This window comes from Sturnira hondurensis, unplaced genomic scaffold, assembly GCF_014824575.4.
Source record: "Sturnira hondurensis isolate 20B ecotype Veracruz unplaced genomic scaffold, ASM1482457v3 Scaffold0006849, whole genome shotgun sequence".
NCBI classification, from domain to species: domain Eukaryota; kingdom Metazoa; phylum Chordata; class Mammalia; order Chiroptera; family Phyllostomidae; genus Sturnira; species Sturnira hondurensis.
Window position 1 is genome coordinate 2,862,726 of NW_028079480.1, and position 144,179 is coordinate 3,006,904.

General features: G+C 40.7%; 2 protein-coding genes across 5 annotated transcripts; one reads left to right on the plus strand and one right to left on the minus strand.

Moving 5' to 3' along the window:
* The first annotated feature begins 14,774 nt into the window (after nt 1-14,774).
* Nucleotides 14,775-94,129, plus strand: BLNK (B cell linker). The gene is made up of 17 exons (XM_037050846.1): nt 14,775-15,059; nt 43,556-43,621; nt 47,602-47,651; nt 56,797-56,837; nt 61,235-61,391; nt 63,867-64,027; nt 66,065-66,146; nt 67,335-67,406; nt 76,911-76,980; nt 78,686-78,713; nt 79,500-79,542; nt 81,816-81,900; nt 82,339-82,370; nt 85,843-85,919; nt 86,957-87,040; nt 89,057-89,212; nt 93,735-94,129. The coding sequence occupies exons 1-17, from the start codon at nt 15,013-15,015 to the stop codon at nt 93,852-93,854; spliced, it is 1,371 nt and encodes a 456-aa protein (XP_036906741.1). The 5' UTR covers nt 14,775-15,012; the 3' UTR covers nt 93,855-94,129.
* An 18,204-nt stretch (nt 94,130-112,333) lies between these two features.
* Nucleotides 112,334-138,390, minus strand: ZNF518A (zinc finger protein 518A). 4 transcript variants are annotated; one of them, XM_037050848.1, is made up of 5 exons: nt 138,060-138,390; nt 135,541-135,623; nt 121,086-121,237; nt 117,283-117,409; nt 112,334-117,131 (listed from the first exon to the last, which is right to left on the minus strand). In XM_037050848.1, exon 5 carries the CDS (start codon nt 117,002-117,004, stop codon nt 112,553-112,555), a length of 4,452 nt encoding a protein of 1,483 aa, XP_036906743.1. In that variant the 5' UTR covers nt 117,005-117,131; nt 117,283-117,409; nt 121,086-121,237; nt 135,541-135,623; nt 138,060-138,390; the 3' UTR covers nt 112,334-112,552. The 4 variants fall into 4 exon arrangements, with proteins under 4 accessions (XP_036906743.1, XP_036906744.1, XP_036906742.1 ...); XM_037050849.1 differs by having other exon boundaries at nt 121,086-121,234; nt 137,855-138,390; XM_037050847.1 differs by having other exon boundaries at nt 137,855-138,390.
* Between the last annotated feature and the right edge of the window lie 5,789 nt (nt 138,391-144,179).

Sequence of the window (144,179 nt, forward strand, 5' to 3'; positions counted from 1 at the left end):
CTCAACAAATAAAGATATGAGTGGTCCTCCTACACAACCACAGTACAGCCATCAAAACCAGGAAAATAACTGTGATACATTACTGCCATCTAATCTCAGACCCCATTCAGTGATGTCCTTTTAGCAAAAGGATCCCTTCTGGGTGCTCCTACTTTTCCTTTAGTTGCACGTCTCTTTTGTTTCCTTCACTCCGGAACAGTTTCCCAGTCACTTCTTGACTTTTATGAACTTGACACTTCAGAAGATTCGAGGCCAGTTATTTTGTTGAATGCCCCTCAGTTTGATTTGTTTGATGATTGATTCCTCATGATTAGATTCACTGTATTTTTTGGCAGAAATATCATGTGAATGATGGCATGTTCTCACTGCATCCTATCAGGAAGAACATGCTTTGATTTGTCTGTGTACTGGTGATGTTAACTTTAATCATTAAGGTAGTGTCTGCCAGGCTTTCCACCATAGTCTCTCTTTTTTTGTAATTAATTAGTATTGTATAGGGAGAAATTATTCTGAGACTGTGCAAATATCCTCTTTCTCATGTAACTCTCAATTCATTCACTTACTTTTTTACAGATTCTTATTCAGTGGATTATAATTCATTATTATTATATATTTCAATGCTCAAACTATCCTATGTTTAGCCAGAGAGAGTCCTTTCAAGCTGGCTTCTGTGTCTCATTGACATGCCCCCCTAATTCTTGGAATAAAATATTTTGTAGTATTGTCTTATACTTTCTCTGCCATGGACACTTCTCCAAGAAGCCCTGATTTTTTTGTGAAGAATGTATTTAGAAATGGAGACCTAGGTGCTAGGTTATACTCATTTCTGTTGGGGTGTCACTGACACCAAGTCCTCTCACTGGACAGAACTATATTATGTGTGTGTATGTACATATACACACATTTGCCTCTATGATTATTTCTTTATCATGAAAACTATGAGTTCACACCACTGGCTCCAATTCCAACTACAAACTACAAAATTCATTCTAGTTTTCTTTCTTCATATTCAGAACCCCTTTTAGGACAGGGAGAAACTCGGTTCCCATTATCTTGAATAGACGGACTTATTTGATGAGTGTTCCTGAATGTAAGCAATACTCCATTGCTACTGGCACCACCCTCTATACACAAGCCCTCTTTACCCTATTCAGGTTTGGACACCTCATGCTGAGTCTGCCACTTGCACAAATGCCCTTCCTACCCTGCTGAGACTGACAACCCTTGTTGGGCAGTTACTACCACCTCCCACGGCCTTCCCTGCACCACTTGGGCTCTGACATCCTGCATGGGCTGCCTCTCTGCATGGATCTCCCTTCACCCCCATTTGGGCTCATGCAAAGTATAGGCTGCTGCTACACAATGCTCTTCTTCACTGTGTTTTAAGGACACCCAGCTCTGGGCCATGATAGCTTTATCTTGCTCAGCCCCATTTGATGGCTATGGACTGAATTGTTAGGCATGGCAAAAAGGCAAGAGGACCAGGTTACACTGATAGTTATAATTATAGCTAAAAGAGCTATCATTTTCTCAAGGGGAAGAATGCAGAAGGGGGTTAGCAGTATAGCAGGATGGGCAGAGTTTGGACAAAACATTTTCCAGGGCAGAAGCTTCAGTTTTGATGTATATTTCTCAACTCTTGTTCCAAAACCCAAAATCTTTCCTCATAACTATTTCTTTAATTCTTCTTAAAGGCTTTATCTTCTTAGCACAATTAACAAAAATCTAGCACATCTGGTATAATAGTCCCCAATTTGCTGAATGCATGAAAATAGTTTCATGTCACTTGTCTGTCCTGGCTTCCTTCCACCATAAATATGGCTCATCATATGTTTTGCCAAAAAACACAACTCTCTTCTATATCTGAGGAAAGAGCAACCAGACGGGATTGAGAACAAGGGCTCAAGTTTTTTTTCAGCCATTACCAAGCTAAGTAACCTTAGCCAAGTCACTCAACTCTACCAGCCCCACTCCTCAGGGGTAGTAATGTTAACTATGGTGATAAATCCTAATATTTACTGTGTGCTGTCAGGCATAGCAGTGCATGCATCATTTCAAGCAAGCCTCAAAGCAATCCTAAGAGGCACTTATTATCCCTGTTTTATAAATGAGAAAAAAAAGCTTATAGCACTTAAATAACTTGCCCAAAATTGTACAACATGGTAGACTCAACACTTTCAAGTCTCAGCTCTTAGACATGATGTCATAGAGCCTTAAAAACATTTTAATTGAAGGGGCTATGTTATGTGTCTAAGGTCATTTCAGTCTAAAAACTCTAAGAAATATTTAACAGATACTGAGACAAGTGAAGTTAAAACAATGAAATAAAAACTTTTAACTCTTCACTCATGCCAGTAAAATAGTAGGCACTGGGCACACAAGATTGAGATTGACTCTTCGCCCTTAGACAACTCACATACTATCATTACAGCTATGACGCTGTGTCAGAGCACAGGATGCAAACAGAAGTGTCGCTGAAATGAGGAGAGGGATTAAAAGAACCTTTCTGGTGGCAATAACACTTCAATTTTTAAGAAACTAAGGAGTTAGGCAAAACATAGTATTCCAGGCAAAGTGACTAGTATGTGAAAAGGCACAGTTATCATGCAACAGCATTATGTACACCCTTGATGTGATCGGAGTAAGAGTAAACAAAGGAGGGAGAAGAAAATTAGGATGTTTGAGTCATTCACATGTTATTGAAAACGACAATTAATGAAATTTCTTTAACTACATTATTTTAGACCTCATATATTTGAAAGAAACACATATCTAGCAACAAATTTAATGAATCCTTTCTTCACACTGGTCCAAATAATACATTATCAAAGGACTGGAGCCCTGTGCAGAAGCCATTCAACTAATCAACATCTATATGGATTCTTCCTGCAGAAATGACTAAGATTAACCAGGATGGCTAACAGTTCCTCTGACTCATCTATTAAAATTTTAAGATTACAAAAGTGTTTACTGTGAGATGTATTGTGCATAAAATATTTACAACGGAAAGAATAGAGTGAACGGCCAAGTAACCCACCATTCAGGTCAAGAAACAATACTGTAGCATCTAGGAGCCCTGGATGTACCTCTCCCATATCACAAATGCTATCTCGACTTTTGTATATTCATTTCCTTGCTTTTCTTTAGTTTTATCATGTACTCGTGTATGTCTATAGAGTATAATTTTGCCTGTTTGTTTAAAATATAAACTATATGAATTACTTTTCTTAGAACATTGTAAAGTTCATCCAAGATATTGTGTGTAGCTGTGGTGTGTTCATGTCATTGTATTGTGTATATATACACACCAGAGTCATTTACTACTGATAGATATTTAGGTTGTTTCCAGTGTGATGAAAAACACTATTATAAATATTCCTGGCTCATGTGGAAGAACACTGGAATTACAGAAAGTGTGCAGCATCAATGTTACTAGATAAAGCTGAATTGTTTTTTAAAAAGGTTGCACAGTAAGTCCTCACTGAATGTTGTCAGTAGGTTCTTAGAAACTACGACTCTAAGCAAAACAATGTTTGATGAAACCAATTTTACCACAGGCTAGTTGACATAAACAAGAGATAAATTCCTACACTTGTTTCTGGTCACAAAAACATCACCAAATTTCTGGGTCTTTAATGACCAGATAAAGACCCAGAACACTTCTAATATTAAAGAAATAAATGTGAGCTACATATATTTAAGAAAGATGAATAAAAACAAGATTATTTTCTCGCCTGCTTATTTCAGCTTAGGGGGGTTGTGTGGCTGAAGCCTAACCCAGCAGCTCAGGGCACAAGGCAGGAACCACACCCGAAGAAGATGCTGTTTCACTGCGAGGGCCAGTCACACACATCCATACTCACGCAGATTGGGGCAATGGAAACACACCAGTTCACCTGACATGCACACCTCTGGGATGTGGAAGGACACCGGAGTACCTTAAATAACCCAAATTGAGTAGAAGAAAGGAAATGATAAAGATCAGAGATGAAATAAATGAAATAGAATCTTAAAAAAAAAACAATGCAAAAGATTATTGAAACCAAAAGCTTGTTCTTTGAAAAGATAAACAAGATTGACAAATCTTTAACCAGACTCCTCAAGAAAAAAAGAGAGAGGACTCAAATAGATAAAATCAGAAATGAAAAAGAAGAAGTAACAACTTACATCAAAGAAATAAAAAAGATTGTAAGAAAATATTACAAACAACTATAGGCCAACATTGTTATTGGACAATCTGGACAAAATGGATCAATTCCTAGAAATGTACAATCTTCCAAAATTGAACTAGGAAGGACCAGAAAATCTGAATAGACATGTTCCAACTAATAAAATTAAAGTAGAAATCAAAAACTCCCAACAAACAAAAGTATAGAACTGGATGGCTTCACAAGTGAATTTTACCAAACACTCAAAGAAGAACTAACATCTACCCTTCTGAAACTATTCCAAAAAATTCAAGAGGAAGGAAGACTCCCAAGCTCATTTTACAAGGCTAGCATTATCCTAAATCCAAAACCAACTAAAGACATTCCAAATAAAGAAAATTATAGGTCAATATCCCCAATGAATATAGGCAATAAAATCCTCAACAAAATATTAGCAAATAAGATCTAGTATTATATTAATAAGATCGCACACCATGATCAAGTGGGATTTATTCTGGGGATGCAACTTTGGTACAATATCTGCAAATCAGTAAACATGATACACCACATAAACAAAATGGAAAATAAAAACCACATGATCATATCAATAAATGCTGAAAAAGAATTTGATAAGGTACAGTACCAATTTATTATTAAAAACTCTCAGCAAAGTACAAATAGAGGGAACATATCTCAATATAATAAAGGCCATATATGACAAATACACAGTCAATATTATACAAGGAGCAAAATTGAAAAGCATTTCCCTTAAGATCAGAACAAGACAGGTATGTCCACTTTCACCACTATTATTTAACATAGTACTGGAAGTCCTAGCCACAGCAACCAAACAAGAAGAAGAAATAAAAGGCATCCAAATTTGAAAGGAAAAAGTAAAACTTATTATTTGCAGATGATATAATATTGTGTATAGAGAACCCTAAAGATTACACCAAAAAACTGCTAGAACTGATAAATGAATCCAGTAAAGTAGCAGGTTACAAAATAAATATCCAGAAATCAGCTGCATTTTTATACACCAATAATGAATCACCAGAAAGGGAAACTAAGAAAATAATCCCACTTACAACTGCATCAAAAAATAAAATGAAGTAGCCCTGACTGGTGTAGCTCAGTGGATTGAGCATGGGCCTGTGAACCACACGATCACGGTTCGATTCCCAGTCAGGGCACATGCCTGGGTTGCAGGCCAGTTCCCAGCAGGGGACTCACGAGAGGCAACCATACATTGATATTTCTCTCCTTCTCTCTTTCCCTTCCCCTCTAAAGATAAATAAATAAATTCTAAAAAATAAAAATAAAAAAATAAAATAAAATACCTAGGGATAAATTTAACCAAGGATGAAAAAGACCTATACTTGGAAAATGATAAGACACTGAAGAAATAATATGAAGAAGAAACAAATAAGTGGAAGCACATACCATGTTCATGGATAGGAAAAATTAACACCATTAAAATGTCTCTACTACCTAAAGCAGTCTATAGATTTAATGCAATTGATACAGAGATACCAAAGGTGTATTTCACAGAAATATAACAAATATTCCAAGAATTTATATGGAACAACACAAGGGCCTGAATAGCCACAGTAGTACTGAGAAAGGAGAACAAAGTTGGAGGAATCACACTGCCTAATATCAAACTATACTACAAGGCCATAGTAATCAAACCAGCATTGTACTGGCATAAAAACAGACATGTAGATCAATGGAACATAATAGAGAGCCCAGAGATAAACCCATGTCTTTATGGTCAATTAATATTTGACAGAGGAGGCAAGAACATACAATGGGGTAAAGATGATCTATTTAATAAATGGTTTTGGGAAAATTGCAAAAAAATAATGCATGCAAAAAAATAATACATGCAAAAAAAAATCAAACTAGACCACTTCCTTACACCATTTACAAGAATAAACTCAAAATGGATAAAAGGCTCAAATATTAGACTCAAAATCATAAAAATCCTAGAAGAAAACAGGCAGTGAACTCTCAGACATTTCTCATAACAGTATTTTTTCTGATATATCTCCTTGGGCAAGGGAAACAGAAAAAAATAGAATCCATCAAAGTAAAAAATTTGTTCTCAGCAAAGAAAACCATCTGCAAAATATGAGAACATATTCATCAATGATACATCTGATAAGGGATTAATATCCAAAATTTATAAAGAACTTATAAAATTCAACACCAATTATACCAATCCAATTTAAAAATGGGCAAAGGACCTAAACAGCCGCTTCTCCAAAGTAGACATATAGATGGCCAATAATCATAAGAAAAAGATGCTCAACATCACTAACCATAAGAGAAATATAAATTTAAACCACCATGAGATATCACCTCACACCTGTCAGAATGGCTATCATCAATAAATCAAGAAATGACAAGTGCTTGCAATGATATGTAGAAAAGGGAACCCTTGTGCACTGTTGGTAGGAATGCAGATTGGCACAACCACTGTGGAAATTAGTACAAAGTTATCTCAAAAAATGAAAGATGGAACCGCCTTATGACCCAGCAATTCTACTTCCAGGAATATATCCATGGAAACCCAAAACACTAATTCAAAAGAATATATGCACTTCCTACATTCATTGCAGCATTATTTACAATTGTACACCTGAAACCTATGAAATTTTATTAATCAATGTCACTCCAATAAATTCAGTAAAAATAGTTTTGAAAGAATCACACACACAGAAATTAGAAAGTGGTGAAGACTGGAGCAACATATGGGAGACTGGAAAGACTTGCCAGGGGACTCCTTTGCAGGGTACTCCCTTGATGGGGACAGCGTGGATAAGGAGGGTTGGCAGATACTACACCCCTGATGGCTAACTACAGGGACTTAAGGGTTAGTGACATCTAGAGCCCTGCCATTATTTACATGAAAATTTCAAATGTATAGAAAATTTGAAAGAACAGTACAATAAATGCCCATATACCCATCACCCAGCTTCGATCACTGCTAACATTTTTTTCCTGAACCATTTGTAGACATCACTATTCTTAAACCTAAGTCCATCAACATATACCTCCCCAAAATGTCCTAATTAGAACCTTCTATATTACCAGTATATCAAAATCATATTTAAGAATATTAAAAATTTGTTTATGTCATCTAATATCCAGACCATACATAGTATGGCAAAAGTAGATGTACAGTGGTGATATGTGAAACATAGTTCATTACTGTATTATTTTTTTTAAATATTGTATTATTTCCCATACAAATAATGTACACCTACTTTTGCCCTACCCTATATTAAAATGTTTCCAACTGTCCCCAAATATCTTCTATAGTTGTTTTTTTTCAACTACTATGCCCAATACATTGCCTTTGGTTGTTATTAACCTTAAGTCTGATTTAATTTTGAAAGTGTCCTCCACTTTTTTTTCTTTTTCTTTTTTTTAAAGGACCAGGTGGTTGTCTTGTAGAATTTCCCACATCTGGGTTTTAAATTTTTTTTTATTGTTTTCTCTTAGTGCTGCCCAAATTGTTTCTCTACCCCTTTTATTTCCTGTAAGCATGATAGGACCTCACAATTCAGTTTATCTAAGCATGTCCTACCTGTTCACAACTGAAGTCCTGGCATAATTGTTAGTTGCATTCCCTTTCACTCTCAAAAGTTTGGATGATTATGTACATGTTCACTTTGTGTAAACTGCAGGTTAGGTCTAAAAGTTGTTTTGATGGAGACTGAGCATTTGTGGCAAGAATACTGCATAGGTGAGATGTACTGGGTTTTACATCATGTCGGGAGGAAACATGGGTAATGCTGAGTTTGATCACTTATGGTAATGACAGCCAGATTTATCTTTGTATAGGTTGGCTTTCCCTTTCGCAATTAGCTGGCAGCTGAGTCTTTGATACTTGACAATATCCTGTTTCCCAACATTTCACCTACTAGTTTTAACATGAATTAATGATCCTCTCTTTATTTCCTTATTTGGGATTGCAAAATGATGATTTTCATATTCTTCTACATTTTCTATCATTCTATCATTAATTCTTCATTTACTAGTTAGCATTCATAGAAAACAGGGGAGGATTTTTAAAATTCACTTTTAGAGAGATGGGAAGGGAGGGAGAAAGTGAGGGAGAGAAACATCGAAGTGTATGTAAGAAATACATTGAATGGTCAAACTGGCATCTGTCGGTGTATAGGCCGGCCCTCAATTCACTGCGCCACATCAGCCAGGGCGAGGAGGATTTTTAATTCCTCTTTTAAAATGTTAGGGTTAATGCTTCATTTAAAAAAAAAATTAATTATGAGAAGTAAGGAATTAGTGGGTTACCTGCAATTGTGGCAAATAACTTTATTTCAAGGTTTTATTATTACAGACCAGTAGGTTTTTATTTCTTCAATGTTTTAAAATAAATTACAGTCATTATTCTTTTCAATGCTCAAATTGCTCCCTCTAAGACCTGTTCCTATTTTTTTTAACACCCTCCCCCACCACCCGCCCACTAACCTTTGGGCACCTCCTTGCTCTCTGGCACAAGACGTTCCAGGTTCACCTTCTATCTTCCGTGCCACAAAATCTGAACTCAACCCTTCCTTCATGGGGTCTTCCTGCCAGTGGGTAATCTGTCTTTTTCTTGCTATAATTGTGATTGAGCATATTTTGTGTGTTTAAAATCTAGATTTCAGTACTTGTATGTCCTTTCAATATTTAGCACTAGGAAATCATGAATTTAGATTGGTACCAATCAAATTTAACATTACCAACTTTTTATTCTTTGATTTTGTATTTTTCTCTCATACTAATAGTCTTGGTTGCCACTAATATTAACATATTTGTTAGCTTTAACATATACAAAATCACTTCAAAACCATAATACACATTCTATTACTAAAAATAAAAATGCTGAGTGGAGTTTGAGATTTCTTTACAATTATTTTCATTCTTAGGCTGTATTTCACTGAGGTTTCACCAAGGACTGTGTTCAAAAGTTGAAACAGTTTTCTTCTCTGGGATATGTTACCATTTACCTTCACTTGTTTCTGTTTATTTCTATTCTAAAGTTTTCTCAAAAAATTTTTTTTGCCTTAGCCCTTGCCAGGTAGCTCAGTTGGTTAGAATGTCTTTTTGATATGCCAAGCTTGCAGGTTGTGTTCACAAGCAGGGCACGTACAAGAAGCAACCAGTGAATAATAAGTACAATGACAAATCAGTGTTCCTCTCTCTCTCTCTCCCTCTCTCTCTACAGCTCCATGAGAAGATAGATTCCTTCTGCTCTATCTTCAGTTCACTCAGTTCTGCTTCCTGTAGATGACGATTTTTATTAATCTCTGATGTATCCTTTAGTGTTTGTTTTTGCAATAAGTGTGTGTTTAAACTTCCTCTAACTTCTTGTTTTTTGAAATAAGGGGGTTATACTATCCTGACCTTGTCTGGTCCATTTAACACCTCCTGGAAATCATCCCTTTTTGTGACTGCCCAGAACTCTGCTACAAGGATGGATCAGAACCTATTCAACCAGACCCCCATTGAGAGGCAATGAGGTTTTTTCCCCACTCTTTGCTACTGAAAATAAACTGCAATAAATAACTGTGTGTAGGTGTTGCATTTGTGTATATATGAAAGTATATCTTTAAGAGAGGATCCTAGAAGTAAGACTGCTGGGTTACAAGGCAAACCCACGCATGTTGTTAGGTAATGCCAGTTCCTCTCTATGAAGACTGTAACATGTAAGCAAGGGGGGCCTGTTTCCTAAAAGTACCCCATCATCAGACTTAGATTTTTGCTAATCTCTTATGTGAGATATGTACAGGGGAGGGGAAGAGTAGGTTTATAGTTGTAGTACAAATAAATAATACAGTAATTAACAAAAAATAGTACAAGAATAAACTTTGCTTCCCATACTCACAACTGTAAATAAGAATTGATTTATCTCACAGAAAGTGAAGCCTTGACTTCTAAAGAGCCTTTGTCTATTTGCTCAAATCACAGATGTGTTCTCTTGTTCCTTCTTTCTCTCTTCCTGCCCACCCCCGCCACAACCTTTCCACAAAGGAGAACAGACAGACCGCTGCCAGCATCTGCCATACTTCCTTTTCTCTCTCTTCCTTTCCCTGGCCTCTTCTGCTTTTTTCTCCACTGCCTTACCCAGGCTCTCCCCACCTGAGCACTTAACTGACACTGGCCAATTAACCAGGCTGGGTCTGACAAACAGCAAGCTCCTGCTACTTTGGCCTGCTTGTGTCAGAAAGCTACCACAGCCACTGAATCTGCAGGACACACCAACCCCCACCCTCACTGGCACCGCCACCCCAGGAAAGGAGGCCAACACGAGAGGAATGATGGCTTGGGGGTTAAGGGCCCTGGCTCAGGGGTCAGGAAGGTGAATTGTCTCTGGTAAGTTATGTCAGCTTTCCGAGGTTCAGGCTTCACATCATAATAAGGGAATGATAAAAACCCCTCATAGAGTTGTTGTGAGGCTGGACTATTACAGAAGTAGGTTATGGTTAGATCCATACTGCATAGTACAAATACCATACCTTGTCTACTTTCTTTGGCAGTTTGCTAATCTAGACCTGGCCAGGGAAAAGCCAACAGCAGGTGGGTGGCAGAGCAGAGAGAGTGAACCATGGCTGATCTCCCCATTCCAGTAAGGACCCAGACTGCTTCCAAGGCTCTGGAAACTGCCACAACCACCTAGCCACCCTTTGGGAAGTGATCTAGTATGGACAATTAGAGGCTGTTCTTCTAGAAAATGAGAGTTTTTCCACTCAGGAATCCAATTTCTGTGCGCATGGGCCAGTGTCCAGATGCCAAGTTAGAAGGAGCGTAAGCCCTCCTTTAATCACTTTTTCTGTCCATCCTTAAAGGAGAGAAATGGAGATCAGGGAGACTAAGTGATTCCTTCAAGGTTGTAGTTAAGCTGATGCCTTGATGCTAGCATAGGGCCCTGTACTGAATCACAAATGTCTCTTGCAATGGCAAATCCCTGTGATTAGCAGCTTAGATTATGGGAATGGGCTTGGGTTTGTATCTCAGCACACCCATTGATGACTAGCATAACTCTGAGCTCTATGAATCTGTTTCTTCACATGTAAAATGAATGTCATCATAATGCATGGACATGAAAGCATTCAATAAGCATGTTGTTTTGTTATCGTTAATAGATTCAAGGAAAACAGCCCAAGGGAAATCAGTGCTGATTTGATCTTAGTCCAAAGCTTCAGTATAATTTGTCTTCTTTTTTTTTTAAGATTTTATTTATTTGTCTTTAGAGAGGAAGCAAAGGAGAGAAGGAGAGAAATATCAATGTATGGTTGCTTCTTGTGAGTCCCCTGCTGGGAACTGGCCTGCAACCCAGGCATGTGCCCTGACTGGGAATCGAACCGTGATCGTGTGGTTCTCAGGCCCATGCTCAATCCACTGAGCTACGCCAGCCAGGCCTATAATTTGTCTTCTTGATCTGTCTAAAGTCTCACCATCTCACAGAGCTAACTGAGATTTAGGCAGGCTGTCCTGGCTTTGCTCCATAGTTCTACTTCAGATCTTCTTTTATTTGTTTTTGATAACTATTTAATACCTACAGTAAGTACCTATCTACTGGCCACTTAAGAAGTAGAATGGTGCCCTGGCAGGGTGGCTCAGCTGGTTAAGCCTTGTCTCTACACCAACAGATGGCGGATTTAATTCCTAATCAGGGCACATACCTAGGTTGCAGCTTCCACCCCTCATCAGGACACATACAGGAGGCAACCGATGGATCAATGTTTCTCTCTCACATCGATGTTTCATTTTTTCCCTTTCTCTCTCTCAAAAATCAACCTTCCCCTCTCTCTAAAATCAACAACAACAACAAAAAAAGTCCTCAGATGAGGATAGAAGGAAGGAAGGAAGGAAGGAAAAGGAAAAAGAGAAAGAGAGAGAGGAAGGAAGGAAGGAAGGGAGGAAGGAAGGAAGGAAGGAAGGAAGGCAGGCAGGAAGGAAGGAACTGGCCTTGCCTTTGAAGCCCTGTGTGCCCCTTCACCCCAATCCCACTCCCTGGTCATCCTTCTCCCAAATTTTACATTTATTGTTCCCTCCTTTGGTTCGACCACATATGTTTGGCCCTGAATTATATATTAGTTACTTTAACATGTCCTTGACCTTCATATAACTAGAATCATGCTTCATGATCTTCTTTAATTTGTCTTTATTGCTTAAATCATTTTAGTTATTTATTCACACTAATGCAATTGTAGTTTACTCATTTTCACTGTTGAATAACATCCATTGCATGAATATGCCACAACTAATTTATTCATTCTCTCATTGATGGGAAATTGGATCATTTCCAGTGTTGTTTTATTTTCCAGTAGAACTGGGGCTTCAGCGATGGTTCTTGCACATGGCCTTGGTGTGTATATGTTACATTCTTTATGCTCGGTTCTGTCTAGGACCCATGCTGTGTCATAGGTACGTGTGACATTGCACCTACTTGTGTTTTGATTGGCAGTGTATAGGAGTTCTTAATTTTCTCTAAGTTTTGGATTACCCATTTTTTATCTGTTATTCTAGCAATTAATTTCTACGCTCACTGTGCCATGTAGTTAGAGACTGAGTTGTTTACCAATGTATGTTGTTCTCCATGTGCTGTGGAAACCATGTTCTTGAGCTCGTTCCTTTGATAAGTATCCGCTAAGACTTGGTGCCCTCAATTTCCATGCTTGCATTGACCTTTTCAGAAAGCTGGTCACACCTGCAGAGTGGTGGCAGCCTGCAACATCATGGCTGTCACGCTACCTACCACATGGGGCAAAATGTCCAGCCTAGAAAAGCAGACTCTCATTTTTATCACGTCAGACTAAATACAGTAAAAAGAAGAAAGACAAGTGGCCGTAAAAAGAAAAAGCAGAAGTGTAACTCTGGCCTGTGGCCTTTTTCTCTGGGGAAACAAGAAGTTGCCAGCCCAGGTGCTGAGCAGAGTTGTTGGTTGAGAGAAAAATCAAGGGGCTGATGGGATGAACTTTACAATAATTCAGAAAGAGCAAGCTGATTATCAACACCCCATCCAGCGAAGCTGGTTTTCCTGATCCATGATGACATTCTATGTGCTTTTATCCTCCCAGACTACTAGTTTCAGCTAGGAACGATGGGAAGGTCTAGCACTCCTTCAGGATGCATTGCGAGAAAATAAAGCTGCTTATTTGGGCAAGCACTCCCATTTTCTCAGGAAAATTGTCTGCCTTCTTGCTGGCCTGCCCAATTCAGTGGCTTGGCCAAGAAGAAGGGCCCCACCCTTCAACAGCTCTGAGGATTCAGCTCCTGAACATCTGGTTGAACTAGAAATTCAGAGGCAGCACATGAAGGTGGATAATTAAGATTTATCTGTAGAAATACAGAACCTCTGTACAAAGGAGAGGCACAGGAGGGAAGAAATCCATTTACTGCTTCCACTCCTACAGTTGTTGCTGCTGCCTTTCTCCTCCTCCTTCTCTCCTTTGTCACTTCCCTCTCTATCTTGGGGTCTGCAAGAGGAGAGGGACCTGGGGCCCCTCTACTTTGTACTTTCTGTGTATTTTTCAGACCCAGGAGAGGATTGGTCACCTGGATAATGTGGGAAATGTGTACCTACTTCACATAGGTCAGAGGGGCATTCCTGCTGGCTGCGGGGAAGTATATTCAGGTATAGAAATAATGGTCCCTTTCATTTCTTCCCTCCCTGACCCTAAACTGCCTTATGCTCTCTAAATAACAGTTTTCAGAACAGGTAAAAAGAACAGTCAAGCCTTCCAGAAGGGAAGTGGACCTTTCTGGATGGTTCAGCCCCTGCAGGTGTGCTTCCCTCCTCCCTGCTCCTTGCCCCACCTGCCGTGCTCAGGACACACTTACTGGTCCCAGGTCTGCATGCCACTAGGGTGAAAGCAGACAGTGGGTGAGTGCAGAAGGGGACAAAGGCAGTGAGAAGAGTGCCACCCTGCTTTTGGGAGGACTTCCAAGGTGTCAGAATTGCGTTGTCAGGAGAATAGTTAGATTTGCTCTCAGCTGATTCTTGGGCACATACTGGGTTTGCTTGAAAGCATTTGGCTGTGAGCATAACTCTTGACTCCAGTAGCCTGATAAGGAGGACACACATCTTATGTGGAGCTCTTCTCCCCTTTCCCAGACCACCCGTCTATTTCTACCTTGCCTAGAGAATTGCCCGTTCTGTTTTAAATACATCTTCAGGAAAAGTCTAATTCTCTGAGTAGACTGTTACCTGAGTGTACTGTGTCACTGCCAACTCTGATATTTACTTTAAAAATATTTGGGAAGTGGAAGGGGTGAGCAGAACAATATAAAAATTTCATTTTCGTATCATGGTTCTTCAAGTGGAAAAGGTTACCCATGACTTAATGCAAATGAACACAAAGTTCCAAAGAAACCAGGTGAAATTGATTATTCTGCTTTTTCTGGAGCCCAGGAAGCTGCTGGGGACAGCATGACACCTGCTGAAAACAGGACTAGATGTGTTGAAGACAACAAAAAGTAGTGACCAGCCAGAGCTTGCTCTGACCTGGTTACAAATCTGGTTATAAAAGAAAGCAGCTGGAAAGAAATTTGCATGTCCAATAGGTTTCACTATTAAAGTTTACACAATGTGGAGTAGTCAGCCAAACTGGCTGGCTACCCAGATCACATGATTGTGTAGAAACATGAAACTTGACTATGTGTTCGAGCAAGTTTTACTTCTTCCTGGTGCAAGGGTGTTTGCCAGCAGCCTGCACTCTCAGAAGTCAGACTCAAGTGACTGTGGCCCTTGGGAGCCCAGGTTTACCATGCTACTCCCTAGGAGGGCCAGGGACTGCTGACGTTACCACTGGATGGTTATTTGTGGCTGATATCATTACCAAAAAGAATGGACAAGCTTAATAAAATAACCGTCCCTGCCAGTCAGAAGCTGAGGTAAGATTTTCCCCATCCACTACTTCTTCTTTTCTCCTCTTTCTTCTACTTTTTCCCAATATTAGTACATCTCAGAAAAACTGAAATCCTGGAATATTTGCTAGTTCTAAGGCAGTGGGTGGCAATTGCTATAAGAATTTGGACAGAATTTTTGAGGAATTACATAGAAAACAAGTAGGCTTATTCTAGCTGGCTTTTGCCAGTGACAAAGTGTAAAGCTCTGGAGAGACAATAAAAAGAAATGCCAAAGGTTTAGATTCTATAAAAAGTCAGCTTTCAGAGTCTAAATACAATAAGCTTTTTCTAAGGAAAAGTCTAATCCAATCCTCAACAGTTTCACCATAGATTGTAATGTTAAGAATTGTAATCACTTGTATTCATTGCAGTTTTACTGTCTCCTCTTTGGTTTGTAGGTATATATCCCAAGTGTTTTGGGGAGATTAGATCTGTTTTCCTCATGTCCTCAGGTCAATGTAACAATTATCTATAAAAATCCATTTAGAAAGAATCAACCAGAAATGACCCAGGGGCAAGAATCATGACACTTCTTTGATCTATGGAAAAGATAACTGCCCAAATTTTGATTCAGAAAGTCTTCTTTTATTTCATTGTAATGGCACCCTGGTTTTTGGAGACTGGAACTTTTAAATGTTCAATGACTGTTTTATATTCCAACTGCCATTTGAACTTCCATTTTTCATGGGGTGAAGTGACAGGTGTAGCAAGTAAGTTATCACAAATATCAAGGAGAACTAGAGCTTTTGAGACCAAAATTAGGAGAAACTAGTCTGAAATTGGCAGAAGGACTACCCTTCGCAGTTAGAATGTGGGTCTTGTACTTGGTAGGTGCTTGGGGAACAATAGTTCAAAAGGAACGGCTGATCTGGAATCAGCAGGCAGGGTCGGCGCGGTCAGCCATTTTGAGGGCACGTTGTCAAGGTTTCTGTGTGATCTGCAGTGATGGCGGACAGGGAGCCACCTCGGTCTAGCCCTCAGTCTCAAGTTTCTACACCCTCCTGGGAGGGGAGCAGGTAAAACAATGGAGGGAATAAGTGACTAAATGAATATAAGAAAAGAACTAGAGCAGCTGGAGAAGGTTTTGGGGAGAAAATGGTTGCTTCAAGAGCTAGGCTTTGAAAATATCTTTTCCTATTCGGTTGGCTGCCTTTTTGTTTTGTTGGTGGTTTCCTTTGCTGTGCCGAAGCTTTTTAGTTTGGTATACAGATCATGTATCTCAGAAATATACACTTGAAACCTATATGATCTTAGGAACCAATGTCACCCCAATAAATTTAATTTTTTAAAAAAGAGGTGGGCCTTGAGAGGCAGGTAAAATCAAAGCAGGTCAAGGAAAAGCATTATGTGCTGGGAGGGAGGAAATAAATACAGAAGCTGACACTTGGAGCTGGACCTGAGTATGGTCCATTTGTGAGTTTCCTGTCCAACAGAGACTACAGGGTAGGGCATGTGGGACCAGAAGTTCCTGATAAGGTTGGATGCGTGAGATGGGGCCAGATTACAAAAGACAGTGTGAGGGCTCCAACCCCAGAGTTGGAGAGTGGTTACACTGTTAGAGATGTCACACAAGCAAGCTTATAGGAAGTTGGCAGGATGGACTAGCAGGGGAGGGAATCTGGAAGCAAGGATATTAGTAGGTGAGAAGCGGTTAGGTAGCATGAGCATCTAGTGTTGTAGTCCTGGATTCAGGGCACAGCAGTGACAAGAGAAGGGAAGGGAGAGGTAGGAAAGACATGCCCCCCAAAAACCCCTAACAATGAATGGATATTAGGGCTTTTTTCAATGAGTGGGAGGGTTTTTAAAGGTCCTTTTCAGATATATTCCATAACTTAGAGCTATACTAGGTCTTGGCACCTCTTTCAGGAAATTCAGATGGGAATTTATTTATTTATTTTTTTAAAATATATTTTATTGATTATACCATTACAGTTGTTCTATTCCCCCCCTTCATTCCCCTCCACCCGCACACTCCCTTCCCCACTATTCTCCCCCCCTTAGTTTATAACCATGTGTCTGTTTCTTTAGATTCTATATTTCCCCCACTATTCTCACCCTCCCCCTATCTATTTTCTACCTACCATCTATGCTATTTTCTGTGCCTTCTCCCCCCTTCTCCTCCTCCCACTCCCCTGTTGCTAACCCTCCATGTGTTCTTCATTTCTATGGTTCCACTCCTGATCTAGCTGTCCTCTTGGTTTGCTTTTGTTTTAGGTGTGGTTGTTAATAACTGTGTGTTTGCTGTCCTTTCACTGTTCATATTTTTCATCTTCTTTTTCTTATATAAGTCCCTTTAGCATTTCATATAATAAGGGCTTGGTGATGATGAACTCCTTGAACTTGACCTTATCTGAGAAGCACTTTATCTGTCCTTCCATTCTAAATGAAAGTTTTGCTGGATAAAGCAATCTTGGCTGTAGGTCTTTGGATTTCATGACTTGGAATACTTCTTTCCAGCCCCTTCTTGCCTGTAAGGTCTCTTTTGAGAAATCCGCTGACAGTCTGATGGGTACTCCTTTGTAGGTGACTGTCCCCTTATCCCTTGCTGCTTCTAGGATTCTCTCCTTCATTTTGGTCTTGGCTAATGTAATTATGATGTGCCTTGGTGTGTTCCTTCTTGGGTCCAACTTCTTTGGGACTCTCTGAGCTTCCTGGATTTCCTGGAAGTCTATTTCCTTTGCCAGACTGGGGAAGTTCTCCTTTATTATTTGTTCAAATAAGTTTTCCACTCATGGCTGTTTCTTTCCCCCTTCTGGTACCCCTATAATCCAGATGTTGGAACGTTTAAAGATGTCCTGGAGGTTCCTAAGCCTCTCCTCATTGTTTTGAATTCTCATTTCTTCATTCCTTTCTGGTCGGATGTTTCATTCTTCCTTCTGGTCCATTCCATTGATTTGAGTCCCAGTTTCCTTTCTATCACTGTTGGTTTCCTGGACATCTCCCTTCATTTCAATTAGTTTAGCCTTCATATGTTCCTCTAATTTGTGACTGTAATCTACCAATTCTGTGAGCATCCTGATAAATAGTGTCTTAAATTGGGCTTCTGAGAGGCTGGCAATCTGTTGGTCGCTTAGAGTTATTGGCTCTGGGATCAGATGGGAATTTAAATAAAGAAAGGCGATAGAACATAAATCATTTGATGGTTCCTCCCTCTGGGACAAAGTCCAGCTTGATGACAGAGCAGTCCATAGGTAATATACAACCATAGATTATGGGGTAGAAAACCAAGATTATATTGTGGATAATCATACACTGCACTCATCTGCTTAGGCAGAAATAACTTTTTTCCCCACTTGGTTACTCAGTTGTCTTTACCAAATTGGCCTGTTTTGGTAAACAGTTCACTGTCAACGTGGAATTTTTCAAAGAATTGAAAATGTAAGCTCAATGGACTTGAAGCACCATCTTAAATCTTTTTCTGTAATTTGATGGGATAGTGAGAAATAGGTCAATGGAATACTTCATCTCTGTGGTTTGTATCTTCTATGACTAATGCCAATTCAAAAGGTTGTCTAAATATGCAATTGTTTAACACCAGATGACAATATAAGTGAAGAGCTGTGTTTATACTCCTAGGTTTATCAAAGTTTATATGAGACTTTGCTTAAATTCTTAGGCACAAAAAAAAAATAGAAAGACAATGATTGTCCATCAAGGGTGGTTAAAAGGGAAGGCCTTCATCCAAGGGGTATATTACTGAAAAGAAACTAGAGGCAGAAGGAGTGACCAGGAGGGAAACCAAGTAGAATCAACCAAGGAAAGGAGGGCTGGCCGGATGGGAACAAAGAAGAGATTCTCAAAATGAAGGAGAAAGAGAAGGTTCCCAGTTGAACACCATTGGAGATAAATATTCACCCTGAGACTCTCTGCTGTAGAAGAATTGAGGAAGGCAAGGTGGCCAAGTTGTATGTGACCACAGAAATATGTGAGCACAGATCCTCTCTCTTTTCTCCCACTGCGGCACAATATAAAGTAGGTTTGTCTGTTAGTAGGAATTCATAAACTCTCACGATCTTTTAGTTGATTCTTAGCCATGGCTTTCCCTGGAGTTTATAAGATAATATCATCAGAAACCCAGGTAGGACCTGGGTTCTCAATCCTTCCACACTCCTATGATCATAAAAAGTTTACACTTCTAGGTAAACTTTTCAAAATGTCTAGTCCCGATCACATTGACTGTATTCTTTTCAAGTTAGTGAAACCAGTTTGAAAAGGAAATTTTATGTTTGTATACTTTTAATAACCTCCCAGAGATCTGTGCTTGCATATTTCTTTGTAGTTTCACTTAGTTTTACAAATACAAAGGGTCTTGGATATAAGTCTGATTAAGCCAAGTCTCCCAACCTTCATCTTACTGGTTGAAGAGTGTGGTATTTTTCAGTCAAACTAACGTGTATAACTTTAGAAATGTTATTTAATCTCCTTGGTCCCAGTTTCTCTCCTCCAGCTAATACAGCTGTACCGGAGCTATTGAAAGGATTAATCTCCTGTAGCTATTGAAAGGATTAAATAAATTATTTTGTGAAGCAGTGACACATAGTGATCCTCACACATAATAATGATTGGATTTTAAAATGGTAGTTACCAATATCGATACTGTTATTTTTATTAATTCCATAAGTTCGCAATTGATTTCCTGAACATAAACAGGACATTTACATTGATCCTTGATAAATCTCATGTTTGTTTCAGTTCTTCCTTCCGACTATTTTAGTTATTATATGTGTTGATTCTGGCATCTGTGGCATCAAGCTTTGTACGACTGTAGATGTGGCCAACATTGCTTCTCTGCCTTAATCTAAGTGGCTAACAAAACTGGTGAGCATGGCAGAGTCCTGCCACAGGTGTCTGGGTCTTAATGCTACAACTCTCTCACTTGGAGATCTCATTTAACAGATTCTGGGATGTGACTTCTCTTCTCAGGTCTTGGAATGGTCAGTTGTCGTTTCAGTTACTTGACTTGCCAATTTCAATTCTTCAGAAAGAAATTCACCTCCTTTTCACCTTTCTGCAACTTAGCGCCCTCACTGGTCCTTCTGGTTTCTGTCAACTGTTAGCAACAGCAGCCGGAAGTCTGATTCATCCTTCTCTGGGCACCTCCACTCACCCTGTAGTCTTTCATTTATGATGCCTCCATGTGTGCCCTTGTCTTTCCTTTTCTACCACAACATCCTGGATAGAATCTCATCTCCCCTGTGCCCCCATCTATAAAATGAGGGGTTCAGACCAGGCAATTCCCAAAGACCTTCTCAACTCTGACACTGTGTGTGTGATCCTTTAGGCATGGAAACCATGCTTAACATATGTTACATCCATAATGCTACTATTTTATCCCATGATCCCCAGGAAATATGTCCTGATTGAATTATGGATGTATTTGATATAACACAATATTTTAAAGTCTTTATTTATTTATTTTTAGAGAGTGGGGAAGAGAGGCAGAACGAGAGGGGGAGAAATATCAATGTGTGGTTGCCTCCTGAGTGTCCCACTATTGGGGACCTGGCCTGCAACCTAGGCATGTGCCCTGACTGGGAATCAAATCAGCAACCCATTGCTTTGCAGGCCAGCACTCAGTCCACTGAGCCACACCAGCCCTGACAGTTTTCACAATATTTTAAAACTCTTTTCTTATTGCTTTGAAAGCTGCCCATCTGTGAACACAGGGGTAAGAGAATGATTCTGGACAATATCCACATGAGTTAGCTAGAAGGTAGTTCTGATGTATTTAGAAGGATAATGCAATTGGATCCCCAAAGGGCTGGTCTCCAATTGTCAGTTAATAGTTATGGTTCTGGAGAAAGACCCTCAACTTCCCTAAGCCTCAGTTTCCTCAACTGTCAAAGAAAACTAGAGATGCCTTCCTCACAGGCTTGCTGGGAAGACCAAGTAAGATACCAGGGGCTGCAGTGCACTGAATAATATTTGCTCATAATCACTAACTCCCTACTGTCTCACTGCCTACTCTTGGTAGCAGGTCCAAGCCCCTTCCACTGGAGAGGCATGCAGAGCAGGTAGTTGTCCAGGGGCTCACGGTGCATAGAGGCACTTTTCGATTCACATACCTCTATCTGGGAGCATCTCTCCTCATGTTCTTTATAAGGTTAGAGGCCAGTGCTGACGTAGGAGGGGAAAAAGGAGGCACAGCACCTGAGGGTAGAGCTAAGATAGATTTCCTGGAAAGTGTGGCTTCCCAGTCTCTTCCCACTGCATGGTACCATCTGAGAATCCACTCAGCCGGGCCATCTTGTGTCACACGGATAGATGAAATACTCAGACAAAGCATCTTTGTCCTTGTGGGAAAGCTACCTGGGAGTCACATTATTAGAAATTTGCTTAGCATGTGTGGATTCAGGATCACTAGCTAAGGAAACCCAAGGCACTCTTTCTCACCTATGGCTGTGCCAGGAAAACCCTAAACCAGAGCCCACATATCCAAGGCACACTCTCCTGAATCCAATGATCACCTGGGTGCCATGCCTGAACAGCTCCTTCCTCTGCATGAAACTAGTCTCTAAATGGGCTATGATACAATTAATTAGGTTTCCAAGAACTGAACCACAATACATTCCAGCCCTGCCTCCTGTACTGGGTGGGTGCCAAGCACTTTAGGCACACATTTATAGACAGTCTCTGGTTTTTCCCCACAGATGACTAACCTTTCCTGTTCTGTGTAGAATGTACTAGTTTAGTTCACTTTCAAAGGGGATCTAACTACTGCCCTTATGCAATGACATCAAGAAGTATAGGCTTGTTAAAGAATATGATTGAGGAAAAGAGAAATTAAATGATAGCTTGTTATAGGGAAATCGAAACACTGGATGGCTTCTTTGGCTTTTTAATAGACCCTAGAGAAGTAGCTTTTCCCTGCCATCCCCCAAGACATAGCTGTGTCATTTAGATCATAGGTTCTCTACCAGGGACATTTTTGCATTTGATTTTTTATAATGGGGGAGGTGGTGCTATAGACACTTAATAGTAGATGCCAGGGGTGCTTCTAAACATCCTATATTGTACAGAGCAGTCCTCATGGCAAAGGATTGTCCAGCCCAAAATGTCAATAGTGCCACTGTTGAAAAGCTCTGATTCAGACCAAGAAGCACATATTCATTTGTATGTTTCTATAGTGACAGTTTGGACTTAAAGTTTAGAATATAATATGTGTAAAGCACTTAGGCCTATATTTCATTTTTTTAAAATTCTTTTTAGAAAGAGGGGAAGGGAGGGAGAAAAAGGGGGAGAAAAACATCAGTGTGTGAGGGAAACATGGATTGGTTGCCTCTCACATGCACCCCCACTGTGGACCGATCCTGCAACCCAGGCGTGTGACCTGAGCGTGAATCAAACCAAAGACCTTTCACTTTGCAGGGCCATGCCCAATCCACTGAGCCATACCAGTCATGGCATGAGGTTTGTTGATTTTTTTCAACTTTCATGTCTAACAAAACTAGATTCCACAAACCACATGTACCACTGCCGTATAGGTTGCCCTCTCCCAGGTAGAGAAACAGCAACAGGAAAAGTATCCAGACGTAAGGTCGTCTTGGAACAGTCTCTGTTTCTACCTCTGTAGGTAGACTTGATGGGCCTTGAGTGGAAACCCTTAGAGTTGGGATAAAAAGCAAATTAAATAATAACATAGCCATTTAGAAGCTCAGGAGGTTATGGATCTGCCCCGATGGCCAAACACTGGACAGAGGCAGACATGCTGCTGTTGCCCTGGAGCAGTGCGGGTTGCCCTGAGGTCTACGGGTGGGACAGTTTGATAAAAGGTCAAGGGATGGAGGGAGGTGACAGGTATTTGCTTGTCCATCCTTTAATATCTCCTCAGCGACACATGAAGATTCTGCAGCTGTGTCTCTGAGGCATGGATTTGGAGTAACCCCTCCATCAGCTGGGGTAGTTTCTGCTGCAGTATCTGCCCTCTCCTTCCTGGTCTCCTTGTGGCCAGTGATGTATGTTTTCTGAAACCAATGGACAGGTGGGTTTCAAGGGTGCTACTTAACAACAACAACAAAAAAGGCTTACTCTAGATGTATTATAAAGCAATCCTCTATCTCACCCCAACTTTTAAAATTGGTATTGATCTCATCCAGATGTTAGGAAACAGCTTGCCTGATTCTCTCACACTATTTTTTTAATAATTTTTTTATTTAATTCTTGTTCAAGTACAGCTTTCTGTCTTATATTCCCAACCCTGCCCGCCCCCTGCCCCATGCTCCCCACCTTCCTCCCATTTCCACCCCCCACCCTTAGTTATTGTCCATGTGGCCTTTATACTTGTTCATGTGAGTCCATCCCCTTTTCCCCTATGATTCTCTCCCCTCTCCCCTCTGGACCCTATCAGCCTGTTCCCTATTTCAGTGTCTTTGGTCATATTTTGCTTGCTTGTTTGTTTTGTTTAGATCTCTGTTAACAGTGATATCATATGGTATTTGTCTTTCACCGCCTGGCTTATTTCACTCAGCATAATGCTTTCCAGTTCCATCCATGATGTTGCAAAGGGTAGTAGTTCCTTCTTCCTTTCTGCAGCATGGAATTCCATTGTGTAAATGTACCATAGTTTTTTGATCCAGTCATTGACCCATGGGCATCTAGGTTGCTTCCAACTCTTGGCTATCGTGAATTGTGCTGCTATGAACATTGGGGTGCATAGGTTCTTTTGGATTGGTGTTTCAGGATTCTTAGGATATACTCCTAAGAGTGGAATTGCTGGGTCAAAAGGCACGTCCATTGCCACTATGGAAAACAGTATGGAATTTTCTCTCACACTATTAATAATGGTGAGAAGGTATGTATGTGGGGGATCCAAGCTGGTACAGGGCTGCTGCCTGATGCAGTGTCAGATGCTCAAGCCTCCTGGTTGGTCCTAGATTCTGCCTCCAAGCTGACAGAGCTCTGGTGCTCTTACCAACTATAGAAATGGCCTCACCAAGGAAACCTTTTAAGTCCACTTAACCAGACAGCTAAGGGTTATCTGCCCCTGCTCTCCTGGTCTGACTTACCTCCTCCTGCCTGTCCTCCTCCTCATCTCCCTTCTGGAAGGACATCCTTCAGGAGCTAAACCTGCAGGCTTACTTTTAACTCAGATGTTTTTGCAACCCTTTAATGTCCAGATCCAAAACAGGCCACTTTTCCTCAGTCCAGCTTGGCTGTTTCACTGCTCATTTCAAAAGAAAGGCAAGGAAGCTAGTTTCAGGGGTGTGTTGTCCCTCCTTAGTGAGTCATGCTTCCCCATTAGCTGCTTTCCTAAGAAAGGAACTCATAGCCCTAGGGGTATCCCTGCCTCCCCCAGGCTAGCTGGGGCCCCAGACCTACTCCATCCAGATCTCATCCCTTCCCACAGTGTAGAGAACACAGCGGAGGCCACAGAGCGTCCTGATAATGTGACCATGCACTCACACAGACCTGGTGCTCCAAGAACCCTGTGCTTGGTTTTGTGCTCTGCTACAGCAGTCTTGAAATTCTGAATAATTTCAACAAGGGGCCCTGCATTTTCATGTATACTGGGCCCCAGAAATGATGTAGCCAGTGCTGGCCACAGATTCCATGAGCTATGAGGCTGACCCACCTCCCCCCGCAGTGCGTAGGGGCACAGACATCAGTGGAAAAGGCTCCACCCAGATCATAGAGGTTTGCCTGTCAAGGACTGAGAGACCATCTGTTCAGCCTCTTTACTTCTCAAGTAAGAAAGCCAAGGCCCAGAGATTTGAAGTTGCTGGTTCAAGCTCACACCAGCAAAGCCCTTTCTAGAACTAACTATACCTCAACATTTGTCTGAGAGGAGGATGAGTAGGCCACATACTCCTTTATTTTTTTTTCCTTGTATCATTTCCTGGCCAATAAAACATTCTAGCTTAGTAGGTATTCTAAATTTTCTCAACTTTTTTAAAATTAAAAAGCAACTAATTTACTAGTCAGAATCCCCAGTGAAGCTCTATAGAGTCATGCTGTCAGTATTTCAGGCTTCTACATGTTTCCAGGCCCAAACTTGAATCCCATGCTCACTGAGATGTGTTTCATACCCTATTGATACACATTTTGTAATTTTTTAAATATTTTTATTTAATTATTGTTCAAGTACAGTTTTCTATTTTTTACTCCCTTCCAAGCCCCCCCCAGTGCTCCCCACCTCCCTCCCATTTACACCCCTGTTAGTTTTTGTCCATGTGTCCTTTATACTTGTTCCTGTGAACTCTTCCCCTTTTACCCTCCCCTCTCCCCTCTCCCCTCTGAAATTCCCTCCCCTCTCCCCTCTGGTCACTGTTAGCCTGTTCTGTATTTCAGTGTCTTTGGTTATATTTTGCTTGCTTGTTTGTTTTGTTGTTTAGCTTCCTGTTAANGCCCCCCCCAGTGCTCCCCACCTCCCTCCCATTTACACCCCTGTTAGTTTTTGTCCATGTGTCCTTTATACTTGTTCCTGTGAACTCTTCCCCTTTTACCCTGAAATTCCCTCCCCTCTCCCCTCTGGTCACTGTTAGCCTGTTCTGTATTTCAGTGTCTTTGGTTATATTTTGCTTGCTTGTTTGTTTTGTTGTTTAGCTTCCTGTTAAAGGTGAGATCATATGGTATTTGTCTTTCACCACCTGGCTTATTTCACTCAGCATAATGCTTTCAAGTTCCATCCATGATGTTGCAAAGGGTAGGAGCTCCTTCTTTCTTTCTGCTGTCTAGAATTCCATTGTGTAAATGTACCATAGTTTTTTGATCCATTCATTTACTGATGGGCACCTAGGTTGCTTCCAACTCTTGGCTATTGTAAGCTTTTTTACAGAATGCTTTTTTACAGAAATTATGCTGCTATGAATATTGGGGTGCATAGGTTCTTTTGGATTGGTGTTTCAAGGTTCTTAGGATATAATCCTAACAGTGGAATTGCTGGGTTAAAAGGCAGATTCATTTTTAGTTTTCTTAGAAAATTCTATACTGTTTTCCATAATGGCTGTACCAGTCTGCAGTCCCACCAACAGTGAACTAGGGTCCCCTTTTCCCCACAACCTTTCCAACATTTGTTGTTTGTTGATTTGTTTGTGATGGCCATTCTGACTGGTGTAAAGTAGTATCTCATTGTGGTTTTAATTTGCACCTCTCTGATAGCTAGAGATATTGAGCATCTTTTCACGTGTCTCTGGATCCTCTGTATGTCCTCCGTGGAGAAGTGTCTGTTCAAGTCCTTTGCCCATTTCTTAATTGGGTTGGTTGTCTTCTTAGAGTGAAGTCATGTAAGTTCTTTGTATATTCTGGAGATTAAACCTTTGTCTGAGGTATCATTGGCAAATATGTTTTTCCATACAGTTGGTTGTCTTTTTATTTTAATAAAATAAAACATTATTTTATTCTAATGTTTTCTTTAGCCATGCAGAAGCTTTTTATTTTGATGAGATCCCATTTGTTTATTCTTTCCTTTATATCCCTTGCTCTAGGGGACATATCAGTAAAAATGTTGCTGAGTGAAATATCTGAGATTTTCCTGCCAATGTTCTCCTCTAGGGCTTTAATGGTGTCACAGCTTATATTTAAGTCTTTTATCCACCTTGAATTTATTTTGGTGTATGCATACCCTACTGATACACATCGTTAAACAATGTTTGCTCATCAAGCACCAAATTTAGGTATCTTATTATGTTGAGACTTAGCACATCTGCAGTTGCCTTCTTTTTCTTATCTTTTCCTTTTTTTAATTTAAAATTTTTTGAATTTATTGGAATGACATTGGTTTATAAAACCAAACAGGGTTCAAGTGTACAACTCGACAAAACACCATCTGCACACCACATCCTGCGCCCGCAGCCCCAAGCGAAGTCTCTTTCTCTCCCCGTTTCCCCCTCGCCTACCTCCACCCACCCCACCCCCATTTCCCTCTGGCTAACATCACACTGTTGTGTGTGTGTCTATGTGTCATCCAACCCCCCAGTGCCCCTCCCCTCTGATCAGTGATTCACTGCTCCATTCATTCATCCCTCAGTCTTTCCTCTCTTCAGGCAAGAAACATTTATCCAGCATTTACTATACAGCAGACACTGATCTGGTGCCCTTGAGGAACACAAGGTCTACTGGGGAGAGAGACATTTAATCAAGAAATTCCAATACAAAATTGCTGGGAAAGGCAGTCTCATGTGCATGGTATTTCAAAACCCCACTCAACTGCATTACTGCAAAACCCCATAAGCCTTAGGACTGGAATACTTCTTTACCAAGAGACAAAGAGTTCATACAGGCTATGCCAGGCTTATCACCTTGTCTGGGAATATCTTTCCCTGTGTCAGGCTCAAGGGGTGTTCCTGTTCCCTCATTCTGCAAGCTTGAATGTGAATGACCTCAGGCACGCAGCTACCCTTTCAGGTCAGATCCTTCTGCTGTTGGCGGGGAATGATTCATGTAGGCCAAATGGCTGCAGGGAGTGGAGAGTAAAGCATCGCTTCCAGCCAAAATAATAAAATAAAATAAGATATAAAATAAAATAAAACAAAATGCACCCACAATAGTTCATGTCAATGAGCCATAATTATGAAGAGCAGAGTTGGTCTTCCGTGCAGACTGGGAATGTGGGATTGCTGTGGGGTAATTTAAGAGGTGCCCCGGGGAGGTGTTTTGTTGTGCTGGGAAGCAGGTGGGCGTTGGAGTCAGGCAGATGTAGGTTTGGATACTTAGCCTGCACTTACTAGCTCATGGCCTTTGAAAAGGTCACAATCTTTTCTTAGCCGCAGCTTTATCAACCAGAAAACGGGAATGGTAATATTTGTCATAATAGGGGATGTTGTAACAATAACTATGCTGACTAGAGAGAAAGAGCTCAGTGAATGCCCCCCTACCCCACCGCCCAGCCAAATCCTTCTGGCCTGGGCTTTCCTGATGCCCCAAATTGTGTCAGTAGAGAAGCTTCTACTTGGAATAAGGCAATATCTCTGATTCCTGGTTCAGAATTAAACCCCACTAAGTGTAATGGGCTCAGGCGTCATTTCTGCCATTTTCTGTCACTAACACCCAGGCAGGAATCACGGATATAACATTGACCTAATGTCAACTCCGACCAAGTGGGCAGAGAGTGGTGCTCTTCTACCACCCACACACAGGGGGCACTCAATAACAGCTGTGCGCTGAAAGAATGGGATATTGTTCAGGAAAGTGATGATAAGAAAGAGGGAAAGGTCGGGGCAGGGAGGCCACGCCCCAGTGCGGGAATTCCCAGGGTGGAGCTGTGACTAAGGATGCTTGCACTAGAAGATTAGAGAGTGGAGCTCAAAGTGGAGCTCAAAGTTAGAAGAAATGCCCGCCCACGTTCCACGTTTTGTTGTTGTTGACTTGATAATTTCACTTGGCTCAAAGTATAAAAAGCTGCAGAAGGAAGAATGATCTTTCAAGCACATAAAGCATGTTAATGTCCATATTCAATACTGAACAGGAAGGAAACAGTCATGTTACAATATTTTACTTCAAGTAAATATTGGAGAACCAAATACAAACCTAAGAAATACACTTCCAAACAGGAACATGGAAAATGTAATGCTAAATCATTGAAAAAGTGAACCCTCTCCATGTATGTGAGTATTTTTGTCTTTAAAAAGGTCTCTATAACCTGTCCAGGGTCAAAGTTCTCTTTCTCCTATGGAAATACTTCTGATTTCCTATCATCCCACATTGGAAGATCATCGCAGTTGCCAGATCAACCCCAGACGATCGAGCCTAATATACCTCATGAATTCTGAAGACAACCTCTTAAAATAATTAAAACAAAAGCCATTGATGTCACTACCCCAAAAGTTCATTGAGAAACAAATCTGCTTCAGAACTGCTAAAGACTGCTTCGTGCGCAGGGGGCTTCCTCCTGGGCTGGTGGGAGGGCCGTGCCGCCAGGCAGTGCTGGTGACGGCACAGCCCCGGGGACGTGCCAAACACCCAGAGCTGTGCACTTTGAAAAGGCTGACATGGCGGGTTTCATATGACATGCATTTTACCACAATAAAAAAGGATAATGAAATTATTTTCTATACTTACTATAAAATAGTACATTTAGGGGACCTGTGATCCTACTCTTGTTTGACTAACTAGATATTGTTTCAAAGTGTTTAAAAATGTGTTTTTGAGAAACATTTCTAAATGGTTTCTAAGAATTACAATGCTTCCCTCCACTCTCATTCCTACACATCATACTCACCCATATCCTTTTTTTACTCAGAGCCCAGTGAAATGAGCTTACGATGAGTCAGTTTCTTTTGCAATATGTGGGAAATGCCATTCCATCCTCTATAGTCCCTGAAAACACTGTGGTGTGTAAGTGGATGCTCAACGAGTAGGCGGCAATACTGTAGTGCACCAAGCAGACACAGCTACAACTCACCCCCCTGCAAGGTTAATTTTCAAAAGAACACACTCAAAGTCTTAAGTCACATTCATTTTCTAGAAGCATACAGGATTGCATTTTCAGAATTTTCTGAAATATGATTAGAACTATTTGTCGTTTGGTATTACAAATTTGAGAACCGCCAGTTTCATAGGCTGATGTATTTATTCCCTTCTCCCAAGCCCCTCCTTGCTGTGTGGGTGGGCGAGGGCAAGAACCAGAAAGGTTTCTCAAATGCGAAGAGGAAGGAAAGTGTTCCAGCCCTTCAGGACCCCTTACGACCGGGGACAGGAAGCACTGTGACATTTTCTGTCACACTAAGCAACAAATCTTCTGAGCACTTTTAAAAGCCCATATGGCCTAGTTTCCTCATCCTCTCATCAGCCTCAGGGTGGTGGGTCCCATGCCTAACGGCCTCTCCCAGGGGGAAGCATTCCAGGGTTGTTTTCTAAGGACTCGGGGTTTCAGCAGCATCTTCCCTACCTGTGGTTGTGTCAGGTCAGCCCAGTTTCTGTCTGCCTCCAACCCAGATCAGCAGTTCAGACATGCCAGAGACGACCACAAAGTATGTGCAAATCCCAGTAGGGGAACAAGAAAGAAATGATAGAGTGTCTGGAAAAACTTGCGAATTACTTTCTCTAGTTAATAGAAGGGTGAGCAAGACAACCCAGGCTGTGAGAGGCTCATGGGTAAAGTGCACACATCCCTTCCATGCCAGCACTCTGAGGCTGTCCTTCTGACTAGTGCATTGAAAAAGCACCCATGAGGCTTTGGTGTTCAGGCCTCCTCCCAGCTGAATTCAGCCACGCTACCTCTGAGCATGTTCTAGAACCCAGAGAGCTGTCTGCTGAATTCCTTCCTGCCACCTGGGTGACCCATCCTCTCTCTTTCCCCTTCTGCCTGCCATCTGTCCCTTGCTCTTTTTTCTCTGCCCTTCCCTAAAGACTTCAACAGGCCCCTAAGATTCCATGCTCCCCTCTGGCAACAAGTCTGACCTTGAGTACAGGCAGCAGCCCGGTGGTGGGGACACATGTGTCCCCAGTAGAAACGACTTGACTGGTAGGGACTAGACGCCTTCTTCAGGGACAGAAAGGGAGGTGCCCAAAGAGGCACACGGTCACCTGCCCAGAGGAGGGGCCACATTAAAAAAGTTACCAGGTGACACTCAGCGGTGGTTGAAGGCACAGGTTCTGCAGTCAGACAGCCAGGTTTCAACCCCATCGCTGCTGTTGGGCAGGTGAAAAGCCTGGGGGAAATTGATTACCTTCCGGGAGCAACACTTTCTCATCTGTATCAAAACTGGGATGTGAATATACAGTGTGTGTGTGAACACACCCCGATCTGTGCGTGTAAAGAGCTAAGGTGGTAAATCTGATGTGGTTATTTGTTATCACAATTTTCTAAAATGAGGATAATTACAGGGCCTACTGCCTATCACTGTGAGGGTTAAATGAGATAACGCCTGCAGAGCACCTGGCACATAACTCGTGCTCGTTACGTGCTGGCACTCGCTGTTGTTGCCGTTGATGCTCTGAGCCCGACCCCTGGCCGGCTTACTGGGCTTTCCACTGAGCCCGTGGCTCTGCACTGTGGATGACACAATCCTGCCGTGGAAAAGCTGGTTCTCTGGCAGGAGTATCCAGCCATGTGTGGCGAGGGAAAAACAGGGTATGGTGGAAATTACAGACGGAAACCTCAGCTAGCTCACCCTGGGGCAACGGCAACCCTTCCCTGCAGCATAGATTCCTCCCTGACAAAACGAGGCTGACCCACGATAATCCGGGAGTCTGTCGCACTGCCAAGTTTCTGCGACTACCTTAATGACGGGCAAAATTAGGAGTCAGGATTTCAAAGCTGTGTGGGCTGAGACAAGCATCATGATGTCTCTGGGCCTCAGTAGCTGCATCTGTGAAGGGCATGGCTGGTGCTCACTCAGCCTTGAGAGGCTTCTTCAGGTTATCACACCATGGTGGGGACTGTCAACACTTCTGGGCCAGCTCCACTGTGGACTCACCATTTAAATGAAAGCAGACTTGGCTGCTTAAGTTGCAAATCTAAATAAAACATCAATAAAACCACAAGGCCAGGCTGAAGGAAGCGGGCATGAGGAAGCTGGGGGAGGACTGGAAGCAGCTATGAAAAGGGCAGAGTAGGGAAGCTGGTGGTAGGACAAGTTCTGTCCCATGCAAATAATAGTCTAGGCGCTAAAAAGTGATGTTCTGTTTCCAAATGATGGGTGGTGGTCAGAGGCTTCAGCCTTGAGAAAGAAATTATCCGAAAGAAAGCTAGTTGGTGTGGCTTGCCCAGTCTCTGCCTGTATCTGTCCTCTGGTTTCACGTGGGTCAGAAGGTGGCTGAAGGGACCTCTTTCCTGCATTACTGGAGGGCAAGATTTGTGTTGAGGTTAGCTCTGTGTCCGCACGTGCCTCCCTCAGTGTGCATTCACTGAGCACTGGTGTAAAAAAATAAGACAAATACACGTCTTCTGTAAAACAAACAACATTAAACTTTAAGGGGGAGTCCCCCCAAAATCAGTAAATCTAGATAACAGTACAATATTTTTTAAATCAAAATTAATGTAAAAACATCCCTGGTGAACAAAGTATTGTAAACGAAGACAGGACCAGAGCTGCTGATGTGTTTAGCCTTAGGCCCCACGGCAATGGCTCAGTGCCGTGTCCTGGCACAGCTGTCCTGGTGAGCTGTTGGCCCAGCAGCCATCAGGGCTTTCCTCTGCCCAGATGAGGCCGGAAAACACACTCCTCACATTATCCCAGGGCCTTGGGCTGGTATCCCACTGCCAGGACCTAGGCTGGGGCCTAGGGGAGTCGCCTTCATACTGATCTCCCAGGCAGCAGTGTCCCCATGCTCAGGCCTCCCCATGAGTCCTCTGATCTTCCCCCCAAACAGGAAAACCCCTGAGCAAAGGTCTTCAAGGGCTTCCCACTGTCTATAAACCTCATCTCCTGTACCCCAAGCTTACTCTTGACTATACCTCTCCCTCTAATACCCCAAATTTTTGCCACGCTCAGCTTCTCACTAGACCCCAACATCCCAGACAATTTCACCTCTGAGCCTTTGCACTTGCTGTTCCACTACAAGACTGCTGTTCCTCCCCCTCTTTGCCCTGTGAATGTCTATTTTGCACAAAGATCCAGCTTCCAGGTCTCTTCATCTCAAAACTTTAAATCAGTCACTGCCTTCTTAGGATCCCCACATCTCTCTAATCTTCCCTGTTCCCAGTAAAGAATTATGAGTAGTTTTTACCTGTTACCTATCTAAATCATATAAATTTTTAAAAATGAGCTTGTATTATTTTCATAAACTGAAGAAACAAAACTATTTTCAGTTTAGGACCCCCCAAACCAATTTAAGATATAAAATACAAAAGATGTCATGTGAACCAAATAATAGTTCAAAAATTGCTATTTGACTGGAGATTAAATGACCAATAAGTAGTACTACCTGAAGTGCTACAAATTCGAGTTACATAAAAATAAAGCTTAAAGCCGCAAAGAATGGAGTCTGCATATAATCTGTCATTTGATAGGAAGCAACAAAGCACCGTGCAATGGGGAGGGTTGCTCAGGTCTGCACAGCCAGGAAGCAGCAGAGGTGGGAGGAGACTCTGTACTCTCATCACGGTGCTCTCCTCCTGCGGGGACTCCCTTCCTGTGCCCCAGAAATGGTCTGGAATAGGGAGGGGATGACTTGAGCTGGGCCTCAGGCTGGGGGGCTAGAACAAGAACAACTGTGGGTTTGTAACGGTGGGTTTCTTATGTCTAAAATGTGTGTTTGGGTCCTGATTGTGAAGGCCTTTGCAGGTCAAGCTAGTGAGTTCATAGTTTATCCTGCAAGGGACAGGGAGACATCGGAGACTATTCATGAGCAGAGAGACATGATGGAAGGGGCAACTTAAGGACATAAATTTAGGGAAGGGAAGAGACTGAAAGTAGGGAGATGAAATGGGGGGCCACTGGCACAGTCCATCATCTGTAAGGTCTCAGCGGCTGTTGCTGAAGGAATGGACAGGAAGGAACAGAGACAGATGGAATTCATCTAAAGATGAATTGACTGGTGATGGGAAATAAAGAGTCAAAGAGAGAGAAAAGGTCAAAGAAAGGTCAGAAGTTTCAAGCCTGAAGATCCAAGAATACCAGATTACAAACTCCATTTTTTATCAGACACTTTAAATTTTCTATTAGAGGCTAATATTAAAATTTAATTTAAAAAAATACAATGTACTATAAAAGTGATGAGCAGGATCTTAAAAAGAAATCCAGAGTCAGTAATGTAAGATCATGTGAACATGAGAAAAAGGAGGAAGTGAGCTAAAGAATCGGCAGACCTAGTGACGATCACCACATTTAAAAAATCCACTCACAGCACGAAGAGTTTAAGAGCCTGGATGTTTTCTTGGCCTCCCTATACACCAAAGAAAATATTACAGAGATTTCTACTCCAATTTGATCTTAGGAACGTGTAAGTTGGAGATACGGGGCCAGCTGCGAGATGTTCTAAGGGTACCCAAGCGAGTAGGTGTAGATAATCCACAGGCAATTCTAGGAGCTCAAGGTGAGGCTGAGTAAATGTCAGTCAAGACAAAAAGTCAGGCTTGATTAATCAACCACTGGGGAGCTGCTGCAGGCTCTCAGGGAGGGAGCGGCCTGGTGAAAACTGAGTTCTNTTGCTTCCGAATGCTCACTCCTCTCTCTGCCACTACTGGAAGACCGATCTCTTATGGTGTTTTCCAATCTGCGCCCTGCCGGACAGGGGTGGTGCCGGTGACCAGTTCTCTCCCAGAGCCAGTGTTGCCCACCCTCGGCTCTCGGAGACCGGGGCGGCCGGCCCGGGCCCTGGCTTGGCCTGGCAGGGGGCCCCCGCCACCGCCTCTGTGCTGCTCCCTCGTACCTTGTTGATTTGTGGTCGTCTCCTCTCCTCAACTTCTGGTCATTCAGTGTCCGCTACAGTCTCTGGAGTCCTGCTTTCTTATATGCTGAGTCCCAGATTAGCATCTGCTGTGTTCTTCCGCAGATCAGCCAGGTCCTTCTCCGGCGCGTGGAGAGAAGCGAAATCCTTTGTCCTACTCCGCCGCCATCTTCTCCCCACCTCCCCCAATATTAAAATTTAATTTAAAAAATAAAATGTACTATAAAAGTGATGAGCAGGATCTTAAAAAGAAATCCAGAGTCAATAATGTAAGATCATGTGAACATGAGAAAAAGGAGGAAGTAAGCTAAAGAATCGGCAGACCTAGTGACGATCACCACATTTAAAAAATCCACTCACAGCACGAAGAGTTTAAGAGCCTGGATGTTTTCTAGGCCTCCCTATACACCAAAGAAAATATTACAGAGATTTCTACTCCAATTTGATCTTAGGAATGTGTAAGTTGGAGATACGGGGCCAGCTGCGAGATGTTCTAAGGGTACCCAAGCGAGTAGGTATAGATAATCCACAGGCAATTCTAGGAGCTCAAGGTGAGGCTGAGTAAATCTCGGTCAAGACAAAAAGTCAGGCTTGATTAAGCAGCCACTGGGGAGCTGCTGCAGGCTCTCAGGGAGGGAGTGGCCTGGTGAAAACTGAGTTCTAAAAACATTACCTGCACAGGGCCCTGACCTTCAGACAATGGACTGGATGGGCATGTTGACAGACACAGCATCTTCCCGATGTGAAAGGGCAGGGATCCTGGCCAGCACTACAGACACTGAAACGATGAAACTCCAGACCTGGGCCTGACGTTTAGGTGTGGGAATGAAGAAGGGAGAAGGAGTTCTTTCTGTCTGCAAAGAGTCGCTGTAACACAAGATCCTCCTTAACCCATTCCTAAATCCAGATTAAACAGAGATTTTCTTATTGTAATAACTACACATGGTGCCAGGTGGATACTGGAACCATTGGGGACACTTTCTTTATAAAATATGATTGTCATGATTGTCTAACCACTATGCTGTACCCTGACACTAATATAAAATAATACTGAATGAAAAAAGAAAAAAAGAAATATGCCTAAAATAACTATAATTTTAAGGCTTTTTCTTTAAAAAATAAAAATTAAAAATAAAATAAATAAACAGGGATTTTCTAAGATCAATATTACTTTGCATTCCACCCTTTCTGGAAAAAGGCAAGTGAAAAAACAAGCTAAAACCTGCCTTTTTATGATCCTTTCTGAGTGCACTAAAGGAGCTAAAAGGAAACAACAGGTTTTCTGATTTATTTTTTACTAAGCTTTAAAAACTATACATCTTGCCTATGACACCATCTTTTAAATCATCTCCTAGGTTTAATAAAATTATTGGAAAGGTATTACAAAATACTGCAAATTTTCTTGGATTATTCTTTAGCGATCCGGCCAAAATACCCAAGTGCAGCTGCCTCCCCAGGGCACCATGGCCCTGGTGGAGCTCTGCGTCCCACCAGTTCACCCACCTGTCAGGGACTTGTCCTGTCTCCCCTCCCCCACATGCCTGGGACGGTTCTCAGCCTGCAGACCGCCCTCCGAGGGCAGTCAGCATCTATGGATTCCTGTCCAACTTGTGTGCTCTTAGCCAGTGGGTCTTCCTTGGGCATCTACAAAGAACTACTATTCTGACAACACTGCCAGTGACTCTCAACCTCGGCCACACACTGGAATCACTTGGAACCCAAATGATCTGGGAGGAGACCTGGGTATGAGGATTAGTAAAAGCTCCCTAAGGGATTGTAACGTATAGCCAAAGTCAAGACCACTTCTCTGGCCTAACACTTCTCCCAAAAGGAAGATATATAGAGACTGCCCATTGATGTAAGCTTGCAACTTCAATTCAGAAAACATGCAGAGGTCTAGGCTCCTTTGGTCAGAGTCCCTGCCCTGGTGCCTGGCCCAGGAACAGAAGGTTGGCAGGCGAGAACCATCTCTGTGCCCAACTGGTTCTGGTTGGAGCACAGGTGAAAGTAAAAGCTAGTCAGCTGCCATAAATAATTCTGTCGGCTCCTTTTCCCTGTTGAAAGCAGACATCACACCACGGACAAAAAGTCCTATTTGCCAGTGTGCGCCTTTCCTGGGAAGAGTGTCTGGGAAAGACTTTGGCATCCCATTATGAGGTGAAGAATAAGATTTGCCACTAAAGATATTTGAGGCAACAGAGGGCAGGTGGGAAGATACTCTGGAGGTTGGCAAGCCTTCTCTTCTGCTCTTTTCAATAAGCCTGGCCTAGAAGGACATAAACCTGCCCTGGTCCCTAAAAAAGAAAAAAGAAAGGTTCTCAGTCTTCCATGCATAAAAGTCACCAGTCCCAGGAAGTTTGTTAAAATGCAGATTGCTGGGCCCCACCTAGGATTTTTATTCCGTTGGTATGGTATCGGGTCCAACAACCAATTTTTTTCCAAACATTTTTTAAATCCTCACCTGCGGGTGTGCTTACTGATTTTAGGGAGGGGGAGAGAGAGAGAAACATTGAGCTGTTGCCTCTTGTAAGCCACCCAGCTGGGGACTGAACCCACAGCCTAGGCCGGTGCCCTGACTGGGAATCGAACCAGCAACATTTCAGTTTACAGGCAACACTCCAACAAAGCTAGCCACACTGGCCAGGGCTGAGTGTTTAACTTTTTAATTTAATTTAATTTTTTAGCAAGCACATCATTTTTAATTATACTAAACTTAGTGTTGATTAAAATGCTCTCTTCTTACACTTGAATATAGAAGACCATACAGTAGCATTTGTTAGTACTGATTCTTAGCACCAGGAAAATCCATCTATTTGCAAATGGCATTGCTATAGGTTGGAGGTCAAAATGCCACTCCATGTCAGGGCACATAAACACCTACAGTTTAATGCAGAGCTGAAGTCACTAGACCATTCCCACAGGTCGGCACCAGTCAATCAAGCCAGGTTGGGGAGGGTTCTCAGCCAACTCTCCCTGCCACCACCTGCTCCCCTCCACCCCACAAACCCAGTAACAACAACAAAATCAAACCAAACCCAATTCTCTGAGCACTTTCTGGCCTGGAGGAAACCTACCTGAGTGGAAAGGTCCCCACTTCATGTCCTCAGCAGGCAGCTTGATTTGAGTTTTGTTCCTGGTCAAGCGCAGTCCCCCAGGTCTTAGAAGAGCCATTGACCTGCTCCAAAAGCACCGGCATGGGCAGGCACTTTGCATCCAGTAGCTGTCACTTCCACACCTCCCCTGCCAGGTGCATTTTACTATCTTCATTTTACAGATAGGAAAGTAGGGTGGTCTGCAGATCACACTCTGGAGAATGGTTTCAGAGGGTGGTCTGGGCTGAAGGCGCAGGAGGAAACCTGAGATTGTCTGCTCTCTCCTGCCCCTCAGGCCTAACCCCAAGGCTCCCAGAGGCAAGGCCTTCATTTGGTGTTCTCAGCAGCATTTGCTTCTCCTGGTATCCTCGAGTCTGCTCTGGTCTTCTCTCAGGCACAGGGTCCTGGCATCTCACCATTTTCTGTCATGCTCACCTGGATCAGAGTTTCAGCTGGGTAAAGGCACTTTGGTTTGCTGGGGGAGGAGAGGGACAGAGAAAGATTAGAGGGCTCTCACACTGTAAAGAACGATGCATGGTGCCAGGTGGGTGCTAGGCTTATCAGAGTGACCGCGTCACAAGGCTGTACACCTGAAACTAATATATGTCAACTGTAACTAAAAACAAATTTTAAATTAAAAAAACTCTTCCCACTGTTAACCTAAAAGTGAAAGTCCCTTTGAAATGAAAAAAATAAAAGACCAGTTGGCTAAGCAGACAATGCCTAAGGGTGGTGCTCACTTATAAAAATGTTCAAATGGAAAAGGCAGATGACAAATGTCAGGTGTGAGCTTAACCATGTGAAATATATACATGTTATACGTGTGTAATGGAAAATGGGAAAGCTTCAACCAAATGTTGATAATGGGCCACACTGATATCTAAAAATACAATTTCCAAATTTTGATGCAATGAACATTCCTACATGTAGCCACCATACAGCATCATACAAAGTAGTTTCAGTGCCCCAAAACCCCATCTCACCCACCCATCCTTCCCTTCCTCCTCCCAAGCTCCTGACAACTGATGATCTTTTTACTTTCTCCATTGTTTTGCCTTTTCCAGATTCCAGTTGGAATTACACAGTATGTAGCCTTTTCAGGTTGAGTTCTTTCACTTAGCATAAAATATATTTTAATCAGAAATAAAGTTATAGAATTTAAAACCGTACAACCTATGCCACCAGCCACTACTTACCTGTGACATGAAAAGAGAAAGAAACAAGAAAAGAAAAAAGGTTGTGTCATCTTTTGCCATTCAAACCACAGTAGTCCCTCCCACGTTTACAGATTTTTTTAAAGATTTTATTTATTTATCCTTTTAGAGGGGAAGGGCAGGAGAGAGGGAGAGAAATATCAATGTATGGTTGCCTCTCGTGAGTCCCCTGCTGGGAACTGGCCTGCAACCCAGGCATGTGCCCTGACTGGGAATCGAACCATGATCATGTGGTTCGCAGGCCCGTGCTCAATCCACTGAGCTACGCTAGCCAGGGCTACAGATTTCTTGCCCTGGAGATGCTGGGAGTCCTGGGGGGCTGCTTACATATCCCACAACTCCATGGTGGCTCTTGCACAGCCTGGAAAGTTAGTAGAAATGCAAATTCTTTAACCCCCCTACCGCACACCTACCCAATCAGAAACGGCTGGGATGTATTGAAACTCTGCATTCCAACAGCCCTCCAAGTGATTCGGATGCAGTTTGGGTCCGTTTGATACTAAATGAAGCCACTTCTCTGTGGGGGAAAAAAAACTTGTAGTAACTTTCAAATGATGATTTGTCCTCTCTCACTCAGTACGTCGTGAGATCTGAATTTGTTGAGATTCAGGCACAGCTAGGGTCACACTTCTATAGTATGCTATTAAATAACTGAGGTTTTTTTTTTACATTAATTGAAAAATTTTTTTAAAGCAACAGCCAAGGAGAGAGTACAAAATTTGATTTGGTTTATACAAGTAATAATAACTACTTATATAATCTGTCCACCATTTTTAAACGCTGAAATGCTAGACTGCTTAAAACTTACATGTTAATATTATTTAAAGACATTGAATAAGCTTGGTTCTTCCTTTTGTTTTGCTACATGAGCATGGCTGTCTCTTCACAACCTCAAAAGGTTAAAACACTATCTACGGTTCTGTCATCCTCCTCCCAGCCAGGGAAGGTTGTCTCTGGAAGGGCTAATCAAAGCACAGCTGTCTCACGTCTGACCTGTTTTCAGCTGCACTCGATTTATCACAGCGAAGCAACTGCTATTTCAATCCAGAGCAACCTCCCCTGGGACAGCCCAGCTGCATATTCCTCTGTCACTGCATATGGTATTAGTTGTAGTAGAAAAAAATACTCCAAAATGGAGCAGACGGCACTAGAGAGTGGGGAAGCAGTGCGCCACACAGCGCGGGTCCTCGCGCCATCAAATGAGTCAAGAGCACCAGCACGTCACCTCGGTTTGGGGGGACACTGGACTTCACCAGGTGACAAGTTCAGCAGCTACAACCGAGCAGTCAGTGGACACCAGGATTTGTGTGAACAAGACGCAGAAAGGGAAGAAGAAAACATTTCAACACAACCTGTGTAGTCCATTTTAAAAATTTACTACACTTGTAATAAATTTAGTAAGATAATAAAAAGCAAATGCCAAGGAGCATCAATACCAAGTTGAGCAAATGAAAAAATTAACACTAAACTCTTTGACAACAATTAACATGTTTATCTATACCTACAGCAAAGTCGTTTATATAATCAGCCCCTGGGTGCCTATCACACTGCCTGTGCCCAGCTCTTGACAAACTTCTGACAGGATCCTTTACTCTGGCTCATTCTTCCCTTCGACCTGGTTAAGCACTAACTTTGGCTAACAACACTCCACGCAGTTGGGCAGCTTATACCCACAGCTGACCTCTGATCTTTGTTTGAAATGATGAAATTTCCTCCCAATCAATACATTTCCACCTCTGTCTCTCAATCTCTTTCTCTCCACGACCAGACCTCCTATTTCTAATTGTCCCCCATTCCTGTATCTCGGAGTTTCTCTGTGGTTCCTCAGGAAAAGGAGGAAGGGGTTGGACACAGCGTGTATGTGAACAAATTCCACAATATTGTAGGGTTCTGAGGCAACTCAAGGGTCCAGCTTGGGGGACCCTCTGTGTGTCTCTGATGGGCCCCTTTTCTTTCACTCCATTCTTTTTTCTGCTGCTGAGCCTGGTGCTTTGCTGAGTTCACATGTATGAGGTCAATAAGCCCAGCTTCCCTAACTGGGCCTATAACATGTGATTAAGTTTCCTTTGCTATCCAAATTACAACTTGGCACTGACCCCTACCCACATCCCAAGTTAGGCCCCGCAGCAGATCCCCTAGTTATGTAGATAATTCCCCAAGATGCAGCCCTAAGGATGTCTGGAAAACAGTGTCCCTTGTCCTTTGCCTCTACCCTCCAGCCTGTCCTTTTCCTGTGCTCCACTCCTCCTTGCTAGTGGAACATGCTCCTCCCCACAGCCCCGCTGAGGCCAGGCTGCAGTACCGACAGGACACTGCTGAAGATTCAGGAACAGGATAGAGGAGTGATCTCATTGCAAATTCCTAGCCATGGCACTGGGTATGGCTCTTCTCAGAGCTGAGGCTCAGACCCAGCCTCAAGTTCAGGGCCACCCTGCCACCCCTCTGTCCTTCCCCATCTCCCCACCATTGAATATCCTTTTAGCTTGTATATGTTCTTCAGGACTCTAGCTCCTCATGGTCATCAGACCTGGAAGGAGAAAGAGCTCCCTAAAATCGCAGTTTAAGTTCCCATTCCTTTTCGGAGAATCTCCTTTCCCCCAGATAGTGAGTAGTAGAAATGTCTACCTCGCCCCACCACCTTGGTGCCTGATGGCCCCAGTAAACAGCTACGGCAGAACGTCAACCTAGGTGGGTTATTGGGCCTCAAGTTCTCAGTGGAGGACGCCAACAGGCCAGGCCAGGCCCCTGACAAGCTGTCTCTTATCCTCTAAATGGCTCCATCTGCACCAAAAAGCTTTGCAGCCTATCCATTCTAAATCCTACAGAGTTGGAGAATATTTCTCCCAGATTTCAGAGCTTAATGTGCACCATTGTTCATATTATCTGACAGAAGGCTTAGCTTTCTGAATCAGCAAAATCTCCAGGCAAATGGCTGTGTACAATCTTTTCATTTTGTTAACTGAAGAACCTAATGAAATAGTTTTCTGAGAACAAAGGAAAGGCTTGACTGAAAGGTGAATTCAAATGTCCTACTCTTTCAAGGCAGAACTGTGCGTGTGTGTGTGTGTGTGTGTGTGTGTGTATAGCAAATTATTAGGAAGAATTCAAAACATGGCCCTATACTTCAACCTTGCTAACATTTTTCTCTGTGTATGTATGCAAAACAGATAATAAAAGGCATATACTAAGGCCATGCTATGAAGGTTCAAGTAGTATAGAAAAATTTTCATTGTAAAGTAGAAGTCTCCTTTTCATAAACTATAAGTGCCTGCCCCCACCCGAGCCACTGATCTTCATTCTCCGACTGTAAGGACCCACAGGGGCTGAAATTCCCTGCCCTGGTTGCCTGTCTGTGCAGTGTCCACCCAGAAAAAAGGGGCACCTTTTTCTAATTTGTGTGAAGTTGGCTTGGAAAACAACCTCTTAATGACGATTTGAGTACCTTTCTAAAGAGTTACGTACACAGCAGCGTGTATGCATGTGTACGTCCTTTTTCCCCACAAAAAGGCATAGGCTGCATACTATTCTGAACCGTCCTGCCTTCTTTTTTCTTTCTCCTTTTTAATTGTTGTTTAACCTGATCTTTCTTGGGGATTTTTATAATTTTTTAACCTTTTAATATTTGTTTGACCTAAAATTCTTTGGGGATTTTTGTACATCAGTAACACAGATTTTTTAAAATGGGTTTGTCTTACTTCATTGCATAGTTTTATCAAAATTTATTGAACTACTTCCCTTTTAGTGAGTAATGGGTGTGTAGGTTGTTTCCATGCTTTTTAGCAGGGAGACAGAAAGGATTAGGGTTATCACCTCTAATGCTTATATGTATATAATGTGGATATCTGCAAAATGGTATAGTTTTATGACTACATTCATGACGCAATTCCTAGCAGTGGAATTTCTGGGTCAAAGGCATGGATATTTTTTAAACTTTGATAGATATCAACTGTAACAGTTTACATCCCCAAGAATATCTGTATTCTTATACCCTCATTAACCGTGGGCACGGCCACACATGTTGAGTTCTGCCAGTCTGATAGGCAGAACATATCACATTGTTTGATTTAGATTTCTTTAACTATAACTGATGTTAAGTACCTCTTCATTGGTCTGTTAAACACTTGCTTTTCTTTTCTGTTAGCTATGCATTCACATCTTTTGCTTATTTTCCTTTTGAATTGTTAATCTTTTTCTACTGAGTTGTAAGATTTCTTTGTAAATCAAAAATTTTAATTATTATCATTGTTAGTTGCAAGTATTTTATCCAGCATGTCAATTGTCTTTTGATTTTGTACACCTTGCTTTTTGTTCTCCAGAAGTTTCAAATATCTGTGCAGTCAGATTCACTAATCATTTTCTTTATGGATTCTCGATGTGTGCAAATTTTAAATGACAATTTTTTCAGATTCTACTTAGTAAAGTTAACAACAACAACACATAATCTTGGGCCTGATTTCAGCCCATACTGTGTGCTTCGAGGTGGCCCTATCCTTGCAACACAGGAGCTTGAAGGACAGTGCGTGATAAACAGTGAGGCTTATGATAGGATAGGAGGGCTTCGGCCTCACCTGTCTCCTCAGAACAGACAGACCTGGGAATCAGAACTCCTCTCCATAGCCACCTGAGACTGGCCCTGACATCCAACGGATGGGGACGTGGCCCAATGACCACTTTCCTTATAGAATCACAGGATCAGTCACCCTTTTCTTCTGCTAAAGTAGTAGACGGTCACCTTAGCTAAATATGATTGATTAAACTTAAGTGAACACAACATAATTCATGCTATTTGGGAGTTTTATTGTAGGGTTCTCTCTCTCTCTCTCTCTCTCTCTCTCTAAGGCCAGAAAAACATTTAAGAAAATCAATCTAGTTATTGATAGTTTATGTTTAATTTTGTTTCTTACAGACAACTTCAAAAGATGGTCCATGATATTAAGAACAATGAAGGTGGAATAATGAACAAAATCAAAAAGTAAGTTAGACTTCATAGCGCCATATGAGCACTTACTCGAATAACATCTCATGCCAGCCTGTGCTAGGGGAAGAAAACCAAGTTCTCTGTTACCCGAGTGAAGGGTTGCAGCCTCTTTGGCATGCAACCTTTTTTTGCTCGTGGCTAGAGTCCACAGCGCTCAGAACCGCAATCAGGAAACATGATGAGTGAACGGGTGGTTCTCGGGGCACTTCGAGAACCACCCGAAGTGCCCCTCCCTGCTCAGAATGTGCCTGATGCCGTTTCGGGTGCTGAGCAAGTGTCAAAATGACGTTGTTTAAAGCAGGAGAATCAGCTTCCAAAACCATTTAGCTAAGGACCATGAGGACACAGTTGGAGAAATCCAAAAGAGAAGTTCCAAGAACAGAGCTCTAGCTTCTTTAGGATGCAGTTCCTGTTTTCTATATTTTGATTTCTGCTTTTTCAGTTATTGCCTTCAATGGTGTTTTCAGTTGGCACTTGGAGAGAGTAAACTAGAATTTTAGACCTTCCTGCACACCAAAAACTCTTAAACCCTTTTTAAGGGAATGGAAAGTATATATTAAATTGTACCTACTTGCATTTGACAGTCAAAATCTAAATCAAGAGGAAAGGGGAAATGTTATTCTGTTAAGTTTATAAGTTTTAAAGAAAGTAATATGGATCCATGGCAGTTGGGTGGGGTAGGGGAGAATCAAAGAGTTCAGAGTTGTATAAAGTCAAAATCTCCCACTTCTTCATATCCCCACTTTAACCCACTCCCCATAAATCCACATTGTCATGTGTGAGTTTGATATATATGTATAAGCTTACATGTGCACATACACATACTAACATACATATATATATATATACACACACACACTGACCTAGCTATATACAGACCTATACACACACACATTTTCATCATGAAAGGCATCATATTACATAAACCATTCTACCAACTTGCTTTAGTGATTTTACTTAATGCTATATCATGGACAACTTTCTTTGTTCATGTGTGGAAAATAAACCATGTTCCCTTTTATTTATTTTATTTTTTTGAAGATTTTATTTATTTATTTTTTAGAGAAGGGAAGAGAGGAAGAAAGAGAGGGAAAGAAACATCAATGTGTGGTTGTCTCTGGCACGCCCCCTACTGGGGACCTGGCCTGCATCCCAGGCATGTGCCCTGACTGGGAATTGAACCAGCAACCCTTTGGCTCACAGGCCAGCGTTCAACCACTGAGCCACACCAGCCAGGGCCCATGTTCCCTTTTAAACAGCTGATTGACAGTGTACTATAAATGTATTATTGTTCATTTATCCAACCATATATTGTTGGACAATTTTTAAAGGAGGTGGGAGTATAAACTTGCACAACATTTTGGGGGGGCAATTTGGTAATATCAATTTAGATAAAATCAAAATTTGAGGGTTATTTCTTTCAGTTTAGCTGTCACAAATAATATTTCAATAAATATCCTCTGCAGACTTTGAATATACCAGAAAGCTAAATTCCTGAACTGAAATTTCTTGGTAAAAGGATTTGTGCCATTGAAGTTTTTATTAACACTAGCAAACTGCCTTCCAAAAATCTTGTACCACCAATAGTACGTGAAACTACATTTCCCTGTGCCTTCAGAACAGAGTATCTTCATTCTTTTTTGGTCTTTGCTAAACTTAAATGTAAGAAATCAGTTTTTGTGGTGTTTTCAGACTATAAGACATAAGTGAGTCATCTCAGTATGTGTAAGTGATCACCATAAGAGAGTTAAAATGGCCTCCTGCTTGTGGAGCAATAGTCATCTCACAGAGCAGGGGGATGTCTTCATGGTCTGTCCTGTGACGGGGGCAGGGGTGGGATTGCTGTCATTGATTATTTCAGAATCTCTTTGAAGTGAGAGGACCCCGCCAGTCATTGTTTCAATCACTAGTGATCCTAGATGAGTCCATAGTGACCAGTTTTACAATACACCAGTTTTCTCAATAGCTTGAAGCCTCTGTATAAAATGTCTATCCCATGGTCAGTCGTACTAACAGCAGCTATGGGGCCCAAATCGTTCCAGACAGTTTCTATTGCATTATACCCATTGTCCCCAGTACACTGGACAAACTGTGTTTCTTCTCAGCTTGGAGAATATGGCTGCCACGGTCTGTACCCTGGGTGAAGTCAATGGCCTTTTGGTTCTAAGTGACATGCAGCTCTTAGCTCTCACTCATAGACGGGCAACAGGTGACACCTTGAAGGAAGGAAGCACAGTTGAACACACTGGTTTCTTAACACAAGACCGTGACAGAGTTGTCACTGGTCCATGGCCAAATGAGAAAATAAGGACCTTGAAGTGCTGGGGGCTGGTGTGCAGCTGCTGGTTGCTAAGGCCCATGCCCCATCTTCTGTTCCAGGTCAGTGTTCAGTGACTGACAGTCCTTTCCCGAGTCTGTCCTTCATTCTGACACAGTGACCTTCATACATTCAGGGGTATTAAAATGCCCTTTCTTTTCTTTTACAAAATGATTACAAGAATGGGTAATAGTTGGTCTGTGCTTTTTTGAAATTGTGTTTGTCCTTGAAGAGACCCAGTTTGGGGGCACCACACCCAGTTTTGTCTTTGTTTTTCTTCCCTACAGCACCTTTGTTAATCTCTCTCTCTTTGGACCTAATCATAGGTGTAATGATTGCATCTGCCTGGCACACCTTGCTGGCTCATCATGAGAACTGAATGAGATAATAGACATGAGAATCTTTGGGAAACAAAAAGCAGAATTTCTATACAAATATATATATTGTTATTTTCACAACATTACAACTCTGGGTTATAAATCTTGTTTTTTTTGTAATCAAATATGAATTTCCAAACTTTCTCCCCCAAGATGAAATATGTTTTATATGCAATGATTACCTTATATGATGCTTCCAATGCACGTGATATTTTAGCAAATAAAGTCTAGCAGATATAGTTTTATTTATATATTTAAAAATAGTTTAAAGATTTTACTTATTTATTTTTGGAGAGAGGATAGGAGAGAGAAAGAGAGGGAGAGAAACATCAATGTGTGGTTGCCTCTTAAGGTCTCCCCACTGGGCACCTGGCCCACAACCCAGGCATGTGCCCTGACTGGGAATTGAACTGGCAACCCTTTTGTTCGCTGGCAGCACTCAATCCACTGAGCCACACCAGCCAAGGCTATATATTTAAAATTTTCAATTAAGTAAATTATTCTTAAATTAAATAGATAATTATTAGGAAAAATAATAACTTACTATAAACCTTACCCATTTCTAATAATGGAAGGGAATGATGTTGCCATTACTTACAAAAAGCTTAAAATCAAGATATATTTTTTAAATGTAATTTTAATTTTCTTCTTTTCATGAGTGGGGAAGAATTGTGAATATTCAGAACATTTTATTTGTGTATAAAGATAAATACTACAGTAGTTTTGAAAGTGCGTAAAACAGTTCCACTTCTAAATGAGCGAAATTTCACAACCCCCAACCTGGAGACACTCACTGCTCACTTGTTCGTCAGGTTTAATGGCACAAAAATAACTTCAGTCCAACCTATAACCAAAGTGCTCATTACAACTAATTTTTCCACTTAACACACTTATTAAATTATTTATTAGAATAGACTACATCTTCCCTTAACTTCCTGTCAATAAATCAGCATTTGTCATTTATCTTCCTTGAACCTCTGGGCTCAGTGCTTACGAGTACTCTGGCTTCAGGAAGTGCTTTCTCTACTTGGCTTCACCTTTGCCAAGTCTCAGCTACACTGTGCCTTGGGGAGAGGGGACAGGGGGCAGGGGGAGGGAAGGGGGGGACCTCTCATCAATGGCTTCACTATATTTTCAATATATTTAGCCTTTCAGTGCGAGGGTCCGAAAGAAGCCCTTATTCTATCAGTTCTCCGTCCCTCATCTCTATATCTGCTTATACTCTGGGCCCTGCCAACCGCTGTCCTACCCACTGACTGTCTGATGGTTGTTATCTACAGGCTGAAAGTCAAAGCGCCTCCAAGTGTTCCTCGAAGGGACTATGCCTCTGGTAAGAGTATTTCTAATACTTGGATTCTTGACTAATTCACTGTTTTATATTTACCTCTTGAAAAGGGAACTGTGTTCTACTTATATGAAAACAAAAGGTGCCCATCCTAATTTTAAGAATGACCAAATCCCATCCATCCACCCATCCATCCATCCACTCATTTATTTATCAAACATTTCTTATGCATCTTCATGTGCTGGGCACATGCAAGGTCTTGTGCAGAAACACGGTGCTAAATGAGACAGGTATAGCCCCACACGTACAGCACGTATAGACCAGAAGGGAAGATATGTGTTAAAAACCACTACGGATCAGTGTGATCAGGAAGCACAACGCTCTACAGCAGTATCTAATCTAATCTGAGGTGGGGGGTGTGGGGGGTTTGAGGGGTGTGGGGCAGGGACAGCTCCTGGATAAAGAACTGTTAAAACGGACATCTGAAAGGGTGGGCTGCGGGGAGTGTGGGAACAAGTGATCGATGGCGCACAGTTACCCGGTCCTCTCCAAACTTAGCCCCACACCACCATCCCAACCAGGATCAGCGTTGTCAGGGAAGACTAATTAGTCTTGAAATTGGTAGTTTTTATGGCAGTGATGAGCCAGGTAAATTCTCCAACATACTTTCACTTTCTCAAACAGATACCTTGGGAGGATAGGTCTAAAATGTGTTTCTAATGGCTTATAGGTAAAGATTTCTTGAACATGGACAGATCCATACAGACCTCAGCTTAAAAAAAAAACAAATTAACAAATTAAAATCTTCATTCTTCCTTCCAAGTTCTAAAAAAGAAAACAGAGCAAACTATACCTGTTAAGTACCCAAGGTTTGACGGAAAAATGATGAAATCATGAAGTGTCAGGTTTGAAAGGAGCCCCAGAGGTCATATAGCCTAACGTCCAATACAGTGCTCAGACCTCCCCCGACACCATGCACCACAAACGAGGCCCACTCTCCACTCGGTCATCTCCTGTGGTGACCTCCCAAACCTGTCTGGTCCATTGAGGGACAGGCAGCCCTGGAGGAGTACAGCTGTGATCCATTTCCTTGGGGTTTCCATAAGTCTGTCCTGATGGACACACTGTACAAGTCTTAAATTTTAAATAAAGTAGAAACAGTTGTTTGGTATAACTTCAAGGATAGAATTAAGAAGTTGAGTCATTTGAATGTTTTCTTCTCTGGAATAAACACCTCCTGGTGCTTCAGCTGTTCTGCACGTGCTATGCTTCCCCCAGCCAATATTGCACAAGTGTGTCCTGTGTGATACTCACTGGGCCAGGTATGAAGTCAGGAACAAAACATAATCCCTGGCCTTAAGGTGTTCAATGACTAATGGGGGCTCAGGTAATAAATTAGAATGCCAAAAGGTAAATATAAATGACCAAACGTGGTCCCTGCTATGAAAGAAAATGGAGGGTGCCGTGACAAGGAACCCTTGTGGATGGGAGCACAACTTAGGTAGTCCAGAAGGTTCTGCTAAGGAGGTGACATTTTAATTCAAGTCCTGGGTGACAAGCAGAAACATGTGGCATTTTGTAGATAAACCAACAGCATTGGAGATGCTGGACGCCAGTGTCAGGAGCTTAGGGACAACTCTCAGAAACTTAAGTAGACTGATACATCTGATTTCAGGATGGAGGTCTCCTAATGATCCCCCATATTCAACTGTCTGCCTGCTCATTCCTCACCCAGGCTCCTCCTTTTTTTTTGTATTTTTAACTGGGGCAAAAGACAGGTGGTATTCATCATTTATTCATCCTTTTGCCCAATGCCACACACCAGCAATCATCGTTGATTCCTCCTCTTTCTTCTCGCTCTGCAAAAAAAACCCCTCTAAATCGTAGTAATTATAGCTTTTATGTATCTCTCAAATATGTCTGTCCCCCTCCATTCACATAGCTACAGCTCCAACCCCTGTCATCAGACTGCTTGTCTGTATAAAGCCTCTAAGAAGACCCCTTAATTCCTAATCCCACGTGGTCCTTTCACCCTCCACCAGAGAGCATTCCGAAATACCTTTGTTTAAATATTCTCATGGCTTTACATCAACAGGAGAAACAGCAAACCACTGAGCCTGCATACAAGGTCCTTCAATGTCCCACCCCAAGACTGTGTAACCCTAGCCAACGCACTCTCTTCTCTTCCTCTGTTGTACGACACATTCGACACATTTGCGCAGGGGCTGAACTAGAAGCATAGTCGGTTCCCACCACTGCTAATACTGGACACTCACAGAACTACAAATCTTTGGAGCCCAGGGCCCAATGATAAAGCAAGCTTCTCCTAACCTTCCTGGCTTTAGCAAGTTGCATCTTCAACTTTGTACTTAATCTGTCTTGGGTCTCAGCTGGGTCTTCTAAGCCTCTGTCACTCAAAGTGCAGTCGCTAGTGTGCGGCCCCAGCATTACCTGGGAGCGAGTTAGAAATGCAGAATCTCTGCGCCACCCTAGAACTAAGGGATCAGAAGTCTGCGTTTTAACTCCAGGGGGTTTGGATGTATATTAAATTTAAGAAACCCTGCTATAATCCACCAACTGTGTCCTTCCTGCTGCTCCTGAACTGAAAGACAAATCCACTGAAGGATCTCAGAAATTCACCCTATTTCTTCACCAAACCAATAGGGCCTTGCCTGCTTTCCTCTGCTCTGAAACCTAGCACCCAGATGGTGGTTTTTGGCAAAACCACCAACACCATTTGCAGTTAGTACCTACCTTGCATCCCCACCCAAACCCCAACCCACGTCCTAGAAGCATTTCCAGCTGCTTCCTCTGAGCCTTGGGGACCCCGAGCAGTTGAAAGCTCAGGGCCTCAGCAACCAGCCGTAACAGCTCCTCCTGAACCCAAAGAGTCTTCGGGTCCTAGAAGGTGCCAGTGCTTGGAGACCATAACCCACTAGACTTCTAGAGCCCCAGAGGAGAATCAGGTGCCCCCTGGAGGCCTGTGCAGACTTGAAACAGCCCCACCTGTCTCCCCCAGGTGCTGGACTTATGTCCTTTTTCCAGGCACAGAAGCACATGACTTCTCCGCCCTCTAGCCAGGAAAGTGTGCTGACCTTGGCAATGCTGAGTTCTGGGAAGCAGAGAATGGAAAGGACCAGCGCCCCCTAGTGGTCAGTAGGAGAGTCCCCACTGTCCCCACTCTCCTTTAGAGAGTAGCACAAAGCTTGAACTGGACAAACAATGGAGGCCTGGATTATCTGCAGATGCAGATCAGGCCAGGAAGGAGCTGGCTGCTTTCAGTTCAGGCCTGGCAACCACGGCCTGCAGGGACCTCCCGGCCCACTGGGCAGAATGCATTACACCCAAGCAGCTGGTATTTGGGAAGGGAAGATATCCAAAACGTGTTGTATTTACTCGTTCTGGGTGTTAACCCAGGCTCTTTACAGACGTTAGCTCCTGTACGCTCCCATTAGCACCGTCATACGGAACCGACGACCTTGGCTGCCCAGGTGAAGAAGATGCATTTCAGGAGTGTGGAGTAACATGCCAAGGTTACAGCAGCCACCACAGGAAGCCCACCCCAGGCCCTCAATACAGGGTTCCTCCTTGACCCGACTCGAGATGGTTACATTTTTCTGGGGAACTTCTTACTATTCAGAAGGTCCAGAGCCTCTGACATTAACCCCAGAACCTGCTTTCCAATTCCTGGAAACTTTCATGGTTGAACAGCTCCCTGTACTTTAAAGTCCGAGGTGTGGCTCAGGAGGCAGGGGCGGGGAGACCAGTCATGGTGACCCCAAAGTGTACCGGGGTCATTGCAGAAGCCCCACTGGTCACTGTGCAAAGCCTGGAGAGGTCAGAACTGAATAAGGCCCCTCTCCTTGTGTGCTCTGGGCTCTGCCATCCAAGGGCTGCTGGGATGTCCCCAGGAGGTCCACCTTCCCTCCCACAACTGATGTCCTGCAGGGACAAGAGCAGAGCAACCGTGGGGGTGGGGCAGGGGAAGTCACCTGGACAGGGGTTCTTGGGTAAATGGTCACTGCAGAAAAACCCTTTGTCTTCAAAAGAAGTGAAATGTAACCCTGCTTTTGCCCCTACCCGGGTGTCTTTAGTGAAGCCAGCATCCACCTGGCTCTCCACCTCCTCATTAATACTCTAACTGGTGGCATCAACACAGTTCATGGGGGGCGAGCTGAGTGTACATCAGGCCTGCCTCACGGGAATGAGAATGGAGGAATGAAACTTGGACTGAAAGGTATTTTATAGCCTAGAAAGTCCTGAAAGGTCACCCCTTCCAAGCTTCTCATGTGAGGGATAACTGGAGACCAGAGAGGCAAAGTGACTGCCCCAAATCACACAGCCAGGTAATGATGGCTAAGCCAGGACTATGTCCCCCACTTATGCACACCCACCCCCTGCTAATAGGGCCCTGGAGAGGAATGAACAAACATACCAACAAAGGGAATTTCCAGGATGTGTTTAGGCTCAATCACCTCTCCTAGCCAGGCTGAGACTGGGCCTTGGCCTCAGCCCCTCACACTAAGTCACGTTCCTTTCTCTTCTCAGGGTGAACCTGGTGGGACTGCCCCTCATGGCTTCCCCTGCAGCCTGTTTTCTGTTCTTTCCCTGAACCTGTCCCCACCACCACACCTGGTCCACCTGCCTTCTTTCCTCCCTGCATCCCACCACTAACTCTGCAGAAGAAGAAATGGGGGGACCCAGTGGCCCAAAGCACAGTCAGAGTGGAGTCAGAGTCACAGCTGGGGCTGTGTGTCAGATATGCAGCTGTGGAGCACACCCCTCAAAGCCCATGGCTGGGATGTCACCAGCACGGCCCCATAGTCCCTGGTCCTGCTGATGGCCCCGAACCAAAGGGCTGATTTCATCCTCTCCCTTCACCGCTTCCACCAAGATCACTCTGCAGAGCCCTTCACTGTCCTTCTAGCCATCCCTTCCCCTCCCTGGTCTGTCTCAGCCTTTGTCTCTCCATGGCTGAGTTATTCAAGCACCATCGTTGTCAGCCTCCCCATCTCCACCCTGTCACTGGGACCACGGTGTCCACTGTGGCTGGAACACCCCCTGGCTGGCGATGAATCCCGCTTTGTTTTCCCTCTGGGCATACCCTCCCATGACTCTCCAGTGCAGGTCCTTCATTCTGCGAATGTCTGTGCCTTACGGATGCCCCCTCCCATCCCTCAGCTGAGCTCTGCTTCTGGGGCTGACACACAAGCCCTTGTTCATCTCCACTCTCTCACTCAAGCCCTGCTGGTCCTTCAGGGTCCAATTCAATTCCATCTTTGACATAGAGTCTCATGCAGTCTCTCAGCCCTCTCTCTGAGTGCACCCTTCTCAAGCTTACCCAGCACCTGGCCATGTTTCCAGCTGCCAGGACACTTTTCAGGAAATTTTACATTGCCCTGGAGTGTCTAACACACAGTTGTTCTCCTAGACTTTAGGTCTTTCATTACTATTGTACAGGGTGGCTCAGTGGGAAGACCTTGAACTCTGGGGTCCTTTTGGCCTGGGGTGGAATCCTGGCTCTGTCCACTAAGCACTGTGTGAACCAAGGAAAGTTTGTAGCTTCCTCAGGCCTCAGATCCCTGATCTAGAGATAAGACCACCTATCCTTCATGTTACTGCGAGATTCAAGGAGAAAGTCAATCATTCACCGGGCTCTCACTCTATGCCAGGTACTCATCTAAGTGCTTTCCGTGTGTCATTTCATTTTCATTCTCTCAAAACCCTAGAATGTAGGTACTACTAATAACGCCCATGTTAGTGATGAGAAAACTGAGGCCCAGAAGCTAAGCAGTTTGCCTATGGTCACACTGCTAGCAAATGGCAGAATCAAATTTTAAGCAAGACAGCCTGACCCTGCGTGTCTTGGCCTGGAGCAGATGCTGAGAGGGGAGCCATCGTGGCTGTTGTCACGTGTCTCAGCAGGTGCTGTGTCACAGGCGTGGGAGGGCCACGTGAACCCCAAAGCCTCCGCCAGGCAAGGGGAGGAGTCCCTCTACTGTGTGGCATGACATTATGACACAGTCAGTGCAGCACAAGCCCCCAAACAGGTACATGACACAATAGAAAAGTCTCCCCCAGCACGGAGGCCCAACCAGCACCTCAGCTTCCCGGCAGGAGCATGAAACCCCACACCCAAAAGTGAACCACCCAGCCCATGTTAAACTTGAATCTATCCTCCTGAAAATTTCACCCACTGCACTTGAGGCTTCCTTGGATGTATGTCTTTGTGGTTGCCGTGCTGCATGGCTGCCATTAGAGTGAAATAGAATTGGTAGTGTTTTCAGGGTTTACTAAGAATTGTCAATACCTGAGGCAACAATAGGTAACATTAATACAGCATTTTCTGTGTGTTAGGCCTTGCACTTCACATGTGTTTCGTTACTTGACTGTATAAAAACATGAGGTTTCACCGTTCTTATCCTCGTTTTACAGGTGAGGCGATTGGACTTTAAACAGTTAAAACACGGGTCCACTGCCACACAGGCAGCAAACACCAGAGCCAGGACTGGAACCCAGGGAGCCTGGTCCTAAAACCACGCCCTGCACGCTGTGGGGGTTTCCCTGAGAGACTGGAAACCCACCCACTACTTTAGATCTAGTGCTTTGGCTTGCCATGCTTTTCAGTCTGGGCAATGGCCTGCAAGGTTGTGACTTTATATCAGTGTGATGCAGTGAGTTCCTTGTGGAACCAAAAGAGGGGGGTAGCTGGGGGGGGAGTACCATCAAATAACCTCTACCACAAGATGCTTTGGTCTCCCTACTGCCTCAGTGTGACTTGATGTCTGGACTGGGCCATGACTGCTCCTCCTTGGTTTTGCTTGAATGCTCAGGGAGAGCCAGGTGGTTCACATGAGATTCAGCCACAGCAGCCAACAGATAACCAGGCCTGCAGTCCAGCTCCCACGCCAGCTGGCCATGTGCCCTCAGACAGACTTTGCAACTTCTTTTAGGCGCAGCTTCCCGGACTGTGAAACAATCATAACAGCACCTAACACCTAGTGGCACAGGGCAGGATGACGTAGATGTGACATCGAGGTGCCAGCAGCATCTAAGAGGGTCTAGGGAAAGCAGTGATAGGTTGGGACCAGAGGGACTGGGGAACACTTTATGGAGGAGGGGGAGACGGGTATTTCCGTGGGAGGAGGAAGATGGGCAGGAGGAAGAGCATGAGCAGAGCAGAGAACCCTCTGCTCCGAAATGGGCACAAGTTCAAGTGCAGGATGGGAGGAACAAGCTGTTGGTACCACCGGAAGTGAACGTGGAAGACGCTGCCCTGTTCAGTGGAGAGTTCAGGGGAGGGTTCAGTGGAGGGACCGGAGGCCGAGGCACTTGAATGTGCTGCTAGGGAGTCTTGGCTCTACTCCGGAGGGAGCCCCTGATAACCCCCGAGGAAAGGAAGACCATGATCCAACCTTTAAGGAAATAACTAGAAACAGTAGGAAGGACGATTGGAGGGGAAAGGTAACAGGGACAGGAAGACTAGTTAGATGGCTACTGTGAGTACATTCACCAGTAACCGATCCCAAACTGGACCCTGACTCACTGACCAAAGGTTCAGCAAATGCACTTGACTGAGGCAGGCCAGTGTGTTTTATAAAGGCATTTTATAAAGGTTTCTATTTTAAAGGTGGAAACGAAAACATTTTATCACCTTAAGTGTCAATTTTCTATTATCCCCAAACTTATGTGCCAGGTATTGTCTTAATGGGAAGAGGACTTATCACCCATTCTTCTTGGCAAACCCCAGTGGTCGCAGTACACTATAATCTGGTATAAGTCAACCCAAAGAATAACTTAATAAGAATTATTTTTCTGTTAATGTCCAAGTTGACCCATTCATTATTTGGCTTGTTTGTAGAGTGAAGTTCCTTCTTAGCACCTATCATGTTTTTTTTTCCCACGAGAGGGCGCCATTCCTTAAACTTTGGCCATTCTGGTCCAAAGACCCACCTGCCCAGTCTGACCTCTGTAATCCCTTTCCTGGGCCTCTGTGGAATCCACCCTGAGCTGGAGTCAGTGGCTGGCGAGGGCAGAGGATAGGAATGGCCACACAAGGCTCTGCTGAGGTTCTGGGGGATTCAGGGACCACCCACAGGGCCCTCTAGCCATGGCTGCTCAGGAGGACGGGAAGGGTGCTGGGACCCTCTGGTGCAGTCATTGGGGACGCCCTGCCATCTGCACTTACATCTAGCTGATAGCCTACCTAAAAGAGTAAATTGCATTTAACCTCTAAGTTCAGTTTATGCTAAGCTTCTCATACTCCAAATGCATTTAGGAGAAAAAAGGGTCATATATTTCAAATATTTCCTTTTGTTGTCATGATTCTGACAACAAAGGAAATTTTATTCTCCAAAGTCAAAAAATATGTAAGACCTGTCATGTCCATGTTTATGCCCCTGCAGAGCCCAGGATGGCGCTCAGAGTCAGCGAGGCAGCATGGTGTGGGGTGCAGAGTGAGCATTTGGAAGTTAGCCTGCAGGGTTCAGCCCTGGGCCTGACTGTTCAGCCCTGGGCCTGGGCCTGGGCCTACTATCTGACCTTGGGCAAGTGACTTATTTTCTCTAGGCCTCGCTTTCCCCACTAATTTTTTTTAAGAGAGCTCAATGACTGCAAATCTCTAACAACATTGCCTGGCATGTAGTAAAGCACTGGATACAAATTTTATCATGCAATGTCAAAGTTAGAGCGAGAGAGGATCTTAGAAGTTATCTCCTCATTTTATAAATCTGGAAACTGAGGCCCAGGGATGTTAGTTGCTCCTGCCCACTCTCCAGTGGGTTGGGAACAGAGCCTGCATGAGAATTTAGGTCTATCTGACTGTCCAGTGCTCTTCCTACCACGCCATCCACATGTTGCTTCAAAGAAATCCTTGGAAGCAATACAATATGGATTGTAGGCTGGGTTACTCTAAGGTTTCCAAAATTGTCCCTTGACAAAAAAAGACATGGGTCAGACGCACTATTTCTCTGCCCCAGTGGGACTTCTCTGCTGGCTTTAAGAAACTGACTTTAAAAAATGATTCAAAAGTGAATGAATATCAGATGACTGTAACAGACATTCAAGGTCAAGTAAAGGAGACCGGGAAGCCCAAGGGCAGTGTGTGCAGGTGCGAGGTGCTTGTGGACAGTGAGGAGCTGGCCGGCTGAGATTTATGTTTGTGCATTCTGCTTCCTACATGCCATTTCAGAGAGCCCCGCTGACGAAGAGGAGCAGTGGTCCGATGACTTTGTAAGTATTTGCTCCTGGGACCAGGAGGGTACCATTTCCACCAGGGCCTGTGGGAGACTTTTGTAAGGGTTTGTCTCTGGATTACATGCTAGTGTCCGGCTGTGCCTCACAGAAGAGAGATAGCGGGCTAGAAGGGCCACTTGCATACAAGGCAGCAGTAAGCTCACACTGGCTGACTTGAGCCAGCATCTTGCTGGGCTAAGAACTTTTTATGTATTACCTCGCCTGGTCCTCAATGCTGCCCTGAGAGTAGGGTTTCTTATCCCCATTTTCTACTAGCATTCGGAGTCCTCACCAGCATGGCCAAAACAGATGTTAAAATTTTTAAATATTTCCATGTCAGTTCAAAAGCCTCTCTCCTGAATTCCCCAGTGCCCAGACCCTCCTGGCCTCTACACGGGAGCTCTAAATAAACCAACAACTAAAGAATAAAGTCCTGGCACACCAGGGGGCCTTGGGATATTCTTTAGCGCCAAAGTAAAACATTTTGAATATCGTCCCCACCCATTTTACAGGTGAAGAAACCAAGGCCTGGAGAGTGTAACTGGCAGCTCCACAATTCACTCTCAGGCTGTCAGACCCGAACCCCAGGCTTTTAAACTCCCCAGGTGCTTGCTGTGACCAAGCTGACCTTAGCAGGGCATCGGCAGCCACCGAGTGAGAAAGAGGAACCAGGCCATGATGACATTGTGGGGGAGGGTATGTCAGAATTGACTATAAACCTCCTGGAGGTGCCTTTACAACCCACAGAACCCCAGCAGCCGCTTGTGTCTTAGGCGGAGTCTGACAGGGACAGACACATCCTAAACACTTTTCTTCGCAACAATTATTCCTCACATATCTAAGTCATGCAGAGTAGTAGTCTGCTCCAATCTGTGAATTTTATATCTGGAAATGGATCGAATAGGGTCTCCACACAACAACACACCATACAAGAAAACTAAGGCTGAGAGAATGAAAATGACTTGCCCACTGTTGCTCAGTCACATAGTGTCCCAAGATGAGAACTCTGGACTCCTGTCCAGTGCCCAGAATTGAACCTGAGCTCCACTGTGTATACCACCTGGAGTTTACTCAGAGTACTAGGAGACAGAAGTTTCGTTCTTTTCAACTGTAGAGAAAGGATTTTTTTTTTTTAATCTAAAGAGGGGTCGAGATGGCCTTTCTACAGGTCACTTGGGCAGGAGTTACTTCCCGGAGCCCCACAACCATTGAGCCCTCAGAAGCACTGCACCTGCGCCCCCTGCTGGCCGCACATACCGAGCCACGTCTTAGGTAAACTTAAGCTGGTCCTCATCCTGAGCGAAACCAAGAAAATTTAGCTTGCTAGCTGGGTAAAAAGACCGCACAGCGCGGACTTAGGGCGTAAAACAAACAAACAAACAAAAACAACAACAACAACAAAACCTGGAGAGGAGGAAATGACCTGTGTCCCAAAGTCAAACAACCAAAATCGAGGTGCCAGCTATAAGGACTGAGAAAACACTCACTCACAGGTATTTTTCCCTCATTGGATTCCCATCACACTAGAATGAAATCCGGACTTGTTGCTCACACCTGCAGGCTCAACGAAATCTGGCCCCTGTGGACTTGTCCTGGCCCCACCCCCTTTCCACAGGGCCTGGCTCATCACAGCCCAGTCCCATCAGCCTGCCTGCAGTTTCTCCAACATGCCAAGCTCCTGCCTGCCACAGCTATTTCAGACCCATGCTCCTCAGGCAGGAACATGAGAAGGCAAAAGAGGAGACACCAAAGAGCCTTCTTCCATTCTTCTGCAGTCGCTCAGCTCCTCCTTGTCCTTCAGGCTTGGTTTCAGTGTCTCCTTCTCAAGGCCCTTCAGGTGTCCCCATCCAAGGTAGACTCATGCCTCCCAGTGCTGTCTGTCTCAGGACCCTGAATGTGGTAGCCTCTTTGTCTGTCTGATGATCTACTTGTTATTTATTATTCACTCTTTGTGTGCCATTGGGTGTCTTTGTTAGAGTATAATTTCTATGAGGGCAGGGACCATGCTCAGAGTCCAGCATGATGCCTGGCACATAGTAGGCATTCAATCATTGATAATTGATTAAATGAATAAATGGGCAATTTGAAATGTTGTCTTACTACACAGTCCTTTCTTCAAAGTTTCCATCAGATTGCCCAGCATATTGCATTTGTTAAGTGTTGAATAAATGATAGAATTTTGTTTGCCAGAATTTAGAATAATTTGGGGGAGGGGGAGTTTTTTTTAAGCCCTCAGAAGTTTAAGCACATTCCTTTTTTTATTCTCTTGATTAAAAAGGCATTTGATGCATTCCCCCATGTTTAAAGCAAGAGGGGCTCCTAATGTGTCTCCCACAAAAAAAGATTTTCCAGATGAAAGGTCAGGCCAGCACTTGCCCGGAGAGCCCATTCCATCCTCCTTAGTCCCTTCGGAGCCCAGGGAGCAGCTCAACTTATTCATCCATCCATCCATGGCTGTGTAGTGGGCACCGACCTCTAACAGGTCCCATGCTGGGTCCTGGATACACAGTCTCGGTGCTGTCCTCATGCGGGTTCCCATCTGGTAGGCAGCCCAGCGTCAGAGGAACAGCTGACACAGAGTCTTTCTTCCTCTACTTCTCCGCCACCTCTGCCGAAGTGGTCCTCTCATTCAGGCTGCCAGCACTCAGGGCTGCAAGGACCCCAGTGTCCTCCCTGGGATGCATACTGCTCCTCAGCCTCCAGGTGATCAAATCACAGAAGTCCCATCCCTGCTGCGTGAAAACTGAAAGAAAGTGGTATGCCCAAACCATCTCCCATCGGACACCTGCGTCTGGGCGCCTGCTGATTCTCTCACTTTCCAGATGTTCATTAAAGCAACCGCTTCTCAGCACTTGTACTGATGTCTCCCTGAGAGGCCATCCAGCTGTGACTGGGCTTGGATGAGGAGGGTGCCAGCCACCTCATGCTAGACTAGCTTAGCCGTGGGAAGCCAGGCCCTTGCCCTGTTAAGCCTCTCCCCTACCAGCCAGCCCCACTTTCCCTCCCACTTCTCCTCCTAGAAGCCCTGCCTGAGAACAGTCATTCACTTCTCCAGAGCACAGATTGCAGACATACTACTCAACTCCTGTGCCTCAGTTTTCTCAACTATAAAACAAGATTTTTTTAAAAACTATCTCATGATTGTGGTGAGGAATAAATGAGGTATGCAGCACATAGAAATTTCAGTTATAAGAATAATGTTATTACTATCATTATTCTATTCAGCCCAAATTCATGTTCATGTTCAGGAAGGACTATTGAGCCCATCTGCTATTGCTGAGATCGGGGTTTGGGAAAATGCCCCTACTAGAATTTTCTTATCTCACCCCATCTCCCATACACTTTCTCTCCCACTCTAGGACAAGGACAAGCCATTCCCTTTCAGTCTCCTTTCTCCTTCCTTCTCCCACTTTTCACTCTACTCCTCTCCATTGCCCTATAGACTGAGGAGGAAAGCATAGACCTCACTCTTGTGTTAATTCACTCATTCATTCCAACACACAGCTCCTGCCACGTGCTGGCCCTGTTGCAGGCCCTGAGGGCGGAGCAGTGAAGGAAACACTACACCTGCATCACATACACCTGCACTGGCGTTATAGTAAAGTAGACAGGCCACGGGGCAGGAACATCATCCATTCACTTGGAAATCGTGTGTGGATCGTGCATTGGGTCAGACAGTGTGGTGTGGAGGGCAGTGGATGCAGAGGTCAGAGGACCTTCTCACTCTCGAACCAGACATTTCTTCAACCAAATACACTTGTATATATGCTACATATATAAAGTATCTCCAAACAAAATGCACAAGATGCAAGTAATTCTGTTTGCCTCTGGGGAGAGGAACTGAGTTGCTGGGAAGGAGACTTCATTACAGCCTTCTGAACTGTTTGATGTATTTTTCTATTAACTTAAACAAAATTTATATTTAATAAGAGAAAGAGAGTGGACTCTGAGTCCGTTTGAAGCCTAGCCCCTAGCTGGTTTACCAGCTCTGTTTTTTTTAATTTTTTTAAATTTCATCTCCTCAAAGGTATTTATGTATTCTTGTGTGTCCCCTTCCTCTCTCCTTATTAAACTTAGGTTTTCCTCAATGGTCAGCATTCATAATAAACAAAACCTATCAGTTACTCTATTTTTTGTCTTCTTAGAACATATTTCCTCTCCAACTGTTCTTCGCCCACGTAGAATTTTGGCCCCCCTGCGGGTTAAATAGTCCACTTGTTTCTCCAGCTTCCCCACACCGTGACCAGCCACTGCAGGCTGCTACACTAGGTGGCCAGCCTGTCCAAGCCTTGCTTCCTCATCCCCACAGCGGAGAGGAGCTCTGGCCATTTAAGGCGGGGCTGTCCTGACCACTAAGCACGGCCAGGCACTGAGCGTGCCCTCTGCACTTGCAGGACAGCGATTATGAAAACCCAGACGAGCACTCAGACTCGGAGATGTACGTGCTGCCCGCCGAGGAAACGGGGGAGGACAGTTATGAGCCGCCACCCGTGGAGCAGGAGACGAGGACAGTTCACCCAGCCCTGCCCTTCGCCAGGGGCGAGTACGTAGGTGAGGCCACGCCTTCAGTCCCTGGGTGCTCAGTGGGGACGTGGGGGCTGGGAAAGGGGGCCAAGCTGAGGTTGGGAGGGAATCTCCCATTCGCCTCACTTCCAAGTGGGTCATCCGGTCGCTCACAGGTGATGGCACCCCAGGTGGCAAACTTGCCCATTTGAGGGGGGAAGTATCCTTCCCAAATCAGGAGTAGTGGAAACAGGCAAAAGATAAACCAGCGCACCCTGATGGCTGCTGCCGACTCCCACCAGTCTGAGAAATCCACCCCAAGATGAGCCCCTGCTTCTCCTCTGGCTTCCTGTGCACAAGGTTCTGAGTTTTCTCCTGAGACGTCTACACAGGAAGAAGATGACCGCCAAGGAACCCAGTGTCAGCTAAAGTCCCTCCTTCTTCCATGCCCACCCCCACACTGGCTGCCTAGGACTGTGGACTTTTAACCAGGGGAAAAGGTGGAGAGAGGAGGTTTAAGCCTAGAATTAGCCTCATGGGTTAGATGGACACAGCTCAGGGCTGGCCTCCAGGCCCGAGTGTGGTTTTTAATGTCCCCAAAGAAAAAATTTGTGTTCCAGTCTTAGGAGGGGTGTGTGTCAGTGACAATCACAATGATACTCGCATTTCTACAGAGCGTCCTTACCTGTAAAGGGCTTTTTGTCCATTATCACTGCCATTAACTGCCTCCTCAGACCACCAGGTGCGGCTGCTTCGTGCCACATCTACTGAGCACCCACTGTGTGGTGGACCTATGCTAAGGGCTGAGCATCCAGCAGCAAACCAGACAGACATACCCCCGGACTTCTTAGTCTACAATTTCATGATTTTCAGTTGCAGCCTGCATCGCCCTCTCAATGATCTAGAGCAAAGCATTTGCCACAACCCTCCCAGTGGCCATCACCTTACAAAGCACAGGAGGCTCAAAGGAGTGAACTAATGGGCCAAGGTTTTATACGTGGCGGTGGAGCTGGGATGCAAGTGAGTCCATTCAGCCTCCAAAGCCTACACTCTTCACCGCTCCGCTCTGCACACCGCCCACCATGTTTTTAAGTGACTGTTGAATCAGCACAATAACCCTGGGAATGGAGAGCCCGTGCTAGGCCCATGGTACAGACCAAGAGGCCACAGTTTGGGGTGGTGAAGTTGCCCATCAAGGGCACGCTCTTCAAAGCCTGTCTTCTGTGTTTTGAAATTCTGATGGACTTAAATTTTACATTAAGAAATCTAAGTAAACTCCCAGAGCTGCAAATAAAACTATAAAAACTGACAGAGTAATGGGAGCAGCAAGATAAGTGCCCTCCTGAAGATTTTCCCACAATGCATCCGTTGGAATCTGTGCTCACAGAATTGGCTGGGCAGATGGCATCCACCACCTTATGGTGGCAACAGCAGTTCTATTTGTTAGGTGTCAACTCTGCCAGACACACTGCCCCTGCTGCTTTCATTGCTCTGTTCCTGATCCCTACCATACCTCTGATGTGGACATGATGATCCTGCTTTTAGAGATTGTATTTATTTATTTACTTTTAGAGAGAGGGAAGGGAGGAAGAAAGAGAGGGAGAGAAATATAAATGTGTGGTTACCTCTCATGAACCCCCTACTGGACACCTGTCCCACAGCCCAGGCATGTGCCCTGACTGGGAATCGAACCGGTGACCCTTTGGTTCACAGGCCAGCACTCAATCACTGAGCCACACCAGCCAGGGCTATCCTCACTTTTAAAATGAGGAATGTGAGTCCCACAGAGGTTGAATAATGAATAACTAGCCCAAAGGAGTGCAGCTGGTGGGCAGCAGAGCAGCAGACTGAACTCAGAGCCCCTTCACTTCAGAGCCTGGACCCCTCCCCTGATACCTGCTGAGGACATTCCTGGGCAGGGGAGCTCATGGATTCTCCATGATTTGAGGGAAATCATTGAGGGGAGGGCCATAGTTCACCCAGATGAGCAGTCACAACCCTGAGTACACCTTATAATAACCTGGGCGCCCTATAAAATCTATAACGCAAGGTCTTTCCCTACAAGTTCAAACTGGTTATGTCTGGGATGGGCCTTGGCATTTAAAAAAAAATCCCAGGTGGTTCTTATGTGTAAGTGAATTTGAGTATTTCTGCCCTTAAGATTCATAGAGCAAGTGAACCCATAGAGGAGCAAGTTCTCTTAGACCTCGACCTTGCCAAGGTCATCGTCCACTCTGTTAGGCACAACGCTGGGCTATCAGCTCTCCCGAGCCAATTGGTCTCCATCTCTCCCTTGGGAAGATGCTTTTGATGAGGATCTTCTGCTAGTTTTTGTAAGTAAGTCAATGGGCAGTTGAAATTTTTTACGTAACATGTTATTTTATTCTTTTAAGCAATGCCCTGATTAATCGTTTGTGGCTGCTTAGGTGCTAGAGGTTCTGCACTTCCTAGATCTCAGTGATTTCCCCCAGGGAATGACCGGGAGCCCCTGATTTGTTGTTGTTGTTTGTTGTTCCTTTCAAGACAATCGATCGAGCCAGAGGCAGTCTCCACCCATCAGCCAGACCCTTCCCACTAAGCCCACCTGGCCTTCTGCTAAGGCCAGGCTGACCTCCACTCTGCCAGCTCCAACTTCTCTGCAGAGACCTCAAGTCCCACCCAGGCCCAAGGACCTTGAGGATGAGGTAAAGTGAATCTGTCCTACGGCTTCCCTGATCCAGTAGAAGGCAGGGTGTGGGGTGGGGAAGGGTGGAAGGTGCTGGGACAGTCTGGATTCAGGCAGGCCTTCCTTCCTCCATCCCCGCTCTCCATTCAGCGTTAACCACTTTGCCCCTTCACTGCCCCCCTCTAACTCGCCAATGTGATGCTGGATGGGTGTTTTGTTTCTCTCTCTAAAAATGGTATGTATGACCTTATTGTAAGAATTTTCGATCTCTAGAGACATATGGTATAATATCGATACTGGATCTGTGCACCTCTTCTTACCCTCTTTCTCTCCCCTGGTTTCCTGTGACTCTTCTCTCTCCTCTGAGAGTTCCCTGTCTTCATGCTCCCTTGCTTTTCTGCCCTGCCCCCACCTGGCTTCCTTTCCTCCACCTTCTTTTCTCTCTGCTCCTCCATGATCCTCCTCTAAGATGCGGAGTGGTGGCATTCAGAGATGAAACCCCTAGTCTGCAGGAAGAGCTGATAGCAGTACCTACCTTATTAAGTTGTTACAGGGATTAAGTGACACAACACATACAAAGTACTCAGATGAACACCTGGCAATAAGTGCTCAATAAATGTTTGGTTTATGTTTCTTTCAGTACCCACCTTGGTTACCTACCAAAGCAGGTTGTAAAATCACTTTTGAGATCTGATGACCTAAGATCAGTGTAAAAATCACTCCCTCCCTATATTTATAATTAATTGATTATTAGCAAAGGTGCCAAAACTATTCAATGGAGAAAGAATAGTTTTTTTTTTAGACAAATTGTGCTAGGATAACTGTATAGCCACAAGCAAAAGAATAAAAGTGGTCCTCTGTCTCACACCATATGTAGAAATTAACTAAAAATAAAACTTACACTTAAATGCAAGAGCTAAAACTATTAAACGCTTACAAGAAAACATAGGTATAAATCTCTATGTCCCTGGGTTAAGCAGTGATACCAAAAGCACAAACAACAAAAGAAAAATAGATAAAACGATACCACCAAGAAAGTAAAAAGACTACCTATAGTATGGGAGCAAATTTTTGCAAATTATATATCTGATAAGGTATTTATATTGAGAAAATGTAAAGAATTTTTACAACCCAATAATAAAAAGACAAAGAACCCAATTCAAAATGAGTAAAAGAGTTGAATAGACTTTTCTCCGAAAAAGATGTACAAATGGCCAATAAGCACACAAAGAGACAGATGTTCAATATCATTAACCATGGGGGGAAATGCAGATCAAAACCACAGTTAGATACTACTTCATACTTATGATGATGGTTAGCGTCAACAAGACAGACGACAAGGATTGGTGAGCACGTGGAGAAATTGGGAGCCCATACGTTGCTGGTGGGAAACAGTTTGGCAGCTTCTCAGACTGTAAACGTGGAGCTACAACATGTTGCAGCAACTCCACCACTAGGCACATTCCCAAGAGCAATGTTCATCCGCACAAAAACTAGTACATGCATATTCATAGCAGCATTATTCATAATAGTCAAGAAGTGGAAATGACCCAAATATCCATTGACTGATGAAAGGATAAATAAAATGTGGTATAGTCATACAGTGGAATACTATTTGGCCACAAACGGGAATGAAGTAGTGGTATATGCTACAATGTGGTTGGAACTTAAAATCATTATGCTAAGTGAAAGAAGTCACAAAGGATTACATATTGTATGTTCTGTTTACATGCAATGTCCAGAATGAACAAATATTTTAGACAGGAAGTAGATTATTGATTGACTAGGTCACAGGAAGGGGTAGGTAGATGCAGAGTAACTATTGGGTACAGTGTTCCTTTTTGGGGGTGATGAAAATGTTTTAAAATTAGATTACAGTGATGGTTTCACACTCTAACTGTACTAAAATACTAAATTATGCACTTTATAACATAGAGAAATTTAATGGTATGCAAATTAGATCTCAGTAAAGATTATTTTTTAAAAATCACTCCTTCCCTCACAACAACCTATGAATGTACAGCATTTTTCTCATTCATTCCTACATTTCTCTTAGGCTGATTACGTGGTCCCTGTAGAAGATGAAGATGAAAACTATATTCATCCCACAGAAAGCAGTCCTCCCCCATCTGAAAAAGGCAAGTGTTTGTACTCTTAAGCCCCTGAAAATTTCCACTAGTTGATGGAGCCACACAAGGCCATTTGGCAGCAGGCACTAAGGGGCTCAGAAGTGGCAGTGCCCAGTCCTCTCTCCTCTGTGGCCACAGCATTTGCCTACTTTGACAGGTTGAGCAGAGGCATCAGTGAGTGAGCCATCTCTGTGTTTCATAGTCTCTACCTTCTTCCTCTCTCCTCTGCCGTGGTTCATTTCCTATGTTAAATTATGAAAGCACCTAGGCGCTTATCATTCGCTGTGCTCACCTAGAATGGACTTTTCATAAAACCTAATACTCACAAAATTGCAAACCACCAGGTTGGTCTTACAAATATTGCACCAGGAACAATTTCTGCAGAGGACTGAAAAATAAATGAAAGCGTAAAATATGCTGTGTCCTGATTCTTTAAAGTTAGTGCTATTTCAGAAACATGTTGTTCGTAAACCCTTCACAGAATAACAAATGCAATTACAAACAAATTATCTTAAAAAGCCAGTGCCACATGCCCTCAGTGGAACTGTCCTTATTTTCTCTGAATGTAGTCACTGTGAAGAATGCAATCCTGTGTAAGTGATACCTCTTCAAGTAACATTAATTCCACAAACTCCACTCTAAAGAAGGAGTACTCGGTTTTTATTCTGCCGCTAAGCTCTCTCCTGAGTTCCTAAGTACCACCAGTGACTTCAAGACCCACCTGAATTCCTGAGCCACCCATCACCATGAAAATAAATGCACGTTAAACATCCCCTCCCAGACAAACTCTACAAAACACACAAGAAGTGGTGTGTGTCCTTTGTGGCAGGAGAGGGTAGGGCTATTAATTTGGCCCCTCCACTATTAGGTCCAATACACATCTCCAAAACAAACAAACAAACAAACAAACACCTCTTTGATCTTCTAGACCTCCAGTTTGGCAAAGGAAATTCCAAGCCGGTATTGACCTTAACAAAATCCATATCACGAAATATTTTATTATTCCTTTAATCATTAATATATTCATTCACAAGGTGTTTCTTCTGAGGAGACTCTTATATGTTTAATAAGTTTGTTTCCCATTCTTTGCTAATTCTCTGGTCTGACCCATCATTTTCACGATGTATTTCCCACACGTGTGAATCTCCTTCGGTAGACTGCATCTGTAATCATTGTGGGTTTATTTGTGTGTTTCAGCTCCCATGGTGAATAGATCAACCAAGCCAAACAACACTTCCAAGCCAGCCCCTCCTCCAGGGACAGCTTCAGGTAAAGTGTATGTGTGATGTGGTGCTTTTTAAAATTGTGGAATGATTGCATTTGAGGATTCGGTTTTTAATCTATTCCAAATAAGATAAACAACTGAGATCACATACTAAGAAATAATCACTCGCATTTTCAAATTACTTAATGAATGGTAACAGGAGTTCTCATCCTCATGCACTGTCTGGTGGCACCAATGTTGAAGGGACCCTCCCTCCCCCATGACACTGGGCCCCTATTCGATAAGCCCCCGTTTCCATCCTACCTCATTGGATACTTTGCTGGCTTCTCCTCCTCCTCTCCCAACTGAGGGTGTCTGCACCATTCAGTCCTCAGCCCTTTGCTCCTCTTTCAGAATATCATGGTGGTTAATAGCTTGGGGTTTGAGCCAGACAGACCTGGGTTGGAATCCCAGTCACCAGCTGTACCACTTTGGGCCTGTGCATCACCTCTGCGAGCATCCGATTTACTCACCTATATGTGGGAGAGTGCACTACAACAGAAGAATTCCGAAACTGTGAATGCAAAACTCCTGGTGCTGTGTCTGGCACACAGTAGGTGCTCAGGAAAGAGTACAATTTTTCACTTCTTCAGGGTTCATTCCTTCTTCTGGCTTTACTTCTCTTGCCTACGGTGATTATGCTCTGGTGTCCAGCCCTGACCTGCTTTCCCTTCTAGACACTGGCCATGCCCATTGCCGCCCACTGCCTCCATCACCTCCCTACCCTCTGGGCATCCCTGTTCCATTTCGCATGCCAGCCTCCAGGCTCCATGTCTCAGAGTGCCCGTGTTCTTTCCAAAGGCTGCTATTTCTTTTTTTCTCCATTTTCTCTACTATTTGATTTGCCTCAACCCTAGTCCAGGCTTTCTTTGCTTCATCATCTCACACCTTATGGCTATGATTGTCACTGGTCATGACTTTGCCTCTAGGCTCTCTTCTCAGTCACAGCCTAAGCTTCTCAATGCTTCCATGTGTTGCCAGCTTCATCCCATTACAAAGTTAGTTTTTACCATGTCACCACTACCCAAACCTGAACTCCCAATGGTGCCTGTAGGGTTTGGCAACCCGAAAGCTGAGGCCCATGAAGCCAGGTGGTACCCACTTGCCCCCATTGCAGCACAGAGAGGTTCAGGAGCCTCCTTCTAACCCTCCCTGCTTCTCCCCCTCCCCTCCACCCATCTCTCTCTCTCCCAGAGCTGAAGGCTGAACACAAAAGATTGGGAGATGGAGCTCTGCTTCCAAGGCCATGGTCCTTGAGAAAATATGAAAGAATAGTATTTTTTTTACCTCTTCCTATTTTCATTTCTTGTGCAATTGTTCACCCGCATCACAAGTTCTTGTCCTATTTATCCTCTCCCTTGGAACCCAAGGGCTCTTTATATTTGGGGAGTAACAGTCGGAACCATCAACTCATTTAACTTCTGGGAGCAAATGTCAGCCCACCAACCTAACATCAGTACATCATGATTGCTTTGGCCCAGCTGATATGGAGACTCCTCGCTCGGGAGAAGGCTATCACCAGAACAGAAAGTCTTTCATTGACATAGACAAATGGAGGCCTACAATTTCCTTTAGAAGAAGGTTTGATAATCTCTGGTGTTTGCATCTTCAAGTGCCCTTACCAAATCAGGGCTTTTCTTCCTAACACACACCCCATACTCCAATCATTCTGTATTTCATGGGTTCTACCTTCTGGTCTTTGTGTTCTTGCTTTTATGTCATCAAACCCTACCCACCCTTCAAGGCCCAACTTGAGGTCTCCCCCTCCTGGAAGTGTCCTGTGGTTTCTGTAGCCCTCAGAGAGCTTTCCTGTGCTGTCTCATCCCACTTACACTTAATCCCATCCCCGTTCTCTAACCACTGTGTGTCTGACTCTGATCTCCCTAACTAGGCTACAAGTTCATTGAAGACATTGTCTTAAATGTCACTTGTTCAGGAGCCTTCCTTCACTCTGTTTTTGCACTGAATCCCCTTGGTCTGCACTCCTTGAGTTCCCCACACTCCATCGCTATCCCCTAATCCCTCCTGAGTTCTCTCTCTCTCTCTCTCTCTCTCTCTCTTTCCTATAAGACTCTCAGTATCCATCTCACAGCTGTGTTTCCAGGGCCCAGACAGGACTGGCTCAGAGTAGGTACTGAAATGGTAGGTGGGCCAGTTGGTAGAGAGAGTGGCTGGGCCCCCAGTGCTGGCTGTAGTTAAAGAATCACATGGCACCATCATGAGGGCATTAGCCCACTGGATTTATTATTTCTTCATTTTCTATTAATCAAGTGTAGCTGTATTTTAATACTAGAGGCATTGGATAAAGAAACGAAACCTGAACAACAAAAAAAATGATGTCCTGATTATATGATTGTTGGATACAGATAGGAGGAGAAGGGAAGTAAGGTCATTTGAATAATGAGACTACTCGTGTGTGTCCCTGAATAACCCTCTGTTATATGTTTAAAGTTTCAGATAGTGCCCTCACAGACGTCAGGAAAGGGCTAAGGTTTCGGGTTGGTGACACACCATGTCGCTTGCCTCTGGTGAATGTTGCTTTTGGCTCTTTCAGGGCTACTAGGTGCTCATAGAGGATTATGTAGAGAATTAGGTGCAGTGGCAGCTTCTCCTTCCCCTTGTGATCCAGACTGAGAAGCCCTGGAACAGGACTGGGCACAGACTCCAAAGCCAGAGGGCTCAGGTTCTGGCAGACACTTGCAAGATACCAGACTTCTGAGAAGCCAAGTCATCTCTCCTAGAGCCCACCTCTGAAACATGGAGAAAACGCCACTAAGCTTAGGGGTACCATGAGAATTAAATGAGTAAATACATAGGAATCACGCTCCTAGAATGATAGCTCTTTTTCACTTACTGCTCTTATTCCCAATCCCTAGTTTAACCTGCCTAAATCCATGAGCAATCTGGCAGAGCATCCTGTACACATCTCAGGAAACAACTGTGTTTCTTCCATTTTGTGTAAAGCTTTACTCTAAATCAGGGTTTCTCAGCCTCAGCACTGTTGGCGTCTGGGGCTAGAAAAGTCTTTGTCACGGGGGCTGTCTGGTGCACTGCGGCATGTTTAGCAGCACCCCTGGCCTCTGCCCACTAGGTGCCAGCAGCTCCCTTCTCCTGTAGTGATGAGCCAAGATGTCTTCCGACATTGCCAAATGTCCACAGGGGCAAAGAACCACTGCCTTAGACCAACTGAAAGATTGAAGCTCATTGTGATTTATCCCTCAATGAGCATTTAGAAGATAGTGCAAGCTCTGGCTGATTTGTAGCTTTTGTCAGAAGAGGGTAGACAGAGCTTCTATTTCAGAACTTCCTTTAAGTAAATAGCATTGTAAAAGTGTTCTATATTCTTATTTCCTAAAATAGGGAGGGAGTTTTGAAATTTACAATTCCCTGCTAACATGCAAGTTGAATTTTACATGTAATCCAAATCGCTCTGAAGTTGTTAAATTAAATGCCTTTATTTCGTAACAGTCCCCGAGAGTAAGAGCTGCTTCAGATGGTGAGCAAGCCCCTAACGGCAGTAAGGGGTCTGTAACAGCTCAACAGCATTAAACCCAAGGACTTAGAATGCAAACGTGGAATCACTAAGAATTAAGGAAACTTACCAACATTGTATGTAAAACTGAAAAAGAGAATGCTGTATAAAATATGCATGGTAGAAGTAAAAACTAAGGGTAATTGTTTTCTTAGTTAAGAAGCTTTGGCAAGCACCAGCTTGTACAAAGCGTACACTGTTGTATCAAGTGTTAACATAATTTTTTGATCAACACAATCAAAAGAAAGCTAATTTTTCGCTTCTATCATATTGTTGGACACGTCTCCCTCTATCGCATCCTCTTCTGTCATGTTCCCAAGTTCTCCCTTGGCGTGCTCCAACCAAGAGCATGGTTTAGTCGAAAGGGAAGGGTCCTGACAGTGAGGAGGGCACCAGGTGGTCCCACCCAGACCCGGAGCAGCAGAAAGGGGCACTGGCCTATGAAATGGAAGAGTCACTCTCCATCCTCCCACATGCATCCAAAAAAGCAGACCACTGTTTCCCTACTCTTCCCCCAAATGAGGGAGAAACAAACAGCAAGTGAATCTGTATGCCAAATCATGCCCCAAAGTAACAGTATGAGGTGCTGGCTGGGGAAGAAAGTGCCTACCTGGGCTTTACACTCTGATGGCCTTGGTTTTCCACCCCAGCCCTGCCACTTAACCTCTCTGAGACTCACTTAGCTCCAGCTAGTGTTCAGTGAGGCTTAGAGATGGTGCATTTGAAGTACTGGTACAGAGCTCAGGACCTGGGGTGGTCGATAACGAGATGCTGAAACAAAAAAGAGCAATAATCATATTTACTGAGTTCCTCTGTGAGTTATAATTTTTCACTCCCTTTTCATGTGCAATTCAACGATCTTTGTAAATTATTACATTTACAAGGTTTTGTAACCATCACTGCAGCCCAGTTTTAGAACTTTCTCATGCCCACCTCAACTCTGAGAGATCCCTTATGCTCATTGGTGGTCAATGCTCTTCCCACCCCCACTCCCAGACAACCACCAGTCTGCTTTCTGTTGCTATAGATTTGCCTTTTCTGGGTATTTCATAGAGATGAAGTGATATAATATGTAGTCTTTTCCATCTGGCTCCTTTTACTTGACATAATGTTTTTAAACCTCAAATACTTTTAATCCCTTTCCAGCAATATTACTTTATATTTAGCTAATATTTTGCATTTTTAAGGTTGCTCTGTTATCTTTCCACAGTAACTCCGAGTCAGGTAAGGTAAATGGTGGTGTCCCCCCTTTCACAGAGGGGGAAACTGAGACATGGTGGAAGAGGACACTCAGCCAATTTTCTGGCAGAGAAATTACTAGAACCCTGTCTTCCTGATGCAAGGCCACAGGTTTCCCCCCAGCTCTGTCCTGCCCCACCAGCAGAGGAGAACGAGCATGCCCTCTGGTCTCATTGCAGAAGTTATTTATAAGGAGGGAAGGGGAAGGAAGACGTTGGCAGACTGTTTGAAGATATGAAGGAAAGGGAACCTCAGCAGAACAGCCAGGCAGTAGATGTGACAATGATAATGAACTCAGGCCAGATGAGCCCTTGGCATTTAAGAAAAGGGAAAATTCGCCCCTGGGAGGAAATTCTAACTTAGACCTTCTTCACACTTCCTTATTTTTCAGACAAGGTTTATTGTTCCTCTTCCCTGAAATCTTCATTGAAATGTATGAGCAGCCAAAGTATATTTTTAGGGGTGATCTCAGGTATGAAGAATTTGAAGAACAGTATCAATTTGGTACAGTAACTAATGAAACATAGTAGGACTCATACTACATACATACTCAGACATTTCAGTTTATTGTCACATGAAATGTTACAAATTCTGACTGTAGTTTCTTTTTCAAAATGGTTTTAAAAAATCTCATGTAGGTCATGTGACATGCAGGTAGGAGTTTCCTGGGAGGGGGCGTTTTTTAACAGGGTGCTGGGGAAGGGGGCCCATGGAATCAGTACCTCCCACCCTGTGCCACTGCGTGCTTATGTAAATAGGCCCAACGTAAGAGTTGTATATGGAAGGGATTGGGAGTAGATTGCAGCATGGGGAAAATGGTCAATATTACCGTAATGGCTATGCATGGGGCCAGGCGCGTGCTTGAAGTATTGCAGGGACCACTCTGTAGGGTGTGTGGCTGTCTAGCCACTGTGCTGTGCATCTGAAACTAAGAGAGAATAATACCAAGTGTAAACTGCAATTGAAAAAAAGAATTGTGTGTAGAAAAAGAACGGATGGACACTGAGGGAAAGCCTGAAGGCCCTTCTGGTAAAGTATAGGAGAAGAAACTTTAAGATCTCTCTTTTTAATACTTTTTTTAAAAAAACAGGCCCTGGCTGGTGTATAGCTCAGTGGAATGAGCGCGGGCCTGCGAACCACACGATCATGATTCGATTCCCAGTCAGGGCACATGCCTGGGTTGCAGGCCAGTTCCCAGGAGGGGACGCACAAGAGGCAACCATACATTGATGTTTCTCTCCCTCTCTCCTTCCCTTCCCCTCTGAAGATAAATAAATGGAATCTTTAAAAAATTTTAAAATAAATAAAAAAAACAGGAACTATGCAGGTTCATTTTTATTGGTATATTTCTTTTTTTGAACACTTAATTTTATTTTGTTTTATTATTTTAATTTTTTAATTGTTGTTCTAGTTGTCTCCATTTTCACCTGCCATGCCCCCTGCCTCATATTTTTAAAATATATTTTATTGACTATGCTGTTACAGTTGTCCCATTTCTTTTCTACCCTTTATTCCCTTCTACCCTGGAACCCCTCCCACCATCATTCCCCCACCTTAGTTCATGTCCATAGGTCATACATATAAGTTCTTTGGCTTCTCCATTTCTCATACTATTCTTAACCTCCCTTGTCTATTTTGTACCTACCATTTATGCTTATTCCCTGTACCTTTTCCCCCTCCCTCCTGCTCCCTCTCCCCCGCTGATAACCTTCCATGTGATCTCCATTTCTGTAAATCTGTTCCTGTTCTAGTTGTTTGCTTAGTTCATTTCTGTTTTTGTTTTTCTAGGTTCAGTTGTTGATAGTTGTGAGTTTGCTGTCTTTTCACTGTTTATGTTCTTTATCTTCTTGTTCTTAGATAAGACCCTTTAACATTTCATATAATGGCTTGGTGATGAGGAACTCCTTTAACTTGACCTTATCTGGGAAGCACTTTATCTACCCTTCCATTCTAAATGGTAGTTTGCTGGATAGAGTAATCTTGGATGTAGGTCCTTGCCTTTCATAACTTCAAAGAATTCTTTCTAATCCCTTCTTGCCTGTAAGGTTTCTTTTGACAAATCAGCTGATAGTCTCATGGTAACTTCTTTGTAGGTATTTGTCTCCTTTTCTCTTGCTGCTTTTAAGATTCTCTCCTTATCTTTAATCTTGGGAAATGTAATTATGATGTGTCTTGATGTGTGTTCCTTGGGTCCAACTTCTTTGGGACTCTCTAAGCTTCCTGGACTTCCTGGAAGTCTATTTCCTTTGCCAGACATGGGAAGTTCTCCATTATTTTTTCAAATAAGTTTTCCACTTGTTGCTCTTCCCCTTCCCCTTCTGGTCCCCTATGATTCAGATGTTGGAATGTTTAAAGATATTCTGGAGGTTTCTAAGCCTTTCCTCATTTTTATTTTGAACTCTCGTTTCTTCATCCTGTTCTGGTTGAATGTTTATTTCTTCCTTCTGGTCAAAATCATTAATTTGAGTCCTGGTTCCCTTCCCTTCACTATTGGTTCCCTGTACATTTTTCTTTATTTCACTTTCCATAGCCTTTGCTTTTCCCTCCATTTTGCAACCATACTCAAGCATTTCTGTGAGCATCTTGATTACCAGTGTTTTGAACTCTGCATGTGATATGTTGGCTATCTCTTTGTTACTTAGTTGTATTTTTTTGGAGCTTTGATCTGTTCTTTCACTTGGGCCATATTTTTTTGTCTCACTGTGCCTGTTACATTGTAAGAACCTTAGGTATTCACCATAACAGGGCAACCCACATCACTGCATTGTGGCACTGTATGTAGGGGAGGGGTCCAGATGGGAACAATGCCACTTGCTCAGCTCTCAGCTGACTTTCAGTCACTTCCCCCACTGCCCACAAATAAATTGAGCCCGTCAGGTGCTGATTCCTGGGTGCAAGGGTTTGTGTACATTCTAGGAACCAGTAGGTCTCTCCAATAAACTCTCCTGTGAGGCTGGGAGTTCCTCCCACCACCACAACCCCCATAGGTATTTTCAGTCAGAGGTTTTGATGCTTCACTTCCCCACACGGGAACCCCAGGTTGCATGGTCCATCTTGCTCCCCAGTTGTTCCTCTGGTTTATCTGCACAGAAATGTGGGACCATTCAGTCCCACATTTAGCTGCAGCCTTGCTATGAGTCCTCTCCTCACCTGCTGCCCACCTCTGCCCCTCCTACCGGACTGGATAAATGTTTCTTCTCTAATTTCTTGGTTGTTGGACTTCCATACAGTTCTGTTTTCTCACAGTTTTGGTTAGTTTCTGTTTTTAGATTTGTTGTTGTCTTCTTTTGGTTGTGCGAGGAGGCAAAGTGTATCTACCTATGCCTCCATCTTGGCCAGAAGAACCCTGCCTCATATTTTTAATACTTTTTGAGGCCTTCTTTTGTTTGGAATAGCTGGTTCTGTCAGATGAGGTGGCATGAGGTACACATTTTCCCATTATTCATTCTGAGAGGGTAGAGGCCTCTCTTCACTTCCTCCCCTCTCTCACAACCCCTAACGCAGTGCTTTAGACACACTAACCACGACCTCAATAATTCTTGGTAGTTGATACTTCAGTGTTTACTTATGTGTGCTTTATCTCACAAATTAAAATAGTATATACTGGAGGCAGGTCCAACCAACATTTACAGAGTGTCCTCTTTAAGTCCATTAGGAATTGCAGACTTACAAATGTAGGTTCTTAATAAAATATTTATTCAGTTCAATTTAACTCAATAAATAGGCTTTGTTTTACTGAGCAGTAACATCCATGCAGGCGAGCATGGGCCTGAGAGGAGGCAGCCAGGATATGCTGAGGGGAGCTGGCTTAGCTTCCAGTCTCTCCCCCTCCAGGCTTGCTCTCTCTCTCTCAATGGTGAAGCTCTGTGTCTCTTATCTTTTTCCCTGACAGTGATTGCCTGGCCTCTATCTTCAGGGAGGGGGAGGGGGAATTGGGTGCAGTGGACAAGGCCCTCTGGGTCCCTTCTGTGACCTCAGAAATGAGATAAGGACAGTAGCTTGCCACTTGTCACAGTTCGTCTGTGCAATGGGCAAAGGCCCTCAGAGCTCAGAGATGAATGAATGAGTACCCTCAAATGTGAAATTACCGGTGAAGTCATAGGTGTAGGTACTGATGTTTATGTGACTATGAATGAGTGATGTCAACAAGTGTCTATCAGGAGTGATGGGTCTGTGCCTTCGTTTCTAGGCACCTTTGGTGTGCACATATCTGCCAGTGCGAACTCGGCTCTCCCCTAGGAATGCTCATGCGGCTCTCACTGAGCCCACAGAGTCAGGGGCTCTAGGTTGGTCCCATGGGGAAAGGAGAAGATCACTTAGAAATATTACTAGCATTGACTACATTCCTTATATTGTACTTTACATCCTCACAAAATAAATTAATAAAATTAATTTAATTTTTGTAACCACCAATTGGTACTTCTCAACACCTTCACCTTTCACCCAGTCTCCCAACCTCCCCCCGCTCTGGCAGCCATCCGTCTGTTCTCTGTATCTGTGATGAAGTCCCTAATTCTCATCCTAGTTCTGAGCCCATAAGCAGACACTTAAAAAAATATTTCGTCTTCACCTACAGGTTTGCCCCAATAGCTTCAATGTAGCTATCTATATATACTTAACTGAAAGTAACAAAAAAAATGTGTGTGTATCTCTAACCCTGTCAAAAAGGCCAGCCTCACCATGACCATCGGCCCCAGATTCAGGGCTTGGAGACTAACCTGTGTGTACGTTTGTGCAGGTCGAAACAGTGGGGCCTGGGACTGTAAGTCATCTTTACCTGCTGTGCCATCCCCACTGCCCAGGGCCGGGTGAGTACCTGCTGCAGAGAAGCAGCTCTGTGAGTCTGGAGTGGACGTTCTCCACCACTGCTCTGAGCAGGGCTTGTCAGGAACCGTAGAAGAGTCTTGCCTGAGAATCAGGGGGAGGGTGTCTTTCCTCTCTTTCCGTACCCTTGCTTGGGTGGAAGAGCACACCTGCCCAAGCTCAGCTGCAGGTGCCCCTCACATTACAATGGGTGTGTTCCTGTAACCCTATTGCCACGTTGTTCTCCTCCACCCCCACAGCTTCCTTCAAGTTGTACTAGGGGTGCCTCTGCTGAAACAAGAAACTACTAGTCTGTCCTCCCATAAACTTTTAGTTAAATCTTGAGTTGTCTGACCTACCAATGTTCCACAAGACAGAAGCTCCAGCACCTGAATAATCCTGAGGCCTACGTGGAGGTTTCATCTTTACTTTCTACTCACCTCCTCTTTCAAGTTCTTAATGATCTCTAAACAAACATGCAGTTCACGCAGCATACCCAGGGGTGTTCAATCAAAATAACACTTCCCAGGTTCCTCTGGAAAGTGAGGTGAGAGAATCACTTCTTATTGAACCACAAGCATTTTTGTAACTGTCAGGTGAGGATTGTAATGTGCTGCTGTTACAGCGGCCCCACGAGTTTACGCTGGCTCCATAGGCTTGTAGAGGCCCATTACAATACGTCTCAGCTGGCCTGCATTCTGTCTCTGGGGAAAGCAAAACAATTCTTAATTTCAGGGTGTTTGTTAACCACAGCTCTGCACATTTCCCACTTTGGACAAGTTACTGAAGTTTTGTGAGCCTCGTGTCCTAATCTCTAAAATGTAGTAATAATATCAATTGAAAAATGTTACTGTGACATTTAAATAACATGTGAAGAACCTAATTCTGTGCCAGACATCACAGAGGCACGTGGGAATTGCTAGTATTCTTCCCCCATGCTTCCAGCGCTCAGCCAAAAACAAAGCAAGAGAGACAGACCATTTTTAAAATAAACACAGCAGAGAAGCATTAAACCTTAGAAATATTAAATTCCAATCTCTTCTGGAAGTAAAACAAACCAGAATTAACATTCTCGGCTCCGGCAGACACCTGCAGGACCACAAATCACAGTGATTTTCAAACTTGCTTTGGTCTTAGCTTTCTCTCCTTGGAATGAAATCCTAGGCTGAAGACTAGAGGAGAATAGTCCCCTTAGAAGCAGACGGAAGCTGGCATGAGGAAGTACCTGTGGCGACCTTACCTGCATGGCCATCCACATATCTCCCGTCTTCATCTCCGGGCAGCCACCCAGGGTGCTGGCGGAGGAAGGAGGGCTCTGTATACACATGGAAAACACTGATTCTGGTCCTCATTTTACAGATGAGGAAACTGAAACTCCAACTGGCCTCACAACCGAGAGAAAGAGGCCTGAGGTCACAGAGTAATTAATAGCAGAACTGGAACAAGAGCTCAGTGGTGCCCACTCCCTGGCAACTGGCGCTTTGTTTATCCACAGTGAACCTCTTTGCCATCTGCCAGTGGGCTCTGTCTGAGGTGAGGGGTGGGTCACAACTAAACCCCACTTCCTCCCTCTGAGCCCTTCCAGATAGTCTTTCTCCACACTCCTATCACTTTCATTGCTCTAGTTTACATTTGAGACTAAAATGATAAGCAGATGGCTCTACTTTATCTTTTTGTGTTTTAACAAAGCCAATCTTTTTTATCCCCCAGGAAAAAGCCAGCTACGCCACTGAAGACAGTAAGTTAATTTTGCGGTTATACACACTTCCTTTTCCCACAGTGCTGATTATTATCCACTTATTTAAAGTTGGCTGTGCTTCTAGCGCAGGTGAACACAGCAATCTTAGCCAGTGAAGTTGTTGCCTGAAGTCCTTGGTTAGCCTGAGAAAATGCTTCCTGGAAGGAGCTCATCCACATTAGACCCTGACAGCTTCCCTGAGAGGCAGCGGCAGCTCAGGGGCCAGGCTCTCAACCTCCCCTGACCTGTGCCTTCCCCTCCGGGATCCCCTGTGTCCGCTTCCCAACCCTGTGGCTGGGGACCTGGCAATTGTGCATCAGGCACATATAGACCTTGCTAAACTCAGATTCTGGCCAGAACAGAGGGAACCTGGACCAGCCCACTATTCAAGGAAGCCCACCTTGAGCTGGTATCTACTCTGTAGACTGACATTTATAATCACGCAGCCAACCCTGAGACAGTGGGACCCTGAGCTGAAAGCCGTATTTCAGGTTCTTACTGCAGAAGCACTGCTGCCTGGAAATTGCTGGGGGCCGTGGTATCCATCAACCCTACAGCAGGGAGGTGTCAACACCAAGGGGACATGGCTCCTTCTGTGAGACACATCCACTCAGTTGTCACTTAAAGCAAAGGTCATACTGGAGACCACATGTTTTTAATTGTTGTTCTTGTGATTGAAAGAATAACTATGCATCAGAGAAATGTTCTCCCCAGATATATATTTTAATGATATTGCTTTGACTTTTATTTCTACATTGAATATCTTTGCTTCTTTTTTAAAAATAGATGCCACTTGCCTCTCAACAGAATGCCTCAAGTGTTTGTGAAGGTAAATCTCTATTATTTTAAAGGAAGAACATGTCTTCTAAAAGTTATTTTAATTAAGGATTTGTATATAAATGTCTTTCTAAATTTTTTCATTATTTATAAGCTAATCATAAATATGAAACTGAATTTTCTAAACCAAATGGATTTCCCATTACAATGAGTAGTGAGTAGCAAAGCTGGTCAGTACCCGAGCTTGCCTGGGCAGCATCTTTGTAAGGGGTTACAGTCTGCACACCCCCAACCTGTCTGTTTGCAGACAGGTGTTCCTTGCCAGAAATAGTGCCATGGCCTTCTGTTGGTATGAAGACTAATTCAGAGCCATTCATGCATCTTAGATTAATTGTTTAGTTCAGGAATGAAACTTTTAAAACCTTGTTTATTTGAACCAATTCTTTTGCTAAGTTTTCAAAATAATATTTTCAGAGTTCAAATGTCTATCTTAGTGTATTTTGAATTGTTTTTCTTCCTTTGTTTTATCATAACCCTAAAACCTTACATACCCTTTTAATTAGGACATTCCTATTTTTTAAATATATTTATTTGAAAAATCCTGGAGGGAGTGAGGGGACAGAAAGCAGTAAGAACCATCCGTAATCTCAACACTTAAAGTACCATGTAAAAGTTAAACTTCTGTACCTGTGGAAACTTCTGATTCCACACTTGAAGATACCTAATGCTAGAAGCTTAGTGATTGTTTCCTCATTTCCTGGGTTAATATGAGCAGATCTACATAAAGTGTTTTGGTTTCTCTGACGATGGATGGTGGACATTTTCTGAATGTCCATTACAATGCACTTGTCTGCTTAAATGCTCCAATTATTAACTTCCTCAGTAAGTTTTTACATCAGTTCCCGCATCTTTCTCCCCCAAGGCTATTTCTGAGTATCACTCCCTTACTGCTGTCTTATTTTCTTCTGCCTTTCCTATGAGGCTTCTGCCCTGCTGGCCATCCTTGCTGTCTTCAGACCTGTTGAGCAGGGGGCTTGGAGTGACAGTGGAGCCACAGGGTGGGCCTCTGTGGGAAGTTAGTACAACCCTATGCAAATTTCATGGCTTCAGGAGCCTCTGAAAACCAGCCAAGAAGGGGCTCATGGCGTGCTTGGCGTGGCTCAGATGTACTCATTCCCCAAGGGCTCCCAGTGCAGAAGCATGGCATGCCATCCAAACCTAAAATCAGGAGCAGCCTCTTCCCACCTACCAAGGAAGCCTCCAGAATGACAGGGCCAAGAAGATGTGGTCAAAGCTAATCGGCTATGGGGACCTAATGTGCACATTGTTCCTCCTCCTGAAACTACCAAGTTGTTAAGCTGTGAAAGAAACCTCTCCCATAGGCAGCTCAAAGTAACTTGCCACAAGCTTGAAGCACGATCTCTAGAGGTTCAGGGCTTCTGAATTTCAATGTACTGCAAAAACCCCTGAAGTCTGTCTTACCATTTATTTCGGTCTTTGAGTTCTTACTACTGTTACTCCTGTGGGTTCCTATAACAGAAGATTAACAACTCTCAACCTTTTTTCCATGCAAGAGGTACACCATGGGCATACCTGGATTTTAACACACCCTAGTCCCAATTTGAGGGAGGATAGAGCATTAAATAATTTATAATCACACATATTAACAGTTCAGGAGTAAAGTTCATGATGGACCTCAACATAAACCCTTACATTGCAGGCTGGGCCTGTTTCCCTGGGTACTTGTTGTAACTCCTCCTCTTCCCCTCGGGAAAATGCAGCGACATGTGCAAGAGGTTAACATTGTTATAGAGATAACCTTGATTTTGCTCAATTAATTTTTCAAAAAGAGTAGATCATTCACAAAATGTCATATCTTACCACTTCTCAGTAAGAAATTTCTTCGAGTCACGTCTTATGACTAATGAAGACACCCCCCCCCCAGGGTGGGGTAACACCTGTAGGGGGGCCACATAGAAAGCAGGAGGGGGGTGGCTAAAACCTGCTCCTGTTCTGGTTCCTACCTGCACGCACACACTTAAAGGTCCAGCTCCCATGGGGTCAGTCCCCCGCCAGGTACCTTGCCCAGAGAGGAAAGCAGAGGCAGGAGAGTATGCCTGAGATGCTGGGGATGGGAGTGCCGGTCCTAACAGCACAAACAAATCACCAGACCGACGGGTGCACAAACAGATGACGTCCTGGGGAGAGAGATGTTCCTAGGAAGACATCCATCTAAACCCAGTGCTCCTCAGTTGATATTGCTAGGTTTGGGCACGGGGACAGACATTTCACTCTATTTCTAACATGAGAATTCTCTTGATACAGAAAAACCCATACCTGCCGAACGCCACCGAGGATCTAGTCACAGACAGGAAGCTGTGCAGCCGCCAGCGTTTCCTCCTGCCCAGAAGTAAGAATCCTTCCCTTTGAACACGAGTTTCCTCCGGTTGCTGCAGGCACTATGCCTGTGTTGTCACAGCACACGGTGACGTTGGCTTGTGGTGCTTGCTAAAGATCTGGTATTCCATTGCTTTGTGATTAAATTTGCAGGGGTGTTCAGTTTTTAAGTAGGGAACAATTTTAAAAGAATGACTTAGAATCTCAGAGACCTAATATTCAAGTCAACTATTGGACTTAACCAAATGTGACACCTTAGTCAAGGCTCCTCCTTTTTCAAAAGCAAAGGAAACATTTTTTTTAATTTTGAGGGTTTGTGCCTCTACTGCCTTTAGATCTGGCCCGCTGGCCATTGCTGTTGTGCCTGTTCACAGAGTCTCCACTGAAAACAGAAAGTCAAACACTCATCTTGTGCTCTGCTCTCTAATTAACCTGAAATTCTTTTTTTCAGAAAAGTCCATCAGAAACCTGTCCCTCTGCCAAGTAAGTACAACCGAGTCATGGAGAGTGTTGTTGGGCCGTAGTGGTGAAGGCTGGACCTTCCTGTCCTAGTCGCCTGGGTTCCAGCAGAACTCGTCACTTCCGGCTGGAGGACCTTGGCATCCTCTCTAGCTTCATCTGTAAAATGGGGTCAAGAATATTTTCATAGACCTGTTTTGAAAAGTAGAGAGATTTGAGATAGTTTTCATTTTTGGTATTGACTGAATATTTTACTGGTCATACTGGTCATATTTTACATACCTGATTTTTTACAAAACCAATATGACTGTTTTCAAAGGACATGAAACAGCCTCTGTAGAGTACCTGGCAGTGTGCGTGATACATAGAAGGTCCTCAGTAAATGATAGCTCCTCCAACTAAATCTGAAATACACTTTAATGAGCATAAAATAGATCTATCAAAGGTACCCTGGAATGATTTGGAAAATATCTGAATAATTTTCCCAAAGCAAACATTACCTCACCCTAAAAATATATGAATCAGATAAGTTATGCATGCAGAATATAACTGATTTGCTTTCTATTTAACATAGGGGGAATGAAAAAATAAAACAAAACAACTCCACTTTACCTGGGTAATTTGGAAAATATGCCAAAATAATCAAGATTCAATAAATTTAAATACACAGAATAATATTTTTGTTATATATACCAAAAATTTGTTTATATTGAACATAAATTAGTTTTTTTAGGTTTTTAATTAGATTTTTCATTCTTCTTAAATAAATGAAATGTACTAAATACAAATTTTTTAAAAAATTCTGAACACAATGTGAAAATGGTTTGGCTATAGAAGTTTTGTATTTCCCTATGTAAAGCTTTTTTATACCTTTTATTATTTTCTACCCAAAGTCATTTTTTCAATTGATAAGTATGTACTGACCATCTGCCCTGTGCCAAGCGCTCTTCTAGATACAGGGAATGACAGGGCAGTGGATAAAACAGAGCCCTTGCCCTTATGGACTTCAATTTTACTGGAGGAGACAGGCAGGAAAAATAAACAACCAGATGAGCCACATAATATCAAGTAAATGCTGAAGTGCTGTGAAGAAAAACAAAGCAAGGAAGCAGAGGATCGGGTGATAGACACGATCGTTTTGGATGGGGCAGCCAGGGAAGGCCTCGTCTATAAAATGGCGTCTACAGCTGCTCTCACAAAGGGCTGATGTGAGGAAAGAATGAGTGGAGATGTGGAAAATGCAACAGGACCGACATGAATTTATAGCTCAGAAAAGGTCAGCCTTGAACTCCCGCAACTCCCCAAGCTGCAGAAACCACCAACCACCCTGTACTGTGTGTCTCAGGAGAGCCTGCCCACTCCCTGTCTTCTGCTTCTCCCCACGCCCCTGGAACTCTCCCTTCCTTCAGACCCAACATTGCCGGGCCTGCCAAGCCCTCACCGCCCCTCCGTTACTTTAAACATCCTGCTGTCTCCTGGGAACTCCCAGGACACTTTCATCTGAAGCACTTAGTTTATCTCAACCTTGTTCTTGCGCAGACTTTGCCTTTTAATAAAGGACAACTCTGATGGCTCTAGGTAAAACCTTAGAGTCACCCTTGACTTCCTTGCTTGCTTTCTTCAAATACCAGCTATTTCTTAAAAAATATACCTGGAATCCAACAAGTCTCACTGCTCCCATTGATAACCGTTTCTTTCCTAGCCACATCACCTCCTGCTAGGCTTGCAGAACACTGACCTGTGTTCAGTTCAGTTCTGCAACACTGAACTCTTCTCTCTGCTCTTACCCCCTTTATGTACTTCCAACCCTGCAGCTGGACTGACCTTGTTAAAGACAAGTGGATCACATTACTATTCTGTCCAAACCCTCCAAAATCTTCCCACACCATGTTTGCTAAAGCTCAAGTCATGTCACGGGGGTTCACTGGGTCCTGCAAATCTGGTTCCTTCACCACCTCCTGTCTCCTTTCCTCTCCTTTCCTCACTGCACTCCAGGCACAGTGGCCCCTCTCTAGCCCTCAAATATGCCAGGCCTTGCATTCACTGCTCCTTCTACCTGGAAGGTTCTTTCCTTGCCTCCTTCCCTCTCCATTTGCAAATCTTACCCAAATGTCTCCTCAGCGAGGCCTTCTTTCCCTGACAAGTGTATTTAAATGCACTACTTGTGTGAGGCTATCCCCAATTCCTTCCCCTGCTTATTTTTCTACCAGGGCACTGATGACTCTGTAGTATGGTATATATGTTTACTTATGTCTTTATTGCCTATCTCACTCCATTAAAATTTAAGCTCCAGGAAAGCAGAGCATTTTGCTGTTTTGTTGACTTGTATATTCTCAATGCCTTGATCCATGGCAGGCTCATAATCATGAATGAATGAATGAATGAATTCATGAATGATTGAAGAATGAATGAACAAATGAAAGCAGCTAAGTATTTTCTGTTTCATGTGTCTTCACACTTAGACTGAGTTTATGCCTAAGGCAGCAATTCTCAAATATTTAAAAGAATGTTTGGTCTTGGGAGCATTTAACACTCTTAAAATCAGACCCCCAAAACTTGAGTTTATGTATTTCTACTAATATTGGATGTATTCATTAAAACATTTATTAATCCAGCCCTGGCTGGTGTAGCTCAGTGGATTGAGCGCGGGCCTGCGAACCACACAGTCGCAGTTCGATTCCCAGTCAGGGATCATGCCTGGGTTGCAGGCCAGTTCCCGGCAGGGGACACACCAGAGGCAACCATACATTGATATTTCTCTCCCTCTTTTCTTCCCTTCCCCTCTAAAAAAGATAAATAAATAAAAAAAATTAAAAAAACATTTATTCATCCATTACATTTAATATTTTATTAAACTCATTATATGTTAACATTTAACACATTTCTTATGAAAAATAGCTATAACTTCTGAACAAAAACAGTTAGTGAGAAGAGCGATATGTTTTACTTTTTAAAAAAAAATTTAAATAGTTTTTTTATTTAATTATTGTTCAAGTACAGTTTTCTGTCTTTTACTCCCAGCCCAGCCCACCCCCCCCAGTGCTCCCCACCTCCCTCCCATTTCTGCTCCCCTTAGTTGTTGTCCGTGTGTCCTTTATACTAGTTCCTGTAAATCCTTCCCCCTTTCCCCCTGAAATTCCCTCCCCTCTCCCCTCTAGTCAAATCTCTGGAATAATAGAGATTTAAATGCCTGGAATAACAGAGGCAACTGGATTCTCCTATCTGATTCTACAGTCAATCTGTCACAATACATTTTTCTGGTTGAAGTATATGAAGAAAAGTGGGCTTCACAGAGATATGTGTCTGGAAAAAATCCCCTGAAAGGATCTTGGGAATTCCTCAGACTCAGGCATCCAAAGATGATGCTTTGGGAACCATTGCTTTGAAGGATTTGTGTGTGTGTGTGTTTCCCCTGCAGCACTAATATAGTGTTGCAGTATAGGCATAGTAGCTCAGGAAATAATAAAGATTCATTGATTTTTCAAATCCCTTTCAGGGTTTCCAGAAGCGGGCAGCCCAACTGTGGATGTTCTATTACCCAGCTTTTCATCTAATTCCAATGTGTCAGAACAGGTATGAAATAAACACTTGTTGTTACCAGTAAACTGTAGGAAAGGTCATGTGTTCTTTCAAGAGAGAGTTTGGAGCTTGAGAATAGACTATATTTTAAGTTGGCTTGTGAGTTGTTATGTGCTGATGGGTACAGAATACATTTTTGTTTCAGTTATTAAGACCTTTCTTCCAACTTGTTCCAATCTGTATTCTAGATGCCCTAGATAACAATTTGTGGTTCTTTGAAATTATAAAAGAAGTGTGTTGCTTTTAATTGTTCTTTCCCTCACATAACTTCTCTTAAACTATGTAATTTTCCCAGAATAGATCTGTGGAGACATACGATATTAAAAACACACAAAATAGCACAGCCTGTAAAAAGAGTGAGGACTCTCTGTGCCCTTGGACAAGTCTCTCTAGGCTTTCTCAAATATAAATTAGGGATTGCAGCATTTATCCTTCTTGCTTTCAAAGTAGTTACAAGAATCATATAAGATAAAATTTGTAAAAACAGTTTGGAAATTGTAAAGCACCCCACAAAGCAAAAACAAAACAAAATCCCAATAAGATCAAAAAGGAAAGGGAGATTATAACTTATTTTGGAGAAAGGAATAAATGGTTCAAGAATCTAGCAGGGTTTAGTTCTTATATTCAATTACTAGGGTTAGAAACTAAGGCCAAATGGGAAAAAGTCAATTACATAACCCTGTAATTGACCAAAGGAAGCATCACCTCTACAAATTACTGGTCCACAAGGAGTTAGGCCTGTCTTGGTAATGCAAAATGGAACTCTGTTTTTCATGCACAGAAGTTCCATCTCATGCTTAAGAATTCCCTCTGTTTCAGACAGGGGGAGAGTAAGAATAGTATAGGAAATGTAGAAGCCAAAGAACTTAGATGTATGACCCATGGACATGAACTAAAGGTGGTGAATGTGGGTGGGAGGAGGTGTGCAGGGGGGGAGAGGAGTGAAGGGGGGAAATGGGACAACTATAGTAACATAATCAATAAAATATATTTTTAAAAAGGGAAAAAAAAGAATTTCCTCTATTTCACAGGAAGCTGATGTTCACTGTAAGCCATGGTACGCTGGTGCCTGTGACCGAAAGTCTGCTGAAGAAGCATTATACAGATCAAACAAGGTTTGGCCATTTTTAAATCTCATACCCTCATCCTCAGCCTCTAATAGGCACTGTTGTCATCCTATTAATGATATGCTAATTAAGTAACTGCAATAATTATGGATGCAGGGATCTTTTTCCTTTACTAACTCAGGAGGAATTGCCATCCCCTCTTCTCTTTCGAGCATTTTTCTCTTTGTTCCTCCATCTCATCTCTACTTGTCCTTCCATCTTGACAAGGATTCATAGGCTCCAGGAGGCAATCTCAGAAAGGCTCGGTGCTACATGAGACACATTCAGGAGTGCACAGTAACAGGCTATTCTGGATCAATGCATGGGATAAAACGCTGAGGTCGAGATGGAACAAAGGACACAGAACAAGATTTTAGAAGCATCCAAGGCCAATCATGTAGGAACACTAGGGACACTTTGGACAATCTGAGATTAAAGTACCACTTTTTCTTTCTCTTTTCCTCTTCCATTTTTTCACTTGCACCCTACTTTGTAAGAATATGTAATATTTGCATACTATTTTTGCCACCCTCATTTGAATCTAAACTCTACAATGAAACATATTAAATACGTTCTATCATTCCCTTTGCTGGCTTCACCGGTTATCTCCTTTTGCTTGATGAAGATTACCTTGTGCTAGATTCTCAGGGAGAACTGTGTTTCCATTATCCCCTGAGTTCTTGCACATTCAAAACTTTTTTCATAGCCCTATACCTGGGGAAAATCTTGGCTGTATATAAAATCTTTGGCTTGAGTTTTTAAAAGTGTTGCTCCACTGGATTGCCTTGTTCTACTTAATACTATTTTCTTGCCATTGTATGTAATCTAACATTTTATTCTAAAACTCTGCAGACTTTTTGTTTTTAAAGTTTAATAGTTTTACCAGAATATGTCTCTGAGTTGATTTCCAGGTCAATTTTTTTCATATAGATGGAGGCCTTTCAACAAATAGTTTTGTTTTCTCTTATTTCCAATACATTTTCTTAAATTATAGTCTTAAAGAATCTCTCTGTTTCCTTGTTTTGGTTTATAGGACTTAATTTGCATGCATTTTGGACCTTTTGTCTTCCTTTCATTCCAACCAATTTGACTCCGTTGCTGTACTTTTAAAAAATCTTCCCCCACCCCTCTCTGTCTTGGTGGTTTCTATGCCTTCCTTCAGAGACTTATTAAATATTCATTTGAAATAAGTTTGTCTTTCTTCTTATTTTCTTTGCAGAGAGCTTGACCAACTGTTGTTGCATTTTTCTTCCTGCTTTTTGTCCATTTTTAGTTCATAATTTTTGAATTAAGGATTCTAGAATGTTTTATAAAATATTTAACTAAATTTGGAATATTTTGTTACAGTTTTTATCTGCTTCAGTATGTTTTTGGAGAGAGAATTTTCATCAGCGGAAATACTTTTATTCCCAGTTTCTACTTTCTTCTTAAAAGTAATTAGGAATAAAATTTATTCGATCATTTTTCTAATTCACAGGCAACTTATGGACATGGTTCCTTGTTTAAGAGTACCCTTTAGGTTTCATCTTAATGTGTCCCTTCACACATTCTAAATCCTATAAACATAATATCTTATTTAGTATATCAGAAAGTACATTGAGCACTGGCTGGTGTGGCTCAAGTTGTGAGTTCAATTTCTGGTCCAGGCATGTACGAGAGGCAACCAATCAATGGTTCTCTCTTGCATCAATGTTTCTCTCTCTCCTTTCCTCTTTCCCTTCTCTCTCTAAAAGCAATAAAAAAATGTCCATGGGTGAGGATAAAAAAAAGTGCATTGATTTTACTCAGGATTTTCTGTAAGTATATATAAACATGTAAATATAAAATATAAGTTTATATTTTGTATAAGTATGTGTTTAGTGAAGTGTTTTCTTGGAAAATAATCAAACAAACATCAATAATAAAATCATATAGCTAAATAATTATATTTAAAACTATGTTTAAACATTAGTTTTATAAACTAATATCAACCTGTAGAAATGTAAGTAATACTAACCATAATTATGCTTTTTGTTTAATAAACAGGATGGATCATTTCTTATTCGGAAAAGCTCTGGCCATGATTCCAAACAGCCATATACATTAGTTGTGTTTTTTAATAAGCGAGTTTATAATGTCCCTGTGCGCTTTATTGAGGCAACAAAACAGTATGCTTTGGGCAGAAAGAAAAATGGTGAAGAGGTCAGTAATTTCTCTTTTAATCCAACTCTATAACTATGTATTGAGCACAATGGCATCATACTGTATTAGAAGCTAGAGGTGAGGAGAAAGGACACAAAAGTACTTAGTCCGCATGCACTCATGTTATAAACAGATAAAGTACTATTTGGGGGGAGTATATCCTGTGAGAGAACAGAAAGGAAGAAAGACTAGCATGATGTAAAGACTACATTTGAGTCCTTTTACCCTGCTACTTAGTGGGGTCAGCCTGACTCAGTATCTGAGTTCAGGGGAACATAAAAATCAAGATTAAAATGTCAAGTGATATTAATATTATAAAAACATCAAGGTCAATGTCCAGAGCTCCTAAGTCAAGAACTAGGACCTCAACTTAAATTTCAAGGTGGATGACCAGGGAAGGATCAGAAGAGACGCAGTAACCTGAGTTGAAACATTAGACTATACTCTTGGGCCAGAATAATTTTCTGGGCTTGCAGCAAGAAAAAAACATTAGGTCAGTAGGTCTGTTCAATACAGGAGGTCTTGAATACTAACCAAACACAAACTTCAACACCTCTTTAATCTGGACCAAAGTCAATGCTTACCATGGCTCTGTTTAGCCAGTTTGTACCCATAAGTGAAATATGGAGTGGAATAACGCATGAGTGGTCAGAAAGGGCGTGATACTTGCTCTGGTCTTGAATGATGGGCTGAATTATAGGTAGAATGAAAGCTAAAGTGGATGAGAAGGAAAGTGGAAAGAGCAACCTAAGCAGAGAAAATAGCATTTTAAAAGTTCAAAATATTTATTTTCAATATTCTTCCAGAAAGAACTACATTCATTCCAAACTCAGCAGTTGTTAGGTAGTAAATTGTTAGAAAGTGTCATAATTTCTGAAGTGTTTATCTTCTCCACTAGCTGAGGCCAGGGACTAGGCTGTGCCTTGCTCACCTCTCTGTTTCTAGAACCATAGCACAATGGCTGACTTCAGTGGATGGTTGTTAAATACTTATTATTAAATGAGAGGATTTGTTGGTTGAGTGATTACAGGCAGGAGAATTGCATTTGTAAAATGAACTGATAAGATCTTAGGTCAATTAGTGTACTCTTTATTTTGCTTTTTAAAAAATGTGGTGAAAACACATATAATAAAATTTACCATATTAACTATTTAAAGTATATAGTATAGTAGTGTTATATATATTTACAGTATTGTGAAACAGATCTCTAGAACTTTTTATTTTGCATATCTGAAGCTCTATTGAATAACTCCCCTTTCCCACTCCCCATAGTCTCTAGCAACCACTATCTTACTTTTTATTTCTGTGAATATGACTACTTTAGATACCTCATATAAGTGGGATTACATAATACAGTGTTCTTTTGTGACTGCCTAATTTCACATAGCATAATATCCTCAAGGCTCACCCATGTTGTAGCATGACAAGATTTCTTTCCTTTTTAAGGCTACCTAGTATTGCAATGTATTAGACACCACATTCTGTTTATCCATTCATCTGTTGATGAACATTTGGGTTGCTTCAAGCTCTTCGCTGCTTTAAATAGTGCTGCTATGAACATGGGTGTGCAGATATCTCTTCAAGACTCTGCTTTCAATTCTTCTGGATATACATATCCAGAAGTGGGATTGCTAAATCATATGGTAGTTCTATTTTTAATTTTGGAAAGAACCTCCATGTTGTTTACCAAAGCGATTAGATCATTTTATAATCCTACCAACAGTGCACAAGGGATGCAACTTTTCCGCATCTCTGCCAACCCTCGTTATTTTTTTTAAATAGTAGCTACCCTAATGGGTGATTTCATCATGGTTTTTATTGCATTTCTCTGATGGTTAATTATGTTGAGCAGCCTTTCCTGTTTGTTGGCCATTTGTATATCACCTTTGAAGAAGTATCTACTCTTAAAGTCCTTTTCAATTTTTTAAATCAGGTTATTTGATCTTTTGTTGTTGAGTTGTAGTAGTTGTTCATTAGTCTGGATATGAATCCCTTATCAGATATACAATTCACAAATATTTTCCCCATTTTGTAGCTTACCTTTCACTTTGTTGATTGTGACCTTTGACGAACAGAAGTTTTTAAGTTTGATGTGGTCCTATTTGTCTATTTTTGTTTTTGTGGCCTGTGTTTTTATGTCATGCCCAAGAAATCATTATGAAATATAATCTCATGAAGATTTTTTCCAATGTTTTCTTCTAGGAGCTTTTATACTTTAGGTTTTACTTCTAATTAAGTCTCAGATATTTAGAAAATGCAAAACTCTTGAATCTGAAACCACAAACACTGATCAAAATTAAACTTGGGCTTTAAACTATAGATTTCATTATCATTTAACACCAGTTAAATTTTAACAACAGTCTTCATTCTCACCACAATGTTCATCTTACAAATCTTTTAATGTAAATGCTCCTAATAGCAGTAAGCAGTGGTAGGAGGCAGTGTTGATCCTAGCAGGACAGAGTGGCTTTGGATGGATAGTTTCATTCTAAAGCCTCCTCAGGGGTCCCATACTTCTTCTACCAGAGGATTAAGAGGATGAGGGAGCTGTCCTCTTTAGAGGTCCTGAAATTCTTATAAACAGGATTCCTCTTGGCTTAAAGAATCTTCATCCCTACCTTAGAATGAATAGATCAGAGCTTTACCTCTCTACCCACACATATCCAGCCTGTGGACACCAAAAAAAATAGCATATTATTATAATGGCATCTGGAAGTATTGACAGTGTCCATTAAAACTCTTACTTAAATTATTTATAATAAAAAGACTGTTTCTCCCATTTACTGAACATATGAATGAAAAATGAAAACTTTAGTTACATGCTAAAGTTTTTACATGCTTGTCTGTTTTTGTGTTTGGGTGTATATAGGTAGAAAAAGCAAGCAACTGGTTGTTTACTTTTTATGTAATTATTTTGGCATAGATACAGTATTAAGTAGTTTTATAGCTCTTATATGTGTTTGTTTTTTTATTAATCATGATATTACCAGTTATCAAACAAGTTGTTTATCTATATATGAATATCTTGAATACCCTGAATTAGTTTGGGAAGGAAAAAACAGGAACACTGAGGGGAAATGCAACTAAGTTAAGCTGAATTTTTTATGTAATTAAATTTAAAAATAGGCCAAGACCACTCCCTACTACAAAAATTTCAACTCAACCCCCTTCTTCAACATTGAATCCCCAGGCAATATTAAAAATATTCAGGGACTAGGAAACAATGAGGTGCTTGTTTAAGTATACAAACTCTCTCTTATGTTTCTTGGGTTCAGAACACACTTTTTCCTTTGGAATCAACTTCAAAGAGCTTGTGCTATTCATTTCTGGTTCTTTAGTCCATAAATTTAACTTCCAACTGCATCAGTTTAACAACATACTATGCCAAACAAACCAAATGAATGTTTTTATGTATAACATTGGCAATTGCAAGAGAACTGAGTGATTGAAGAGACAGTAAGAAATAAAAACTGCAGATAGTCAAAGGTCCCCATCTCTCACCTCTCCACCCTGATCTAATATTCATATAGCCAGTTATCTAAAAGACAACTAGTATTTCATCTGAAAAAGTTGACCAGTATTCTGAATACTTTATTTAATTCAATATATAGATATTTGGAAGCTATCCAAAGAGGTAATATGGCTTTTTAATTTTTTTTATTCCAGATGTTTGTCTTTATCTAAAAAATTAAAAGAACAATAATGTTAAGTGGTGATAATTACTAAATTTATGGCACTATTGCAAAACACCTTTTAAAAAGTGACTCTAAATGCATTTATTTGATGATTGTGAGCTGTAACACTTTTGTATAATCAATGAATTTGATTTTATGATCTGTGTTATGTTTGTAGCATCTTTCATTTAAAACATTGATCATTTTAAGGACAAATATGATAACCTTAAAATCTAGAGATCAGGAATTAATATATGGAATAATAAATATGTATGTTAAAAGCCTAGCATGAAATTCCATTTTCATGGAATTAGGCACTAATTTACCTCTAAACTTACTGGGCACCAAAGCAAAAATAGAAATATAAGGGCTTATAAAGCTTTTCTTATTTATTAAAAAAGAAAATGGAAGAATATTAATTTATCTGGGAAATAACTCTTCCCTGACACTAAATTCTAAGGTTAGTTTATTACAGAAGTCTTTATATCTAAGACTGTGCAACCTGACAATAAATAATGTAGAGAAATTCACTGTATGACAGTTTTACACTCGACACTAAATAAAAAGACAGTATTAAAATATGACCTTGTAATTCCGTGAAGTAATTTCTCTAAGTACTTACACTAATTGAAGCTGTCAGTTGTGTTTTTAGTCTTTCTGAATGTAGGAAAGGCTGAGTTCTGCCCCCTTGAAGGTTATAGTCTTTGTTAAATTAGACATTTTTGGGTAGAACGTCAGCGGGGACCTAATAACTGACTAACTTGAGAAAATAAAAGAAGATGAGGGAGTGAAGCTCAAAGTTAATATAAATGCCAGTGTATAATTCATCTACGTTTTTTTTGCTCCAGTACTTTGGAAGTGTTGCTGAAATTATCAAGAATCATCAACATAGTCCCCTGGTTCTTATCGACAGTCAGAATAACACAAAGGACTCCACAAGACTGAAATATGCCGTTAAAGTTTCATAAGTTCTTTTTCAAAAAGGAGGTCAACATCACTGCTCCAGACATTTTGCTCTATCTCTACTTTTAAGAAAAAGTCCCCAAGCTTCATATTTTGAATTATGGATCAACCAGTAATAAGATAGAAGATGGAGGCAGCTTTCAAAATGGTCGCCTGTTTCCTTGTAAGAAGCTCACTTGGACTTGTTCTATTCCCTGACCTGATGAACTGTTAGTATCTGGTGAGGAGGAGTTATCATGCTATTAATATTCTCCAAATAAACATTTTTATTTAAAAGAAACAGGTGTAAAGTATTTTTAGTCACGTAAGTAAATAACACTCTTTTCAAAATCAGAAAATAATAATCTTGGATAAAACAAAGCTGCTGGAAATTTAGGCCACTACACTGCTCACTGGCCCACCAGTGTAACTAGGGTATCCACTCTCAGTGCCCAGCAATTATGCCTTGCTTACAATTTTAGTTGTAGAAAATAAAAATATAGATAATTTATGATAGTTATTAAGTACAGATAATGGAAGGAGGTGTCATAGTTCCAACTATGGGAGATGTATATAGAGGTTTTTTTCCATGATTATGTTGTCAGCTTTGCTTAGTAAAATAAGTATACCCTCTTTGATCTGCATGTCTATTAAATGGACACTAAAGTTGCTATGAGGTTCAAAGTAATAGAGAACAAAAGTAGACCAAAAACCTAGGGAAACGGAACAAGGGCAGGAAAGCAGATGGATGAGAACAAAATATACCATTGTGAGCAGCCATATCCAAGGTCTCAGTTCACCCCAGAAATGTATTATCCTTTGTGCTTTTTATTCTATTTATACTTTAGATGGCATTAAAATGATAAATTAAATAGTTACAATAAATCTAATAATTAAATGAGAAAGGTACTTGATCACTGAATAAGAGCGATCTTTGAAAGAATTATGAAAGGCTGGAAGGTAACGATTTCAGAGTAACTCACAGGCTCACCTGTAAAGATAATTGTATTTTTAAATGCCATATGCTGTCATGATTACTATTTATAAGTTGAGTTGTGTTGCCCAAAGAAAGATATGTTGATGTCCTGACCCCCAGTACCTTAGAATGTGTCCTGATGGGGTCTTTACTGATGTGGTCAAATTAAGATGAGGTTATTAGGGTGGGTTCTAATCCAATATGATTGGTATCTTTATAAAAAGGGGGAATGTGAACAGACACAGACACAGACATACACAGAGGGGAAACGAGGTGAAGAGATGCCTAGGGAGGGCGCCATGTGAAGACAGAGGATTAGGGGGATACATTTACAAGCCACGGGGTGCTGAAGATCACCAGTAAACTGCCAGAAGCTAGGAAGAGGCAAGGAAGGGTCCCCCTGCAGGTTTCAGAGGGGACATGGCCCTGCTGACACCTTGGTTTCAGATTTCTAGCCTACATAACTGGAAAGCAGTATACTTCTGGTTTTTTATTCACCCCCACTGCTGGTACTTCGTTATGGTAACACCAAGAAACTAACACAATCCATACACATTTTTGACAATGGACTCAGATATAAATGGCTTTTAGAAATTTTGTTTGGAAAGCTCTTTTCCTTCCAGGAAAACAATGGAATCGTTTAGAATATACCAGAAGAGATAATTCACCTTTTAAGGAAAACTGAGTTTATCTTTTCTAAAGCAAAGCATCCATTTGTAGTGTGAAGTATGACCTTTCTCATTCATCAGTTTTCCTCAACATTACATGGAATAATTTTCTAATTAAGTAGATGCTCACTAATTCCATTTGTTACTACAGTAATCCTGGCTCCATAGCAAGTTCTCTTGCCATACCCCCACTCTCCTCCTCTGAGTGGCTTATTCCATCCAGCTGGGTGGCAGAGCACAGCCATGAGATTATATTAATCCACTGTCATTTGATATTCAGCACTGTTGGGGTGTGTTTCTTGGATCAGAGACTGTGAGAATTTCTGGGAGATTAAGCCAATCTCTGCTGAGGAATCTACTCTACAAAACGGGGAGAAACGCCTAATCCAAGACAGCGGTCTCTCCTCACCCAGACCTCACACAAGAAGTCCACTGGAAGTCTGCTCTACGTACTTCTGTAAAACCCACCTCTGCAGGTGGTATAGGCTTCTCTATGACACTGGAAAAGTCTCCACGAGATCTCAAAGGCCCTCTCTGTGATGTTCAATGCTAGGCAAACACATCGTTTTGCATAGGAAGATTTTCAAACAGGCTAGGTGGTAGAATTGCAGTTCTAGTCCAAAAGTACACTGCATAGCAGCTGAAGGAAACTAACCACTTCAGTTCCTGTTCTCTGTTTCAGGGATGTTGCAAATGAGATTGCAGCTTCAGTAGTAGAAAGGCTGTTCAAGTTTGTTCAAATAGACAACAGAGATGGGAACATGAGGCCTACGGCCATCAGAAGCCTGATGGGCTGTAACAATTGAGCCAGGGCAATGGTTCAGAGAACATGCTTTCTAGGAATTAAACCATTCTTGCTGCAGCTGTGACAGACTTGCCTAAAAGAGAGCCCCAGAGAACAGAATGCAGAGATGTGAAGCAAAGCCAGCACCACATGAGACATCATCTGAAAGCAAGACTGAATTCCTTTCCTTCAAAATGGCCCTAAGAGGCTATATAACATCCTCTAAGCGGGGCTTCATAGAAACCACTGAAAGACCTGCTTCTCAACAAGGTTAGTTGCACTTAATCCCCTTGACAATTAGCAGCTGTGTCGAACCACAAAGTGAAGCAGCACTGGCTTCAGAGTTAGATCTGAATACCCTATCAGGGGTGTCCAACCTGTGGCCCAGGATTGCTATGAATGTGGCCCAAAACAAAATCATAAATTTACTTAAAACCTTTTTTTTGCTTGTCAATTTTCACTTAATGTGTTTGTGTACTTAACGTGTGGCCCAGAGGCACCAAATGGTTGGACGACACCGCACCTAGATCTTCCATTTATCAGTATAATATCAGGCATGTTTCTTAACACTCTAAACCTCAGTTTCTACATTTGTATTCTGGTAATGCTACAGGAGTTAAGATAAATAGTATTGTGCCCTGGCTGGTGTAGCTCAGTGGATTGAGCACGGGCCTGCAAACCACACGATCGCGGTTCAATTCCCAGTCAGGGCACATGCCTGGGTTGCAGGCCAGTTCCCAGCAGGGGACTCATGAGAGGCAACCATACATTGATATTTATGTATGGTTGCCTTCTCTCCTTCCCTCTGTAAAGATAAATAAATAAAATTTAAAAAAAAGATAAGTAGTATTTTTAAGTGCATTTAGTTGGGCCTAATAAACTTTAGTTCCTAGTCTCCTAACCAAAATCTCCTGTGCAGAGGCAAAAAGTGGTCTTTGGACAATCTGCCAAATAAACCCACCTAAAAGTATTTTTGAACAGCTCTGGCCAGGTAGCTCAGTTGGTTAGAGTGTTGTCCTGAAGCGCCAAGGTTGTGGGTTGACTTGATTCCCAGTCAAGGCACATGCAGGTGTCAATGAATGCATGACTGGGTGGAACAACAAATGGATGTTTCTCTTGCTTCCTTCCTCTCACTCCAAAATGAATTTTTTAAAAAGTTAAATATTTTTGAACATTTAATTATTTTAATTGTGTTTTGGAAAATCCCAAATATTTCTCTACATTCAGGATCATTAATCTTTTAGTTATCACAAAATTCCTTGAGAATATGATGAGAGCTATAGGCCTTTGCCCCAAGTGAAAAATGCATTTATACATACACACAAAATCTCATCAAATTTCAAGAGATACATGTGCCCCTAGAGCCTATCCATGGACCAGCCTATCCATGGACCAGCCTATCCATGGACCTCCAGGTCCAAAAATTCAAGGCTAAGGACCCTGTCCTACATAATCTTAAACTTCAAAGCATCAAGATGGACACACTATTCTACTAAAGACCTGAAAGGAACTCCTCCAATAGCTGAGAAGCAGGATACTCCTGTGGTTTTGTGCAAGGGCTTGAGAGTGGATTGCCTCCATCTTCGCTTCTAATCCAAGGTCCACCAATAACAGATGGTGTAAACTTGTACAAATTGTCTTGATTTCTTCATTTATGAAATGGAGAATGATAATGCAAACTACCTCATAGAGTTGTTCAATGAGTACATTAAATTTTACACCTTGTAAAATTTCAAGGTGATTATTATTCTTTCATTCAACCATCCAAAATTTATGGAGCTTGCCATATATCTATGTAAGGCTGATGAAATGTATAAATAATCTCAAATCACTGATGGTATCTAAATGGCTACTCAAATACTTTTTAAAATAAGGGTTGTCACGTTATAAAAATATCAAACAGAACTTTTATCCAGAATGATTATTGTCCTTGAAATAATGGCATACTATTAGAATAACCCTTGTTTTAAAAAATGTAAAGAGATAAGTCCTTACTCAAAATCACTTAGCTGCCATCTCAAGTGCAATGCCTCACTCTTTTTCCCCTAGAATAAGTAGAACATTTTGCCTTACCTGGTATCTTTTTCTTTCTTTTCTTTAAGTATATCTTATTGATTATGCTATTGCAGTTGTCCCGATTTTCCCCCTTTATTCCCCTTCCACCCTGCAACCCCCAACTCTCCAGCATTCCCCTGCTTAGTTCATGCCCATGGGTTGTGCATGTAAGTTCTTTGAATTCTGATTCCTATGCCATTTTTTACCTCTCCCCATCTATTTTATACCTACCAATTACACTTCTTCTTCCCTGTACCTTTCCCCTCATTCCTCTCCTCTCCCTCCCCACTGAAAACCCTCCATGTGATGTCCATTTCTCTGATTCTGTTCCTATTCTAGTTGTTTGCTTAGTTTTTGTTTTCATTGTTTTTCTTTCTTTTTCTTTTTAGGTTTATTTGTCGATAGTTGTGAGCTTGTTGTCATTCTACTGTTCATATTTTTTAGCATCTTCTTTTTCCTAGATAAGTCCTTTTAACATTTCATATAGTAAGGGCTTGGTGATGAGGAACTCCTTTAACTTGACCTTATCTGGGAAGCACTTTATCTGCCCTTCCATCCTAAATGATAGCTTTGCTGGATAGGGTAATCTTGGTTGTAGGTCCTTGCTTTTCATCACTTTGTATACTTCTTGCCAGTCCCTTCTCACCTGCAAAGTTTGTTTTGAGAAAAGAGCTGATAGTCTTATGGGAACTCCTTTCTAGGTAACTCTATCCTTTCCTCTTGTTACTTTTAAGATTCTCTCTTTATCTTTAATCTTGAGTAACTTAATGATGATGTGCCTTGGTGTGTTCCTCTTTAGGTCCAACTTGTTTGAAACTCTCTGGGCTTCCCGGACTTCCTGGAAGTCTATTTCCTTCACCAGATTAGAGAAGTTTTCCTTCATATTTGTTCAAATAAGTTTTCAATTTCTTGCTCTTGCTCTTCTTCCTCTGGCACCCCTATAATTCAGATATTGGAATGTTTAAAGTTGTCCCAGAGGTCGATTCCTAAGCCTGCCTTCATTTTTTTTGAATTCTTGTTTCTTCATTCTGTTTCAGTGGAATGTTTACTTCTTCCCTTTGTTCCAAATCATTGATTTGAGTCCTGGTTTCCTTTCTGTCACTGTTGGTTCCCTGAATATTTTGTTTTATTCGACTTTGGGTAGTCTTCATTTGTTCTTTCATTTTGCAACCAAGTTCAATCAGTTTCATGAGCATTTTGATTACCAGGGCTTTGGACTCTCAAGCAGATTGGTTGGCTATCTCCTCATCGCTTAGCTCTCTTTTTGGAATTTTGCTCTTTTCTTTCATTGGGCCACATTTCTTTGTCTCTGCATACCTGTTAAGTTGTAAGGGGGCGGGGCCTTAGGTATTTCATAGGGCAGGGCAACCATCCTTGCTGCACTCTGGCACTGCCTATGGTGCTGCCTGTGGGGGAGGGGCCAGAGAGGGAAGATGGGCAGCTGACCTGCCCATTGCTAGCCCCACTTTCGGAGGAGCCCTCATGTGAGGCTGGGAGTTTCTCCCACCATGGCAACCCCCCACCCCCACCCCGTAGTCCATAGTCAGCCCTGAGTCTGTTTCCCAGTCAGCCAGCCCTCCCCTTGCAGCACTGTCTGTCCACCACCTCACAGTAGGTCCTTTCAGCCAGCCCCACCCCTGTAGCCCACCACCTTGCCTCAGGTTCTCTCCATCAGCCCGTCTTACTGTTTATTTAATTCCTTGGTTGTTGGAGTTCCATGCAGTTTTATTTTCTAGCATTTCTGGTTTATTGATTTCTGATTAGTTGCTATTCCCCCTTTGGTTGTGCAAGAAAGTGAAGGGTTTCTACCTACACCTCCATCTTGGCCAAAACTCCACCTGAAATCTTTTTCTTACCTATAAATGGGCCAGTTAGGCCTGGACTTTCAGCATGCTGAATCTATCCCTCACTAGCTGTAGAATCTTAAACAAAATACTTGGTGAACTTGTTTTCTCATTTACCTTGCATAGTTTTTATGAGAATAATATGTACAAATACCTAGAACATAGTATGTACCAGTAAATACTAACACTGTAGCTGAAGTTTCAAGTACTTCACTTGTAAGTCTAGAAGGCTACAATTTGAAAATTACCATCATAGATCTGTTGTGAGAAGATATGGGCCTACAGAATGGTCATGACCAGGGCCCTACAGAGAAACAGATCCAAGGGAAATGTCTAAGGATAACACAGGAAAGTTAACCGACTGCATATTGGGGATGGAGGAGAAATACGAGTTCATACTGACTCCACTATTTCAAACCTGGATAACTAGAACAGAAGTGCTTACTTGAGTTTCATGTTGCTTCTTAAATCTTTGGATTTAAGTTTTCATAAAGTTTAGAAAATAAAATTACAATCATTAATCCTTTAAATATTTTTTCTGTCCTTCTTTTCTTCCCTTTTGGGGACTGCAGTTTCACAAATGTTGCACTATTTGATATCACCCCACTGAGGCAGTCTTGGAGGTGCACTGTTTGGATCTCCCATAAAGAAAAACTTGGCACTCAGCTCCAAGGAGTATAATTAGCTGACAACCTTTGGTTTTTAGTGTCTTCAGAATCTGCCTTGGGTTTTGACCCAAGTCTTTGCTCTTCCTAGGCAGTCTGGCCATTTCTGCCCAGAATGAAACTCCCTCTAATAGACAGTCTATAACCTGAAGCACCCATTGGGTTGGCTGACTCTAACAGTGATGCATGACAGTCTGAGGTTCTCTATACCAAACCTCCTTCCACTCACCAATGTTTTTCTTTCGCTGGTATCATATCTGCAAAGATTTTCTTACTCAGTTTTATTCCCTCCCCTTTCATGTTTCCAAAGCATTACTGCCCAATAACCCTCTTACACTCTGAACTCCATCTTGGCATCTTCTCCCCAAAAAACCCAACTGACAGAGTTAGTATCAAGAGTTGTCCAAGAGAGTAGGTAGTAATCTGGTGTCTTTGGGCCACATTACTCACCACCTGGCTGGCAATAAAGACCCCATACTAGGGGTATTTGAGCCATGAATTGTCCCAGGTACAAAATGGCAACTCAGTTGCTAATCTCCTGCAGTGGGAGAAAAGAAAAAGCTGAAGACCAAACTCAGAATTTAGTAGAGTCGCTGAGCTACAAAGATAATTTAATACTAAACCAAGACAGATGTATTATGTCAAGGTCAGAGTCCTAGTTCAGAATACCTGGGATGCTGACAGATAGGATGAGTATACCTGGTGATGAATGGTGGTGAATCCATCACTGGTGGTGAATGTCACCAATTATTTGGCTTCCCAAATTCCTCTGAATGCTCAGAGTCTGCTGGGATGTCCGGTCTCATTAAGAACGAGCACTCTGACTATGTGGAAAATACTGCTGAGGCCTCTCTCCTAGAAGGCTATAGGAATTCCCTTTAGGATGAGTCTCTACCTTCCATCCTGGCTGCAGGCCACAAAACCAGCTATGAATGCACTAGACTTTCTGAGGCAAGAAAAGATTAAATCCTGAAGGAGGTGGAAGAATTAGGCACCACGAACTGACAGGAGTTGAGGGAGGACCATGGGACTAGATTTGAGAATGCTTGAGCAAAGGAGTCAAAATATAATACTGGATGAGGAAGAATTTATTAAGTTAAGGGTAATTCTTGGGATACAGGATTAAACACTCTAGCAAAAACCCTAAGAAATATGAAAACTCACTGGGTGGCTTCTGGAAGACCAGAGAAAGTGATGACCTTCATTGCTTTGAGACTATTGAATTGTCTTGGCATTCTGGTCAAAAATCAATTGATCATAAATGTAGAGGTTTATTTCTGGACTCTCAGTTCTATTTCACTGATTTACATATTTATTCTTATTTCAGTACTACACTGTCTTGATTACAGAATTGTGGTTTCAAAATGGGGAGTTGTAAGTTTTCCACCTTTATTCTTTTCAAAATTACTTTGGCTATTATGGATCCCTTGCATTTCCATATAAATTTTAGAATCATCTTGTCATATTCTGCCAAAAAAAGTAGCTAGAAATATGCCAGGAATTGCATTGAATCTATGGATCGATTGGGGGAATACTGCTCTCTTGACAAAATTAAGTCTTTTGATACATGAACACTGAAGTCTCTACATTTATTTAAGTCTTCCTTAACTTCTTTCAACAGTAATTTGTAGTTTTTGTATAAAAGTCTTGCATTTCTTTTGTCAAATTTATTCCTAAGTATTTTATTCCTTTAGATCTGTTGTAAATGGAACTTTTCTTAACTTCATTTCAGGGTTGTTCATTGCTAATATATAGAAGTAGAATTGATTTTTCTATTGATCTTGTGTTCTGCACTCTTGCTGATCTCATTTATTAGTTGTAAGTTTCTAGTAGATTTCTTAAGGTTTCCTACATACAGGGTCATGTCATCTACAAAAGTATTTTTAATTCTTCCTTTCCAATCTAAATGCTTTTTGTTTCTTTTTCTCTTTTCTTTTTTTTTTTTTGACTAATTGTCCTGATTAGAACCACCAATACAATGTTTAATAGAAGCAGTGAAAGTGGACATCCTTCCTTGTTCCTTATTTTAAAGGAAAAGCTTTCAGTGTTTCAGCTTTTAGTTTGATGTTAGCCATAGTCCTGAAAATAAAAGCCCCCATTCCTGATAACAGAGGGAACAGAACTCATTCACAAAGAATTGTAATTATTTGTTTTGACCAGTTTTGGTAACTTCCTAGAAGAACTAACTTTTGCCTAACTTGAAGCTGGCCCAGAGTTAAGGCTGCTACCTAGGGGAAATCTGAAAACACAAACAAATGATTTACTTGCTGCTGCCTGAAGTGATAGATAATATTTGAGGCAAACAACAGACTTACCCAAAATGCCAGGTAGGAAAGGCTGGGAAATGAGATGTTCAAAATGGCTCTGCAAAGCTCCATATAGAGCTCCAAAGCTCTATAACATATTCCTGAGAATCTAAAAGGCCACATGTATTGCAGGACCATGTGTATGCTAAGGAAAGATTTGAGAAGGCCCTGAGCTGTCATCTCCTCTCACCTGGAGGCTGTGCCAAAGACTGAGGTGAGAACAAAGGCAGGGTTGTAAAGTGCCTGAGTGAGGATCCACCACAAAAAAAGCAGTACCTCGGTACACGCTGAGAGATGTTTTCTACTTGGGATGTTTCGGGAAATCTCTAATTATTGGCTGACCCTTAAGCCAATATAACAGAGACTTTGGTGGCCACATATGACAAAGAACAGAGATTTTAAATTTTTAATTAGAAAGGTTAATAAAAAACAACTACAATAAGCAGCGACAACAAACCCTGGGGCAGGGAAGAAAAGAGGTAGAGAATCTGATTTTCAGAGTTGCCACAAAGGATATTTTAAATATCCTATTTTCAACAACAACGAATTACAAGGCATGCAAAGAAAGAGAGAAATATTACCCACACGGGGCAGGAAAAAGCAATTAATAGAAACTCTCAGAAAGTCCAAGGATCAGAAATGCTAACAGACTTTAATTTAGCTATTTTAAATACAAAGAACAAAAGGAAGCAAATCAAGTTTAAAGACCAAAAGGAAAGTAACAGAATGATGTCTCAACCAAATACAGACAATAAAGTTATGAAAAACACCTTTAATTCTAGAACTGTCTACATAAGAGTTAAAAAGGACAATAACCAAAGTGACAAAAAAATTCACTAGAGTAGCTCAGCAATGGATTTCATCAGTCAGAAGAGAGAATCCATGAACTTAAAGGCAGATCAATTGGTGCTGTCCAGTTTGAGGAACAGAACATGGCCTCAGAGATCTGTGGGACACCATTAAGCTTAACAGCATACACATAATGTGTGTCTCAGGTGGAGAGATGAAAGCATCAGAAAGAATATTTGAAGAAATAATGATCAAAAACTCTCCGAACTTGATGAAAAACATTAATCTACCAATCCTGATGCCCCAGAAACTCCAACTAGGATAAACTCAGATGGAAGCACCCATATCATAATCAAACCATTAAAAAACAAAAAATCCTGAGAGCAGCCAGAGAGAAGTTTTTAATTTTTTATCAGAAACCAAGGACCTCAGGATGCAGAGAGATGACAAAGTGCTGAATGGAAAACAAAAGAAAACAAAACAAAACCGCCAACCAAGATATATTCAGCAAAACTATCCTTTAAAAAGGATGGGAAAAGACATTCCCAGATAATTCCTATTGCCAGCAGATCTGTGCCACACACACATACACAGCTACAGTGAGTCCAGAATGAAGGGACACTAGATAGTAACTCAAACCCATACAAAGAATACAGAATAAAAGTAAATAAATACACCAGCATAGGAAAACATAAAGACAGGGTAAATATATTTTTTATTTGTATTTTCCCCCCTCCTAACGTAAAAGACAAGTACATAAAACAATAGTTATAAAATGATGTTAAGGGGCATGCAATTTATAGAGATATTTGTGACAGTATCCACAAGGGGATGGAATGAGGCTACATATGGCAAAGTTTTATTATTGAAATAATTTTATATCAACCCAAATTAGATCAGCTGTACAATCTAATACTATTATGACTTTCATCTTTTTAATTTGTTCATTTATGAATTGTCATATATAAGACGGCTTTGCCTTAAAAAAGGGAACAAGTATTTACTTCTATACTTTCTTCTATAAACTTTAGTTTTTGTTTGTATTTTGGTTTATGATCTACTTTAATTGTTGTGTATGTAGTGTGAGGAACACTGTTTTTATTTCTGTCTGTGCTTTTGACTTCATAATCTCTACCAACCTATCTGATGTTTGCTGATTCCTCTTCCAGCTGCCAATATATGCCTTCTGTGGGACACAGGTGTGTGGAAAGTGAGATCTATCAAACAGGGGTATATTTAATCTTACACACAGAAACACTGTGTATTCCTGGTAGGTTTTGTGGTTTTCTTCTTTTGACAGCTTCATACTCTTATTATAAATGGACCTTCCTTTATTGTTTCCCTTAAGCGTTCAGGAAAGCTAATTTTCAGTGTACTCCTTTAACTTTTCAAAATATTGAAGCCAAGTTATTGCATATAGTAGTAACTTGGTCTCTCTCCAAGTTTTACGTTTTGCTTTCCTTTTATATTCACATGAAGTAATTGATAATGGCGGGTTATCTGTTTTACTCCTTAATTGAAAGAAGCAATTTCAGTTACAACCTGAATGTAAGTTCAATTTTGGTTGAAGGACTCAAACCACTAGGAATTAATTAGCCTTAGCTGCTGTGGTTCAGCGGATTGAGCACCAGCCTGTGAACCAAAAGGTTGCCAGTTCAATTCCTAGTCAGGACATATGCCTGAGTTGGGGGCCTGCAAGAGGCAACCAATCAATATTTCTCTCCCTCTCTTTCTCCTTTAGAGACTTCCGGCCAAGATGGGGGGCATAGGTAGTAACACTGTGCCTCCTCACACAACCAAAATGAAGACAACAATTTAAAAACAAAAAAACAACCAGTACTGACAGAAAATTGAACTGTATGAAAGTCCAACAACCAAGGAGTTAAAGAAGACACACTCATCCAGACTAGTAGGAGGGGCAGAGAGGGGCGGCCAGGTGGAAAGAGCTCATCGAAAAGTGGCAGCTAAGCTGGGTGTGCAAGGTGGCGGCTGATGGACCCAGGGAGGTGGCAGGTTGTGGAGCGGGGTGCGGCACGCAAGGCAGCTGGCAGACTCGGCAGTCCCACATTCGCACGCAGATAAACCAGGTGAAACTGGAGAGCAAGACAGACCTTGCAACCCAGGGTACCAGCGCAGGGAAATAAAGCCTCAAAACACTGAAAACACCTGTGGGGGTTGAGGTGAGGGAGAGACTCCCAGTCTCACAAGAGAGTTCGTTGGAGAGACCCACAGGGTCCTAGAACACACACAAGCCCACCAACATGGGAATCAGCACCACAAGGGCCCAGTTTGCTTGGGGGAAGCAGGGGAAGTGGAAGCGGGGCAAGTGACTGAAATCCAGCAGAGTGGAGCAAGTGCCATTGCTCCCTCCCAGACCCCTGACCCACACAGAGTGTCACAAGGCAGCGATGTAGGTGGCCCCACCTTGGTGAACACCTAAGACTCTGCCCCTCACTACATAACAGGCATGTCAAGACAAAAAAAAAAGGCCCAAATGAAAGAACAGATCAAAGCTCCAGAAAAAATACAACTAAGCAACAAAGAGGTAGCCAACCCATTAGATGCATAGTTCAAAACACTGGTTGATCAGGATGCTCATAGAATTGGCTGAATTTGGTTGCAAATTAGATGAAAAAATGAAGGCTACGCTAAAGTGAAATAAAGGAAAATGTACAGGGAACCAATAGTGATGGGAAGGAAACTGAGACTCAAAATCAACGGAAGGGACCAGCAGGAAGAAAGAAACAACCAAACAGAAAAGAATGAAGAAACAAGAATTTTAAAAAAAAAATGAGGAGAGCTTAGGAACCTCCAGTACATGTTTAAACATTCCAACATCTGAATTATAGGGGTACCAGAAGGAGAAGAGGAAGAGCAACAAGGGGAAAAGTTATTTGTACCAGCATGGATGGAACTGGAAGGCATTATGCTGAGTGAAATAAACCTTCCTTTAACAGGAAGCTAAACAACAAAACAAACCAACAAGCAAAATATAACCAAAGACACTGAAATAGAGAACAGGCGGACAATGACCAGAGGGGAGAAGGGAGGAAATTTCTGGGGAAAAGGGGAAGGATTTATAGGAACTAGTATAAAGGACACATGGACAACTAAGGGGGGTGGAAACGGGAGGGAGGTGGGGAGCACTTGGGGAGTGGATTGGGATGGGAGTAAAAGAAAAGTGTACTTGAACAAAAATTAAATTTTTTTAAAAGGAAAGGTTTTTTGAAAAAATAATGAAGCACTTCCCCAATATGGCAAAGGAAATAGACTTTAAGGAAGTCAAGGAAGCTTAGAGTCCCAAAGAAGTTGGACCCAAGGAGGAACACACCAAGGCATATCATAATTACATTAGCCAAGATTAAAATGGAGAGAATCTTAAAAGCAGCAAGACAAAAGGAGAGAGTTAACTATAAAAGAGTGTCCATAAGACTGTTAGCTGATTTATCAAAAGAAACTGTACAGACAAAAAGGCTGGAAAAAAGTATTCAAAGTCATGAAAGGCAAGGACCTACATCCCAGATTGGTCCATCCAGCAAAGCTTTCATTTAGAATGGAAGGGCAGATAACCCACTTCTCAGATAAGGTCAAGTTAAAGGAGTTCATTATCACCAAACCCTTATTATATGAAATGTTAAAGGGACGTATCTAAGAAAAAGAAGATAAAAAACATGTACAGTAATATGACAGCAAACTCACAGTTATTAACAACCACACCTAAAACAAAAACAAAAACAAAAACAAACTAAGCAAACAACTAGAACAGGAACAGAATCACAGAAGTGGTTCTGTGATCTCCACAGAAGTGGAGATCACATGAAGGATTAGCAACAGAGAAATGGGAGGAAGAGAAAGGGGGGAAAGGTACAGAGAATAAGTAGCATAGACAGTAAGTAGAAAATAGGGGAGGGTAAGAATAGTATGGGAAATGTAGAAGCTAAAGAACTTGTAAGTATGACACATGGATATGAACTAAAGGGGGGGAATATAGGTGGGAGGGGGTATGCAGGGTGGAGGGGAGTGAAGGGGGAAAATTGGACAATAGCATAATCAATAAAATATATGAAAAAATGAAAATAAGATCTTTTAAAAAATAGAAGTATTAAGAATTCTTTTAATGTATCATAACCATCTTTACCAGGAATAAGTATTTTTTTGTAAGCACCATTCTCGGTATTGACCAAAATCATTTTTAAAAATGATGTTCAGCCCTGGCTGGTGTAACTCAGTGGATTGAGCACGGGCCTGTGAACCAGAGGATTGAGGTTCGATTCCCAGTCAGGGCACATGCCTGGGTTGCGGGCCAGTTCCCTGCAGGGGATACACGAGAAGCAACCATACATTGATATTTCCCTCCCTCTCTCCTTCCCTTACCCTCTAAAGATAAATAAATAGATAAAATTTTTTAAAAGATAATAAAAATGATGTTCATTATATTAACACTTTTGCTATAATATTCACTCATAACTTTACACTGTCAGAGTGATACTCATTTGTTTAAAGAAAGCAGATTCTTAAACTTGGAGCATTTATTAACAGATGTCCTTTGAGACACAAAACTAGTCAAAAATAATTCAAAGAAAATTCTGTCAAGCATCTCTTCCAAGGTACTGAGTACTTCCCCATTTTCCAGTTATTAAGGGAAGCATACTTGAACCAATGAACACCAAATCAACCAAGTTGGTGCTATTTCAACTCTTCATTATTGGGAAATTTTCTTGCTACTGCCATACTCCTAACTAGCGACAATTAATGCTCTGAAAACCACTCCACCAAGTTTTGCTATATAAGAATGTTAATGGTCAATAATTTTCCAAAATTTTTATGTATTGATTTCTTAGAGGAAGGGAGAGAGGGAGCAACGGAGGGAGAGACATGACTGGTTGTTCCTCCTACTCATGCTTTCTTTGGTTGACTCCTGTAAGTGTCCCGACCAGGGATGGAACCTGCAACCTTAGTATATCAGGCCAGGGCTAGAGTCAAGGATTTTGCTGAAAAAAAGGATCATAACAAATTGCCACGAAAGAAAAAGAGCCAATACCCCTACACAAATGGGACATACACCAAGTAATAAAAAAATCAGGAATTAGCTGTATGGAATTAATATCCTTCCATAAGCTGCATTACCCTTTAACACACAAATGACCTATCTACCCAGTCATCATTTTCATTACATTTACATTCTCTTCAATTGGAAGCACACATCTACATTGGTGACTTTACATACATTTTAATTTTTATGTTCTGTAACTTTTATACAGGTAGTGTACATCACGAAAATCTGTACCAAACGTGTTTTTAATAAAATTTCACCTAAACAGCAGAATTTTGAGACAAAAAGGTTGGTAAACTATTTGGTAAGCTAAATTTGGCCCACTGCCTATTTTAAAAGTTATTAAAATACAGGCAGTCACTCACTAATGTGTTGTCTGCTTCTGCATTATGACAGTTAAGTATGACAGACTAAATGACCTACAAGCCTAAGTCACTTACTATCTGACCCATTATTGAAACACCTCGCTGACCTTTTAACAAGACCAAAATTTTTCATCAAAAACTATTATTATTTAAATTTGTTACTAAATGCTTAGGTTAAAATAAACTCTTTAAAAATCAAACTAATTTTTAAGTAAATGACAAATAGTGAGGCCCACTTCAATGGAGATGGGCAAACGGAAAAAATAAAACAGATTACTGACTCAGAAGATTGCAAAAGTACAACTTAGTTTTCCAATTTATAAGTACCTCGAACTACTGAACATCACATTTTGTAAAATCACTTTCAGCTGTTTCAACAGAGAGAAAAGTAGATAGGTTTTGTTTTCTGCTCTGGCAATAAAGCTCCCAACAGGTTTCTCTCCTTCAGAATAACCTGAGGAAGTCAGGTCATTAATCTGAAAAAGCTACTAACTAGAGTATCTGGCACATGAGTTGTTTTTAAATGGTTTTCAAAACTTTAAGGCAAAAAGTATGTATTTCACTATATTGATATGACTGTTCCAAAATGTACTTTTAACTGTGTTGGGGTGACAGTGGTTCACAAAACCAAACAAGGTTCAAGTGTACAACTCAACATCAGCTACACACTGCATTGTGTGCCTGTGACCCAAAGCAGTCTTTCTGTTCCCATTTACCCTTTGTCTACCCCCCTTTCTCTCTGGCTATGACCACACTGTTGTGTCTGTGTTTTATCTGTATGTTGTTGGGTATTTTGCTTAATCCCTTCACCTTCTTTCACCCAACCCCTCCAAACCTCCTCCCCTCTGGCAGCTGTCAGTCTGTTCCATGTAACCATGCTTCTGTTTCTATTTTGTCAGTTTTTCTGTTCATTAGATTCCACATATAAGCAAGATTATATGGTATTTGAAATGTATTTTATAGTGTTACCAATACTGGCAGATAGTTCTTTCTGTTCTCTAGTTACATAAGGCAATGCATCACAATGTCTCCATAAAAACAGAGCACTTCAATTTTATTGCTGTTAGGGTACTGAAGGGCATAAGCCTCTCCTCTAGTGGCTTCCTTATAAAATGAAGTATTTGTTACTCATGTCAAACCTGTGGTTTGGGGGGCAAAAATTCCACATTTTATTTGCATAGTTAACCAGAATAAAAAATCTTTAAAATCTAAGTATTCCCAATAGAATAAAATTCCCATTTGATTTTAGCACAGCAGAAAAATTGTGGAAACACAAACTCAAATTTAATTGAAAATGTTCATTACAGAAATTAACAATGCTTACCATTCTTTAAACACCATGTACATTATTAATATATACTGTATATTTCCAATCACCTCCATTCTTAGGCTCAATTTAGGAAACACAATTTTAACAGGTTTTATACAAAAAATACTTCACTAAGAAAGTAGACAAACTGCACAAAAACAGTACATGTATAATGTGCATAGCAAGATTAGCTTGAAGCATCTATGTATGGCTTTCTTTAAAATAAAACTATTTGGAGAATGGGCCCATTTGGGACCTACTGTTACAGTTGATATATGTAAACTGTTTCACATCTTTTAGGCACTTGCTAACAATAGTGTTCAATCCCTGAAAAATTAATTTATCCCCCCTCCCAAGAAAAAAATTCTACCTCTGAAATAAAAACCAAGAAAATAATATGGGTAAAGTTTTATATATTCCTTTTAAATTAAACAACCAGTTTTATTAGTGCATGCACAGAACTAAATTGAAAAAAATAAAATTTATGTCAAAAACTTTCTGTGCAAAATTTACACAATGAAAGGTACAAAAATATGTACAGGTTTAAATTCTTTGTTATATACAGAAAAAAAGCCCTGAAGTTTTCGCTCAATCAACGAAAATGTCATAATACGTATAGTAACAATGTAACAAAAAAGTATATAGCATGTAATTTTCCAATAGAACTCCATTATTCACTGATTTAAAAAAACAAAAACTCGATCCAAACTTAAAGGTGAAAAACTTAAGCCGATGATTCTGCCACTGTCATGAAAACATCCATTTTAAAATTCTTTCTCTGTTGGGCACATCCCTTAGGAATCTGTCCTGAAGTTTAATGTGCCACTGCTGAGTTCACCATTAATGATTACTTTCAACTGCCAATAATTAGTAAATAATCTGCTTTGGGTTACATCATACCAAAAACTTGCTAACAAAAATACTTTGTCCCAATGTGGAGATTTTCACACACTAATAGTAATTAAACACACACAAAAATAGGATTCACTTTGCTAATCTTGCTTCAAATATCATTTCTGTAGAATTTTTAGTTTTCAAAAAAAGCCATTCCCTTGGAAGTGCTTCTAAGTTCCACTCTTTTTAAAGGAATGGTGACCAAGAAAAAAATGGCAATCTGGTTTATGGGGGACAATTGAAATCAAACAAGCATAGTTGTATGCAAGGGGCTCACTGGAAAATATAAACAGATTCAGAAATGTTCCAAGTTCTTTAATTGGATTTCATCGGAGACCAAGAGAGTTTAATTCTTCAAGGCTGCCCATCTACTACAATGCTTGACCTAGCCATTCAGAAAATCACCATGGAAAGGTGTTACAATCTCTGACAAGGAACACCGGCTTATGTAAAAAAAAAAAAAATTGTCAAAAACTTTTGAGCATTATGAATTTAACTGTAGTGAATGAAATACACTCTCAAAGGAACCTATACCCTTCACAAGAACTGTATTTAGCAGATGTAGACTAAGTTCTTTACTCAAGCTCTCTTAATATATCCTCACAAATGATATGAAACACATTCAGTTCCATGATGAAAGAGCTCTCTATCTTCAGAGGAACTATACTTATCAGATTCGTAAGGCTGGTGAAAGAGAAGGAATGGATGGGGCTGTCAGCCAGTAAGTCGCTGAAGAACTAAATTGGGAAAACTATCAAAATTTACTTTAGCCCTAACTTCCAAAGGACACATTTTAAAAAAATCAAATCAAGGTACATCTGTGTTGTGATGAATTCTTTCAAAATTTATGTGTGCAGTAATAGCATTTTCCAACATCACACATAAACCTTTTTCTCTTCTAAAGAATATAGCCAATGGTTAGATGTTTAATTTCTATTGAAGTAGAAAATGTCTGTATTAAGGTAAATCCAGTTTCCTTTAATTTTCCCTTTCTTTTCCTTAGTAATTACAGTACATTATTCTAACATATTCCAATCACGAGTAGCTTCCATTAAATGTCTCTGCCCATGACCAGCCCAAGCATCCTGATTGTCAAACACTCTACCACAAAACCAACAGTTAAATTTAGCCTTCAGAACATTTTCGGAGGTAGTTTTCACAATCTGATAATTGTTTTTGCTTGTCTTTTTGAGTGTTAATTTTAGCACAAATCTTTCTTTCACAGAACTAACAGGTTTAAATGTTTTGTGCCTCTTGGAAAAATCACCATAAGCTGTTTTAGAAGTGTTATAACAAACTGGCTTCAGTAAAGCATTGATAGTTCTTTTTGACAACGAAACCTTAAGTACACGTCCATTAAATTTGGAAACTGTTTTCATTACATTTACTACTTCTGGTGCATCTGCATCTGGGTGATTTAACACTACAACTGGTTGATTTCTCCTGGGACATGTCACGAGCTGTTTGGAGCTAAAGGGAAAAAGTCGCAAAGTTCTGACTGAATCTTTTGAAAGCCTAGGTGTGCAAAATCCAAATGATTCCTGGACATCTTCAGGTTTAACCTTTTCTTTACACTTTCTATGTAATGTTGCTTTTTTTCTTGGACGTTCTAGGTAACTGTCCCTACACTTTCGTTTACAGTTTCTGCTTCTAGATACACTGGCAGTTTCAGAATCTCTACTTCTTACATGAGTTTTTATTCTTGAAATATCTTTTTTGGAAGTCTTTTTTCTATTAAAACTTCTCTCAATTGTACAATTTGTTTTATACCTCAAAACCCTGGTCTCTGAACCATCGGTGGTACGTACTGGTTCCTCAGAAGATTCTGGGCATGTTGCAGTAGAACTTATCACAATTTCATTTGCTGGCATCATATCATCTACTAAGAAGGGTAAGGCATCTCTAGATGATTCTGGCTCTTTCTGCCCTCCTGCAGTCTGATTAGATGACACATTGTCTTTCTGCAATGAGGATGCAGAGTTGCTTACTGACAGATTATTAGCAGCAGTCACATTTAAAACAGGGTTAAAGATTTTCAGCAATATTTTTTGTGGTGTTCCCTCAGGTTTCTTTGGCTGTATATTTTGATAATAAGTACTATTTTGGACTAATTTAGGCTTAAGCAGCTCAGTTTTATTTGGCATCACACACTTCAAAAAAACAGTTTGTTTGCCATCAGGCAAGAGGGTAAAAAGAGGTGGTTTTGGAAAAGTCTCATTCTGCTGTTTTACTGAATTCAAGACATTCGACTTAGCACCCTGATGCTCAGATACTATATTAAAAGTGGGAACAGCTTTCACTGAAGAACTTGATGGTGTTTTAATAATGTAAGGGCCTTTTAACGGCAAAGTATTTTCTGAGCTACTTTTCATGCTCAAACAACTGCCAATGCTGGAACAAAGTGCAGGTGTCAGACAATTACTGTTCGGTTCTACCTTTAAAAAAGGTGTTCTGCAAGGCTCTTTTGTTGTAATTCCACAAGCTTGAGAACTCTCACTCTGGACCGTGTTAACACCTTCAAATTTTCCATTATTAAATGTTAAAATCATCCCAGGTTTCTTGTTTAAAAGAAGAGAAGCAGGTACTCCTTGATTATTAACCTGTGGTTTTCCTGAAACAACATGTAATCCAGGCTTGTTAGCAATGTGCAATGGCACAAAAAAGCCTTTTGGAGTCTGGACAAATATAGCTTTTTTTGGTTCTGAATTTACAAGTGGACTCGGCATATATAAAGAACCTAAATTTTGTGTAGTGGCTCGCAGTTTGTCTTTTACGAGCTGCTGTGTTATTATTGCATCTGACTGAGTCTTAAGTAATGTGCCAATACCTGAAATTCTAGGTGTCTTCTCTGAATCTTTCACATCTTGTGACACTGACAGCATTTGTGTTTCTTTTCCACCATATTTTAAATTCAGATCATTTGTAGGCACGTTAACATCCATACTACCAGACGGAACTGAGAAGATGCCTTGCACTCTGAAGTCTTTTGAAGATTCAATAATTTTGCTTTCTCCCTCATGTTTCTGAGAAGACTGGTCACAGTGATGTGACAGGCCTTTATCTGGAGTGTTACCAGACTCTTGTTTTATATCGGATTTTAATACATCTTGAAGTAACTGGTTTATTTCAGGTGGCAAAAATTCTGATGCCTGTTTGCTCTGCAGAGAGAACACAGATGTGATCCTAGGCATCAAAGGTGACTCAACACTGGAAACATCATCCCATTTAGATTTTTCAGTCATGCTCTCTAAATTTTGGTTTTCATTAATGTATAGGTTCTGGCCATCAATGTTTTGTCCTTTTTCTAAAACACACTGTTCTTCTGTATCAACTTGAGCTTTTAAAGTTTCATCTTTAGTATTTAAAAGGCTAACAGATGCTAACATGCTATCTGGGTTTGAGTTCTCCTTTCTCACTAGTGTTAAGACTGATGTACTTACTGGTTGTTGACCAACTGTCTTACTCGATGAAGATTCTCTTTGAGGGCTTTCACATGTTGCTGTTCCTGAAGACCTCCGGCGTTTATTAGAATTATTCACTTTTGAGTAATTATGAAAAGGTAATGATCCTTGTTTGGAACATTCAACAGGTGATTCAGAGTTGACATAATTAATGCAGTAGTTATGCATATCTCCACTACTGTATGCATTTGGTTTGGTAGCAGAGTTGATTTTATCTGAACTTTTAATGGCAGTACCTGATACCTCAGGGTAACTATGAGTAATATGACTTCCTAGTAAGTCAACATTATCTCTTGTTTCAACTTTCGTGGTGAAATTCACTGATGATGTAATGAATTCTGATGATGGTGGAAAAGATACACTTCTTTCATCACCCATAGTTTGAAGGGTATTACTCGTCTGAGAGAGCAAAGCTATTTCTTTTTCTGAAGTTACTTTCCCTGCAAGTATAGGAGGTGAACATGAAAATGTAGTTGATTTCATGTAAACTGTGTCACTTAAGTCAGTTGTTCCTCTTGTTAGAAATCCAGTGGTGTCCAAAGTCTGTAGCTTCAAATTAGCAGTACTGTCCTTTGCAGCATCTGCCTGTGAGCCTGATAAATATAAATTCTGTTTATTGGTAGGCAACAATTTTATTACAATATGTTGTTTTCCATCCACCATCTTGAAACCCATAAACTTAGCACTATAGTTAGCTGGAACTGTTATTCTATTGTTTTTCACCATTAACACTGTAGGTCCTTGTACAGCAGTCTTCAAGAAACCTGAAGTAGAATTTGACAGCTCTTCAGCTCTATTATGCTGTCCAGTGGACAGAATAGTTGGCTTTTCTGACTCTGACTGAGCAGGTTTGTCATTGCTTTCACAGTGTAGTCGTTCATCCTTTTCATTTAAATGTTCTTGAATAAGATGGCTCTGGCCTTCAGATTTAGCCTGTGTTTTGTTCACTTTTTCAAGTACTTCAGTGTTTTTTTCTAGAATTTGGTCACTTCCACTGTGGATTTTCTTGCGTTTCCAGAATGTCTTCCTTGATGCACCTATTTTGTATCTTTTCAGTATTAGCTTAAGTCCTACTGAAGTCTTTGCCACCTTTTTTTCATATTTGTCTTTTTCTAATTTTTCTTTTGCATATAAATGTTCTTTGTGTAATGTAAGAACATGTCTTACAAGGTGCTCTCTCCTTGTGGCACCATAGCTACAATATTGACAAGTGAAGGGAAATTTAACAGAATGAACATGAAGGTGCTTCTGAATCTCTCCTCTAGTAAAATATATATGATGGTATTTATCACTTTTATAATGGATTTCATTGTGTCTATGAATATGCTGAACAAATGTGCCAACATCCAGGGTGGAAAATTTGCACTTTTCACACTGAAAACTACCATTTACACAATGTGTGGATACAAAATGTTTTGTCAAGTCTAATAAAGTATATACATTCTCATTGTTACAAATGTCACATTTTACTAAAGTGCTTCTATGGGTTCGTCTGTGTTGTTTAAATGCCTGGAAGTCATTTGCTGAAAAACTGCACATTTCACAAGGATATGAAGGTAATTCGCCATGGTGCCGCATTTGAAAGTGTTTCTGTAAATCATTTGGGCTGTATCGAGTGCTATCTCGGCATTTTAAACAGCTGAAACTGAGTATTTTTGCGGACATTTTTATACCCTCTTCTTCAACCTTCTCAGACTTATGAAATAACACACACTCCCCTACACAGCTTGCAGCCTTTATACCAATAGATTTCCTTGCAGTCTGTGGTTTATGCTGAAATAATTTTCTGTATTTGTCAACTTCATGTTTCAATAGGACTTCATTTGGAATATTTATCTTCGGCAAATAAATTTTCACATTTTTCAGTTTATAATGAAAATCACTTTCTGAAATTTTTGGTTCAATTACTGATCTGATAGTATCAACTACATCACTTTTCATATCATAATCTTTTCTTAATGTAGCTTGTTTTTCATCAGAGATATACTGTTTCTGTTCAGATGGCATGATTCAACTAAAAAGATCCCGATTTCTTTTTTTCTGAAAACTCTTGAAATTACTGGAAATTTAAACAGGAAACAATACTGTGCTGAAACATCTTCGAAATACCAGGATTTTTCCCACATTAACTCACCTAAAACCAAACAAAGAATTGAAACTTTTATCACGAAAGTATCAATAAATTTCATATATTTGTTTATTTTGACAGAAGATAGGAATGCTGCTCAAACACATAAATAAAAGATGTAATAAAAGATCTGTTAATTATTTTAAGAACAGCTTACCAAGAAGCAAAAGTTTGAAGTAGAGATATCGCTAACATGGAAATCAGGGAATACAAGAAGTTTTACTTCCAGCTTTGCTCTGTGGCACTGGACAAGCTTCAACTTCTCTGCACCTCAGTTTCCTCATCTAAAGAAAACCAGAATTGGAAAGGCACTCTTAAACTCTAAGATTTTTATATTAAGTTGATGCTATAGTTTTTAAACAGGACTTTTGAAATCTTAAAAAGAGAGGCCTAAAACCTTACATTCCAATTACACACTTATACCCTTAACTCTCTCACTTGTTTATGAAACTGACTTTAAAGCTATGACCTTGGAAAAATTTCAACAGATTTCTCTCCGTATTTCCTACTTCTTTAGTTTATCAGGACAATTTATATATAAAATGAAAGTTTCATTCATCTAACAACAACAAAATGACATTACCTGCTCTCAAGTTACCATTATTAACATATAAAAAAAAAGAACAAAACAGAAGAAAATTAAAAGAAACAGCACATTCCCTTGAGGTACTCCTAATATCTACCTACTACCTTTCTGGTTCTCTACCATTTTGGCTGTTTGGCTTTTTGTTCCTAGAACTCAGACAGAGGGCACCAAGGGCATTCTAAAAGCCCTTGGCAGATTAGAATGTACCCATTACTATTTGCTTCCATTAATTCAAATACTTATTGATTTATGTTATTCTTGACAAGTGTCAATCTGTATCTTAGGTTCTTCATCTATACAATGAAAAATATTAGTACTTCCCCTACCTATTTTTATAAAATTGTTGTGAAGATTAAGTAAGAAAATATATGTAAAAGTATCTAGTAAAATGCTAAATAAATTGCAGCTACCATCAGTACAGTATGTAACTACTATGGATGAGGGAGTATGGTTCAAATTTCAGAGGAATAAAAAACAATAAAGAAATAATAAGTTATGACAGTTCTACCAACATGACAGTGTATTGCTGAGATTGGAACCTGAGTACTAAATGTTCAGTAGTAAAATATCAAACCATGTATTGGAAGAATTACATTTTCTTACTTTAGTGATCTTAAATATATATATGAGTAATAAATAAAATTAGATAAGCTAATGAAAATAAAGTGAAAAATCACATGAAGGTTCATCTATAATGCCCACCCAAAGGTCTCAGCTTCAGATTTCAGTTAAGCTAAATAACTAGAAACTTCACTGTCTTAGAAATCCTTTATTTGAGGAATATAATTAGAAATTACATTAGTTTTATATTAAAAGGCCCTTTTAATATTACCCAAGCTTAATAATTTGGGGATGGGTCTAAAAAACACATTTTTCATATACACACACACATATATGCTAGCCTAATAAATTCATCAGTGAGGTAGCAGTTTACAGAGTTTTTTTAAAAGATTTTATTTACTTTTAGAAAGATGGGAAGGGAGGGAGAAAGAGAGAGAGAGAGAGACATCAATGTGTGCTTGCCTTTTGTGTGCCCCCTACTGGGGACCTGGCCCGCAATCCAGGCATGTTCCCTAACTGGGAATCGAACCAGTGACCCTTTGGTTCATAGGTTGGCACTCAGTCCACTAAGCTACACCAGCCAGGGCAGTTTACAGAATTTTAAATATTAAATTTTTACTGTAAATTTTTTACTATAAAAAGCTTTTTCTTCAAAAGTAAGAAAAATAATAAATGGCTAGAAAAAAATTCAACGATCTTTGGTGGTTATTCATACCAACTGAAAACATTCCCTAAAGATAATCACATTTTCAACGGCAACAAATATCATAATTACATATAGAGTTTTCACCACACCAGAATCTGAAGATGGGAGTCAAACACATGAAACTTTTTAAGAACACATAGAACTAGAACTAGGTGTGGTTCTTAAGAACTAGAAATGGTTCTTCTCCATTTGTTGGTCATTCTGGATTGTCCATACCCAAGCTACTTCATTATTACATACAATTAAGAGGATTCTATATCATGAGTTACACTGTAAAAGGCAAATTGTTTTTACAGTGATATTTCATGTGTTCAAAAATATAAGTATAATGCTAAAAAACTCAAATCTTAATAATATTTCTAAATATCATGAATTCCATTTCAAGATTTCTGTGCAACTTAAAAAATTTTCTTATAAGAAAACACGTATCTGCCCTGGCTGGTATAGCTCAGTGGATTGAGCGCAGGCCTGCAAACCAGATAATCGCAGTTCGATTCCCAGTCAGGGCACATATGCCTGGGTTGCAGGCCAGTTCCCAGTGGGGGACACACGAGAGGCAACCACACATTGATATTTCTCTCCCTCTCTCCTTCCCTTCCCCTCTAACGGTAAATACCAGGCATGGTATTTAAGAAAACACATATCTTAAAGTCTGACAACCAGTTTAAAAATATGATTTTAAATAACTCAATCAACTAACACTAATTAATACCTACTATGAATATGAGGCATTTTGATTGGTGTCATGGAGAGATTCAAAAACTTGGTCCTTACCTCCTATTTGAGGCTTACAATCTAAGAGATGGAGGCAGGACAAATACTTTAAAACATTTCTTATTCAGAGTTGATCAGCCAGGAACCTTACCCTTTCAGTACACAAAGAACAGAAAATAATTAAGTAGAATATATTACAGTCAACTCAGATGCCATAAAGTTTACCCATTAAAGTGCAGGCCCTTGTCCTGGCTGATTTGGCTTGGTTGGAATGTCATCCTGTAACTGAAAGGTTGCAGGTTTGGTTCTCGGTCAATGCACATAACCTAGGTTACAGGTTCAACCCATGGTCCAGGCGCACATGGGAGGCAACTGATTAATGCCTTTCTCTCGGATGTTTTTCTCTCCCTTCCTCTCTAAAGCAATGAAAAAATGTCCTTATGTGAGTATAGAAAAACAGAGAAATAAATAAAGTGCATATCCTTTCCTCACAGGCAAAACAAACCTGAAAGGAACTAACTCATTAAGAAACCCACTCAACTTTTACTTAAGTTTGATAACTGTTAATTAATGCTGAATGTCAAATTTTTCTATAGTTAATGTATGGCATATATGACACAGTATTAGGGGAATTTTGTGCATTTTAGGGAGTTCTGGGTTTGTTATTTTCCCCAAATTTTAAATTTGGAGTATCTATTTTGCCTTCAATTTTGTTCAACCTGTAGTATATATGGAAGTAATCAAAGATGATACCCTGGTAGCAAATTATGTTAGGGTTGCCACACATGGGGACAAAATACATTGCCGTATTTGGAATACTTCAGAAAAATTTCAGGAGAAATTTACTATAATTTTAAGCTTCCAACCTATTAGCTAATGATCTTTTCAATATAATCTCTCATCTCTACTCCACCAATAAGGATTACTGATTTTAAATCTTCTATTTAAACTACTGCCTCCTAAATATGTATTATTTCTTTGTAACACTTGACCAATATCTCATCAAATCTTGAAATAATATAATTTGTATACAGTGACTGGCCCTTTAATATAACCTGGAAAGTTTCACGCACAAACTGAAGCAATTTGACTTCTTTCCTTTCCCAATTGCTCACTGAAAACACAAACTAAAAAAAAAAAATTAAGATAATCCTACAAAATGGCTAGAAACTAGGAAACATTCCCTATATATATACTACAAGGCATTGGTAGGAAATGGTCCAGAGAAAGAACAGTGAAAATAAATGCTAACCAACTTTCAAGCATCATTTGTGAAGAGGAGGCCTACTAGGGGACATTCATTCAACCAATACTTGATGAGTATCTATTAGTATTATTCCCTGAGTAAGGAAATGAATAACATAATTCTGTCTCCTCCCTTCCCTAAACATACCTTGGAAGAGAAAGCAAGGGCTTGAGAGGAAGATTCCGCAGAGTCCCCTGGGGTAACAGAAGTCTCCAACTGAGGTATGGGGAGGAAAAGATGACTCCAGAGCTTTGATCTGGGTCCAGAAGCCAACCAGAGTTGGGGGTTGCTAGCACCTGCTATCAGGAGAAAAGAGAAAATTATTTCTGAATGAAGACATATCTTCCTAAATCCCTAGGTATGTTCTGCTTAAGATTTCTGTCCTTTTTCCATAGAAGTAAATAATTATTTCTAAGCTGTTGTAATAAAAAATTATTACAACTTTCCTCTACCCTCAACTAAAAAAAAAGGAAAGAAAGAAAAGAACATCCTCTAAGAATTCATCTCAACTACCAATGCCTATAAAGCAAAAAAGGTAAGTAGGTAGAAACATCACTAGATGCTGTGTCTCAAAATAGGGCAAATAACCTGAACACTTAACAAAACCTATTTTCTATTCTCCCATCTACTAGTGGAAAATAGTAACTACAATGAAAGTTACTGCAGGAACAAGCAGAAAATGTTTTAAAAATCAATTAAAAATTGGCAATCTCACTTAAAAAAAATAATACACCGCCATGAAAAAGAGAACAAAGTAAATGGGGGAGAAATGTGATTTTGGAAAAAAAAGAAAAATATACATTGAGTTTTTGTTTTGTTTTTTAAGACCTGAATTTTCAAAATTAAAGGCTCTCCAAATACCTGGCAACATTATTGGGGGGGGGATATAAAATTCAATAACTACAACTTATCCTAGTAACATGTTCTGGTTGAAAAGATAAAAACGAAATATTATTAAAAAATAAGGTAGAAAGGAACAGTTACCTAAAAAGATATTCAAATTTTCATCAGTAATGTCAACTTTAATCAGACAGAAATATAATCAAACATTTTACAGACAATTCTATATACTAGAGACAATGAAGTAACATTTATAGAGTTCTGAGAGAAAAGAATTAACCCTTCACCCATGTAAACTTTCATATGTGAAGATACAAGTTTAGATGTGCAAAGATTCAGAGAATATACTACCTATGTACTCCTTCTGAAAAAAAGTTTTAAGTAAATACTTCAGTAAAATCAAATTTCAATTTAAAAAAACTAAAAACAATGAGAAGAATTATCTGTCAATAATCTACAAAACAGAAATAAATGTAAATATTTTCTTAACACAGTTAAGAAATCAGAAAACAGTGGAGAAGGAGAATATTTGCCATGTGATTATTAAAAGAAGCCCTTAAAGAAAAATTAACAATGGAAAACAGAAAAGATGACAATGGCAACAAAATCGTAGATACTGGAAAGCAGATAAGTAAGTAGTAAAGAACTCTGCAGACCCAAGAAAACAGTCCCAGGCAGATAGTGGGTAAAGCTAAGAGCTAACCCATTTTACACTTTTTAATCTTCAAAAGGATTTGGAACTGGCAGCACCACATAACTCTAAAATGGAAAAGAAGGAGGGAGCTAAAATAAACAGAAATTTGGAGAAAGTTGTTTGAGTTCTTGGTTAGATGCTAAGAGTCCTCCCTATTCAATGCCAGGGTATCCCCACCACAGCAGAAGCCTAGAGGTTTATTCCCTGCAGAGAGTAAAACAGAATATCTGAAACAGGGGATACCAGACATAGTTGAGACAGTGGAAACCTAAAGGTAACAATCAGAGATGTTCATTACAGCCATTTACAAAAATCACAAAATTAAAAATAACTAAGTACCAACCAAAAAATAAATTATGGTATTTTCATTCAATGGAATATTACTCAAATTTTATAAGATAAAATTTCACACATTTATTAATAGAAAGATATCCCAGATGCAGTGAGTGAAAACCAGAAAATAAACAATAGATATATCAGGCTTTAATGCATCCAGCTACAACTATCGATATAAAAAAAACTATTGATATAAATACAGAAGAGATGGATAAGCAAACAGTCACACAAAACCACACTCAAAAGTTAATCATATATATATATATATAAATGTTTAGTGATAACTGGTTGTCCTTATGTCAGTATTTCTTAAAATGTTGTCGTTGGATCTCTATGGCCTCCATAATGGCATACTGATAATTTCCTTATCATAGCATAAGTAAACAGATTACATTTGGATGTAATAAGAATGACAATCTGTCACCTCTAGACCACACTATTATGAAACTTTATCAAAAATGCCATGAAACCATGAAAAATTTGAAATTCTCAAAGTGACTTCTGTGTAAACTGAGTTTTTCCTAAATCAATTTAAAGTAGTAGACATGAGCTAAAACAAAACTGATGTTTTGACTGTTTTTCTATACTAAAGGTAGAAAAGCAATCAAAATAAAATAGCTTACTCAGTCCTGTACTTCTCATATAAAAACAGAGGTGTCCAACCACACCACTGTAGAAAAGTTTATTACAAAGTTAGTGACAAACATAATATGCAGGGAATGAAGAATTATGCTATTAGATGTCACTCATGCTTTATAAATTCATGCTATAAGTGATTTTTTGTTGTGTATTTAACAATTAATTTGTGAGCCATATGTTACATAAAAGGCAAGGGAACTGGCACCACCAGAATAGCAGCTATGGAGTGTTTTATACAAATAAAAACTTACATGTATTTTACAGAGAAAATAAATAATAATAATGTCTCATTATCTTGGTATATTGTTAAAAAAATAAAAAAGTGCCCTGGCTGGTGTAGCTCAGTGGATTGGGCGCGGGTCTGCGAATCACATGATTGCGGTTCGGTTCCCAGTCAGGGCACATGCCTGGGTTGCAGGCCAGTTCCCAGTTCCCGGCAGGGGACGCACGAGAGGCAACCATACATTGATATTTCTCTCTCTCTCTTTCCTTCCCTTCCCCTCTAAGATTAATAAATAAAATCTTTAAAAAAAAGAATAAAAAAGTAAAAATTGTAACACTGATCTATTTTTTTCTATATACTGCACAAATGAATAGCAAGTATAATGTTGAAGTATTTTTAGATTAGGCATATCATTGCTTAATAAAGTTCTAGTTTTGATCAGACAAAATTTTATTTAGAATTTTCTTTTTATTTAGAATGTTTGCTGTAAGTTTTTCTATTTCATCTGTTCTGTAAAGTTCACTACACATGAGAACTGTCTGAATCTTAAAACAGCCTACACTATACTAACTTTGCAGTTCCAGGCAAGATGTCAGCAGAGGTAAACATGGTTCCACTCTGCACACACCCACATCAAAATTACAAGTAAAATATAGAAGAACTATCACTCAGAACCATCAGAAATTGAGCTGAATGGAAGTCTGAAACTAAGAAATTAAAGAAATCACATCTATCCACACTGATAAGCAAGGCAGAGACGCGGAACTGGCTGGTCCCACATCCATGTGTGGTGAATAAAAATCTAGAAGGGATATCTCAGGTGTGAGAAGTTCCAGCCCCATACCAGGCCCCTCCAGGCCACGGTTTCAGTGCCAGGAAGACAAATCCCCATAACTTCTGGCTGCAAAAACCGGTGGGCATTGAGTTGGTGGAAGAAACTTCTGGAGTCCCAAGCAGTTCCCCTTAAAGAATCCACACACAGACTCACTCAGATTCACTTCCTCTGAGCTCCAGCACCAGGGCAGCAGCTTGAAAAGCACCAGTGGCATACAAGGAGAAACCGAAGTGTCTGGTATCAACACAAGAGCTGGGGGACAGCTTTCTTCCAGACACAAAGGTGGACGGAGGCCACTGCACCTTTTCTGAACCCTCCCCACACAGAGCCACAGAGCCACAGAGCCAGCAAGTGAGGGCAATGCCTGAGATTCCATCAACCTAGCAAACAGTTTTCCCTGCCCTGGAGATACCCTGAGACACCATCACACCTGACTTATGGGCCCACCTAAACTGTTAAACCATGACTTTTCTGTATGAATGACTGGTCTTGGCTCATGATTCACAACTTCCCAAATCCTACCAAACAAGCAACAGCCAGCCTCAGTGAGCCATCAGTTCCCATACCTCTTGCTAAGTGGCCCAAGGCTGGGCACTAGGAACAGCCAACCTTGATTCACAGTTGGGCTTTACCTGGGAATCTCCAAACCAACACAAGTAGGAGCCATCTCAGATTGCTTTATACTTCATGAAGGGTGGCCCCAGGCAGAACACAGGTAGAGGCCAACCTTGGCCAGCAAAAACAGGAAATACCAGACCCTACATGCCCAGTGGAGAGGTATACAGCAAGTGGGAGCACTATGACCCTGTTCCTGTATAGCCAATCTTCCATGCAGGAAGGTTGGTGGTCAGGGGTCACAGCCAGTGCTTGACTTGGCTGGGGCAAATTCCCCACTGACCTGCTCAAGGCTCAACTACAAGAAAAGGACGTACTCAGCCCACATGAGGGGTACCCTCGAGTACCCAGCTTGGGTGATAGGGGAGGCTATGCCACTGAACCCTACAGGACACCTACTACATTGGACCAGACTACCAAAACAGGGAGCCATAGCAGCTCTATCTAATACACAGAAACAAAAAACAAGGAGGCTATCAAAATAAGCAGACAAAGAAACATGGCCCAAATGATGGAACAGATCAAAACTCCAGAAAAAGAACTAAACAAAATGGAGATAAATTGGATGTAGAGTTGAAAACACTGGTTATAAAGATGCTCAAGGAACTTAGTGAGGACCTCAACAACATAAAAAAGATCCAGCCAAAAATGACGGATACACTAATTGAAATAAAGAGCAATTCAGGGAAACAACAGTGGATGAAACTTCCACTCCAAAGAATCAAGTCAATGGTTTGGAACATAAGAAAGCAAAACCAATCAGTCAGAACAAGAAGAAAAAAGAACAACCCAAAGAATGAGGATAGTGCAAGTAGCCTCTGGCACAACTTAAAGCATTCCAACATTCACATCATACGGGTGCCAGAAGGAGAAGAGAAAGAGCAAGAAATTGAAAACCTATGAAAAAAATAATGAAAGAAAACTTCCCTAATTTGGTGAAGGAAATAGACTTGCAAGTCCAGGACGCATGGAGAGTCCCAAACAAGATGGATGCAAAGAGACCCACTCTGAGACACATCATAATTAAAATGGCAAAGGTTAGTCTACAGTCATACTATCCTGAATGCACTCGATCTTGTCTAAAATGCCAAATGTTAAAGACAAAGAGAGAATCTTAAAATCAGCAAAAGAAGTTAGTTACCTACAGGACAGTTCCCATAAAACTGTCAGCTGATCTCTCAAAAGAAACTTTGCAGGCTAGAAGGGATTGGCAAGAAATATTCAAAGTCATGAAAAGTGGGGACTTACAGTTAACAGTGCTCTACCCAGCGAAGCTATCATTTAGAATTGAGGGGCAGATAAAGAGCTTCTCAGACAAGAGAAAACTAAAGGAGTTCATCATCGCCAAACCATTATTACACAAAATGTTAAAGGGATTTATTTAAAAAAAAAAAGCTCAATACTTAAATAAACAATAAAACTGCAATGAATACATATCTATCAACAACCAAATCAAAAAACAAACTAAGCAAACAAGAAGAAGACAGAATCATGGATATGGAGAGTGTTCTGATGGCTGCCAGATGGGAGAGGGTGTGGGGGATTGGGTGAAGAGTTGAGGGGTTCAAGTACAAATAGTCAGGTACAGAAGAGCCATGGAGATGTAAAGTACAGTCTAGAAAATGGAGTAGCCAAAGAACTTATGCCATAGTGTATGGAAATGAACAATGGTGTAGGGATCGCTTGAAGGCATGGGAAGTACTGGGTGGAGGGGGACAAAGGGAGAAAAATTGGGACAACTATAATACCATAAACAATATAATTTTGAAAAACTGCATATACTACACCAACAAAACCACATGGGCCTAGTACTTTTGTGGATTTTAGGCCTTACAATTTTGCAAGTGGTTTCCAAGCTCTCTGAATTTGCTTGAGTCACTTCAGGCAATTTGTATTTTCCTTGAAGATAATCAATTTCCTTTACATTTTCTAAGACTCTCCCATGGTCACTTTTTACATTCTATCCTACAAATAAAAGCACCACATATATATATGCCATATACATATAATTCATATATATATATGACTTAAATGTCCATGAATAGGAAAATGATTAAATTACAGAACAGCCACATGAAAACATTATAAAGAGATATACGTACTGAACTGACTTACAAAGATTTATTGTGAATTTTTTGGTGTTTTAAAAAAGGAACTTACCAATTAAGGCAAGTAATACAGTTTTTAAATTAGGAGGAAAGATCCTCATCTTTCATATCATCATATCCTCATCTTTCGTATCAGGAGGAAAGGTCCTATATGTTTACACAAACAAAGACAAATCCATAGAAAGATTTCCTCCATACTATTGAAAACAGGGTAAGTTTTTTAAAGGAATGACACTATGGCATAGCAAACAAACAAACAAACAAAAAACCCCAACAATAGGGAGAGAATCATCAGCTCTTCTAGGTACCCTGGCCAAAACCAAGAGGGTAATGTAACTCCACAAGTATTTACTGAGGCCTACCTGTATATTCCTGCCCCTAAATTCTAGAAAATCCTATATCCTGAAAATAGTCCCCCCTTAAAAGCTTATACTATCTTAAATTAGCTAAAGCTAGTTCTATTACTTAAAACCAAAGGCTCTTAATGAAGATATAAGGTTGATAGGTGAATGTCTATCTCTCAAAAAGTAGATGATCCTTTAAAGAATAGCGGGATTTAAACACTTAAGAAAGGAACAAAAGCTATCTAGACCAAAAAAACAGAATAAAGAAACACTGGGAGAAAAATATTTTTCTCTTATGCCACTGGAGGATCTAGACCAAAGAGACAATGTATAACAAAGATTTAAGTGACAAAAGAGTGTTGAAAACAGATCTGAAGCTGAGGTAAGTAAAAGGTAACCAGGAATAACTTACTTCTCACGCAGAGAGAAGTTATAAAATCACTATTTTAGAAATACTAGAATGGTACTAAAAAGCAAGGAAGATACGGTAGAGAATGAGCAAAAAACTTAAGAGGACTAAGTGACAATCCAATAAAAAGTGAGGATCCAGAGAACAGGCAATGTTAGCATGGATTAGGAATTGTACAGTAGATGCCAAGAAATTTTAAAAAGACAATTCCCAAAGTAAAATGCCAAGGTTAAGACTTGAAAAAGTAAATTAAAAAGTACCCTTCCTAGAGTTTTGTTTGCTTTCTGCAACAAATTAAAAAGCAAAAATATTCCATAGTCTTTAGTTTTAGTGAAACAACACAAAAACAAATGTATTTGCTAGTCATTACATTCTATTGCTTAAATATTAAACAAAGAACTAAAAACCTCTGATTTTAGCTTATTCCTATTTGTGATTCAGCACATAGCTCTGTAACCAAACTAGTCACAATACACAGATAAGAAAACTAATATAATTACTCATTATTTTTATAACTATTACACTCCTTGAGTCATCAAATTTTCTGCAGGCAGTTGAATGAAAAATGGTCATACAAATATATAAATGGATATGAAACAAAAGCAGCATGCAGCAAGAAGACCTTACTGAAAAAATATGAGGTTCTGCCTAAAAGAAATCTAAAACACACAAAGCCCCCTAAAACTCTTACTTTCAAAGCAGAACCTATTTTAGTGCCCTCAAGAAAACGATTATGTTTTCATGACATGGAACAAAGATTTGGGGTGTTTTTTTATAGCTGTTTTAAGTTCTTTCAAAGTTAACCTTAGAGAATAATGCCTATCATACTTTAAACAAATTAAAACTGATTTTGTAGAATTTATGTATACAATGAAAGCAAGCTCCCTTCAAATCACTGTGGCCTAATGAACAACTTAAACATAGCAGAGAGAAAGGAAGTGCCAATTACGCAAATATAACCAAGTACAGATCTACAAATGTTGAAAATGCTGGTGTACATGTGAGACACATAACATTCAGGTAGGTGGACAACACTGGTATACGATTATGAAAAAGTTCAATTATGAATGAGTATGAATTATGAAAGAAAATTAAAATACAAAAACTGCTCCTGGTTCAGATGAATCCTATTTCTTATTACTCTGAAACTTTGCTCAATGTGTGTGTGTGTAAAGTGCTCAATATATAAGATGCTTTCTGCGCCCCCAACACACATACCTGTTTACCTCTGTACATACTGTACCTGTCTGCCAGGTCTGTCACCCCTTCTGTCTCTCTTACTTCAATACTGGTCAAACTTTCTTTCTAACTCTACCTCCTACAAGGTTATGAAACCTTTAAAACACACTAATCTCTCCCTTCTGGAATATTCACTTAGAGGATAGGCACTGCTCACCACTTTATTACAAACTGTTTTATAGTTATATCATTTCATTTTTTAAAGTTTTACCTCCCAAGATAATTTATAAGCTTCCAAAAGACAAGTTCTGTATCATATTTCTCATTTATCCCTCACAAAAATCAACAGGAGTGGACACACAGGGACCTAACACATTCTTAATTCATTTATTATTTTATTTTCAATTCAAGTACTGACTCCCTGTGATTTCAGATTAAATCACTTCATAGCAAATGCCACAGATCATGTAAACTTTCCTTGCTGCAATGCAGTCTGACTTAAAATACATAGACAGAGTTAGAAAAAACACATTTTTATTGTGTAGGCATTAGTAGAAAAATCAGAAATAATCTGTCCAAAGTAAAATAAAGACTACTGGATTAAGAATAAGGAGAAAGATTACCTTCATCTCTCATTCCTTTCTTCCTCTGTCATTTTGCTGTGACAGTGATTTAGGAAAAGAGGCAGAATTTACTTGAGATTTTGAACACATGCATGGGGTGGGGAGCTTCAAAAGATTTACTGCTCCTTGGTTAGGAGAACATGTAATACATTTCCTCTCAGCTTTCTGTTTAATTTTTCTCTGGCTCTATAAAAACCCTCTGTCTATGAATAGAAAACAAATTCTACTCTCCAGGCTCCCCCATCTTAGTATATGGCACCACAGCCCCATCCAGTTACCAAACCCAGAAATCAAGCAACTATTCTTGATTCCCCTTTTCCTTATTTCCCACATAAATCCATAAGCAGCAAGTCCTGTCAATTTTATCTCCAAAATACATCTTGAATTCTTCTCTCCATCTCCACTAATCATTTTAGCCCACTGTCATTTCTAACTTGGATTAAAAGAATAGTCTTACTAACTGGCACTCCATGACTTCCTTTTGCCCACCATCCGCCTCTGACTCCGTCCTCCACACAAGAGTAAAAATGATCTTAATATAAATAGATCAATTTCTCCAGCTTAAAACTCCTTAGCGGCTTCCCAAGGCACTTCAAATTAAATTTAATCTGTCAAGGCCTGCAAGGATCAGTGACATCTAATCCTGGACCTTTTTCTTCAATTTCATCTCAGACCACTCCCCACCTGTAAATATACTCCAGAAAGCTACCAAAAATAGTCTCTCAGTTCCTCAAATACTCCCTATCTCAGGCGTTTGCACCTGCTGTTCCCTGCTTGAAATATTCTTCATAAAGCTAGATCCTTCTCATCTTTTTGGTCTCAGCCTAAATGTTACCTCAGATAGGCTTTCTCCAACCTGTAAACCAGCCCTTCCTCAAACAGAAAAAAACTGTTCTCTATTTTAGTCCCTTTTATTTCTTTTTTTGGTAATACTTGTTTCTTTAGCAAAATTTTTAAAAAATTGTGAAATAATCTTTTTTTAGAGATTTTATTTATTTATTTTTGGAGAGAGCAGAAAGGAGGGAGAGAGTGAGAGAAAACATCAATGTGTGGTTGCCTCTCACGTGGTCCCCACTAGGGACCTGGCCTGCAACCCAGGCATGTGCGCTGACTGGGAATAGAACCGGCAACCCTTTAGTTTGCAGCTTGCGCTCAATCCACTGAACCACACTGCCAGGGCTATGGCAAAATTTTATTTGCCAATTTATTTTCTATCTGTCTCTACCCCGGAAATAAAAGCTGCGTAACTATAAGGACCATATCTTTCGCATTCTTTGCTATGTCCCCAGCACCTAGCCTAGTAGTGGGCTTGCAGCTAGCAGCAAATCTGTGTCAATCTTTGTTCTAAGCACTGGGAACACAGCAGTGAACAAAACAGATAAAAATCCCTCCCCTCCTGGAGCTAGTATTTTACTGGGTACTTAAATAATAAAGTAAGTAAATTATATAATATATTCAAAAGTGACCCATGCTGTGGAAAAATAGAACACAGGGAAAAATAGTCAAAACCAGAAAGCTGCAATTTTAAATATTAAGTCAGGGAGACCTCACTTGAAAAGGTTATATTTGAGCCAAGATCTTGAAGAACTGAAGGAGACATCATCCCAAGAAAAGAAATAGTAAGTGCTAACAGCCTGAGTGTAGACTGTGCCTAACATGTTCGAAGGGTAGCAAGTTCAGTATGACTGGAACAGAAAGCACTGCAGGGAAAATAATACAGGAAGTCAAAGTAACATAAGGACTGAAACAAGGTTTGCTGGACACTATAAAAACTTTGGTCTTACTATAAACAAGATGGGAATCTCCTGGAGCATATTGCGTAGATAAGTAACATGAGCTGAATTATATTTTTAAAGAGATCACTTTGGCTATGTTAAGAACAGAGTTTATGGAAGGTAAGAGTGGAAGGAAGGAGGCTAGTTTGGAAATTACTACACTGCAATTACACAGGTAAGAAGAGATGATGGTGTCTTAGTGGAGACAATGAGACATGGTCAGACACTGTATGTATTTTGAAGATAGAGACCATGGAATTTTCTGACAGACTAAAATTTGGCATATTAGGGAAAGAAACATGTCAAGGATACTTCTAAAAGTTCTGACTCAACAACTGAAATAAATAAGTTGCCATTTACTATTAAGCTAGAAAAGCCTGTGTAGGAATAGTTGGTGTGGCACGTATATCAAGAGCTGAATTCAGCCACGCAGGATTTGGGATATCTAGTTGGCAATCAAGTGGAAATGTAGAATGTGCAGCACAATATACAATACAGAGGTCTAGGTGTAAAATTTTGGGAGTCACTTATGTGTGTACGTTTTTGTGTGCATGTATTTAGTATGTAGAATAAATGACCCAAAGGATAAGTAAACAGAGAAGTCTAAGGCTTAAGCCTGTACTATAACATTTAGAGGGAAAATATGAGAAAGAGCCAACTAGCAAAACTGAAAGGAATGACCAGTGAGACTGAAGGTGAATCAGGAAATTGGTACCTGAAACAAAGTGAAGGAAGGGTTCCCAGGGTCAGGGATTGACCAACCCTGTCAAGTAAGATGAAGACTAAGAATTGACCACTGGACTTAGTCATTTTCAACTCTATATCCTTTATTTATTCTCTGTGCCTATCAAAACCTGCCTCGTTAAGTCAAAATCCATTTGAAGTTACACCTTAAGAAACCTTCCTAGACTGGGCCAGCCCTAACTAATTTCCTTCCTATTAGAACTCGGACTTAAAATCCATACTATACAAGTATGCATTTACTTATCTGTTTTAGCTGTTTATGCTGAGTTTCACATACATTTATCTGGATACCTTAATTAAACTATAAGCACTTTGAATGTCAAGAACTCTTATTCTTACATATTACTAAAATGCTAAGCACAGCATTGATTATTCTCAACACATGCTTATTATCTTTGTAACTTAAGTATACAAAAACAGGATTATATTAGAGAAGTCCACCATCCACTCAGCCTATACAGAACACCTCAACATACTATGGTGATCTAACTGACATACAGTGAGAAATTCTGAGAAGGGAAATGGTACAGATCTGGCATGACTAGGAGGGACAAGATAACAAAGGGTAATGCATAATCTGTGACTAACTAGGCAGCTGCACATACTTGTACGTGGTAGACAATAAATATAAGGTGGAACGAGGCACTACATGCACGCATGAATGATGAATGAATAAAGGGCATCTTTTATAAGGTGGAGGAAAAGGGCACATTGTTGATGGATGTGAATGATTAAGTTGAAGCTATAGGTCCTAAATTCGTTCTGCTGTAATCAAATTCAAATTATTTTATATACAGAATTTTGGCCCAAAGGACTATGAAGGACACCAGGGTAGGGGGCAAAATTAAAAGACAGATACTGGTATCTCATACCATAGGCCCTGACTGAAACTGGTGCTCTATCTCCATCCATCTCTCATTTCTATATGGCTTCACTTTTTCCTACCACAAATGAGGTTCTCCTTCATGTGAGAAAGAATGTCACTAGCACCCTCCCAAATTAACTTTAGAGAGAAGGGAGCATTTTTCTTCCTGCATTCACACATCAATTTCAAAGGATTCCAATTGTGTCTGCTTGAGTAACAGGCAATCACTATGGCAACAGGGATGACTAGGCCTGGGTTATAAAACTGTAAGACTGATGGCCCACCAACTACTTACAGCAGAAAGGGATGGTTCCCCAAAATGAACATATACTGAGGGAACAAAAATTACAGATAGATAGATAGATTTTCTACCAGACACAACCTCCAACAACCCAATTTTAACTGGTGATGGTTTTACTACATTTTAAAATTAATGGGGAGGGCTGGGAGGGGTTGGGCTGGGATGAGACTAAAAGGCAGAAAACTGTACTTGAACAATTAAAATTTTTTAAAAATAATAAAAATAAAATGATATGACTTTTTACCCTGGTCAGTATAGATCAGTTGGTTGGAACACTGTCCTGTGAACTGCAAGGTAATGAGTTTGATTCCTCATCAGGAAACAGGCCCAGGTTGCAGGTTCAGTCCCCGGTCAGGGTGCACACAAGAGGTAACACATCAATGTTTCTCTCCCTCTCTCCTTCCCTTCCCCTCTCTCTAAAGTCAATGAGTATGTCCTCAGGTGAGGACAGACAGACAGATAGACAGATAAGTAAATAATTTGTCTTTTTCTAAAAGCCACTATTTGTTTTCAGCTATTGCTATTTCCACTCCTTGATACGAGACCTATTTGAAGCCCACCTAATTTTCTTAAGCTTCAAGTCATGCACCCTTATTCTAATATTGGGACACTTGTTTCATGAAGTCATACCTATTACAACTTTAAAATTTTTAGTCAGATTTTGCTCGGTTTTTTTAAGACAGAATAATCCAAATCATTCTGGTCAGTCATCAAAGAACAGCCTCTTGTTTAGTCCATTGAATCTGACGTTTTAATTCTTCAACATATTACTTTTTGAATAGTTTAGATCAACACAATAAAGAAAATTCTGCCCTGACTGGTCCGTGGCCCAGTGGATTGAGTGCCAGTCTGAGAAACAAAGGGTCACCAATTTGACTCCCAGAGCACATGCCTGGGTTGTGGGCCAGGTCCCCAGTAGAGGGCGTGTGAGAGGCAACCACATAGTGGTATTTCTCTCCCTCTCTTTCTTTCTCCCTTCCCAGCTCTAAAAAATAAAAAAATAAAATCTTTAAAAAAGAAAAGAAAATTCTTAACACTCACAGTTACTTTCTCTATTCCAGATGAACACAGTACTGATATGAATCACACGAAATAAGAGATCAAACAAATGTCATAGAGGAAGAAATTATGCAGGTAAATGAATATAAATGGAAACCTGGTATCTCAATTAAGCTTTGTTGCTTTCTACACATGGTAGTTGTTAGACATCAACTTCTAATAAAATTAAAAATGCATGCCTTTGTGGAAATGCCTCGAAAAAAAGCCATCTACTAGTAAAGCTCATGGACCTAAGTAGTAATTTAACTTGGTATTGTCTATTTTGGCTATTTTCAGTAGTTACGTACATATTCTCAGTCCTAGGGTTATACTTCTGTGGATATTTATTTCACTTGGTGAGGAAAATTATGATGCTGTGGTATCACAGGAACAAACAGGAAGAACGAAGAGACTTGTATATAAAAACACTTGTGTTTCAGGTGTTTTTTTTTTTTTAACAAGGACACAATATTTTCCACTGAGTTTGCAAAGATTTCCCCAGAATACCATGTGTTTGTTGGCTGATTTTTTCCCCCTTCCTTTTGTCCACACTGAGATATTAGGATGATTGTCTCCAAGAAATCAGTCATAAATCTATAGTAATTCCCAAGTCCCTTTGCACAATGTAGATGCCATTAATCACACTAGACAATTTTTCTTCAGGTGCATTACTTTGCCCTTACTACAGAAAAACACCAACATTCCTCTGGCCGTTCACATAGCTTCAAAACGTCTTCCTGCCATATTTATCTCCATCGTTTATTACCCAAAAGCCCTTAATGCCATTTTAATATTTAGAAGGACAACGTAGTTAAAATCATCTTTAGATCTCTAATGAAATGTTAAACAACAAACAATAAAACCAAAAACTACTTTTCTGCTTATATTGTAATGAAAAACTATATGTATTTTAAGCCAAAAATAAAATTATAATTTATGAAAACTCACATATACATAACTATTTTATTTTGACTAAGGTTAGAACATACTAACTTAATAGACTATATAAAATAATACTTCAATCTTTACCGTACCTCTTTTTTCAAGGAACAAAAGGCACACAATTTAATGCTCGCACAAAGCCACAATCAGGAACAGTGATCAAAAGAGATGATATCTGGAAATGAAGACCAAGATTTTAAAACTTTGCTGCAAAAATTACTAGTAGAGTATTTTTATACTCTCAATTCAGTTATGCTTCATATTAAACTTATGTGTATAAATTTAGAAGAAAAAAACTCCTCTGCACTTAGGCAAATTACCTATCATTGATACCCAGTGACAAAGTCATGAGTTTACAAAGGTCAGAAAACTCAAAACTTAGAAGGGAACTTAGAACCAACTTAATTCAATTTCATTCATCACAAGATAGGGAAAATGAGTCTTGCCCAAATTCACAAAGCTAGAACTAGAATTTGGATATAATTCCAACCCAGCTATCCTACCACAATGGTATCTTTCACAATGGAGGGTATCCTACCCTCTTAATACTCATTTTCTGGTATCATCCCATGAAAAATGCTCACCACATGAAGCCAATACCCCATACATAAGTGAAATACTCATAGCCTTTACACCTTGGATCAGATTATTAATAAAAATTTCAATTTTATTATCACTTTTTTCTTCTGTGTACAGTGCTCTGTAAAAAACTTTTAGTAGAATAACCTAAAAGAAACTGGGCAAGACTCAAGTCTTTTATCATTTAAAAAAATGTATTAAGTGATCTAAAGCACACAATGTTTCAATAACAATTCCAAAAAGTAAACAATAAAGTACATTAAAGGACATGTGTAAAATATATACATTAAAGACAAACTATATATTTATACTAAAATATATTCCCTCTGGTATGTTTCAAGATACAAAAACTTTTGGGATCATAGTATACTATTACCAGAAAGGACTGGATCTGAAGTGTAATGATAAAAAATTTGAGCAGTGAAAAAGCTCATCTGTTATCAGTGTACACAGCAGGTATTCTTGTTGTTGCTGTCCTTTAATTCTTCCATAAAACCAGACATAAAGCGTTTCGAACTGGTATTTAGATTCACTCTGATGGCAACAATAGGAAAAAATGTGAATGTGCAAAACAGGTGGTTAGATACCTGTATTTTACACCGCCTTCTGCTTTTAACAATTTTCTAGGTAAGGGGCTATTATGAATTTTAACAAAAATTAGCATGGTCTACTATCTTACCCACCCTATGAAATACCAACATCCTAAAAATGTTAACAAAATGCAACGTCTTTAAGAGTTTCAGAAGAACCCACTTGTATTGATTAGCAATTAAACTCTGAAAAATGTAAACGTATTTCACTCAATTTGAGTGGTTTCTATCTATTCAACCTGAGGATATTAACTTCATAGTACACTCAAGTCAGATCTCTTGCTGCATAAAAACCAATTCAACAATTTAAAGTAGGCCTAACACACAGCTATTCGAGTTCATGAAATTCCTACCCTAATGTACAGTTTGTCGTCTTCATGTTTCATCATTGTGGCAATCATAAAAACTTCAACATTCTTAAGAATTCCTTAAACACTGGTTTTATTTTTTTAGGAATTTTTGAACTTTTGATAACCAAATACACCCAACTGTTTTCACTACAATACCTCACAAACACTAGACACCTCCAAATGTAAACCTACAAAGAAACTGAACCTTTAACTTTATCATTTTGAATCTCAAGGCTACCATATCTGTTTCGTTGGTCTACTTAAGAGTTACACATTTTACCTCATATACATTTACCCTAAATATTTTCAATTACTATGGCTATCTAGGAACAGACTACTTGACAATGAGGACACCATGTTAAGAAGAGACTCAAAATGGACCCTACAAGTGAGAAAGCCAGTTACAAAGAAATCCATCTGCCACGGGGTGTGGTTGAGGTTTGCAGGGAGGAGCGCCTTTGAACAATTCCAAGGAAGGAACGCGCGCCAGAGAACTGAGCATTTCTGCAAGAAAAGACCTCCCAAAACCATAGACTGGACCCACATTGGGGACGCCGTCGAGTTGGGGTGCTGTGGAACTGCGAACCTACAGCTCGAGGGGCGCGGTCTGAGGAGTGCCCCTGCCGCCTCCACCAGCCCTGGGACCCGCCGAGTGGGTGCTTCGAACGCCGCGCTCCCCTCTCCGTCCCAAACACCGCGCCCCATCCGCCCCTTCCTCCGGGGTTCTGCTGCCCCTCAGGCGCGCGGAGGCACACTATAGTCGCACTCCGCTCCAGCTCCCAAGCTGTGGGGTCAGGGAAGAGTTGAAAAAGCCCGGACGTAAAACAAGTATGGCTAGGGTTAGCGCTAGCAACCTGCAAGGGACCACACTGAAAAGACCGACTTACCTAGAAAAACTTTGCAGCAAGTTAGGCAAAAGCACTGAATGGCCGGGACTATTTAACTGGAGCTTCCTAGCTCAAGAGGCGGATCCCTGAGCCGGTTCGGGGGGGGAACCCTGACGCCCCACAAACTCGCCCTTTGCCCCCTAGCTGGCCCTCTATAAGTCCAGGCATCCTAACAAGTCTGGGCAGCCCCGCTCACAGGGAATACCTGTCGTGGTCCCCATTGCCTGTAAGTCCCTGACGGCGGCCATTACACTTCCATCCGGGTATTGACGAAAAGCTGATCGCCGCTCTACCGAGAGCGCTCGCTGCGGCGGATGGATCCGCAGTGCACCTGAAGCAAGCGGAAGAGGACGGAGGCCGGCAGGGCCCGTGCCTGTCCTGGTGAGCCTAGGCCATTGAGTTGGGCTGACCGCTGACCTCTCAAATTGACGCGGTTGCCTGGTACCCGCCCCTGCAGGGACTCACTCTCCCTCTTTGCTCGCCAGTAGCTGGAGAAATCCAACTTCCGGTGGAATAGTAGACAAGGTACCACTCTGTGGTCTTGCTCTTCAGAGTAGACACCAGAAGCAGAAACTGTGCTATTGGCAAGCCTTTGGTGACTGGGAATGGTCTCAATCCTAAGATTTTAATAATTTCCGGCTTTTTATATGGCGTCTCCCCACCCTTTGCTTCTGAGACGTATGTTTTTGCAGCCTTTGCAGCCCTTGTCAATGAAGGAAGATGCCACAAGCACCTGTGGAAGACATAGTGAACACCACACATGTACATGTTTAATAATTGATCTGAAAACTGCCCTTACAACAGGGGAAGCTCTCATCCCCATTGAAGAATTCACCTGCTTTCATTCCATCTGCTCTCACAATGGGGTTGGACAAAGAGGTCAATTAATATTGTGACTGGGTTTCCTCTAAAGACCAGTGTGGCTCTTGGTTTCTCCTTTGGAGCATTTATGAAATCCAACTTATTAATTGATCAAACTTTTTACATAAGTTATTTTACCTTAAAAAAAGATATGGTAGAAACTGTAAAAACTGCTTACAACAACAACAACAACAAAATAACCCAACTAGGGAGGAGGATTATACTAAAATATTAAAATGGAAAGTATGATAAAATTTTTTCTATATGTTCCATTTTTTTAGTAAGTATACATGGAGTTTATATTTGAAAAAATTGTTTAACGTAAACATTTTTATTCTCTTAGAGTATGCTTTTGAAAATATCGACCTGTAGCTGTACACAAGACTTTCTCCATGCTTTAATAAAAAGTACACTGAAATAACTTCACTTTGTCTTCAGGGAGCTTTTTTATCACTCACTCACTGTGTATGTTGATCTATGTGATTCGTACAGGAAAAGGCAAATGAGACGTAATGCACATTAGATGTGCTCTCATATCCTGTGCTGGAATGCCTTCATAAAACACACCAGGAGAAATCTTCAGCAAATACCAAAAGGGATACCATTACGGAACGAGAAACATGTAATGGATTTTATTTTGCATTAAACATCATCCCCTCTCCTTCTGGTCTTCATGCCCATGCAAGTCAGACATGCACACACATCACAGAGTAAAGAGAGATGATAGGAAAAATTTTTAATATATAAAAAAGATGATGGTTGGGAATTTGGACAGAGTTGTTTTGTATTTTGATGTGATTTTTGTTTAACATTGAGGTTAGCACAGATAAATGAAGTAAAACAGAAGGTAAGGAACGAAGATAATTAAAAGAGAAAGAATACAAAGGAGAGAAAGTTAAATCATAGCTTAAGAAAGGATTCTGGAATATTTTCTATTTGAGAAAGATAGTTAATGGACATAAGGCATCTAAATTAATGCTTTAAATAGCTGATTCCTTCAAAGACCTGAGTGTACAATTTACTAGATAGAGGGCATTTAACCTCTGAGTTTCACAGAGTTATGCAATGCATAATTAATAAAGTTCACAGATTGGAGAGAGTAATCAACTATTGCACATACAGTGCAAATGGTAGAAGTAATGATGGTGGCAATAGTCACAGATATTCCATCTTGATTACAAACCTTTATCTGCTTTTCAATATATAATTCTTGGGCATTATGTTGCAAGGCAAATCATTTTAAGACAGTGAAATTTCCTCCTAAATATATATATATATATATATATATATGACAAAATGTAACATATACATATATGTGTGTGTTACATTTCACACTAGAGCTTCACACCTCTGAATTATAGAAAACATCATACCATAATAAATTATAACAAACATATATGCATTTCAAAAATGTAAGCATGCTTTTAGTTATAGATAGCTTGGTATATCACAAGCATTATATAAGTAGTAAGTGTTACAATCATAATTAAAGAATTACATGATATTAATTTGAAGAGCAAGAGTCTCTTTAACATGGCTCTCTCCTTTTTGTTGATCTCTCAATTCAAGTCCAGACTCCCCACCTCCAACAATGTAAGCAAGTGCAACCAGAACTGGAAAAATACAGATGCAAAGAGCATGGGTGACCTAGCTTAAAGTAGTGACACTGCTTGGTGAAGAATATTATGGTTGATTACTCTCTGCAATCTATCAATTTAATATAAGCTTCAAGTATTCTCTTCCCCAATGTCCTTTGACATCTTTTTAATTTAATATCTATTCAGTAGACACTTTCTTGAACATCTATTGTGTGCCAGAAACTGCTATAATAAATAAAGCATTATCCCTCAAGGAATCACCAGTTCAATGGCAGAATGTCAAATATCTAAAAGATTTGATGACTCAAAAGAGCAATTTAGCTATGTGCTTTAGGAAACTACACAAGACAAGTGATTTGTTTTCTCAACCAACAAAAAAGAGATGAAAGGGAAGCCTATCAATGATAAGAGACTCTAAATCAATTAATCACTTTATATGGAAGTTAGTTAATTAGCTCCTGATTCAAGCAAACAGCCAAAAACACATTTATGACTTGTATGAGACAATTGGAAAATTGAAGACCGGGGATATTTAATGATATTAAGAATTGTTTTGTTAATATTTAGGTGTAATGTATATATTGTTATGTTTTTGAAGGTTATTATTTAGAGGTATGTACCAAAAGTGATAATATGTTTAAGATTCATTTCAAAACAAAGAGGTAGAGTTGTAGGAAAGGGTAGAGATTAAATTGTCCTGAGTTGATCACTGTTGAGCCTGGAAGATGGGGACAGAAGAAACCACTATAAAATTCTGTCTACTTTTTGTGTATGAATTACATTTTTATATTTTACACAGTAAAATCTGTTTAAGTTGCCATAAAGGGAAGAGAAGGAAGCTGAAGGAGACCCCATAACCAAACCATGTTTCATTTCATTGATTTCCTAACAGGAGAGGGATCACAACAGAAAAGAATAACATTACCCTGAGGGTCAGTTTTGCATTTACTGAATAAATCAACTGAGAATAAGAAATATTTCCATAGACTATAGGTCTTCCCTTTAATCCTATTACCAAGATGGTCAATATTCCTCAAAACCAAAAGGAACTGGCCCTCAGGACAAAGGGCAGAGAGCCAACAGCTCCAGATGAAAAATATGCTCATATGTAGACCAAACTTACATTAGTGCCTTTCCTCCCTCTAGTGAAATGGAAGAACTTAAGAACAACACTCACAGAGATTGATCTTTAGGGATCTTGCAATAAAATGGTAAGACTCCACAATAAAATCCACCAGCTAATAACCAATCCAATCAATGTTTAATTACTTGCCTCACTTTTAAATATAAATTTTTGAGAGCCAAGAATAACCAAAAATTTAAGAGGATGCTCTAAAAATATATAATTATTTTGTCAAACACCAAAATAAAACAAAAATAGCCCTTGCCAATGTGGCTCAGTGGGGTGGACAACATCCCATTACTGAAAAATTGCTGGTTCCATTCCCAGTTGGGCACATACCTAGGTTGCAGTTAGGGAGCTGGTCCCTGTCCATACAATACCTGTTCTGGTCTGGGGTGTGTGACCTTCCCATACCAGAGACAACCAATTGATTCACTCGCATCATTGTTTCTATCTCTCCCTTCCTCTCTGTATAAGCAATGAAAAAATGTCCTTGGGTGATGGGGGAAAACAGAAAAAGTAACTTTAAAGAAAGTTTATGGAGCAAGCAGGAGAAAGCAAACTAGTAAGCAACTATAATATCCCCAGATAAGAAAATATACTGCATCTATGAAAGAAGAGCAGATATACTATGAAAAGGGGATACTATACTGAGGCCAAGAAAGAGCTCTTGAAACTTAAAAAACATGCTCTAAATTATTCAATAAACAGTTTTGAAAATATAATTGTAAAAAAGTCACCCCAAAATAGAAAAAAACCTGAATTAAAAGATAAAAAATACAAAAAAATTAAATCTAATATCCAATTAATAGGAGTTCCAGAAAATGAGAAAATAAAAATGAAATTATCAAATAAATAATACATACAGAAAATATATACAGAGATGGGAAAATCCCAAATGTATGGTGCAATGAATTTTCTCAAAGCGAATATACCCATGAATTCACTACAGACATCAAAAAATTGCCAGCACATCAGAAACTTCCCTCATGTCTCCCTCAATCACTACACACTATCCCCTCCCCAGAGGTAATTACTTTCACAACTTTTGTTTACCATAAATTAGTTCAGACTTTTTTTCTTCTTATAGTATGTAAGCAAAATCATAGAAGTACAATTGTACTTTTGTGCATTTATTCATTGAACATTATATCATCCATTTTCTAGTGTAGCAATAGATAGTTATTTTTATATTGCTATGAACTATTACCTTGTATGAATATACTATGATTTATTTGTCCTTTCTGTTGCTGTTGGACAGTTGGATAGCTCCCAATCCGGGGTAATGAGAAATAATGCTGCTATGAGTGTTCTTATATATGTCTTTTATTGCAAAGATGCATATTTATGTTGGCTATATACCTAAGAACAAAACTGCTAGGTCATATGATTGTGTATATTTACTTTTAGTATAGATTGCCAAATCATCTCTAAAGTGATTATACTAATTCAAATTCTGACCAGCTACATGAGAGATAAAAACTCTTAACTCCATTAAGAGTTCTACATGCACACCAGTACTTGACACCATGGTTAGATTTGTATTATTAAAAAATGATGGTGAGCTCTTTCTATACACTAAGTAGCTAGTTGGATTCTCTTTTGTGAGGTGCCTAAGTCTTTTGCTCATTTTTCTATTTGGTGGTCATTGATTTATAGGAGTTCTTTGGATACAGTTTTCTGAATATAAGTTCTCCATAGATTAAATGCATTGTAAATATAGTCTTCCTCTTTGTGACTTGCCATTTCAATCTCTTTCCCCCAGCCTTATTGGGGCATAATTGGTATACAAAAACTGCACATAATTAATGTATATAATTAGGTGAGTTTGCACATGTATACACTCACATTATTTATTATCACCCCATTGAAGTAATAAACATTCATCACTACCAAAGATTTTCTTCTGTGCCTCTGTAGTTTGTTTTGTTTTGTGGAAGAACACCTAACATGAGATTTACCTTCTTAACAAAATTTTAAGTGCAAAATACCATATTGTTAACTATAGGCACTATTTTGCGCAGCATATCTGACACTCATCTTGTATAACTGTAACTTTATATCTATTGAACAACAACTCCCTCGTTCCCCTTCCTGTATCCCCTGGTAACCACTATTCTATTATCTACTTCTATATGTTTGACTATTTTAGATGCCCCATGTAAAAGGAACCATGCAGAATTTGTCCTTTTGTGAGAGACTTATTTCACCTAGCATAATGTTTGCCAGGTCTGTCCATGCTATTGCAAGTGGTAGGATTTCCTTTAATGGTATCTTTTAATGAACATAACTTTTAAATTTTAATGCAGTTCAGCTTATTCATAATTTCCTTTAGAGTTAGTGACTTTTTATGTTGTTTAAAAATTATGTTACCACAACAGCACTGACCAGTGTGGCTCGGTTTTTTGACCATCAGCCTGCAAAGCAAAAGCACATGCCTGGGTTGCTGGTTCAGGCCCCACAGATCTCAGGGCATGCAACTGATCTATATTCACTCTCACATCGATGTTTCTCTCCCTCTCTTTCTCCCTCCCTTTCCCTCTCCCTAAAAAGAAACAAAATATTTTTAAAAGAAATTATATTTCCACACTACAGAAGATCTTTTCATATATTACTTTCCAGAAGTGTTATTGCTTATTTTTCAAATTTGCAAGTAGGAGTTGCTTCATTTGTTTGATTTAGAGATATTCAATTTTCCAAACATTATTCATTGGAAAGACAGTCCTTTCATTACTGTTCTACA

What these genes read in the sequence shown, in the direction of transcription:
- BLNK (XM_037050846.1), top strand. Translation starts at nt 15,013, where the DNA reads ATGGACAAGCTTAATAAAATAACCGTCCCTGCCAGTCAGAAGCTGAG. An exon ending in AGCAGTGGTCCGATGACTTT is followed by an intron (nt 56,838 to 61,234) that starts GTAAGTATTTGC and finishes CTGCACTTGCAG; the next exon opens with GACAGCGATTATGAAAACCC. An exon ending in TGCCTCAAGTGTTTGTGAAG is followed by an intron (nt 79,543 to 81,815) that starts GTAAATCTCTAT and finishes CTCTTGATACAG; the next exon opens with AAAAACCCATACCTGCCGAA.
- ZNF518A (XM_037050848.1), bottom strand. Translation starts at nt 117,004, where the DNA reads ATGCCATCTGAACAGAAACAGTATATCTCTGATGAAAAACAAGCTACA.